Raw genomic sequence first — 126,959 nt, 5'->3', positions numbered from 1 at the left:
CGCTAAAAAATTTTAAGTATTGCAGAACTTATGATACCAAGCATCAGAGTGCTTTACGATTGAAAAATTTTTTTCGTCTCATTTCGGTAACTATTTTTATTATTATATCCTTGTTAATTAACGGAATCAAGATATTTTGCATACTATTGTCAAAATTATTAAAGGAGATTAATTCCATATTTTTTTTAAATTTATTTAGTGCAATAGAAACGGAAAAAAACATCAAAATAGTTTAAAAAATTTTACCGCCCGTCCGTCAAGTATGAAACCTGTAAACACTGTAACTTGTCAAAAAATCCATTAATACAGTCAATTTTTTTTTTTTTTAATTCTTTGAAGGAATTGTAGGTTCCCTATTGTGAATGGCTATGTAACTCAGTGTCATTTAATTGCAATTAATAAAATTAAAAAACCAAAATAGTGTATTGCATGATTCATGATCCGAAGCATCAGAGAGTGTTTTACAATCGAAAAATTTTTTTCGCTTCATTTGGGCAGTCATTTTTATTATTATACCCTTGTTAGTTAACGGAGTTAAGATATTTTGCATACTATTGTCAAGAATATTTAATGGAGATTAATTCTATATTTTTTAAAAATTTGTTTATTGCAATAGAAACGGAAAAAAAAAACATCAAAATAGTATAAAAAAATTTCCCGTCTGTCAAATATGAAACCCATAAACACTGTAACTTGCCAAAAAAATCCATTAATTCAGTCAACATTTTTTTTTTAACTCTTTGAAGGAATTATAGGTCCCCTATTGCTAATGGCTATGTAACAATATCGTTTAATTGCAATTAATAAAATAAAAAAACCAAAAGACTGTATATCTGCATAAGGTAAAAGACCCAGTTATTGACACTGGCCTAGTTAATGACACTTGCAATTTTATTTTCATTAAAAAAAAGAAAATCGATTCTAATAAATTAATAAATATAATCTTTGAATTATAAATTTCAAGGTAATTGTTTTTTTGAGAACATTTTATTTTTTTAATTAGAATAAAATTGCAAGTGTCAAACAACTAGGCTAGTGTCAATAACTGGGTCTTTTACCTTATATTATGTACATTTATCCCACTAGGGGTGCCTAAGCATTATCGTCCTATTACAACTGTTTTATATTTATTTTTCCACATTTTTTATTTTATTATTATCTCATAATTAAATGAGCATTATGAGTCGTGCACTTTCGAATTTTTCAAACTTACTGTGGTTTATTATTATTCATTATAAAAAAAATCATTTTATGAATTTTTGACTACAAAGGAAAATTTTATCATTGATTATTATCAATTGTTGAAACAATTTTATAAATCTTTTTATATTTATTTTTTGTGGTTGCTCTTTATAATAGTTATTTAAATTAAATAACATAATAAATATCGATGAAAATGATAGCAGACACCGTGAATTATTATGCAATACATCTATTTTTAACGATACTTTATACTATTAATAATTATAATATTTATAATTATTATTAAACCATTGTAAATTTTTATATGACCACAAAGAATCTCGACTTCACGGTCGGATAGAATTATATTTTGCAACCAACACTGAGAGAATAATCTGGTTCTCTGAACTAGGAAAATCTAGTTAAATAGCATCATCACTATTTAATTAAAGGTCTTATACTTAAAATTATTTATTAGCGTTATCTGTTCAGAGCCGTAAAATTATCGTATTTTTCTGTTATCGTGTTAAACAAGAATTTGTTAGGTGACTGAAAGCTTGTTACAGACGATGTCTCAGATAGCTTAACTATCCGAGCCCTTGGTGCGCAACCAAAACATCCTTGTTTGAATCCCGCTCCGGGCTGACCGAATTAATTTTCTGTTTTCTGAGACTCAGCGTTAGCATTCATCACATAATTATCGTACACCTCACATAATTTAGCACTTGGTACAATCAAACATAGAGGTGTCGTTATCTAACGAAATTATACAGTAATCCAACGTACGCAACATAATTTTGCGATAATTTTCTTCTGTTCAAATGTTTCCACCGAAATTTTCACTATGCGACCCTCTCGTATTAATTTTCTAAGTTTCTAAACACCTACTTTTACTTGGTAATATAGCGTCAATATATTTTATGCATACTTTATCAATAATTGTATTTATAAAAATCCTATTTATATTATTGCCAATTAACAACAAAATTACCTCTTCATATAATATATAAGACTAGTAATAAAAACAGAAAAAAATGATAAATAATTTTCATTCTTGGCGCTCAATGAGACGTCTATGCCTTCTTAATTTATTAAATAATTAAATTATTTTAGTAAAAAAAGGTTTTCCTGTAACTAAATATTGTTAAATTACTATTTTGCTGATTAAAAATTTACATTACTTATATTAATAGGCTTGAAAAAAAATTTTCTTTTTCTACGATAAATTGGAAGAAATATTTATTAAAATATATTGATGTTTTAGTTTATCTCAAATTTGTTTTAAAAAAAATTCTCGAATTTAATTTGGTTTAAAAAATATTTCCGAAAGTTGTAAAATTTTATCATTCTAGAATATATGTTTTTATTATAATAAATAACTCGATGTTAAACTGATGTATGTATTAATTAATAACTATAAGGAAGCATACAAATACAAGAAAGATATTTAATTAAATAAAAAAAATAAAATAAAAAAAAAAAGATGGAAATATTTAAATTTCCTTAAACATAAATAATAACACTTATTTTCTCGGGTAATGTACTTCTATTACTGCCAATACAAATCTTGCGTATAATTTAAACTTATACCATGGATGCACATTTATCTACGAACTTGTAACTTGAAAACTTACGCACGGTGCACGGCCAAGCCACCACAATATCTCCAGGTTCATTGCTGCTGGAAACTGCTGACTTTACAGGTCTATAATTTTTACGCTTTCACATTCACATATTACTTTATGTCGTACTTGCGACTTATTAATTTATGAATCCGTCGATCGAATCTACTCGCAACGTATTAAAATTCTACGTTGCACGTAAGACTTAATCATGGAAGATTTATAAATCTTTCCCTAAAATGTCAATCTTTCATTATTAATATTAGTATTAGATAAATTTTAATTAAAATAAGTCGGGGATAAATAAATTTTATTATTTTCTAAAATTCATTATATTTTCTACCTTCAATACACTTAGAGAAAAAATTTAATTAGTTTGATTGGATTACCAACAATTGTATGACAAATATCATATATTTAAAAATGTCAATAATTAATAATTTAAATTGTATTCTGTCAACTAATAATATTTTTCAAGATATAAGCTCATTTTGATGTTACACTCATCGAGACCTTTCATTTGAGTACCCACATGCATTTTTCATATATTTTATATATCACAAATATGGCGAATATCATATATACAAAATATATATGAAAAATGCATGTGGGTACTCAAATAAAAGGTCTCGGTGAGTGTAACATCAAAATGAGCTTATATTTTAAAAAATATAAAAAATTAAGCAATTACATATTATTTTGTCAACTAATGATATTTTTAAAGATATAAGCTCACCTTGACATTATATTCATCGAGACCTTTTATTTGAGTACCCACATGCATTTTTCATATATTTTTTATATATCACAAATATGGCGAATATCATATATACAAAATATATATGAAAAATGCATGTGGGTACTCAAATGAAAGGTCTCGATGAGTGTAACATCAGCATGAACTTATATTTTTAAAAATATCAATAATTAAGCAATTACATATTATTTTGTCAACTAATGATATTTTTCAAGATATAAGCTCATTCTGATATTACACTCATTGAGACCTTTCGTTTGAGTACCTACATGAATTTTTCATATATTTTATATATTTATATATTCCACAAATACCATATATATAAAATATATACAAAATGCCATGTGTGTACTCAAATTGAAGGTCTCAATGAGTGTAATATCAAGATGAGCTTATATCTTTAAAAAGACAAATATAAAAATAAAGACAATTTAAATTACTAAATTTAAAATTTTTAACATTCTTCAATCAAAAAATCATTTTTATGCATAGAAAATCTTGTAAAAATAATATACTCCTTTCAAGTAATTTATCTCGAAATTATGCATTTATTTTTCTTCATCGTGTCCTTGGGCGATCAGATAGAGTTTTGAACTTCCTGATACCTTAACCAGAGATAGCTATATTGATATTAATATAAGCATAAATGATATTCTATATCAGCAGACGATAATAATAAAAATGTGATCAAGGATTGTAGTATTAGATGTCGTTTTATTAGAGCCACTTTGTTACCTTGATTTATATAATATGAACTGGAATATTTATATCTATTTCACATACAATTAACATTTCCGTTATATTTTACTTTCTCTGTAGCGAGTATGTGTTGCTGCAGACACTTATCGGCTCGCGTTGATGTAAGTACTTTTTAAAATTTAGATTGTCGAGGGATTATATTGATTCAACTATTATTTGCGTCGGTAATTATTTCAGTAAATTCCTGAGACATGTGTATATTTTGTGTAGAAGATATTGATGCCATACATGCAACAGGTTTAAATAAAAAGAGGAAAAATGTTAAAAAAAATTTTTTTTAAATCGTGTGAATTTAAGATCTACATTCTTGGGTGTGGCTGCATATGATTTCGTCAAATATTTCGTAATAAATTTGATATAGATCATTTATGAATAAGATTAAGATTGACTTGACTAAAAGACACCTTTAAATATTTGACATTTAGATCGAAAGTAAATTTATTTATTTTCAATTAGAATTAATAATAAGTAATAGATAGGAAAAGATGATAAATTTGGTTTGCATAAATATTATTTTGAAATCTAAATATAAATATTATATTGAAATATTGTACTCACGCCCACTAGTAATTTTATCAGGAAATGGTATTATATGCTTTTAAAAAAGTAGTTCGATATAACTCTCGAGATTATAAGCATTTAAGTTATGGAAAGAATAAGTGAAAATTACGGCTGAATTAAGACATGATTGACAGAAGTAAAAAAAAATTTAGCCATGCTATCAGATTTTTAAATAATTAAGAAGTTATATATTATCTTGTTAACTGATGATATTTTGACAGATATAAGTTCATCTTGATGATACACTCATCGAGACCTTTCATTCAAGTACCCACATGTATTTTTCACATATATTTTGTATTTATATTTGATATATTTGTGATATATATAAAATATATAAAAAATGCATGCGGGTACTCAAATGAAAGCTCTCAATCAGTATAATGTCAAGATAAGCTTACATCTTTAAAAATATCAGTTGACAAAATAAAATGTTATTTATTAATTAATGACATTTTTGGAAGATATAATAAACTCATCTCGATGTTATACTCATCGAGCCCTTTCGTTTAAGTACCCACATGCATTTTTCATATATATTTTGTATATATAATATTCGATGTATTTGTGATATATATAAAATATATAAAAAATGCATGTGGGTACTCAAATGAAAGGTCTCGATGCGTGCCACATCAAAATGAGCTTATATCTTTTAAAATATCATAAGTTGACAAAATAATATGTAATTTCTTAATTATTGACATTTTCGAAGATATAAGCTCATTCTGATGTTATGCTCATCGAAACCTTTCATTTGAGTACCCACATGCATTTTTAATATATATTTTGTGTATATATATATATATATATATATATATATATATATGTGTCCCAAGTAACGGACGCCATTGTAGCATCTGATAAACAAAATAATTCTGAGACGAAAAGTCCTTAGCCATTTTTTAATCAGACGCATAGATAATTAATTATTAATTAAAATAACGTCCTTTTATGCGTTAGAGAGAGCGCTAGTGTCAAGTCAAGTGCGTTCCAACGAAGACGCTTGCACGTGTGAATGTGTAAGTAAATATGTGTGACTACGTTAGCTATAGAAACTAGTTAGTCATACAGTTAGTTGTGTCTTTGTTTGGCACATATTTTACTGGACACTGGCGCTCTCTCTCTAACAAGTAGAGACGTTATTTTTAATTAATAATTAATTATCTATGCGGTTAATTGAAAAATGGCTAAGGACTTTTCGTTTCAGAATTATTTTTTTCATCAGATGCTACAATGGCGTCCGTGACTTTTGGGACACCCTGTATATATATATATATATATGATATTTGTTATATTTGTAATAAATATAAAATATATAAAAAATGCATGTGGGTACTCAAATGGAAGCTCTCGATGAGTATAATATCGAAATAAGCTTATATCTTTAAAAATATCATTAGTTGACAAAATAATATGTCATTTCTTAATTAATGACAATTTTTAAGATATAAGCTCATCTTGTTGTTACACTCGTCGAGACCTTTTGTTTGAGTACCCACATGCATTTTTCATATATATTTTGTATATATGATATTCGTTATATTTTTGATATATATATATATATATATATATATATATATATATATATATATATATATATATATATATATAAAAAACATGTGGGTACTCAAATGAAAGGTCTCGATGAGTATGATATCGAAATGACCTTATATCTCTAAAAATATCATTAGTTTACAAAATAATAACTAATTTCTTAATTTATTGAAATTTTCAAAGGTATAATCCGATATCATTTATTTAGGTACTTACATGAATATTTTATAAATGTGATATTTGTGAAAACCCAATTTTCTTTTGTGAATCGGAAACCACACATTGTTATAAATCATATAAATAAAACAAACTTGATATTATTTAATCAGTACACCGCATAAATTAATATTTAAACTGAAAGAAAGTACTGCAGAAAAAAAAGAAATTTTTTTTTTTACATAATTCACAGGAATGTTAATTATATAGACTTTTTATTATTTATAAACTAATAATTTTTCTTTATTATGTATTAATAACAAAAAAAAACCTGAGTTTGAGAGTAATTGAATAATAAATAACAATTAATAAAAATTATAATACTGCCTCGACCGATACCTTGAAAATTGTACGCATTATGTTAAGAATTTTTTCATCTTTGCTGTATAATAATAAATACAAAGTTTATAATTACAGGAGTAGTTATTTATAAATAATTATAATTATAATTATAATAAATTGCAAGTGCAGGTAGTTAATTTGAAAGAATACAATTTTTATTAATCAATTACAAATTGTATAATTTACTAATAAAATAATAACTCTATTGATTGAAACTAACTATTTGCACGGAAGTTAATTAAATCAATAAAACAATCAATTATCTTGGGATTGTTTTGTTAATAAAATATACAAGGGGCTAGACAATTAGCGGGTATGCTCTGCTATAATTTACAATGAAAGAAAGTTACATAAAATCAAAGATTCCATGTAATTTCATTTGTAGAACAGCTAAATACAAAGGAAAGCTATTTGAATTTCCTGATAACTCTCGTTGTTCCGGCATTAATTGTTATACTTTTTCTTTGCTTTAAATTCCATTATTAATAAAATATTAAATTACATTAATTATAAATAAATTTTATATTAATTCAATCAAAAAAACCAAATTTAAAAAAAAATTTTTTTTTTCCTTAAAATATTTTTTTTCTATGTAGAAAAAAAGTGAAATTGAATTAAGAAAATGATTATTAAGAATTTTATTATTTTGATTTAAAAAAATTTTTAAACTAAAAAATTTTTATTGATTTAAATTAATTTTTTTTTTTAGCTGAAAAAAACACTAGTGTAATTTTTATAAATTATAATCTGTATACCTAATTAAAAGAATTTTGTCTCCGGCATTAATTTTTATACTTTTTCCTTGTTTTAAATTCCATTATTAATAAAATATTTAATTGCATTTCTTAAAAATAAATTTTATGTTGATTCAATAAAAATAACCAAATTAAAAAAAATTTTTTCATCTATAAAATATTTTTTTTCTATGTCGAAAAAAAAGTAAATTGAGTCAAGAAAATAATAATTAAGAATTTTTTATCTTTATTTGAGTTTAAAAATTTTTAAACTAAGAAATTTTTATTGATTTCAATTCATTTGTTTTTCAGTTTAATTTTTATAAATTATAATCTGTATAATTCAAAGAATAAAAAAAATTTTGTCCCCGGCATTAATTTTTATACTTTTTTTTTGCTTTAAATTCAATTATTAATAAAATGTGTAACGTCCACGTTTTCAGAATTATATAAATATATAATTTATTTGTCCCCGGCTCGAAATTTGCTCGCCGGAGTCCAGGGTCATAAACGGGGATCACATTATCAATAACAAAATATAAACAAAACACTTCATTTTAAATAAATCAAAGAAAAAGGAAACCTCTTTATTGGCCTGATCATGTTAATAAACGATATAAACAATATAATCAAATTAAACAATATAAACAATACATTCCCGACTAGAAATTGTAGTGAGGAATGCCGAAGAATTAGTGAGGGGCAAGTTTGGCTTGCCTAATTTGCGCCTTCTTAAATCCACGTTAGGCAAAACGAAGATTTGCATGCCAAATTTTCATGTAATTTGGGACATCTATGGCAAGCCGAACTTCGGCGAACCTTTGGAATGCCTGACTAGCTGGAAGTAACGATAAACAAAGATTTTCCGAAGTTTGGCTTGCCATAAATGTCCCTAATTACCTTTAAGTTTGGTAAACCGAACTTCCGTAGACCTTTGGATTTTATAATTTTCTGCAAGTTAGGCATTCCAAACGTTTAACGAACTTCGGCTTTTTTGCCAAAGTACTCTAAAACGGAGTGGGAGAAGATATTTGGCTTTAAGTCTTTCCAAGGTTAAGCCTTTTAGTTCTATACATATAAAAGTGTGTATTTATGAGAGTATTTGTGTATTGTACATATAAACATGGTGTCTCATGTACCCGACTAGAAATTTCAGTGAGGCATATGCCGAAGAACCAATTCGGGGCAAGTTTGGCTTGCCTAACTTATAGGCTTGCCTAGGTTGTACCTCATAAAAACCAAGGTAGGCAGAACAAAATGTTTGGCTTGCCATATTTGAACGTAACTAGGAAAGTTTCATGGATTCCTTAAGTCTGATATATCATATGGGAACGCCGAATTGGTTTCAAATAACGATAACCTGAGTTTTGCTAGTTTGGAGCGAACTTGGCTTTCCGAACTTAGGCTAGCCCAATTTGAATCTTATTTGTTTTAAATTAGGCAATCCGAACATTGGTTGTGCTTATAAGTATCTTGAAGTAAGAGGTCGCTCATCATCGGCGTAGCGTCGCGGTATGGTATAGGGCCCTCGTGCGTCGGGTACCGTGTTCGAGTCTCGCGTTCGACATGTACGATTTTTAATAATTAATAATTACTAATTATAATTACTATTAAGGCGAGTGTGAAGTAAAGTTAAGTGTTATGTGTGATTAGTGTATCTAACTCCTCCATCATCTCCTTCCCCCTTGACTTATCAAACCTACCAATCAAAAAAACCTCTTCACATTAAAAAACGCTCCAAAAAACAAAAAAAAAATTACAGAAAAAATAAAATTAAATAATAAAAATAATATTAAATAAAAGCAACAAAGAATTTTTTTTTTTTTTCATTCATGAAATATTTAAAAAATTTAGTCCTAAATTTAATATTTATACTTAAAATAGTAAAAGAAGATAAAAAAATAAGCATTTATTATTATTAATTTTCGCTTGATAATAAAAAAGCTAAAAATCAAGAAAGAATTAGATTTGGATTCTTCTAGTCTAGTCAACAAGTTCAAAAACGTGAAAAATAGAGATAAAGGTCCTAAAAATATGAGCGATGGCTCATTCGATTCGGAATCACCTCTAGAAAAATGTTTTTGAAGGATTTTGGTGCAGGTAAAAAATTGCAATTGTTATTAACAAAATAAGATGGAAAAAAAACGATATTTCGTTTTTTGTTAATAACTCGAAAAATATTAATATTTAAGCAATTTTGAAAAAAGCCCGTTAAAGAGGAGAAAATTTCCAAGAAAAAAGTCCGTACTCCCGGAACTCTATCTCCATTATTTATAATTTTAATTTGACGTTGAAAATAGGGCTCCGCGCGGCTGTTACGGCATGCGCGCGCCGCCGCTAAAGAGAGCTCAGCAATAAAAATAATTTTTTTATAACATAAAATGTGATTTTAAAAATTTGAAAAAATTCTAGTATCTTCTTAACACTTGAAAGAATCGAGCCGCGAAGAAAAAAAAGTTTAATCACCATTTTTGAAAAAGTTATCTAATTGTTAACTAACAAATTTTTTCCCAATCTCCGTTGGCATAAACAATGGGATAAAAGGTATAAATAATTGGCCTATAAATTTTAAACTTCGTGGAGCCCTTTTGATATATATACTTTATAAGATCCTGCGATAAATTTTCATTAAAGTTTATTAATTTGTTAATTATGATTTTTTATAACTATTGAAAAATTAAAAATCTAAAAAGTTGATAAAAATTTTTTCAACTAATATTTAGCTATGCCTGTTTTCACATTAAGCAATGGCAGTAATTAATATAGGTTATGAATTTTTACGTAATTTGTTTATAAAATTGTTTTAAACAAATAGAGAAATTCAATATTTTTGAAAAATTTTTTTTGCTATTTGGTTGTCCACAAAAATTATGATTTTAAAAAAAAATTTTTCTTAATTTTAATTTTTAATTGTTTAAAAACGATTTTTTCATATTTCGATTGTTTAAACAATTAGTTAAGAAAAAATTTTGCTTTTAAAAATCATAATTTACACTTTTAAATAGTTTGGCAAAAAAAATTTTTTTATTAATTATTTAATTGTTTATTAGTTTAACAATTTGTTATAAACAAATATTGACCAACGTTATATTTTTTTCTGAAGCAGAAAAAATTATAAAAACAACCATATATAAAAAGTTCCAAAAAATTTTCTTTTATTTATTATAATTAATTTTAATATCATACGGTACGGTAATTATCGCCACTACTTGATTTGTCAATTAAAAATTGATATATCTTTTAAACTATCAGAGATACGATAAAGGACATTCAGGTCTTTTTTATAGAGAATGAATTTTTCTTTCAGATGGATCTAAGATCAAGTTCGTATCTATTGTTTATTAGCTATTACATGCATTTGTTTATAAAAATTCTGTATTTTTTTGTCGTTTTCGTGTCTTTTGTGATCTTTAACTTGTTAAAGTTTGCAGATACAGCAAAAACCTTCAAACAATTTTGTTAAGGGATTAATTTTCTAACATATTAATTATTAATCATACTTTTATTGCTAATTGTTTAAACATTATATCTGTTTTGCTTTATTCTTATGACAATATTATCGAATTTTCGTAAATTTTTATTTTTCGTAGTGGTATTTTATTTTTCTGTTCTAAAAATTATGTTTTTAGAATATACTACTCCGGTTTGGAGTGTTATATTTAGTGAGCAGCTGCTTCTTTCGAAGGTCGATTCTTTTGTTAGATTTCTTTTACCTGTTCCCTTATACCTGATAGAGCTGACGACGTGGCTCATAGTTTGTCTAACAGTTACCCAGTGCAGTTCAGTGTATATCAACGTGGTGTATATACAATTATTCTTATTAATATTTTTATCGTGGAAAGATACACGTTTCTTAATTTAATAACCAGTGAAACATTCGCATATGTTATCAATCGTCTATTGAATCAGAAAGTAACAATTTTTGCTTATATTTAGAACATTAAATTACAGTTACAAAATTACCACGTAGTTTTTCATCCAACTCAATACTTTAATCTCATTTTTTTCGTTGTGACCGTCATAATTTTATCACAATGGACTACTCATTAAAATGTTTCATCTGCGAAAGGAAGTTTGTTGGTTCTTTATTAGCTCAAGAAGTGAAAATCGTTAAAGCACGTGGGATAGCCACATTACGTGAATATAGTATGAAAATCGGTGATAATAAGCATAAATTTTTAGAAGGCAAAACCGAAATTCAAGTTCACGAAAAGTGTCGAACGAAATATTTAATTTCCAACAAGGATACTCCTGGTTCTTCAAACTCATCGGTTTCCGGAATATCAACACGCAGTGTATCTAGTGATTTTGAGTTTAGTAAACACTGTTTGTTTTGCCAAAAGGACATCTACAATAAATTACGTAAGAAACACATTATACAATCAGATGAAATAAAAGAGAAATTATTACATTTTGCGGAACAACGTAATGATTCTCTTGGACAGCATGTTATTGATTTAATATCCCGAGTAAATTCATTAACAGAAGTAAAGGCACGTTATCATCTTTCCTGTCTCAATAAATTTAAAAAAATTCCGACTGATCAATCTAAAATCGAGGATTCACCTTTACAAAAATCATTGAAACTTGTTTTTGATTACATTGAAAACAGCTCGAAATGCCAATTTACAATCGGTGGATTATTAAAAATTATGGAATATAAGCCGTCACCTAAAACTCTAATAACACATTTAGAAAGTCATTTCGGTACTGACGTCACGATTTCAGGTACAGGGATTAAAAGTATCGTCACTTACTGTGGTTCTGGCGATTTACCTGTTGACGATATGTGGTATATGCATCGTGAACAAAGGAAAGAAGATGAAGATATTCGTGTTATACGAACTGCTGCTGAGTTAATACGAAAACAAATTAAAAGTACTCAGTACAAGACCAAAACATATCCTTCGTCTGTCAGCTTTCTTGACAATGTTCATGCAGACATTCCGAAGTATTTAGATGAATTTTTGGAAGAGCTGATGATGTTTGATGTGCACAAAAAAAAGAGAAGACAGGAAAAGATGTCAGAGTCAACGTATTCTGAACAATCCGAGACGAATGATGACGAAATGGCCAATGAAGATGATGATGATACTTTTAACAGCCTTGGAGTAAAAAAAGATTACGTAGCCCATTCCATAATCTCTGCTATTCGTCCGAAATCATTTATTTCTTCTCTTCTATTGTCTACCGGATTATATATTAACCGCAAATCAGGATCAAAATTAATAGTCAATTTGTTGGCTAAGCTTGGAGTATGTGCGTCTTATCACAACACTGCTTTACATGAATTATCAGCAATAAAAGCGGAAGTAACAAAAATTGAGAAACCTTGTTTTACTCAGTATGTATACGACAATGCATAGTCTAGTCAACAAGTTCAAAAACGTGAAAAATAGAGATAAAGGTCCTAAAAATATGAGCGATGGCTCATTCGATTCGGAATCACCTCTAGAAAAATGTTTTTGAAGGATTTTGGTGCAGGTAAAAAATTGCAATTGTTATTAACAAAATAAGATGGAAAAAAAACGATATTTCGTTTTTTGTTAATAACTCGAAAAATATTAATATTTAAGCAATTTTGAAAAAAGCCCGTTAAAGAGGAGAAAATTTCCAAGAAAAAAGTCCGTACTCCCGGAACTCTATCTCCATTATTTATAATTTTAATTTGACGTTGAAAATAGGGCTCCGCGCGGCTGTTACGGCATGCGCGCGCCGCCGCTAAAGAGAGCTCAGCAATAAAAATAATTTTTTTATAACATAAAATGTGATTTTAAAAATTTGAAAAAATTCTAGTATCTTCTTAACACTTGAAAGAATCGAGCCGCGAAGAAAAAAAAGTTTAATCACCATTTTTGAAAAAGTTATCTAATTGTTAACTAACAAATTTTTTCCTAATCTCCGTTGGCATAAACAATGGGATAAAAGGTATAAATAATTGGCCTATAAATTTTAAACTTCGTGGAGCCCTTTTGATATATATACTTTATAAGATCCTGCGATAAATTTTCATTAAAGTTTATTAATTTGTTAATTATGATTTTTTATAACTATTGAAAAATTAAAAATCTAAAAAAAGTTGATAAAAATTTTTTTTTCAACTAATATTTAGCTATGCCTGTTTTCACATTAAGCAATGGCAGTAATTAATATAGGTTATGAATTTTTTACGTAATTTGTTTATAAAATTGTTTTAAACAAATAGAGAAATTCAATATTTTTGAAAAATTTTTTTTTGCTATTTGGTTGTCCACAAAAAATTATGATTTTAAAAAAAAAAAATTTTTCTTAATTTTAATTTTTAATTGTTTAAAAACGATTTTTTCATATTTCGATTGTTTAAACAATTAGTTAAGAAAAAATTTTGCTTTTAAAAATCATAATTTACACTTTTAAATAGTTTGGCAAAAAAAAATTTTTTTTATTAATTATTTAATTGTTTATTAGTTTAACAATTTGTTATAAACAAATATTGACCAACGTTATATTTTTTTCTGAAGCAGAAAAAAAAATTATAAAACAACCATATATAAAAAGTTCCAAAAAAAATTTTCTTTTATTTATTATAATTAATTTTAATATCATACGGTACGGTAATTATCGCCACTACTTGATTTGTCAATTAAAAAATTGATATATCTTTTAAACTATCAGAGATACGATAAAGGACATTCAGGTCTTTTTTATAGAGAATGAATTTTTCTTTCAGATGGATCTAAGATCAAGTTCGTATCTATTGTTTATTAGCTATTACATGCATTTGTTTATAAAAATTCTGTATTTTTTTGACTTTTTCGTATCTTTTGTGATCTTTAACTTGTTAAATTATGCAGATACAGCAAAACCTTCAAACAATTTTGTTAAGGGATTAATTTTTCTAACATATTAATTGTTAATCATACTTTTATTGCTAATTGTTTAAACAATATACTTACTGTGTTTGGTGTTCATTTGACTGGAGCTCCGTTGAACATAAATGTATTCTATTTTATTATGTAAAAAATCAAAATTCTTTTTGTGTATATTATTTAAAATTGTTCCCGTGATTTCCTAAACAGTTTAATAGACTTTTCATCGAGATTCTACTTATTTATTGTAATTTTCATCCCAAATTTCTTGTTTTTATTTTATACTATTTTATTAATCTATTTAAAAAATAACTTTTTTTCGGTTAAAGTATATAAGATTTTTTATAATAATGAATTAAGGTGGTTGAATAATAATAAAATTTGTTCGATTACATTTATTATCTTTATTTTTATCCTTTACAGTATTGCAAATCGTTTTTTACGGTTTTTATTTTATATTTGACGTTTTCTTTTTTTCAAAGGAGAAATTCGTGAAGTACTTGGCTCATCAACGTTAGAAGTCCGAGAGACTTCCACCGTTTCTTCAACTGCATTATCCTCTTCTTCTATTTGATCTTCTTCTTCCTTTTTCTCCTTCTTCTTCTTCTTCTTCTTCTTTCTGAATCAGTATCATCTAATCCATAGATCGATCGTTTGAATTTCTCGTAAGCTAATCGTTTTGTATTTCGCTTTTCTAACTCTTTTTCCGAAATATAATCAAAATCATCATCATCATCTTCTTCATCTTCGTTGGCGTTTTCAGTAAGTTGAACCAGGTCAGTAGCATTTGAACAGCTCTCCCCTTTACATTCTTTACATGCTCTAGTACACTTCATCCCAGCTTTTATGTAATTACAATTTTTGCTGCAATTTGAAGTTGAGCAGCTGCAGTGTACCAGTTTCAGTAAATCTATTGGTGCCAAAGGTTCTGTGGTTCTAATCGGTAGAAAGAGAGTTTCTGTTTTCTGCCATCCCCAGTCTTCAGGATTTTTTAAATTACCAAGCCATGTCTGCACTTGATAATAAGCTCTTAAAGAATGTTGATGTGTAGCAGAAGCTGTTGGTGGTAAAGTTGCCAAATTTACTGCGGTAGAGTTTGTGACACCAGTTGAGAAGCGTTCGATTCTGCACTGGTTAATCGTATCTTCTTTAGCTGCAAATTAAACAGCATAGCTCTCCAGCTTCTTTTATCTCGCTGACTGACGATTGAGAGTTATAAAACTTTTCTACTTCCTGTTTCAAAATTGGGTCTTTCTGGATGCATTCCAGTAAGCTGTGTTTACCTTTTCTAAAGATGGAACTTACTGTATCACACCCGGTGAAAGCATGGCTAAATAGTAACAAATTCTTAAATTTAGCGTTTTTATCAGCTTCGTAAATTACATCTGGTGTTTTTAAAATCTTTGGCTTCCACATAGCTATATATTTCACTAGGTGCTAAATCGATAATCATTGCAGCCAAATCCACATCTGTGCCTACCACGATAACTTTTTTATCGAACTTCTGTGTTAGTTCTATTGCTGTATGTACTATCAATACATCCGCATCTTCAATTGCTTGGGAAACGGTGAAGCTATCTTTTTGTTGTAAATAATTAATTAGATACTCAACAAATCTCGACTTATTTTTTAGATTTGAAAGGAAGAAGTCTTTATTTCGCGGAATTGGCATATCTTCAGTAAACTTTACCTCTGGAGAAATTTTATTTCGTACTCGTCTGTAGCGCTCATAAGATTTGACCCCAAAGTTGTCGATGTTATAACCATCAAAAACAATTGTAGCATTCGCAGAGTAATGATTGCAAACGTATGCTGAATAATCCTCAAAGACTTTTGAAATGTTCCATCCTTACGCCAAGTAACTTTATGTAAGAGAAATCCACCATCGATGACGTAATTGTACTCAGAAGGGTCTGGTTTAAAAGAATTTTGTAGACTGAAGAGATTTATACAACTCAGACTTATTACTTTCTCTCATTAAGCCTTTATCATTAAATAAGCTCATAGGGAACGGAGCAAGATCGTGAAGTAAAGCTGTTTTACAATGTCTTTGTTATTAATCATTGATGCTACAATGCGTTGAAACAAAAGTGTAGTATTGACCGTGATTGGTTCTTCGTCTATTATACAAAGTGGTGTTGTCTTTACAAGAGTTCTCACACAATCCTTCCTACTGAACTTATATGAGTCCGCATTAGCTCCAACCATTTTTGCCAAACTTTTCAGACCTTTTTCGATAGCTTTATGACAATCAACAGTTGAATCGCCGACTAATCCAGTTGAAAGTGACATAATTTTACCTGGTCTTGAATCAAAGAGCCCATGTTCTAAAAAGCCAGGTCTTGAATGAACGAACATCTGCCCTATCTTTACTCCTCCGACGAGCGAACGTGAGATCGACATGTTGATCAGAGGTAGCACATCTCGAATTGCTAAACGATTCAAGCTGGTCCATTATGTCGTAAGCATACGGCATGCCTTGGATGAATCGTGTTAAAACACTGTCTGTTACAGAACGCCCATGAGTTACTGATTGAGCACCAGTTTTCAAAACTCGCATCAACGTTTGCTCGATTGTCATGTCTGGCCACCTCAGACCAAGCTTTGTCCGTACGCCTTACTGTAAAAAGCCCTTTTTCGGTAAAAGTTATAAATTCGGAAGGATCCATCACATTTTTCAAATCTGACATATCTTGAAGGTAGATTTGTGCTCCTTTGCAATAATTAAAATGCCCTGCCGCATGAAATATTGGTAACATTTGCTTGATACATGATAAATGTAAATTCCAATTGCCCAAACGTTCAGCCTCAATAAATTGTAATGCCACAATAACACTATTGAAGTACTGTAGCCACAGTTCAGCAGTTGGACTTTGCGCTGTAGTGTCGTTGTGGCACTGATGAATAATTTTAACATGGCTACAGCATCATCTGTTTCATAAACTTGGTCTAATGTGGGTGGATAATTCTTCAGATCAGCAAATAAATTTGAAATCGTTAATTTTCTATTCTGAATTTGACGCGAAATACTTATAAATGATGGAGGAGCTTCCAGTGGTCGAGATTCTTTGATGTGCTCAATATATTTATGACTTTCTATGTTTTCAGAACTTTCTGCGAACTCTGCAATTATTTCCCCTTATTGCAGTCATTGCTAGCATATGAGCACGAATCGCTCTAGAGTAAGCTGTACACGACAACATCTTATCTACCGAATTTTGGGCAAATACTGTGCAAAACAGTTCAAAGATACCAGAACCTTCCATTATTGTTCCAATAGCTTTTAAATAGGACATGAGCAAATGGAAACCTTCTAAGCGAGGAACTACATTTTGTAAATCTTCTTCCTTGGTGTTGCATAGTATTTGTTTAGCTTTAATGTACAGAGGATAATCAAAGGTTACGAAGCAGGTTTTGCGTTCTGTTTCTTTGCAGTGTTGTGCAGCATAATGCAATGCTGTATAAATTGTTCTGAAGTCCGATGGATTCTCGTCTATGAATGGCAAACAAAAAATCTTCGAAACTTGGTAAAACGGTACTTTAGCAATCCTATCGAATAAGCCGCGAATACTAGGTAGTTTTTCAACCTGCATATAAGAAGCCCAAATTTGTGTAGAATATACTGTTGTGATTCCTGGTACAACATCTCCAAACGTAAATCCGGATACGTCTAAGAATTTCACAGGTTCTAGTGTAGTTTTCTGATCCGGAAAATCTTTTTAATTCCACAGCTCCTATGGAGGCAACTTCCGATGCAGCTGGCAATCTCTTTAATTTTGGAATCTCCCCAGAAGTACAAACAGCATGCTTAGGAGCTACACAACAAATGCCACCCATAATGTGCATGGTGTTTTCCGTCAATGGTAGATGGATTATGATCTGCATTGTCGTATACATACTGAGTAAAACAAGGTTTCTCAATTTTTGTTACTTCCGCTTTTATTGCTGATAATTCATGTAAAGCAGTGTTGTGATAAGACGCACATACTCCAAGCTTAGCCAACAAATTGACTATTAATTTTGATCCTGATTTGCGGTTAATATATAATCCGGTAGACAATAGAAGAGAAGAAATAAATGATTTCGGACGAATAGCAGAGATTATGGAATGGGCTACGTAATCTTTTTTTACTCCAAGGCTGTTAAAAAGTATCATCATCATCTTCATTGGCCATTTCGTCATCATTCGTCTCGGATTGTTCAGAATACGTTGACTCTGACATCTTTCCTGTCTTCTTTTTTGTGCACATCAAACATCATCAGCTCTTCCAAAATTCATCTAAATACTTCGGAATGTCTGCATGAACATTGTCAAGAAAGCTGACAGACGAAGGATATGTTTTGGTCTTGTACTGAGTACTTTTAATTTGTTTTCGTATTAACTCAGCAGCAGTTCGTATAACACGAATATCTTCATCTTCTTTCCTTTGTTCACGATGCATATACCACATATCGTCAACAGGTAAATCGCCAGAACCACAGTAAGTGACGATACTTTTAATCCCTGTACCTGAAATCGTGACGTCAGTACCGAAATGACTTTCTAAATGTGTTATTAGAGTTTTAGGTGACGGCTTATATTCCATAATTTTTAATAATCCACCGATTGTAAATTGGCATTCGGAGCTGTTTTCAATGTAATCAAAACAAGTTTCAATGATTTTGTAAATGTGAATCCTCGATTTTAGATTAATCAGTCGGAATTTCTTTAAATTTCTTGAGACTGGAAAGGTGATCACGTGCCTTTCATTCTGTTAATGAATTTACTCGGGATATTAAATCAATAACATGCTGTCCAAGAGAATCATTACGTTGTTCCGCAAAATGTAATAATTTCTCTTTTATTTCATCTGATTGTATAATGTGTTTCTTACGTAATTTATTGTAGATGTCCTTTTTGGCAAAACAAACAGTGTTTACTAAACTCAAAATCACTAGATACACTGCGTGTTGATATTCCGGAAACCGATGAGTTTGAAGAACCAGGAGTATCCTTGTTGGAAATTAAATATTTCGTTCGACACTTTTCGTGAACTTGAATTTCGGTTTTGCCTTCTAAAAATTTATGCTTATTATCACCGATTTTCATACTATATTCACGTAATGTGGCTATCCACGATGCTTTAACGATTTTCACTTCTTGAGCTAATAAAGAACCAACAAACTTCCTTTCGCAGATGAAACATTTTAATGAGTAGTCCATTGTGATAAAATTATGACGGTCACAACGAAAAAAATGAGATTAAAGTATTGAGTTGGATGAAAAACTACGTGGTAATTTTGTAACTGTAATTTAATGTTCTAAATATAAGCAAAAATTGTTACTTTCTGATTCAATAGACGATTGATAACATATGCGAATGTTTCACTGGTTATTAAATTAAGAAACGTGTATCTTTCCACGATAAAAATATTAATAAGAATAATTGTATATACACCACGTTGATATACACTGAACTGCACTGGGTAACTGTTAGACAAACTATGAGCCACGTCGTCAGCTCTATCAGGTATAAGGGAACAGGTAAAAGAAATCTAACAAAAGAATCGACCTTCGAAAGAAGCAGCTGCTCACTAAATATAACACTCCAAACCGAGTAGTATATTCTAAAAACATAATTTTTAGAACAGAAAAATAAAATACCACTACGAAAAAATAAAAATTTACGAAAATTCGATAATATTGTCATAAGAATAAAGCAAAAACAGATATAATGTTTAAACAATTAGCAATAAAAGTATGATTAACAATTAATATGTTAGAAAATTAATCCCTTAACAAAATTGTTTGAAGGTTTTTTGCTGTATCTGCATAATTTAACAAGTTAAAGATCACAAAAGATACGAAAAAGTCAAAAAAATACAGAATTTTTATAAACAAATGCATGTAATAGCTAATAAACAATAGATACGAACTTGATCTTAGATCCATCTGAAAGAAAAATTCATTCTCTATAAAAAAGACCTGAATGTCCTTTATCGTATCTCTGATAGTTTAAAAGATATATCAATTTTTTAATTGACAAATCAAGTAGTGGCGATAATTACCGTACCGTATGATATTAAAATTAATTATAATAAATAAAAGAAAATTTTTTTTGGAACTTTTTTATATATGGCTGTTTTTATAATTTTTTTCTGCTTCAGAAAAAAATATAACGTTGGTCAATATTTGTTTATAACAAATTGTTAAACTAATAAACAATTAAATAATTAATAAAAAAAATTTTTTTTTTGCCAAACTATTTAAAAGTGTAAATTATGATTTTTAAAAGCAAAATTTTTTCTTAACTAATTGTTTAAACAATCGAAATATGAAAAAATCGTTTTTAAACAATTAAAAATTAAAATTAAGAAAAATTTTTTTTTTTTTAAAATCATAATTTTTTGTGGACAACCAAATAGCAAAAAAAAATTTTTCAAAAATATTGAATTTCTCTATTTGTTTAAAACAATTTTATAAACAAATTACGTAAAAAATTCATAACCTATATTAATTACTGCCATTGCTTAATGTGAAAACAGGCATAGCTAAATATTAGTTGAAAAAAAAATTTTTATCAACTTTTTAGATTTTAATTTTTCAATAGTTATAAAAATCATAATTAACAAATTAATAAACTTTAATGAAAATTTATCGCAGGATCTTATAAAGTATATATATCAAAAGGGCTCCACGAAGTTTAAAATTTATAGGCCAATTATTTATACCTTTTATCCCATTGTTTATGCCAACGGAGATTGGGAAAAAAATTTGTTAGTTAACAATTAGATAACTTTTCAAAAAATGGTGATTAAACTTTTTTCTTCGCGGCTCGATTCTTTCAAGTGTTAAGAAGATACTAGAATTTTTCAAATTTTAAAATCACATTTTATGTTATAAAAAATTATTTTTATTGCTGAGCTCTCTTTAGCGGCGGCGCGCGCATGCCGTAACAGCCGCGCGGAGCCCTATTTTCAACGTCAAATTAAAATTATAAATAATGGAGATAGAGTTCCGGGAGTACGGACTTTTTTCTTGGAAATTTTCTCCTCTTTAACGGGCTTTTTTCAAAATTGCTTAAATATTAATATTTTTCGAGTTATTAACAAAAAACGAAATATCGTTTTTTTTCCATCTTATTTTGTTAATAACAATTGCAATTTTTTACCTGCACCAAAATCCTTCAAAAACATTTTTCTAGAGGTGATTCCGAATCGAATGAGCCATCGCTCATATTTTTAGGACCTTTATCTCTATTTTTCACGTTTTTGAACTTGTTGACTAGACTATTTTGGCGTTTTTGAGCTGTTAAGAATAAATTTCATTAAATTCTACCCCCACATGTCCGTGCGTGGGCGTAAAATTAAAAGAAATTGTACCTTTTAATCTATAGCAGCTAAAGAATTGAAACTTGGCCAGATTGATTTTTTTGGAGTTTTTGAGCTGTAAAGAATGAATTTTATGAAATGCCACCCTCACAAATCCTTGCGTGGGCGTTAATTAAAAAATTATAAAATTCAATTCCTAAAGGATAATAAGAAGGCATTAAATATAAAAAAAATTAAAAATTTTTATATAAGGTAAAAGCCCTAATAGATGATCATGTACCATTATATGATCACTCTATGTATTTGTATACCTATATTTGTGAATATAGATATACAAATACACGGCCGTTACCCGCCAAATTTATTCCGAAAAGTTATTTTTAAAAAACTGCATTTTTAATTTGTTAAAATTTATAGATGTTAATTTTTTTAATAATTTTTGCCATAATTTATTTGTTAAAAGCTATTAAAATTATTAAACATCTGCTAAATTAATTTTCATAGACGTGAACATGATAGCCTGAGTTTGAATTTTTCATATTTAATCTATATTTTTATAAATTGAATATGAATAACATATTTCAAACCCTGACATTCATGCTCACATCTATCCATGGTGTAGGCCTACTGGGGATCCCACCATGTAAAATAACGGGGACGCATCGCATGACACAGTACCTCCATGGTGATGTGGAAAGCTGTGTCAATCATTATTTTTAACTCATATAAATTTATAATGCCCTAATTTATTATCTGAGTGTGTAAATTTCATAAAATTCATTTATGATATAACTACTTACGTAGTTAGATAACAAAATTAATATTTTTCGCGCCTGGCGTATATTGTACGCCACGCGAAGCGGGCGGGTAACGGCTAGTAACATCATATAATATTATAATATAATAATAATAATAATAATAATAATATTATTATTATTATTATTATTATTATTATTATTATGTTATATGATGTTATATGATATTATATATTATAATGTGTATATATATGTATAATATAAATACTATAATATAAATATATAGCATAAATATAATATAAATAAGTACAATTTAGTACGGCTGAAAAGTTACTAGGAGAGAAAAATCGATTTTCTTATTGATTAAAAAAAAATTTCTTTACAAATTAGTAAAATATAGACTTTTTATAATAAATTAGGAAATTAGAGAAATTTTTAAATTTCAGTCATTTTCTCATTTTGAATGCCCCTAATACAAAAAAAAATGAATTTTTGTTAATTTTCTGTATAATTATCAAAATATCATTTAAAACTTCTACAAAAAAATTAGATTTTAATAAAGCTTCAATTTTTTATTTATATCAACTTATTGAAAGTTATCAAGTACAATTCATCAATACAATCATTATTTCTTAAACAATTTTCAATATCTTAATATTATTTATGATGGAATCTTCACTTTGCCTTAAAATTTTTAACAGTGTACACAAAAAAAAAAATTAAATTTATTTCAAACATCAAATTGATATTTGACTATTGAAAAATTAACTTCAATATCAATACCAATAATCTTTTAAATAAATTACAATGTATATCATGTAATTTATAATTAATTATGACATTTTAAGTCAGTTTTTAGTAAAAAAGTTTTTAAGTGACTTTCACATCTAGAATAAAAATCTTAACAAAAATCTTAACTAAGAAGATTAAATAATAATTTATTATAATTTTAAATTATAATTGAATATATTGTTTACAACTACAAGTATAAATATCATATTCTCAAATTCAGAATAGAATAGTCGCTGAAACCTGGGATATATATTCATAATTATTTTATTATTTACATATTTTTATATTAAATCAATATGAGTGCTTTAAATTTTATTTCTTTATTTTTTAATTTTGAATTATTCAAAAAAATTTTATCGGACTTATTTATATATATCTAATTGATGGATGAAATTTATTTCAAATTGGATCTAGAATTGAAATAAATTTCACCGCATACAAATTAAAAAAAAAAATTCATTACAATATAATTGCAAAATAATTATACTCAAATTAGTTACATACAATTATTTGGAATTAAATTTATGAAAAATGCATTGGAACATACTAACTGGCAGTTTAATTTATTTTCATAGATATTGATATTTTATTTTTATAACTTCACATAATTTATAAATATTATAATTATTATTATAATTAAAAAAAAAATAGTAATTTAATGCAGGGTAAATTTTTTAAATTATCCCTTGAATTACTTTTTCCTAAATTACATTTTTTAATTGTTGATATATTTATAAATAATTTGAATTAAAAAAAAAATATCAATTTCTATTATGAGTCAGCGTAATAATTATTTTTCACGATCGTAAGTTGCGGAGTAAAATTTAACTTTTTTTTATTCTGTCATAAATTCTACAATTTTATTTCTAATAATTTAAAACACTAGATTTATATTGTAATTGTTAAAATTTTTTTTTTTTATTTAATACACTTTTATTTACTTCATGATTTTTTTATATTAATTATCCACTATTAATATAAGTGAAAAAAAAAATTACTTGTTTTATTCAGTCGTAAGTCAACAATTACATATTAAATTAGTGTAATTATTTCGATTTTCAATCAGCAAATTTTAACCAAAAATTAAATTATTTTTCAAAAAATTTACAATATTACCATTGGAAAATATTTTTTTACGCACATATTTTTTTTATTTAATTTTTCTGTACTGTCTGCTACTGAAAAAATGACTAGATTTTGTTTTAATAATTCACATCTAGTATTTCTTATTAAAATTGCTTAGTGTTATATATAGATATATATTTATCATGATATATGCTTTAATTATATCGATTAAAAAATAAAAAATTGAAACTTGCATTTTTAAATTCAAAGCCAATAGTTTGTTAAAAATTCAAGTTTTTACACCAAGTAATATCAATAATATTTAACTACATGATCTATATGAATTGTATACTTGCAATTCTATAATAAAGAAAAATTTTCAGATATTACTATTCAGATTAATTAATAAATATTATAAGTATTTCAACTCCAATTAAAAAGCTATTTAATATCGCTTCCTTACGACCGTAAATAAAGAGCAGCTGGAGTTTCAGGATACAATTATGTAGTTTATTTTTATTTAAATAAATTTATTGTTATATTTTATCACTTATATTACGCTGGCTCACTTTTTTGTCATTATCTTAAGGTACTCAAGGGCATTCTGTGCTGCTGCTGCTTGAGCATCTTTGCTGGTAATACCGCTACCATAACATACTGCGACTGGCAAAGTTGATAATTGCACAAGGCACTGGCATTTACCTGTAAATAAAAATAAGGAATGGTTTTAATTTTAATATTTTTAAAAATAAAAAAATGTTTTTAAAAACACACACTTTATTAGCTTGTGTTAATTATAAATGCTAAAATTTCCTCAAATTTTAAACAATAGAAACTTTTTTATTATATTTTGAAATTATATTTAAAACATTTTTACTAAAATAAGTTTCTAGAAGTTTAAAAAACATCAAAATTTACAATAAAATTATTGTTTGTAAATTATATTAAGTAATAATTTTTTTAATTACGAAAAAAATTTATTATTTTATTAAATTTAGACAAAAATAATTTTATTTTAGTTATTTAATTTTTTTTTATTAAGGTAGTTTGGGAGCCAAATGACTTCAACTTAACCCCATATTTTTTATATTCATTCCAAATATTATCATTAAATACATCTATAGAAAAAAATCAGATTTTTTTACCACACCGTTTAAGAGATATAATTAATTAAAGTTTTGCAAAAATGCACGATTTCTTGTAAGTATCCTTGTTCAATAACTCCGGGAATGGAGAATTTATAAAAATCCGGCCAACTTGACCCCATAAAAAAAAACTTGCCAATAGATAGAACAATGTTTCATACATATTCTATCAAAATTTGATAATGATTCACCACATAGTTTTAATTTAATTAATTTTTTAATATCAAAAATTGATTTCTATCTTTGTTGTTTGTCGGATACATTACTCCCTCATCTTTATCAGGGGAAAAATGGCGACTTCTCGGTGCGCGGCTAATTTGAAATTGAAATATAATCATAAAGTTTTTTTGTATTAAAATAAATTGTTATTAAACATACATTAAAAGTTCATGTAAATTATAGCAGATTTAACATATTGAAGTGATATTTGCTAATTTAAACAATAAATGAACACGTGAGCGACTGTTTTAAGTACCGACCTTACATAACTAATAACAGTTGTTATTGTTTTGTGACATCCCAGTACTTGTCAGTTGATATTTTAATAATTATATTATTATAATTATTTAACCATAATTATAAATTGAATTTATTCATTTATATTCTGATTAGAAATAATTTTATATTTTTCGAGTGATCACTTGCAAAAAAGAAAAAAAAATATCTATTAATTTGACCTCAGATTGCGACTACCAAACTACCTTAAATAATAGAAATTTTTTTATTATATTTTAAAACAAGAGGCTGGCAATGGCCTGGTCGACTCGGTGCTCGTTTTTCGAAAGAGTGGGACCCGGGTTCGATCCCAGCACACACCAATATTTTTCAGTGATTATAATTAAAAATATGTGCGTTACGTTACGTTGCCAGCCTCTGGAAGTGGCAGAGATAGCCGGGCGGCACACGTCTGACTTGGGCAATCACACATTTAAGTAACAACTTGAATGGGTGACCACTTTAGTCAGTGTTGGCTAGCGCGAGGGATCTCTGCACACTAGGAGAGGGGCCTAATGCTCCAGTGGTCTATAAAGAAGAGTTTCTTATCAATCACTGTAGACTTAGCCCAGCTCCGACTGTACACTGATAGAAGGATTTATTTGTATTAAAAAATATTTGTTAATAGTTAACAAATCATTTATTAGAAACAACTTTTTAGTATTAAACAAATATTTCTTAGTATTTAAAATGATTTGTTTGTATTTAATAAATCTGATATTCATTTATTAAATATTAATAAATCTTTTTAAATACTAAGAAATATTTGTTAAGGACTAAAAAGTTGTCTCTAATAAATGATTTGTTAAATATTAACAAATATTTTTAACTATAAACAAATCCTTCTATCAGTGTACTATCATGGGTTTTCTCTGTGGTTTCCCCATGATTCTGTTCCAACAGCCTGAGAAGGTGAGGTTCAGGGTGAATACGGTACAGAAAGCACAAGTCGGTCCACAGCCGCAAAAATTAAAAGCAGAAATGAAGTGTCGGGTGGGACTTGCTGAGGTCCAATATGAGAAATAGAAAAAGCGTAGAGCTAGGAGAAAAAGAGGAATCAGCCTTGTAAAAACCGAGAGGTGTACAAGTAAAGCATAATAATAAAAATATCATATTTTGAAATTATATTTAAAACATTTTCATGAAAATAATTTTCTAGAAGCTTAAAAAACGTCAGATTTATTATAAAATTATTGTTTGTAAATTATATTGAGTAATAATTTTTTTAATTAAAAAAAAATCTATTATTTTATTAAATTTTTTTTTAATTTATGAAAAATTTCTATTTTATTTAATCCACAATTTTACTCAAATTTTAATAAAAAAAAAATTTAATTTAAAAAAATTAAAAATTTGCTCAGTTTTGAAGTTTACAAAAAAATTTTTTTAGTCAATTTAATTTCACACAACTCTATAATAAAATAATAATAAAACATTTTTTTGTGCTTTTAAATGTGAACAACCTTCTCATCTAATTTTAATTGCTGTGAACAATTAAGTACTTTTATAAAAAAAAAAAAAAAAAAAGCGTCCCATTTTTACCGAAGTTTCTCTGCATCTTCTCAGCAATGATTGCTTTTAAAATAAATTAGCAACTTATAAAATCGATCTAATTGCATTAATATAAATTTATCATTAAAAAATTTTTTATTTCAATTAAATTAATAAAGTACTACAATAATTTACTTTTTTTTTTTTGAAATGCATTTATAATTCCGTTTTTTTTTATAAATAATTTTTTTCATACTTAAAAAAAAAGAAAAAAGTGATAAAAAAAACTGCAATTGTAGATTAAGATAACATTTTAAATTTTTTCTTTCAATCGATACTGAATGTCATGGATCAAACGATAACTATACCATAAAAATAAAAACAAGACTCTTAAATCAAAGGATCATGAGCATAAATAAAGTAGCGATGGATGGAATAAAATTAGCAAAACGCGCTCTCCGTAATGAAGTGCAAGATGTAATCAACAGAATAAGTAATGAAGAAAAAGCGCGACAATCTAATGCTGTTTATAATAAGGTAAATTAATAAAATTTCTTATAATTTTTTGATAACCTATCTTAGCATATGTTTGGAGGTTAAATATGCTAATATATTTTTTCTTAATTTTACAGTTAATTGCTTTACCAGAATTCGAATCAAGTAAAAGAGTATCAATATACTTGAGCACTGCCAATGAAATCAATACAATACCAATTTTGGAGCATTTATTTAAATTTAACAAACAGGTGTTTGTTCCTAAGTATGAGGGTAAAAGTATGATGATGGTCAAATTATATTCGATGGACGATTACGATAAATTGCCTCTTACTAAATGGAATATTAAACAACCTGCTACTGATGATACTACACGAGAAGATGCTTTAAAAACAGGTATTACAATAATTAAAAAATTGTAATTTATAAAGACAAAAATTCTTTAAGAATTTTTGTTTTAAATACATTTTTTTTGATTGATTATTATTATTTTAAATTAAATTAATTTATTTATTATTTCTACAAAGGTGGACTGGATTTAATAATTTTACCAGGCGTTGCATTTACTAAAACTGGTAAGTTATATCAATAAAAATAAAATATTACAAGTAACTATATACAATGAGAGTAATTTTGTGCTATTCAGAATAATTTTGATTATTATTAACAAATATTTTTTCATTTTTTTATATTATCAAAATTTTTGTAATTATTTCTAATCTTTATTATTAAGAGATTAAGAAAAATTTTGTTTTCAGGATAGTCTTGTGATAAAATCAGTTTTTTTAATTAAATTTAGTGTCATTGCAAAGGTCTTGACTTGAATTTGTGCCTTTTTAAGGTTTTACATCATTCTCACCGATAGTCAATTTATTATGATATAAGTATTTAGGCTGCATTCGAAAATACTCTATCTCTAGATCCATAATAATGAAATGACCTTGTATCTCGTGAGCTATTGATATTTTTAAAGATATAAACTCACCCCGATGTTACACTCATCAAGACCTTTCATTCGAGTACCCACATGTATTTTTTTATATATTTTATATACATCACAAATATATCAAATATCATGTATACAAAATATATATGAAAAATGCATGTAGGTACTACTCAAATGAAAGGTTTCGATAAGCATAACATCAAGATGGGCTTATATCTTCATAAATGTCAATAATTATGAAATGCCCTTGTATCTTGTGAACTATTAACATTTTTAAAGATATAAGCTCATCCTGGTGTTACACTCATCAAGAGCTTTCATTTGAGTACCCACATCAATTTTTCATATATTTTGTATATTTATATATAAATATATATATATAATATATATATATATATATATATATATATATAAGCATGCATATATATATATATATATATATATATATTATATATCTGTATATATGAAAAATATATGAAAATGCATGTGGGTACTCAAATAAAAGCTCTTGATGAGCGTAACATCAAGATGAGCTTACATCTTAAAAAATATTAATAATTAAGAAATGACTTTGTATCTTGTGAACCATTGACATTTTTAAAGATATAAGCTCACCCCGACAATTCACTCATCGAGACCTTTCATTTGAGTACCCACATCAATTTTTCATATATTTTACATATTTATATGTTTCACAAATACCATATATATAAAATATATAAAAAATGTCATATGGGCACTCAAATGAAAGCTCTTGATGCGTGTAACATCGGGATGAGCTTATATCTTTAAAAACGTCAATATTTAAGTACAGTACAATTTAACAAGTCATTATTTAATAAAGCAAAATTTTATTTATTTATAGTTCACAAGTCACGACAGTCACATAGTGGCTACAAGGTTGCTAATACAATTTAAATTTCTAAAAAATTTCAATAACCAGTAAAACTAAATTCTAAAAAAAAGGGAATACAAGATTTTTTTTTAATTAAATTTTTAACAAATTTTTTTTTTGCCTTCAATAATATTTTTATCTAAATATTTTTATATTAAAAAAAAAAAAAAAAAAAAAAAAAATAGTTCTCAATTTTCAAAGCCTGTACCGACACAGTGTACATTTAAATTTATTTACAAACTTCCAGGAAAAAGATTAGGCCACGGCATGGGATACTATGATAAATTTATCGCAAATCGCATCAAGTTTCAAGGAAGAAAACCTTATTTAATTGCTGTGGCTTTCAATGAACAAATTAAACATGATATTCCTACTACAGATAAAGATATGCCTCTCGACATGGTGATAACAGAAAATTCAACATAAACATCATTAAAAATAATATAATAATAATTATTATCATTATAACGATTAAATAAATAATAAAGCTTTTTTAACTCACCACTGATTGATTTTTCTTCAATATCAACATAAGTTACTTCAAATAATTGTTCAGATGCTATTTCTTGCAAGAATTGAACCAAATTAATTACTCCATCATTCAGACATGTATTCTGAAAATGAAATATAAAATTTACTATTTATATGTCAATTATTTATCACTTACATTGTAGTTGAATTTGTCATTTCGATAATTTAAAAAAAAAATAGTTTGGAAAATCCAAAAGTGCACGCCTCATAATCTCATTTTCCACAATAAAGTTGATTAAAATAAAATACAAAAAACAAAATAATAAAAAACAGAAAACTGCTATGGTTTAGTGGTACCATAATTTTAAGGTGAAGAAAAAAAATACTATAATAAAATATATGTATAGATATACAGATACACAGTCGTATCTTAGTTTTTTATAAATAATAATTAAACGCCAGTAAATTGAAGGCTCATATTAATTGAGAAAGTCCTTAGTGTGTTATTTTAGATGATAAAAAAAAAATTATTCCGGTACGATTATTTTTTCGAGCTATTTTCCTGCCACATACGCGGATCCATAAACACAGACACACGGACGTCCAGGAAAGATTATTTTTAATTTTATTATTTACAATGTTAAACAAAATAATTGTTATTGAAATGTATTTTATGTGCCTGACAAATTATTTTACTTGATATAAGTGCACTCATATTATCCTGTAAGTGCGATATAAGTAAAAAAAAATCAATTTCAGTTTCGAGAAAACTCCTTTTTTTTTTTTGCCGAGAGTAGAGCACGACCTCAACGCTTCGCTTATGACGCGTGCAATATCGTTCGATTATTCAGTCAATTTTATTTATTTTAATGTCTTTTAAAATGCCTAACTTCTCAACTACTACCTTTGAGCATTCTTTCGTAATTTCTGCGATCCGAATCTGGAGAGACTTACCAATTGAAGCCTCAAATTTACTTAGCCTAAACATATTCAAGACTAGTGCATTTGAATTCCTTATGAAGCGTGAACGAGACAATGAATCTAAATTTTTAACTATTGATATTCATCTACTCAATTTTGTTGCATGAATTTATCATCTTTTTGTATTTGCATCACTGATTTTAACTCTTTAATTCTTATATTTAAATTCATACTTTTCTAGTATTTATTACTAGCTGTTACTCGCCCGCTCCGCTGGGCGCTTTATAGAATTGCATTTTTAGATCTAGACTTGAAATTTAATTAGAGTATTGTTTTGACTTGCACAGATTCCAAATTTTATCGAATTAGCATGTACCATTTATCCATGTAATTATTCTAGCTAATATTCATTGTAACTTTTAATATACAATCATTATAACATTCCCGTGTCTTTCTTACAAAAATAAATTATAATTGATATGAAAAAAAAAATTTGTAATGACCATTGAAAGTTTCAGTTAAAGAAATTGCAGGTTTCATAAGTGAGAAGAAATCTGCCTAGTATATAAACATAACCAATAGAATTAAAAAATTTATTTTAAACAAATGACAATCGAATAGAATAAATTTAGTTATAATAAAAATTCATTATTTCTAAGTCAAAAAAATATAGGTTCCGGATAAGTAATCACCACCATATCATTTACTAAAACCTTCTCTGAAACACGCTGCATCTTGTGGTATAAGTATTATTTCGATTGGTTCAATAGTTTTCGCAGTATAATAGGACAAAAAAAACCGGCTCTCCATTTATTAGTATAGATAGATAATTACATTCCAAATTTAAGAAAAAACATTTTTTCTTGACCCGTAGTGATCACACTTCTTAAAAATAACGTAGTGGTCATACTGAGTCTAGTTGACCCCATATACGGAAAAAATTATTGCTACTTGCGTTCTTTTCAATATTTTCACTCGAACCATGCATGAGAGTAATTATTAACACTTCCGTTGAATAACTCAATCGTTTTTTAATTTTTTTTAATTGTTCAATTATAAAAAAAAAATGCGAGAAAGTCAAATTTCGACAAATTTGACTTTTTTTTTAACTAAAAACTTCATTTTTTAAGATAAATGAAAATGACCTCCGGGGTTCTACTCCGGATATCGCATACTTTTAAAAAAAAGTGGTGTCATGTCGAGCTTTTAAAAAAGTATACTGATTTGTGCAATTGAAATCGTAAATTTCCATGAATCTCAAAAAATTTTCAAACAATAATAGATGGTACCACAGATACCATTTTGAATGATATCTTCGAAGCAAGAGCAACTCAAAAATTGCCTCGGGTCATCTAGACCCATAATGACCACTAAGGGTTAATATCTAAAATTTGAAATTTTATATCTTCATCATTTATACGTGTACTTTATTATACTATTATCTTGTATACTTTTGCCATTTGGCTATACTGCCTTGGCATTGAAATTAAATAATAAATAAATAAATAAATAATAAAAATTAATATTCAAACCTGTAACTCTGATAATTTAACTCCGGTGGAAGACTTGAGGTTCTTGTGAAATTGCGAAACTTTATGACTGTGAGGAGTGGTGAGTGTAGAAATTTTGCTATCTTTTAGTGTTGTATAGCGTGCAGCCAAGTTAATATTCCTCTCGACAATCTATAACGGATAAGTTTTTTATTTTACATATTAATTATTTGTTAATAATATTTTTTTAAATTAATATAAATGAAGTGGAGAAACGGTATCAAACAAAAAATAGTTAAATAAATTAATTAAAGATATTCCGTTATAGATTTTGGAGGATGACATTTTTTTAGTTTGCTTAATTATTATATATAAATCATCACCTCCACTTCACTTGTCACATATTTTCACATTTTACTCATCGATATAATTTAATAATCTACTACTTACTTTATATTTTTAATAAAAATAATTTTAGTAAAATAAAATGATTATAGTTAATATTTATTCACCTCATCTTCATCAAGACCACCTCCAGGGTTGGCTACTGGATCAGTTGTATCACGCAAGGCCTGCCACATTTTGTGAGCAGCTTGACGTTTTGCAAGTTTCTTACTTTTACCCTGGCCAACTTGTCGGTATTTTAGCATAGCACAGACGATTGTAAACTGACGCTCGTGAGGAAGGCCTGTTTCACCTTCCATTGTGTATTTCGGTGGTGGCCAGTGACGTGACATACACATTTCTTGGAGTGATCCGATTGGATTGTTGATAACTTTTTCTTCTCCATAATTACCCTCTGCATCTGGTTGCGCACTTTGCAAGCTAAAATAAAATAAAGAAAATTTTTTATTTTTTTATAAAAAACATAAATATTACAAGTGATTTTTTTCTTTTAATTAAATTTTTTGGTGAATTGTTTTTTAGAAAAAATTTTAATGAAATTTATTTAGATATTTTATTAATTTAAAAAATATATCAAAGTTTTTATTTATAAAAAAAAAAAAAATCGAAATTATACATCATTGTAAAAAATAGTCTGACAATTATTAGATTGTTGAACTTTAATAAAATCTATAATTATGATAAAGTAAAAATTAAAGATAGTTTAATCAGGTTTAATATTTTTTTTGTTCATACCTAAGCTATCTCTTTGAAATTTTTAAATTATTTAAGATAAGTTGTAATAAAATTGTTTTTAATAATTTTTAAAAATTTCTATTACAATAATTGGCTCTACTAAAAATTTTTGTAAGCTTAGTACACAGATATTTCAAAATTCAATATCGAGTCCACGAAAAAAATGTAAGTTTAAAATCTATTTTTTTAATTTAATAATCTTTGTGTACACATCCTTCAAAAATTAACTCATTATATACTTACAAATATAATGGTTAAATTACAAGACGAAAACACGGTAAAATAAAATACCGGATTTTATAAAATAAAAAATTAAACTTTCGTAGACTAAACTTACAAAATAAATTATAAAATTATAAAATTTTATTTTAATTTTAATAAAATTTTTGTAATCTTAATACAAATTTTCGGAATTTTTGTAGATAAAATGAGATTTTTAACTAAAACCGTCTTTTTTAATTTTTACATACTCGAGTTTGTAAAATTACATGACGTTCATCTATATTATCAAGAGAATAAGAAAAATTTTGTGTCCAGGATATTCATGTAATAAAATCGGTTTTTTTAAGTAAAATTTAGTGTCATTGCAAGGATCTTGACTTGAATTTGTGCTTTTTTAAGGTTTTATATCATTCTCACCGATAGTCAGTTTATTATGATAAGTATTCAGACTGCATTCGAAAATGCTCTATCTCTAGATCCATAATTAAGAAATGACCTTGTATCTCGTGAACTATTGACATTTTTAAAGATATAAGCTCACTCCGACATTACACTCATCGAGACCTTTCATTTGAGTACCCACATCAATTTTTTCATATATTTATATATATTATATATATGTATATATGAAAAATACATCAAAATGCATGTGGGTACTCAAATGAAAGCTCTTGATGAGTGTAACTTCAGGATGAGCTTATATCTTCATAAATGTCAATAATTATGAAAGTACAGTGCAATTTAACAAAAGTCATTATTTAATAAAGCAAGATTTTATTTATTTATAGTTCACAAGTCACGGCAGTCACATAGTGATTGCAAGGTTGCTTGCTAATTTGTTATTATTACCAATAATAATTAATAAACAAACTTCATTCTCTCATAAGGACGGTCATCCCCAAATTTTAATCTTTACTATTTTTAAAAAATTCAAAAGTCAAAAAAAGTGGTGAATTTTTTTTGTTTTTTTTTTTTTCAGGCAGTCGCCGTTTTGTGAAAAAATTTTTTTTCAACTTTTCCGTAATTCCGACCATAGCGACATTACTTTAGATTAATAATCTTTTTTATTTTTTTGTTTCCGATTGCTAGGAGGGTTGGAATCGTGGGTATCGTCATGTGCCAATTTTTTGAAACCTCTCCACTTCATGAGCTGCTAATTTTTTGAATTTTCAACTTTTTTTATTTTTTTTCTGTATTATTATAATGTTAATAAATAACTTATAAAAAAATATATACAGTAAAAATATCAATTGCCTTTTTTTTACGGTACTTTAAAAATTAGCTGAAATTTCATGCTTCTAGACCAGAATACCCCCTTAATATAGTTTTAGTAACTAACCCTTAATATAGCTTTTTAGTTACTAAGTTATACTAAGACATACTTTGTATAAACTTTTCAGTGACCCTGTTATTGGCTTTATAGCTGTTGGGTCTCATTATATTGAAATAAATAAATATAAATAATGTTTATAAGTATATAGCATATGATGATGTTAACTTATTTCGGTGTATACTATCAGTTACTTATTGAGTTTCTATATCTTGTTACTGTATTAGTATATTATTATTATAATTTATTAGCTACATGTGCCATTTAGATTTACAATATGTAATTTTTTGTAACTTTTTTATTGTGCCTTTTGCTGTTAGGTTATTTTATTTTATTTTATTTTAGATTATTAAATTTATCAAATAAATTTAATCAAGTGATATTACATTACATGATGGTAACGGGAGCAGATAAAAATGAAAAATTCTAAAATTTTAAGATATAATTACAAGTATTAGGTGGGGAAATAACAAAATTAAAAAAAAAAAAAAGATTATTGTATTGATTTGTGTTCTGATTAGATCAAGAGATGCTTCTTGGTATTGTTATTAAATAAATAAATAACAATAAAAAAAAATTTTTAATAAATTTTTTACCAGACATATTATTAAAAAATTTTAATTATCCTCACAGAAATTTGCTTTAAAAAAATTTTGGGAAATAACAGTTTTTTATTTTTAATGTGTACTTATTGCCTACAAATTAATTGTCCAAAGTTTCATAAAAAATTTCTATCCTGATAAAAAGGACAATTTATAAAATTTATTTAAAAATAATGGTAGGTAGTAAATAAATAAACTTACTCGTTAATGTTATTAATTTGCGGATCAGCAGCGGCATCACCTGAATTAACCCCAATTAGTTTATCTAATACAGCTTTAGCCGCGGCGTGTTTAGCATCTTTTTTGGACCTGCCGGTCCCCATAGCTGAAACAATTGGATCTACTTCAATAATTTAATTGTTCATACATAAAATAAAATTATAAGCAGTATAATTCATACCCAAGTCACAAAAATAATTAATAAAAAATATTGTTTTTTACCAACAAAATTTCTTATAAAAAAACAACATTTACACCGATCGGGATAACAAAATATTTAGTTACAAGCATAACTTTAGTATACGAACCAACGACATCAGCAACGGTTACCCGATAACGAAATGTCGGTTCATGAACAGCTCCTTCTATCTGTACCAGCTCGTATTTTGGAGTTGTACCACGTCGTGATAACAATTCTTGAAGTACAGACACTGGTGTCTTGGATGGTAATGATTTCATTTCTAATCTTGCTGCTTCGTACAAGGGCAAAGCTTCAGACATCAATGCATGCATGGTAACTCTTGCTCTACCACGACGATGAGAATTATTTGATGAATGATTTAATACAGGTCCAACACCACCACCACCACCACCAACACCCCCACCACCAACATTACCTGGACCAACTGGACCACCAGCAACTCCAATCACCACGTTACCAACTTGCTGACCATGTCGCATGTCTTCCATTTTTTCCTAAGAATATTAAATTTTAATTAATCATTTTTTTTTTAAAGTTCTAGTATCTATTTTTTTTTTTTTTTTTTTTAAATGAGATTTAAATATGATACTAAAATTAGCCGGCGTTCAACCATTTTTTATTTTTTTTATTATAATTAATTTAGCAGATATTTGATAATTTTTAGAATTTTTTTAACAGATAAATTATGACAAAAAAAAGAAGAAAAAATTATGAAAATTTAGTTAACCGACATCTAAAAATTTTTAGAATTTTTTTTTCATTGAAAAAATCACTACAGAAAAATATAAAAAAATTTCATTTGTAAAAAACTTGAAAAACTATAAATGAAAATTAAGTTAACCAATATCTAAAAATATTTATAAATTTTTTTATTAAAAACATTATTACAAAAAGATAAGAAAAAAAAATTATTACAAAAAAAAAAAAAAATTTCATCTCAAAAATTTGAAAAACTACACGTGCAATTTAAAAAAAGTATTTTTTTGTTCTAATTTAATTATTTAAAAAAATCAAAAAATTAAAAACGTCAGCTAACTTTAGTATTATAAAAAAATTGATATGCAGAAATTTAAAAAAATAAAAAATGCAATTTTAAAAAAATAATTTTTTGCCAAAAATTTTCCTTTTAATAAAATTAAAAAATTATCTATTAACTTTGATATCGTTTTTTTATTAATTAAATTAGAACTAAAAAATATTTTTTTTTAATTGCAAGTATAGTTTTTTAAATTTTGTACATGTGAAATTTTTTCTTTTAATTTTTTAAAAATAATATTTTAATAAAATAAATTATAAAAATTTTCAGATGGCTAATTTAATTTTCATCATTGAAATTGATGAAAATTAAGTTAGCCGACATCTAAAAATTTTTAGAATTTTTTTTTATTAAAAAAATTATTACAAAATAACCAAAAAAATTTTTCATTTGTAAAAAACTTGAAAAACTGTAAGTGCAATTAAAAAAAAAATATTTTTTAGTTTTAATTTAATAATTAAACAATTAAAAACGTCGGCTAACTTTTGTGTTATTTGAAATTGAGACAACAATATTATATTTTTTTTTTTAATAAAAGGTCTAAAAAATTATTTATAAAAAATTGTACTTATTATTTTTTAAAGCTCTAAAGATGGAATTTTTCAAATAAATTTTTCTTGTTATAATTAATTAGTTAAAAAAATTTTTTAAATCATCAGATGTCTCAATTATTTTTGTTATTTAATTTTTGGGAAAAAAAAATGTTATTTTTAAATGTTAAAAATTCTTTTATTTGCTAAAAATTAAATTTGTGTGATATAAATTTGCGAATTAATTATTTGTAAATTGTCAGAGCAAATCGATGGCACAAATAAGGTGATTGATTTTATGTGTAAAAAAAAATAAAATAAATTTATTGAGATATTTTAATAAAATGTAGAAATTTAAATAGAAGAAAATTGAAAAATAAGTAAAAAAAAAAAAAGGAAGATAAAATAATAATTTTTTTTCAGACATTGATAGGGTTACTGGTAAGTGCTGAGTATGTGAGACATTATAGAGCCCGGTGAACTAGAAACGGAGTACGAATAAAAAATATTTAAACACTTACGATTGTTATTGTAAATAATGAACAGTTGATTTATTTCCCGTGAGCCAATTCCTATACGAAAAGCGAATCCTGCTTTTTGTGATTGATCCAAATCTCACAAAAAGCTTGATCCGTTTGACGACAGAAAAATTGGATTTTGTTCTTTCCTACTCGGGAATCCTTTCGCTGGTTCTGGAGCTTTTCATATGCTACGTCACGCTATATATGAATTGTGTATATGTGTAGGACTTTGACATGTTGTATCTATAATTGTGATATAGTTTGACTAAACTCAATGTCCGCGCGCCTTAATATAAGTACAGAGTATATATTTTCATGATACTGAAGTTAGCCGACGTTTTTGATTTATTAAATTAGAACTAAAAATTGCACTTAAAACTCTTCAAGTTTTGTACAAATTAAATTTTATTTTTTTGTAACAATTTTTTCAATAAAAAAAATTATAAAAATTTTTAGATGTAGGCTAATTCAATTTTTGTGGGATGCGGCTTATGGTACGGCTGATGGAAGATACGGACCTGTTAATGTACGGGGCTGTTATTATATACCTACGGATCTGTTATTGATAATTAATCTTTAGTAAGTATTTTATGTTTTTTAATTAATTTTAATTTTTTATGATACTGAAATTAAGAGACATCTTTCAATTCTTTGGATTTTCATAATCTCTAAATTATTATAAAAAAATTTTAACAAAATTTACAAGTGTAAGTTTTTATGATACTGAAGTTAGCTGACAAAACTGTCAATTTTTTTAATTTTTATAAAAAGTCAATTACAGTAATAAATAATAGTTTAAAAAAAACTAAAAACACGCTTTTTATAGAAAACCAAACTAAAAAATAGAAAATAAATTTAAATTAAGAATAGTGTTAAAAATTTCAATAAATATAAATTAATAATAGTGTAAATAAAAAAAATGTATTTTATTTTAAAAAAAGCGTGAGGTGCATGGTGTCAATAGTTATAAATATTTTATTGACAGATATGAGTAGAGTGATTATCATTTTGATAATATCTTAAAAAGCACCCCACGCTTTTTTTAAAATAAAATACATTTTTTTTATTTACACTATTATTAATTTATATTTATTGAAATTTTTAACACTATTCTTAATTTAAATTTATTTTCTATTTTTTAGTTTGGTTTTCTATAAAAAGCGTGTTTTTAGTTTTTTTAAACTATTATTTATTTTTTACTTTTTAGTTTGGTTTATTTATAAAAGCGTGATTTTTTAGTTTTTTTAAACTATTATTTGTTGATTATCAAAAATATTCAGGCGCACAAATTACCCACGGAGAGTTACATACTGACATACTGACATACAAGTGAAGCTAATAAAAAATAATTATTTATAAATATTATAAATACGGGGAATCAGAGTTCGATTTCGGAGAGGGAGCCTGAGAAACGGCTACCAGAACCAAGGAAGGCCGCAGGCGCGCAGATTACCCACGGAGAGTTACTGACATACTAACAAACTGACATACAAGTGAAGCTAATATAAAGCGTGTAATAAAAAAAAATTTCCACTAATCGAAATCTAAAAATTTTTATAATTTTTTATGACATTAAAGTTAGCAGTCACTTAACCATTTTTTAATTTTTCTAAACAAATAGATTTTTTTTCCAAAAAATTATTTTTAAAAAATTGCATTTTTTATTTTTTAAAATTTCTACAAGTCAATTTTTTTTTCTACTTTTTTTGCCATAATTTATTTGTTAAAAAAATTCTTAAAATTATCCAATATCTGCTAAATTAATTTTTATTAATTTTTTTTTAGAAAAAAATTATTGCAAACAATTGAAAAAAATATTTGACTTCTAAAAAATTTGAAAAACTGTAAGTGCAATTTTAAAAAATATTTTTTTGTTCTAATTTAATAAATGAAAAAAAAATCAAAAACGTCGGCTAACTTTAGGATTATAATTTTTTTTTAATTTTCACATGTGGAATTTTTTACTTAAATTTTTTTCATAATTTTATTGCTATAAAATTTTAAAAAAAATTTTGATGTCAGTTAACTTCAGTGTCTTAAATTTTTTAAGAATTAATATTTTTCTTCAATTAAAATTTTTTATAATTAAAATATTCAATTATCTAAACAAATTTAACCCTTTTGGACCTTGCCCTACATGCCAAGAAGGGGCAAACGACAATTTAGAGCATTTCATATAACAGAATATTCTGTTATGTGTCTTATATCATGTGCATATGCGTCTTATATCATAAAGAAAGGATTAAAATTTGCAAATAATCTAAATATACCGATGTAGGAACTAACAGGAAAGTGGTGGAAATATGTAAAATGCACATATTAAGTCAATTAAACAAAATCATTTTTTACATTGAGCAACTTGGTAAACTAAGAGAAATTTACAAAACTAGAAATAACTTAAAATTAAGAAATTAATTTATTTTTTTTTTTTATAATATTTGTATCATAAACCAAATTTCTTTGTGAAATGAGATGTACACTAATTAATGCAATCAAAATCTATCTATATTTAATCATTTTAATAATTAACTCATAAATACTCCATTTCAATCTTAAAATAATTTTTTATTTATTTAAACTTACACATATAAATTATATATTCAATTTCATTTCACACTTATCTATCCACAGATTCGGTAGAATCTGGCGCCAAGTTCCGTTCAAATCCGTTGTCAACGGAGCGCCACTGCTGACTATGTTTATGTAAGCAGAACGGTATTTTGAGGTTGTAAAATTTTATGTAATTCTACGGTACTTTTTTTCATAAATTGTATATTATAACAGTAATTCATACTTTATTTTACTGTTAATAATTAACTACATTCACTTATAACAATTAATCTACTTGAAATTACTAAATTTAATCAGCACAAATTATAGCAACGCAAAAATTTCGATCCTGACTTTTTTTCGATGGGCAAAGTGATCTGCCACAGACTAAATAATTCGAGAATGCATAGTAATTCTTCATTAGATGGGAAACTACAGTTAAAAAAATATATTTCACAGCTTGCATCTACACCCGCCAAGGTGCGCTGAATTTATTTTTACATAAACTGTAGCTTCAAGAGTTCGCTATAAAAAATGCAGCCAACGCGAAATTTAAGTTAGTACCAATTGTAAATTTTTATTATAATTACAAAAAATACTAAAATCTGAACAAAAACAGTTTCACTGTAAAAAAATTGCGCCAAGTCCACGTTCATAAGACTATTAAGAAAAAAAAATTTGTTTTTTTCTTTACAAAAAGTTATAAAATAAAAAAATAAAAAAATCCAAGTATCCGATATGATTGTTTATGATTTTCGGAAATTAAAAAAAAATTTTGTTGTAAATTTAAAAATTAAAAAAAAATTTTTGGAACGTACCTGGTGTGCGTCATTGTGTATTTCAATTTTTTTAAAGTCTAGTAAATAGATTTTACGAATTTTATTAAAAGTGAAATATTTTGCAACCACGCACACTAAATACGTTCCAAAATTTTTTTTTTAATTTTTAAATTTACAACAAAATTTTTTTTTAATTTCCGAAAATCTTATACAATCATATCGGTTACTTGGATTTTTTAATTTTTTTATTTTATATCTTTTTGTAAAGAAAAAAAAAATTTCTTTTTTCTTAATAGTCTTATGAACGTGGACTTGGCGCGATTTTTTTACAGTGAAACTGTTTTTGTTCAGATTTTACATTTCTTTCAAATTATTTTTACATATTAATAATTAAAATTTACAGTTAAAAAATATAAACCAAAATTTTCTATAAAAAAATCTCAATTTCATAAAAATAAAAAATATATATTCTATACAAAAATAAAAAATATCTACATCTTCATTTGTTTTCTTCTTTAACCTCTTCATAAGGAACAAGTATGTCTTTATGTTTCTTATGTCAAAGGCGGCCATATTGTATTCTTAGCCATTTCATCTTCGAGGGCCAAACATTTTTTTTTAGTCTTTCCATTACCTTGACAACAATTGTTCAATTTACCAGTTATCAAGTAATCAATTACAAAGTACTCAACCAGCAATGAAAAAATAAGATTAGCCGCACCATAAAGGACTAAGCTCATTCTGAACGACATATCTGGCGGCATCATCAGCTCAAACTGTTTCACTAGCCATTCAACCGGACAAAGAGCCAAATAAGTAGAAAACAGTGACAGTAAAATAAAAGACGCCAGTAGTCCATGATTGGTGAAGATACTTTTCCTATACGGGTGTCCTTTTGAAAAGGTAGCCGCAAGAATAATATACTGAATTGAACTGATGATAAAAATGGTATAATTTTCAAAACTAGAAACATCATCTTTGTCTTCAATCCCTTCAATATCAAACGGCTTGTACCAATCGTATTGTTTGAGACTCCAGAAGCTCAGCCATTGAAAGACAGTAACAATAATCATTTGCGTCATGATGCTGAATATTGACGCCATGCTGATTAAGCTAGTAGGAGGAGACTTGTTCACTAGCGGGCCGTTGTACGCAGCAGTTAGGGGTAAGAAAACCGCAAAAGTTGAAATGACAACTAAATCTATGTATAAGTACTCAATATCAGTCAGGTTTAAGTCCATCGAGTACAAAATCATGACCGAGACGAATTGAGTCAAAGAATATGTTGCCATGAATTTAAAAATCCCAAAAGAAGTGACCAAAGCAGCGCGACCTTCTCTAATCACAGACAGCAAGCAAGAAATGTTAGTCTCTTTGCTAGTGAACGGTGAAGCTACTGACGATTCCGTATCTGAAAGAGAAATTCCGATGTGAGCGGCTTTCAAAGCACCGCAGTCATTAGCTCCGTCGCCGACCATCGCCACGTAGTATCCAAGACCTTGCAATTCTTGGACCAGCTGTTGCTTTTGATCCGGAGACATCCGTGCAAAAATCTTCCCACGGGTAACAATCTTAGGAATCAGCTCCGGGTAGAACTGTTTGATGATTGCCCAAGCTTTTCCGTCAATTGCAAAGACATATTTATTGTCTGAAAGAGAAATATCGTCGGAAAGAGAGAGATCAATATTGACAAATAAATGATTCTCTGCTGAACCTGCCACAGATTTGTTCAATTTAGTCGTATTGGAAGCCACTGATGAAGATATTTTGTGATTGCTTCGTGTAAAATGCAAGCGAGGCTTCTCCTGGCCAATTTGTACGGCATTTACGGTGATGACTAGCACACTTGGGTCCACCATGTCACAATCGCGGGCTACAGATAGTGCTGTGAGTATATTATCACCAGTAACCATCACAGTTTTTATTGACGCGCAGTTTAGCGCTTTTATAACTGGAGCAGTTTCTTGCTTTAAACGATTTTCAAGGACTATAAAACCCAGAAAATAAAGATCGCTTTCACCGAATTCGCGATCTAGGCGCTGAATTTTGGTGTAAGTTAATTTATTAAGTGGCTTGTGCCCGATAGCGATCACGCGGTAGCCTTCAGAGGTGTATTCTTGAAGCACAGATGCAAAATCAGAAGGAATTGACTCCGGACGAGAGAGACTTTGAATTATTTCCGGGCTGCCTTTGCAGTAGAAATCAAAGTGCTTGGCACCGAGAGTGCGAGTAATGACACTCATCCGTTGCAAGCTTGATGCAAAAGGGAACCGTCTGACGATCCCGATTTGTAACCCTTGATCCTGAATTTTTAGCAAAGTTGAGTCTTTAGGGCGGACGACTGGAGGGTGTATCATCTGGAACTTGGTGTCATCTGGTACATTAGCTTCTTCAAAGCTCCAGTTGGTTGATTCGAACATTTTTAAGTCCAGAGGATCTCCAACCAATGATTCGTCGATTGTTGTTATTTCATGGCACGAAGCCATACCAAACAGCAATTTGGCTGGAGGTAAGGCGACTATCGACCTTACCGACTTGCCAAATTCGTTCCCTACCACCGGAACCACTCCCCACATGTCTAGACCGTCTTCAGTGAGCGTTCCTGTTTTGTCGAAGCAAATGCAGTCGACTGAACCGGAAACATTGATCGCTCTAGGACTAGTGCAGTAAATTTCCCGGTTTTTGAGCCGCTTTTGGGCAACCATCCGGCCTACTGTCATAGTAGCAGGAAGCGCTGGGGGAACCATGATTGTAATTAGATCCAGTGCTTCTAAAATGATATCCATAGCGGGTATTCCGTTGATTGCTTTGGTTACTGCAGTGTAAACAGCTCCTATTACGGCAATGCATGCGAAGATCCCGACAAACTTGTAAGAATCTTGTTCGAATTCGAAATCCACTGGCGGCGGGTACATTATTGAACGTACTAGTCCTCCTTTGCTGGTGGTGAATCCTGTGCGAGTCACTACCGCAAGAACTCTTTCTCCGCCAAAGTAACGGGCTTGGATAACTTTAGTTCCACAGAAGAGGGTATGGCGTGCGTGGTCTTTGACGTCGTAGATCAGCTCCGGGGATGATGAAATCGGAATTTTGGTCACTGGTACTGATTCTCCGGTTAGCATTGATTCGTTGAGAATGCAAGACCCGGTGAGAAGAACTGCGTCGCAAGGCATCAGACAACCGTGGTGAGGAATCACTAGGATGTCGCCTGGCGTCAACCGGTCCGATGGGATAGAATCGGTTTTTCCGGTTCTACGGTCGCGTAAAACTTCTGCTACGTCGGATAAGTTAACTGTTGAGTTCAGTCTCTGCTGATTCTGTAATTAGTAATTTGCTAGTTAGTTTTGGATCTGTTGATGTTAATATTAGAGTCAGGTGGGGTATGTGCATGCGCAAAATTTATAAATTACTCGAGAAGCTCTCAATGAACAATATCACTCTAATTTTTAAAAATCTTCAATTTTTGAACATTACTTTCCAAATTCTAACAATTTTTTCACACGGGCTCGTATTTAGAAACTTTCAAGTATATGGCATTGTTTAGGCAGGCAATTTACTAAATTTTATCCAATATCTTGTATAAAAAACAAATGAAATATTTATTTCAAATTTAACACAAATAGGAACAACGATCAAATAATTAACTGATCCATTAAGATTATAGAAATCTTAATAAGAAAAAAAAACATTATTTTGGCAACTGCGACTTGCAATTGAGTATTAAATAGTATCAACGATATATTCATAATGTGCCATGGATTTAAATTAACGGAATTAAAATAATTAAAAGTTTACAAATTACTCGAGAAGTTTTCAATCATAACAATATGATCTCTAATTTTTCAAAATCTTCAATTTTTGAACATTAGTTTTCAAATTCTAACAATTTTTTCACACAGTACTTTCGCAAATGCAAAAATAACTTTTTGATCCAAAGCTCCTCACAATTCGAAATCTATTATCATGAAAATAATAATATTAAAAGTGTATACCCACATATCAAACATAATACATACACGGAAAAAAGTAAACTGTAAAATTCACTCGGATTCCGGTTAATTTTTATGGTTTCAAACAGTAAAGCGGGCATCGGGGTGGCAAAAATATAAATATTACAGAACTTAATGTAGAAAGTATAAAAGCCACAATTTATAATTTAATATCCAAAATAAGTGATTAGTAGCTGTCACTATAGTAAATAACGACTCTTTCAACTTGAAAAATTACAGTTTCAAACAGTAAAAATTGCCATTTCAATGTATAGTCCATATTATGAGGAGAAGGGGAACTCAGATGAAAGAGAAGGGGGTCTCACCCTGGGAGAATTTAACATTTGAAACAATAAAAATTATACTTTTAAAATATACATTTTACCAGTCCAAGCAAGTCAATAATTACAGTTTGATTTTTAGCGTTGCGTTTAAAATTTACGATTTTACTTTGTAAATATTGACGTTGCGTATATTAGAAATTTACTAACTTTATTTTATACTTTTTACATATCATAAGATCATTTTTAGGTACGAAATGATAAATATCACAGTCTGAATTGTTAATTATTATACTTTAACATTTTAGACATTTACATAGCGAATATTACTGTTTGAAATAGTAATTTCTTCCATGTAAAGAGTAAATTGTAACGTTTAAATGATAAATATTATAAAGTGAACAGTAAAATCACGATTTTACTGTTTGAAATGGTAATTTTTAGCAGTTGATCATTATTTATTATAAATCGACTGTTATTTATTACAGTTTATTTTTTTCCGTGTAATATATAATATCCGCTGTTTAAATTATCATAAATTGGATAAAAGAACCCTAATTACGCATAATCATGTGGGGTAACTGTGCGCAGCGGGTAAGTGTGCGCAACCTCTTTATTTATCAATGCGGAAAGGGGAAGTTTGTGATATGTGTAGGCAAATTAATGGTTTGTTGGTGGAAAATTAGCTTATGCAAGGAAAATCCATATGGTATCATTCGTTTACTTAAAAAGTAAAATATTAAGAATCTTGTGGCGTAAAGGTAAAATTTACTGTCAAGGCAAAGATTGTCACACTGTACTAAGGACAGTAACTAAAGTAAATTAATTTCGTTTTCTGTTAATAATGTACTTGAGATTTTTATTTACCGTAGCATTTCAAGTTATGTTATGTCTCAATAAAGTTATCTAAGTATTATTAAAATCAGTCTGCTTAGGGCATTAAAAATCCACTTAGTTCCCTTAGTTGCGCAAATTTACCCCCACGAGTGCGCACACTACCCTTAGTACGGGGTAAGTGTGCGCAGTTTTAATCATTCGGATTACTCCCTTTTTTCGAACTGTTAAAATTTTAGATTTTATTTCTTAATTTAATTATTACCTTAATAAATATTCAGATCCATATTTTTATTTTCCCGATGCTTGTTTAATTTTGACACCAGTTTAAATGCTTAAGCGCACGCATTTGCTCCCCATGACTCATCATAAGCGAAAATTTCATTTACTTACTTGGCGGGTTTGGTGAACTGCCATTACAATTCCCATGAAAGATACAGTCATAATTGTTAGAGCGTAGTAGTAATAATTATCGGCGGTCCATAAGCAGAAACTTAATAATTGAAAGACATAAAACGGGCTCAGTGCTTCGAGACACAGTAAATGAAGAAAACTTTTCAAGAGGATTTTTATTTCATTATTCCCATAAATAGCGTTCCTGTAATTCAAAAATTTTATTATTAAAGAAAAAGTAGCAAAATTTTTGAAAAATACTTTTGTATGATAATTCAATAAAATACCTCATGAATTGATCTTGGAAGCTCAAGCCCGGCATTTGATGTAAAGTTGACGTGGGGACATCAATATCCAAGCCAGCAAGTTTTGAAAACTTTTCGTACTCAGGATCCCAAATATAAACAAGTTTCTTGCATATAAACATTGAGACAGAAGATACTTGCTTAAAGTGGCCACCGTGCAAATGTATTGATAACTTTAAATCGTCGGTGACGATTTTTACTCCAGTTGGATTTTCCATAACATCAATACCCATTTCTGTCCATGGATCATCGATTAATGTCTCACTATTTAGCGCATTTTTTCTGCAATTTATTCAAAATAAAATTAATAAATTATTTCGCACGATAATTTTAACGATTTTTTAAACAAATAAATTTTTGCTTTTAATTCAAAATATTCTCGATGCAATTTTATAAAATATATATTTTTAATAGTAAATTATTAACTATTATTAAATTATTAATTAATTATTTTTTTAATGGAAAAGAAACATAGTTATGCGTCGGCTGATTTTATGCACTGATAAAAAACTATCTTGATTTAAGAAAAATATTATTGATTCAAGAAAATTATTTTGAAGACAACTAATCGGAAAAAAGTAAACTGTAATATTCACTCGGATTCCGGTTAATTTTTATAGTTTCAAACAGTAAAGCGGACATCGGGGTGGCCAAAATATAAATATTACAGAACTTAATGTAAAAAGTATAAAAGCCACAATTTATAATTTAATATCCAAAATAAGTGATTAGTAGCTGTCACTATAGTAAATAACGACTCTTTCATCTTTAAAAATTACAGTTTCAAACAGTAAAAATTGCCATTTCAATATATAGTCCATATTATGAGAAGAAGGGGAACTCAGATGAAAGAGAAGGGGGTCTCACTCTGGGAGAATTTAACATTTGAAACAGTAAAAATTATACTTTTAAAATATATTTTATCAGTCCGAACAAGTCAATAATTACAGTTTGATTTTTAGCGTTGCGTTTAAAATTTACCGTTTTACTTTGTAAATATTGACGTTGCGTATATTAGAAATTTACTAACTTTATTTTATACTTTTTACATATCATAACATCATTTTTTAGGTACGAAATGATAAATATCAAAGTCTGAATTCTTAATTATTATACTTTAACATTTTAGACATTCACATAGCGAATATTATTGTTTAAAATAGTATTTTCTTCCATGTAAAGAGTAAATTGTAACGTTTAAATGATAAATATTATAAAGTGAACAGTAAAATCACGATTTTACTGTTTGAAATGGTAATTTTTAGCAGTTGATCATTACTTATTATAAATCGACTGTTATTTATTACAGTTTACTTTTTTCCGTGTAGTTGTCTTACTTCAAGAAATTCTTGTCTTCAATTCATGTTTCTTGGATTGAGAGATCTAATCTAATTCCTAATTTCTCAACTACCGTCTACGAACATTCATTTCTGATTTCATCGATACGCCTCTGGAGAGAATTACCAGCTGATGTCACCAATACACTTAGCATAGATACTTTCAAGACAAAAGCCTACAAATTCTTCCATGACCTTGAGCTTAAGGAGAACTTGAGTCTCGGCTTCACCGATGATGACTCAAATCATTAATAATTGGAGTGCTATAAACTATAAATTTAGATCTAAACCTAGTCTGATACCCACTTTAAAAACTTCTTGCCTTCTCTTCAGCTAAAACTGGAACTTTAAGAAATTTCTTGCTTATGTTTATTTCACCTTATATATTTCTTTTGATTGTAAAAAACTGATGATATTTCTTAAATCTTTTGATTGTTTTCACTATTTGTTAGCAAAATCTTAATATTGTTACAATATTTATTTAGAGACGTTTATACTCTTACATGTACTTTATATTCTTATATTTTTGTACTTTTGCCATTCGGCCATTGCCTTGGCATTCAAATTAAATAAATAAATAAATAATCACTTCGATCGATAACATTTTTACTTGGTTCAAGACTATATTATCTTCGATTGATACAAGTGAATTCTTCATTTAAAAACGATTCTCTTCAAAAAAGAATAATTTTATTTCATTTAAAGAATTATTGATTGTTGATTCAAGAACAAATTTTTTTATTTATAATGTTATAAGTTTAAGTCAGAAAAAATATTTGAAGTAAAAAAAATTTGTGTTTCTCTATATGCTGAAAAATATTTATCAATACAGAGAATAGCAAAAATACAAAAATTTATATGCTTAAAATAAGTAAAATAATATCTTAATTCAAGAGTCGTTTCATACTTGGAACAAGTCGGTAACGTCTTGAACCAATGTTACCGTCTATCTTAATCCAAGAGAAAGAAATTCTTGAGCGAAGTTTTATATATCTTATTTGAAAACAACCAAGTTCCTCGATTCAAGAATCAATTTCTTAAGTTAAGAGAATTGAACTACTTAAAACAAAAATGAGATTTTGAAGGAAAAATTGTTCTTGAATCAAGTCATTTTTTCTATCAGTGGCCATAAATTTGATAATAAAATTATATTTAAGTATTTTCAAATACTTACGACACTTCAGTGGCAGTTATCGTCTTAATTTTTTCAATATGAAATCGTGCATGCCTTCCTCGAAATCTTTCGACTATCAAAACAGATTCGGCTTCTTTGAGTGGACATTTTGAGTGGGTTGCCCGAATCATTAGACGGGGCATCCAATGAAAAATAAGACGAAGAAAACCACAAGTTGCTATTATAAAGAACCATGTTATCGCTGTACATACTTTGCTTTTACGATATCTGCAAAAAATTTGATTGTGTTAGTAATTTCAAAACTTATTATAAAAACTTGCATTTTAAAAATCAATAACTTCCTATTGTTAAAAATTATTAATTTTCAAAACGGGAAGTTAAAAAAAACAGATAGTATTTGTGAAGTAACAAAAAGTGCGGAGAAAAAATAATACTAAAAATTTTGCCGAGCAAATGATTATCAATTTAATCTTTATAAAAAAAAAAAAAGTTTGGAAAATCCAAAAGTTTACGCCTCATAATCTCATTTTTCACAATAAAATTGATTAAAATAAAATACGAAACACAAATTTATTTATTTAATAAATAAATTTTATAATCTCTGAAGCCTTAGAAGGTTTAACAATATATGTAATTTATTTTTAAATAAAAATTAAAAAGTGATCAACCACCGACTAAATTCAGTGAAGTTTTTTTTTTATCTAATTAAAAGTAAAATAATTGCTTTATTTAATTTAATTTAATAAAATTGTGCTAAATAAAATAATTAAATATTAAAAAAAAATCCAACTGTTCTTTAAGAAGAAATATTAAATTGCACATTTATAATTAAAAATTTTGTTGAAGAAATAATAAAAAAGTTTGGAAAATCAAAAAAAAAAACTTTTTGTGATACTTTTAAAATTAATAAATTATTTACACTACCTAATTTTGATAAAGATAAAAGAAGAATGAATTAAAATTAAATTTGTGATAATTTTTTTTCAGAGTTGTAAAAATAATATCATATTATTTGATTATGAGCAATTAACTTGGAAATATTTTCATCAATAAAAGTAAATTAGGTTAATTAAAGTAATTAATAACTTAGGAGAAAACTCCTTTTCTTGACATGTTGAAAGTAGAGCACTACCTCAACGCTTCGCTTATGAGACGTGCAAAAATCTAGCATAAAAATATTAAAACTTACCCATATATTTCCATTTCATCTTCGCTTCCTGGGTTGATATAATCCACTCCATTTTTACGCTTATGCAGTTCATCGTTTTTGAAATCTAAAATCAGAAATGTATAAATAGTGATTTTAATATAATTTGAAAAAAAAAATTTTTTTTTTCTACAGACAGTTTTTCTGTCATAAATGTTTAATTTTGTTGGTTTAACGTCCGAAAATTTATCATTTGATTTTCAACTTATTATGAACGAAGTTCATAATTGATTTTTAATGACTAAGTATTTTTCTTTACTTGGAATTGTAAAAGAAAAGAATGAAGCTTTATACCTGGGGGTATGTTAGTTAAGGTTGAGTCTTAATGAATTTTAATGTAGACATAAAGAAATTTAAGGTGCAAGACAAAAGTAGAAAATTTTAAATATTTAAAAGGAGGCGTTGAAAAGATACTTAAAGTGCAAATTTATCAGCTGTACGTGATTGTAACTTTTAAAAGATTTATTATTTTGTTAGAATAAATTGTTAAAGTTTTCTATTCTCTGATCTTAAATTATTTTATAACATAAAAAATATTTTTTTTGTAATTTAAAAATTTTTTTAATATTAAAAAATTTTTACAAAATCAAAAATTAAAGATGAAAATTTTTTGTAAAATAAATAATTTAGTATTTGAAAATTTAAATATTTTAATTAAAAATTAGGACCAAAAAAGATATTGTTATTTTTAATATAATGTATGAAATTGTTTTATATATATAAAAAAAAAAAAATGAATTTGTTGAAGGAAAAAAAAACTGAAAATTTTTCACTTACCGTTTGTAATGCTCATAACTTTTTAAAATTAACTATAAATATTCCACTTCACTAATTAAATTTAAAAAATCAACGCATGTTGAATAAATAAATAAAATCTTCAATTTAAATTTTTTTAAAGCCAAATTTTTAAATATTTTTATTTAATTAAAATAATAAAATATCGGAGCGACTTGTTAAATTTAAAAGCGTACTAACTCGAGAAGTATTCTCATGCGACTAATTAGAATTCAAGAGTCACTTCTGCCAAACGTAAATGAATATATCACTTACTATATATTAAATTTGAAATATAAGATATTCAAATTGTACAATTAGTGTTGTATTGAAATTTGAACTCTTGATAGAAGAAAGAATGGCTGATAAGTCCCATTAGGGAATACGTTTGTCGTTAACTTGAAGATAAAAATCAAAGCTTGTATAGTGTTGAAAAAAAAATTATTTTGCGTTCTTAAATATTTAAAAATATTTGCATAGAAATTTTATTCAATTTCTATAAGAAAAAAATTTTCTTTTTATTTATTATTTTAAAATAAATTATTCGTTAAAAAAAACTAAAATTTCTCTTTTAGAAAATGTAAAAAAAAAATTTTATTCTTCAGTGCTAGATTATTTTATAATTTACAGGAGTGGGGGAGGTAAATAAAGTACAAAAAAAATTAAACAAAAAAATTTATTTCAACAAGCTTTTAAATATTCAATAATTATTTTTTCAAAACTTATTCTAAATTGGCGGAAATGTTTTTAAAGGTATTTTATTTTGTCCTCAAAAAATAATTTTTAAATAGCAATTAAAAAATACAAATAATAAATTTTTCTTATTTAGATCTGGCAGTTTTTTTTATTAACAAAAATATGTTTACAGTATATATAATTATATGAGTAAATAATAAAAAAAAAATCTTCAAGTTTTTTCTATAGAAATAAAAAATTAATTTACTAAATTTACTAACTTTAATTTCAAATATTATTATAAGGCAGTTGTTATCATCATTAATTAAAATAAAGTATTTATTTTATTGATTTAATTTGATATCAGATAAATAATGTTAAAAAATAATAGATAAAAATTAGGTATCAGGACTCTTGATACCCCGACTAAATATCCCGGACAAAATATCCCCTAAATAAATATCACCGGACAAAATATCCCCGAGACTAAATATCACTGCGACAAAATATTTAAATATATAAATATTAATCTTTTTAAGATTAATAATGTCGAATAAACACACACAAAATTTATGATAAAAGGGTACAATACAGTAAAAAGCTTATAAGCTCATATATGAGTTGTATTTGTAATAATTTATTTTTATTTATTTATTTATTTATTTATCTAGTAAAGAATTCTATCGAGGTGTAAAGACACCTGTTTATAGAACCAGTACAAAAATACCAATTTTACAATATATATAATTTTTACAAAATTTTTGTCGATAATACAATGCAAAGAGATAATAAGTACAAAAGTAATAAATTTATATAGAAAGAAATACAAAATTATAGATAATTATCATAAAAAGAAATATCCAATCAAATACTCGCATTTTCCATTACATTTTTCAAGCATGTTAACCATTAAGGTTTCTTATCTAGTAACTTTTTTTTTAACAATTTTTTACTACAGACTATAGTTTTCATATCAGCAGGGAGTTTGTTATAATATTTAATTGCTACTTAATAAGCATTCTGAGTACTAATAGTTTTGTTTATTTTTGGTAGAACTAACAACTTAGATCTTGTATTTGTACATTTTTCATAGAATAGGCTTTTACATTCTTGATAGTAGTAAGTTAATGCATTTATTATAAATGAATTTCTAATTGTCAAGGGGATATTGTTGTAATTATTTTTACATAGCTTTTTAATTATTTTATGTTGAAGAGATGTGACAGGTTTAATTGAATTGTTATAGGCTCCTCCCCATGCAACAATGCCATAGTTTATTATGCTTTCAAACAGTCCATGATAAATAGTTTTTAAAATAGAAGAATTAAGTACCTGGCTAAGCTTGTAAAAAAATTAACTCATGATAATTTTTGTAATAGTCAACAAATGCTACTTGAAAATAATATTTAAAGTTTTTGTAGAGTCGTGCTACGAATATTTGTTGAAATGACATTAATAAGTGTTAGAATAAATTTAATAATTTTTAACTTCCCGCTAAGAAAATCGAAGATTTTCAAAAATCGGGAAGTTATTGTTTTCACCCCGTTTTTCGAAAATCGAGTTTTCATCAGATCTCGACGTTTTAAGGTCACAGGAAGCTTCCCTGACTATCCTCGCGAGGTTGTCATGGTGTCTGTATGTATGTTTTTTTTTTTTTTTTTTTTTTTTGTAGGGGGGGGAATCCTTTTTACGGATTCTAGGCATAGCTGTTTGGCCTGGATATGTGGCGACTCGACGCAGCGTCATACTAACTCGACACTAACGCCCCTACCCACTAAACCCTAAACCCCTTTCTCTTCTATCCTCTGATCCCCCATGGTACCGCCGTAAGGCATTTCTTCGCGGGGGGAGGAATTAGCTGCCGCTCTTCCTTCTGGTATGTATGTATGTGTGTGTGTGTGTGTGTGTGTGTGTGTGTGTGTGTGTGTGTGTGTGTGTGTGTGTGAAAGTATGTGAACCGCTTATAACTTTTGAACGGCTTGACCGATTTCATCGCGGTTGGTGCCATTCGAAAAGGCTTGACCAAACTTAGATTTTGAAAACTATTTGGACTGATTCAGATCAATAGATTTTGAGAAATCTTTAAAAAACTGAAAAAAAATTTTTTTTCAAATGTGGTTTTTTTGGAATAACTTTTAAACGGCTTAAAGGTTCAATTCCAAAAACTAATCAGCTCTTAACCTCAAAAAACCACGTCGATCGCCACCAGTCCGGTCAAAATCGGTTGATTCGTTCGAGAGATATCGTAAACGAAATAAAACCGAAAAAAGTGTTTTTTCGGAATAACTCCAAATTTCCTAGCGCGATCAATTCGAAATTTGAGATTCTTTGTGAGGCTTAAAAAACTGCGTCGAATGCTTCTAACCACGTAAAAATCGGTTTATTCATTCAAAAGTTATTGCGGTTTAAAAATTCAAAAAATAGTGTCTTATCAAATCTCTATCAGACTTTTGAGCTCGAAGAGCTTTAAAGCATAGGAAAGCAATCTCTTGGAGCTTGGAGAGCTGAAAATAACCCATAAATTGTATTTTTGAGCTCGAAGAGCTCAAAAACGTCATTGGTGCAATTTTAAGCGCCTAAGTATGGAATTAGCGGGAAGTTTCAGGGATGGCCTTCAGGGTGAACCGTTTTCCTAATTTTTTTTTCAAATTTATTGTTTTGAATTGTTTGATTGAAAAATTCAATTACTTAAGATATTTTGTCGGGGTATCAAAAATCATCGAACCAAAAATTATAAATTATTGTAAATAACTTTCAACTCAACATTAGACAAATATTCAAAAATATCTCTTACAAGATTTGCTTCCAGGTATAAATTACAAGAAAGATAACAAACAAATTTATTTAATTTAACCATCAATTCCGCTCTTTTCAAAACTTTTTTCAATCGAAAATTAATAATCCCTCTATACAACGGAAATACCAGTTTAATATAATTAAAATCAACTTGTTCATCATTGCGACTATTTTTAAACCAAATTCTAAGTTTTCTAGTAGACTCATTAATTGGTCTATGCAATAAGTCATAAAAAGTCAGCGTAGAAGTCAAAGATCCCTCTTTCAAAATTTTAACTTCTTCAAGACACTCATAATACAGTGAGTCATAATCTCTACTAAAATTTTTATTCTTGTCAGAAACATAAAACTCAGCAGCTAACAATTTTATGACATGTTCTTCAATCAATTCCACACAATCTAATCTGTGGTACTCCTCAAGATACTCAATAGTATAATTTATCGCTACTTTTCCATCTGAATCTTCTTTATTGACATCGAATCCTGCATTTAGCAAGCAATTAATAAAATTTTCATCATCACTTTTGAGAGCTAAATGTAAAAGCGTAGTTTTTTTTTTACTTTCCAAATCGTTAATTTTAATACAACTATAGCAAGAGTATCCTACATTAACGTGTAAAAAATAATTTAAGATACTAAGTTCATTTAATCCCGATTTATCCTTAAAAAAATTTTTCAAACTAGCGTTTTTACTTAATAAAAATTTAACAACTTCATTTTGTTGGAATTCAACGTCCAAATTTGAAGAAATATTTTCTTGACAAATCTCATCGAGATTAGCGCCGTTTTCAATTAGATACTCGGCTATTTCTTCGTTTTTTTTACACATTGCTAAACGTAATGAAGAAATCCCATGACTAATAACATTCAGATTAGCATTTTTATCTATCAAATCCTTAGCAATTCTATTACGAGCGTAAAAAATCGCAAGATTTAGTAGCGTTGTACCGCGCCAGACAGCATTTAAATCAGCGCCTTTTTCTATAATATATTCAGCAATTTCATTCCTTCCGAACAAAATACCGAGATGTAATGGAGTTATATCTCGCCAGAGACAATTTAAATTAGCACCTTTATCTATCAAATATTTAGCGATTTCAACTCTATTATTTATTATGGCTACTTGCAATGGTTTTACATCACACCAAGCTTCGTTTACCTCGCCGTATTTATCGATTAAATATTTAGCTAATTCGACGTGATTATTAAACAGAGCTGAGAGTAAAAATGTAACGTTACAAAATGCACTACTGTAATCAGTAGGAATTCCGTAGATAAGATATTGAATTATTTCTTCCCATTTTTTGCATGCAATTTGAATCAACGGTTCATTTTGAGAAAAAATTTCTGCATTGACACCCTTTACAAATAAATATTTAAAAAGTTGAATTCGTTTTTTAATTTGCGAATTACCTTGCAGTTTAATTAGAATACGGTCGATCAGTTTCCTTGCGAGATCAAACTCACATTCGTCGACAGCCCAATGGACTTCTTTATCGCAATCGGAAGATGAATTTTTATCGATATTTATCACGGATAATATCTCAAGAAACTCGATAAAATTCATAGATCTTGCTTTATCAACAACTGATCCTAATAATTCAGATTTTATACCAATATTCGCTCCTTTTTTTAGCAACATATACACTATTTCTTTATTTTTATTAACTACGGCATAATGTAACGGAGATGTGAAATTACGATTTCCAAAAATTCTATTTATAAAAGACGCTAATGAACATTGCAATTCACTATTAACATCCGCGTTATTGTTAATTAATATTTCGACTAATTCTTTAGAATTTTTTCTAGCCGCTATTTGCAACGGTGTCTCTTCAGTTTTCGGGCAGATATTGTTAAGATTGTAACCGAGACTAATCAGGCATTTTACCATTTCATATTTTCCAGAGTCAACCGCTTCATTAATTAAATTATAATTTGTTTTTTTGTGATCTTTAACATTTGCTCCCGCAGATATTAATAAGTTAGCAATATCGTAATATTCTAACGCGATCGCTAAAGCCAAAGCGGTTCCATCTTTTGTTCTAGCGTTAATGTCTACTTTTGGTATTAATTTTTTAACTAAATTATAATTGTTACAGTTAATAGCACAGTTAAGCACCGGTTCACAGTAATTTGAAGTTATATTTACGTTGTAATTTATTTCTAATAAATGTTCAATCAATTTGCAGTCTTTTGCTTTTATTGCGAGCTCTAAAACCAATGGATCTTTTATTGAATTAAGGTGTTTTCGTTGTAAATTTATCATTATTTCACCATCAGATATTGTTCGAGATTCATTTGATCTTTCTTCGAGCTGTATTGTGTTTTCTGGTGACATGTTCTTCAAGGATTAATTGCTAAAATTAAAACGTTAAATTAAACTTTATTTTAAAGATAATTTTACAAAATTTTATAATTTTTTTTGCTTGATTTAAGGAAATTTTATTATTGTTAATAATTTTAATTGAACATCAAAGTTAAAAGGGCGCATTGCTACAGGATCCATGCTAAAAAGGCACAAAAAAAAATTTGTTTTAAGGGGTTATATGGGTTTCACGGTTTCAAAAAATCGATTTTTTTTATTGTCTTATCAAATTCTACAACATCCCGAGTCGAAATTTAAGTCGTAGATTCAACGTTTTAAACGTTCAAATCGTAAATTCGACGTATTGAACGTTGAAAACGTAAGTTCAACGTATTGGACGTTGAAATCGTAATTTGAACGTATTGAACGTTGAAATAGTATATTACATACCTACACAGTAAAAAATTTTTCTTCATTGTGTAAAGTGTAAAAATTTTTGTGTAGAATATTACACTCTAGTGTGTAGAATTTTACATTCTCATGTGTTGCCCATACAAAGTTGCCGATGCTCAACAATTTCCGTTCATTGGCCAAGGCACGGCTACTAATGCTCGGCCAAGTATCGGCGTTTTGTATCGGCCTAGCCTCGGTAAACCATCGGCTTTAATGTTCGGCCAAGCATTGGCGATTTGTACTGGCCTAGTCTAGGTTAGCCATCGGCTACCGCACGATATTTATTATAATATAATGGTATGTGATTTGATTATCAGCCATTGCTTGGCCGATGCTCTGGCTAATTCTTTATTACACTTGAAAACAATTAATACGTATTAGTCATTACTATGTTGTATTATTGTTTTCAATTTTTTTCAATTTAACGTTTGACCAAATTATAAACTAATATGTATTAAAAATTAGTAAATCAATTTTTAAAAAATATCTTAAGAGATTTTCTTAGGAGAAAACACCAATTTAAATTATTAACAATGTTTTTTTTTTTTTTATAAATATTATATTGATCATTTTTTAGTTTTTGATATTTTTATTATTCAACAAGCTCGATTAGGATTAAATCAACATTGGTTTTCACTAAAACTAATTTAATAAATTAATGAATATTTTTTTGGAAGACTTTTTCGATAAATTTGTACATTACCTAATCAGTTAAAACTATTTCTTTTAGTATTAAAAAAAAAATATTTCAGCAAGAAGCTAATGATTTTTAATAAATGATTTATTTACTTATAAATAGATTTATGAATATAAATAAAAATATAAAAATATAAATATATAGATTTATTTACTAATAAATCAATTATTTTTAATTAATTTTGAACTTCTTGCTTAAAAAATGAAGTTTTAAAACTGGGAAGTTATTTTTTATTATTAAAATTCAGAAATTGTGCAATTATGAAATAAATAGAAAAATTCGTAACAACAATCAAGTTAACTCAATTATACTGAGAAAAATTGATCGTTGAACATTGAAATGATTAAACTAAGAACACTACACTCAGATCAGTTAGCAGCGCCCGTGACACCGCTCGAGACTTCCACGCAGACGGATCAGGTTCAAACCCCTCCACACCCGAATTTTTTCAGAATTAATTTCTATCAACCAGTAGTCCATCACCTCAGAATAATAATAATTCAAAAATAAACAACGAAAAAAAAATTTTTTTTTATTATTTTACCTAAAATTTTATTTTTTGCCTATGCTTGGCCGATGCTCGGCCAATGCTTGATTACTATGTTCGGCCGACGCTCAGTCGCCTATATCGGCTGGGTGTTACCATCCGATACTCGCCCAGTCTTGGCCCAACGATATTTCACGATACTCGGCCGATACTTAAAGATCGGTTACCAGTCTTGGCCCAGTATCGGGCCGATCTTCATTTTTTGTATGGGTGATTTAACACACTAGAATGTAGAATTAACATTAGTTTGTGTAAAAACAGTCAGTAACACAAAAATTTATGTTAAATTTGACGAAAATTTTTTTACTGTGTAGGCCAGTAAAATAAGAAAAGTCTCAGATCACATGTAATTGTTGGCCGAGGCGAAGCTGAGGTTGATAAACATGTGATCTGAGGCTTTCTTATTTACTGGCCAAGGTGTGTATACTATTTTTCTGCTCGACGTAGCCGGAATGTGGCAACTTTGTTTAGCGCAGCGGCCAGAAAGTTGCCACTTTCCGGCCGGAGGGCAGAAATTGTAATTTGAACGTATTGAACGTAAAAAATATAGATTCAACTGTTTTAAAAAAAATATATGATCCATAGTAAAAATTAAAAGTTACAAAAAAATGACATATACCAATGCGTAAAATTGTATATTATTTCTACATCTCTCACAGAAAATTCCTACCCAATTTGAAGCCTACAGAGCTATAGTTTAAAATCAGGAATTTTCCATTGTTAAAGCTCCCGCAATCTTTTTCGGGGTGAGATATCGTAAAATTCGTTTATGAATTATTTCTACATCACATATAAAAGATAGCTACCAAAATGGAAGTATGTAGCACCTATAACTTAGAAATTTAAAATTTTCATTGTTAACACCCACCCCCGCAGATCATATTGGAAGTAGGTTGTCATAAAATTCGCTCTTAGATCATTTCTACCTCACATATAACAGATTCTTACCAAATTTGGAACCTATAGGAGCTATAGTTTGGAAATTTAAAATTTTCATTGTTAACACCCATCCCCGCAATCTAGATTCGGAATAGGTTGTCATAAAATCCGCTCTTACATCATTTCTACCTCACGTATAGCAGATTCTTACCAAATTTAGAGCATATAAGAGCTACACCTTAGAAATTAAAAATTTTCATTGTTAACACCCACCCCCGCAACTCCCTGTGGCGTGAGCTATCGTAAAATTTGTTCATAAATTATTTTTACATCACTTAAGGTAGTACCCTCGCCAGAGTCGTTTTCTTAGGATTTTTTTTTAACTTCGGCAGATTAATATTCATATAATTCTGCGTCGATTGGCGCAATTTGAAAATTTTTGACCATTTAGTTTCAGAGATATTTAATTTCAAAGTTTGAGTTTTGAACGCTCTTTTACATTGCGGTATACGGGATATCGAAAAGTTTACCTACAAACATTTTTATATCTCAGAAACTTTTCTTAGGATTCTTTTAAAAAACTAGAGTAACATTAACTAACAACTAAACAATTTTTTAAAAATAATTTCATTGATAATTACCACACAGTTTCAGAGAGATTTATTAATAAGTAATGAAAAATTTACCAGACTTTAGCCGAGGAGGGGATACGTTAATAAAACTGTGGCAACAACGCAAGTTTTGTGAGCCGCGAAAAAAATATGAGACGCGCATGCGCTGAAAAATTTGAAAAGTTTAATTTACTTTAAGTGTAACATTATAGTTATTAATTTTATTTATTTAAAAAAAGTAACAATGATTATTTTATGAAAATAAGTATTCTTCTATATTTATCAAAATTCAAAAAGTTAATAAGTTGAATATAATAATATATATTAATCTTTCATAAGTTATAAAAATAATAGTCAAATGAAATAATAAAAAATACTAAAATTTAAAACTGTAAATACATCAACATAAAAAATTCAATTACTGATTTTTCTGAAAAAACAAAACAATATTGTCAATTATTTTTTTTCTATTTGTTATTTGCATATTTGCTAGTGATTTCTGTCGTTTTTCAAGGACTTTTTTTTATGAATCGTCCTTTATAAGTCAATTTTTCAGATATTGTAATTATATTTCCGAATAAATGTATGTAAATAAATAAATAAACGCATGTGTCAAAACAGAGGTTAATCTACAGTTAGTCCAAAACACTACAGTATAACCACTATAAAATATCTTAACGCTCACGCAGTGTTGCCAGACTTTTCAAACGATCAGTTTCTCGTTTGTGATTGGCTAAAATAAGTACATAAATAGCAAAAAGTTTTAGGCTTGTCAATAATGACTCTAAAGTATATGTACCATACACTCTAGCACAAACTTTTGACGACGGAAGTCGCGAGGGTACTACCTTAAAGAAGATTTCTACCAAATTTGAAGTCGATAGGAGCTATAGCTTGAAAATTTAAAATTTTCATTGTTAATACCCACCCCCGCAACCCACTGAGGGGTGGAATATCGTGAAATTCATTCATAAATTATTTTTCCATCACTTATAGAAAATCCCAACAGAAAATTCCACAAATAAAAAATTCGGACTAAGTATTTTCATTGAACAGATGGTAGAATTTCAACCAAAAAACTGAAATTCTCCTAACAGAATTATAAAAATAATTTTTATCGTACTTCCATTTGAAAGCAAGTGGTTATCTGAATAGTTTTGATATTACTTATTTTCACTCCTTATGGTTTGATTTACGCTCACAATACTTTGAATACGTTCAACTTACGTTTTTAACGTTCAATACGTTCAAATTACGATTTCAACGTTCAATACGTTCAAATTACGATTTCAACGTCCAATACGTTGAATTTACGATTTGAACGTTCAAAACGTTGAATCTACGACTTAAATTTCGACTCGGGATCTCTAGAATATTGTCCTAAAGTTTTAAATCGATTCGAATAATAGTTTCGAAGATACAGTTTTAAAAAGTTGCGCGCTCAAAGCACTTGTATTGTCACTCAAAACATTAAACGCGTTTTTCTCAAAACTACACGGAAAAAAGTAAACTGTAATATTCACTCGGATTCCGGTTAATTTTTATAGTTTCAAACAGGAAAGCGGACATCGGTATGTAAAAAATATAAATATTACAGAACTTAATGTAGAAAGTATAAAAGCCACAATTTATAATTTATTATCCAAAATAAGTGATTAGTAGCTGTCACTATAATAAATAACGACTCTGTCATCTTAAAAAATTACAGTTTCAAACAGTAAAAATTGCCATTTCAATATATAGTCCATATTATGAGAAGAAGGGGAACTCAGATGAAAGAGAAGGGGGTCTCACTCTGGGAGAATTTAACATTTGAAACAGTAAAAATTATACTTTTTTTGCCCTCCGGGCGGAAAGTGGCAACTTTCGTCCCGCTGCGCTAAACTAAGTTGCCACTTTCCGCCTTCGTCGGACAAAAAAATAGTATACACTCCTCGGGAAGTAAATAAGAAAGCCTCAGATCACATGTTTGTTGACCTCGGCTTCGCCTCGGCCAACAATTACATGTGATCTGAGACATTTCTTACTTTACTTCCCTAGGTGTGTAATATACTATTAAAATATACATTTTACCAGTCCAAGCAAGTCAATAATTACAGTTTGATTTTTAGCGTAGCGTTTAAAATTTACTATTTTACTTTGTAAATATTGACGTTGCTTATATTAGAAATTTACTAACCTTATTTTATACTTTTTACATATCATTACGATCATTTTTAGGTACGAAATGATAAATATCAAAGCCTGAATTCTTAATTATTATACTTTAACATTTTAGACGTTTGCATAGCGAATATTATTGTTTAAAATAGTATTTTCTTCCATGTAAAGAGTAAATTGTAAATATTACAATGTGAATAGTAAAATTACTATTTTACTGTTTGAAATGGTAATTTTTAGCAGTTGATCATTACTTATTATAAATCGACTGTTATTTATTACAGTTTACTTTTTTCCGTGTATGTTTTCAAAGACGGTTGTCAAGATTTCTCGAGAACCACTCAACAGATCTTGATGAAATTTTAGACAGCTCTTCAAGATATAATTTACAAGGTCTGGGACGAAGGTTTTTTTTTTTTTTTTTAATTACAACTATTTAAAAAAAAATGCCGCGAAATTTTGGCCAAATTTTTCATTTTTTTGTAAAAATCTCTGTCAAAAATGTAATTTTCATTTTTTTTTTTTTTTCGTCCAAGTCCTAGTTTGAAGTTTTAACTAGAGCACATATTTTTTTCTTCACTTCAAATGATCCTGCTAGGAGTTCTGCTGTCAACCCGGACGCATCTTTTTTCCGAGGGCTCGCCGAAAATGACGTCACAATGGCAGAGTTTTTAATATTTTTTTTTTGATTTCAGTAATCGCTTATTAAACATGTATCTTTAAGACAGTAAAAAGTATGAATAAAATATTTCATTTTTTATATTAAAAAAAAAAATTGTTGAAAATAGGTCATTTTTTCCCGGAGAAAACCCATGTAATCTCTTAAAACAATTGTTTATTTTCGCAGTTACTCAGTTTCTGATTATAAAATGCATGGTTAAATTTTTTTGTCTTACGACACTTTTTTGTTTCTCAAAATTCATTTAAAATTAAATAATAAAAAAAAAAAAAAACGGAAATTGTTGAAAAAAATTTTTTATAAAAATTATGAAAGAAAAATCAAAACTTACTGATTTTTTTTAATTATTGTCTTGGATAATTGGTACGCTTTAAGTCAGATTAAATTTTTGAAAAATCCAAAAATATTCATTTTTGAATTTTTCATATATTTTTCAGTTTTTATTTTAATTTTAATTTTGAAAGAGCGTGTAGTAAAAATACTGCACCATTTTTTGTTTAATTTTTTGGCTTTAGATGAGCATTTTAGTAAATTGTTTAGAAACAAAATTTATAGGCTCTTTTAACTTTGGGAAATCAATGTTTGATTTTTATACAATATTAAAGTTAGCAGTCACTTGAACATTTAAAAAAATTTGTTTTAACAATTAAATTTGTTCCGAAAAATTATTTTTAAAAAATTGCATCTTTAATTTTTTTAAAATTCTACGTGTCAATTTTTTTTTTTTTCATAATTAATTTTCAATATTTCTATGCGTAGAATGTCTACCAGGTGATTGGCGATAAAAAAAATTATGCGCCCTTTTACCTTTTGGCACGCGATATTTTAATAATAAAATTATTAATTTATGAGAACACGAATTTTTGAGGTTCTATTTTATTCACGTAATTAAAAAGAAATCAAACTATTTTTAGCCACTCTTCAAAATATCTACTCATTTTCTACACTGAAGAAAAAAAAATTAACTTGAATCAAGAGAAAAATTCTTAAACCAAAAAAAAATTTTTTAAAAATGTAATTGTCTTTAATCAAGACAAAAAAATTTCTTAATTTAAGAATTTTCCTACTCAAATCAAAAAGATTAAATTCTTAAAAATTATTTACTTGATTCAAGTTAATTTTTTTTTCTGTGTAGAAATGTTGAAATATTTTTTTCTGAGCATCAAAAGTATAAAAAATTTTTCTTTTTAATTTTTTATAGCTGAAATTAGTCAGAATTTTACTTGTACACAATTACTAATTTTAAAATAAAATAATAAAATCTTACCTGTGTTATAATTATAAATATTAGTTTTGAAGAATATTAACGAGTTTTGTTAATGTCACTTCTTTAAACACTTATTTTTCAAATGATTCTAAAATTTAAACAGCTTTAAGTGACTGAAAAGAAAATTTTTCAATTAAGTAGCTATTAAATCCATAAATTTAATAATTTTTTTATACAATATATAATATTTTCTTACGTGTTACTGTTCTGAAAGTCAGGAGTCTAGTGAATGAATCACCTTATCTTGCCTATACTCCTATAAAATGTGTTTTGTTTTGTTTTCAGTCCCGTCAACTTGTTCCAAATTTCACTCAAACAATATTATAAGTGAAGCTGATCCTTGATGTGTCATGAAAATTATATAATAGTTCAAATGAAGAACTTTTTTGGCTTTTATAAATAAAAATTTTTAAAAGATATAAAATAGATTTTCATATATATCTTCAATAATTTTTTAAAAATTATTTACATATCATATATAGTTACCATATATAGTATTTAAAAAAAAAGATGCAATTTTGTAATAATAAATTAATTTGTTTCAAATTTCAAACAATTTTATTTTTTAGCTGAAGAAATAAAAATTTTTCTTAGTTATTTTTTTGTTAAAAAAAAGTTTTATAGATTTGAGAAAAAAATAAATTTGGATAAAAATTCGCAAGTTGTCTATTTAAAATTGTTTTTTTTTTAATCTAGAAAATTTTTTTTTTAATAAGAAAGTTACTGTGAGAAATTTTTCATTTCTTCAGCTAACAAATAAAATTGTTTAAAATTTTAAACAAATTAATTTATTATTCATTATTATTACTCATTGCTTATTTTTTTTTTAATAAATTTTTTCTCTCCGAGTAGTAATAGAACAATGAACTTTGATTTGAAATGACGATAATAATAAAATCTCGGTCACATAGTAACATATAGGCTTGCAATATAACTCTCAGAAGTTGCTTTCCACATCCCATAACAATAAATCAAATTTTTTATTGCCCGTAGTAGCTTGCTAAATTTTTTAATTTTTAATAATCTTTGATTTTACCAAGCAATTATTTAAAAAAAAAATACTATTTCTTTGAAAAAATTACTCTTGGTAATTTTTCATAATGCCACTCTGAAAACTTTATAACTTTATAATTTTCAGAAAATAAATAAATTTTATGACTAATAAATGAATATTCATAGAATGTATCCGGTTATAAATAATCCGAACAAAAACAGTTTCACTGTAAAAAAAATCGCGCCAAGTCCACGTTCATAAGACTATTAAGAAAAAAAAAAATTTTTTTTTTCTTTACAAAAAGATATAAAATAGAAAAATTAAAAAATCCAAGTAACCGATATGATTGTATATGATTTTCGAAAATTAAAAAAAATTTTGTTGTAAATTTAAAAATTAAGAAAAAGATTTTGGAACGTATTTAGTGTGCGTGGTTGCAAAATATTTTACTTTTCATGAAATTCGTAAAATCTATTTACTAGGACTTTAAAAAAATTGAAATACACAATGACGCACACCAAGTACGTTCCAAAATTCCTCAAAGAGCTTAAAAAATAAGTGAATTGTTGAGCACTTAGGCATTGAATACAAAAATTATTGTTTATATAAATTTAACTGTAATAAAAGACCTGTCGATAATAGGGTCAATGGTATGTCAATAATCGGCTCTTTGAATTTTTTGCGCTGTCAATAATACATACATTCGACCCGTTGGTTTTAAGTTGATATAATAATTATTACATTTATTGCTATTAAAATTAATTAATTAAATTATATAAGTAAAAACAGTGATTAAGGTGTCCTATAAAAAAAAAGTTGACAATATTGATTTGAAACACGATAAAAAAATTCAAACATTCATGATCACTCTTATAGTGTCAATAATGGGCGCTTTTACCTTACAGTTTATTTGTTAAAAAAAATTCTATAAATTATCAGAAAAATTTTTTTCTTAAAAGATTATAGCAAATTTTTTTAGATAATTTTTTTTTTATTATTTATAAGAACACTCAAATTTTTTTTACGATAATTAAATGAAGAAATATTAATATTCGGGTATTTTGTTACGTAGCCATTATAATGAAGATTGTATTTAATTACAATTTTTACCTGAAGCAATGTATGAATCACCGACAATTACATTATTCTGTAATTCGATAGAGAATCCAGACAAAGCATTTTTAGCTGGTCTTGTTATTCATAAAGAATTTCCTCTGGAAAATAATCAGGAATCCATGATTTCAAAATTAGAAGTTATAAATGTGATATGTGGAGAGTTATTGATCAAAAGTGGAAAGAATTGTACCCAACTGCGCCTGAAGAATCAGAAGAATTCGGGCCCATTAAATAGTTATGTACTTCACGGTATTGTTCATACATTTTTTATGAAGAAATATAATAGGGTAATAGACCCCATTGCTGATACTTTCTTTGATTTTAGTACTTATTCAATTAATGAAATCATTCATTTCAATAATTAATATATTATTTTTAATCTTTAAGACTTCAAGATCAAAAAAATTTTTAATTTTTATTCCAAGTAGAATATTTTTTCATTGAAAGAAAAAGTGCCACTAATGAGGTCTTTTACCTTATATATTCATAAATTTTTTTATAAAGAAATAAAATAAAATGAATATATCTTACAAAAAATTTTAATGGACGGCAGTTATGAGTACATTGAATCGTGTATAAATATATTAATATATTAAACAATTAATAAATTTTTTGTTCTACAAATATTTTTGTAAATAAAAATTTTTATAAAAATTCATTCTTAAAACGTTAGTAAAGTTTTGTTCAATTTTAAAATTATGATATTTTCGCACCTATTCTAATTATTTTAATGATGATACTGAATTTAGCAGAAATCTAAAAATTTTTTTAGATTTTTATAAAAATTAAATGATCATAAAAAAAATTACCAAAAAAATTTTTTTTAATTTTAAATGCGAACTTTTTTTCTAATAATTTGTGTTATAAAATTTTAAAGAAATTAATTTTTATAAAAATTAAATTACTTTGAAAAAAAATTTTTAAAAGTAGAAATTTAAAAAAATTATGAGTGAATTTTTTAAAATATTTTTTTTTTTATGAAAATTTTAAGAATTGTCAAATTTCTGCTAATTTCAGTAATTGTTAACATTGTAAAAAAAAATAAAAAATTACAACTGTATAAAGTGAGATAACAGATCTATATAAAAAAATCAGATAAAAATTAAATAAGTAATTGTACCTCACTTGTATTAGTCAATAAACTACTAACAACTTTACCTACAAATTTTTCTGGACGGTATCAAAAATTATTATACTAAATGTTATGAAAATTTAAAGAAATTAATTTTTTAGATTTTCATAAAAATTAAATTATAATTAAAAAACATTCATTCAAAAAATTTTTATAAGTAGAAATTTTAAAAAATTATGTGTGAATTTTTAAAAATATTTTTTTTTATAAAAAATTCAAGATTCGTAAAATTTCTGCTAATTTCAGTAATTGTTAATATTTAAAAAAAAATAAAAAATTACAACTGTATAAAGTGAGATAAAAGATCTATATAAAAAAATTTTTAAAATCGGATAAAAATTAAATAATTAATTTTACCTCACTTGTACTGGTCATTATAAAAATTTAAAGAAATTGATTTTTTAGATTTTTATAAAAATTAAATTACTTTGAAAAAAATTCATCAAAAAAATTTCTACAAGTAGAAATTTAAAAAAATTATATTTGAATTTTTAAAGATATTTTTTTTTATAAAAATTTATCTGTTATAAAAATTTCAAGAATTTTAAATTTCTACTAATTTCAGTAATTCTTAATATTGTAAAAAAAATAAAAAATTACAACTGTATAAAGTGAGAACAGATCTACATAAAAAAAAATTTTAAAAAATCGGGTAAAAATTAAATAATTAACCTCACTTGTATAAGTCATTAAACTACTTACAACCTTACCTAAAAATTTTAATGGACGGTATCAAAAATTATTATTCTAGAGAACTTCAAAGTCTTATTAAATAACTCTTAAAATTTCTTATCCCTAAACCTTCTCTAGAAAATTAAAAATTTATCTACTAATAATTAAAGCGACTCCTACGCTCAATAAAGCAAGGATAGAAAATTCAGTAGCACTGGCACCAGCAGCGCAGTCGACGATTCTCTTAGCGCGCATGAAATCTGGCCCGAGGTACCTGCTATACTCTCTCATATCTTCCGGAATAATAACTAATTGCTGGGTAGCGTCCTGGAAAATAAGATCCGTGTACGGTGGAGTGCTGGAGAACATACTGAAGCTGAACTCATCAGCTTCTTTGCGACCATAAAATTGCTGGGCGTAGACAAATAAATTTATGTAGGCATTGATCTCTATTTCGTTGTAGCCGTACTCTCCACCACGTGCAACAATCGCGTTGGCTTTGACCTTACCCAGGTTACAAGACTCGTATTCGTCGGACGACTTGCGCGTTCCGTCAGGACAGAGGAGCTGGAAGTCGTTCTTGAAAGTGTTCCGGGCCCAAAATTCTCTGCGCTTGCCGTCGACGTTCTCGAAGACTGTCGTGTGCTTGACGAAGGCTACGTCACCGCCGCCTTCAACGAGACATCGAAGAGCCCCGCTGTGTCCGAAGTACGCTTCAGAAGCGTCACGGCGGCAGTAGTGTCTGCTCAATCCGTGACACAGGTCACACATATTGTCGTAAGGCACACCGATGTTGTACTCATTGCTCAAAGCACCTGGAATGCAGGACTTGGTGAAGTACTCAGCTGCTGCGCGGATTGAGTCACATCCGTACCCTCGGATCCATTTGTTGGAAATCATGTATGCTAATGGGTAAATCCAACCTGCTGCGTGGTTGATTCCAGTGTGACAAGTGTACTTGTTCTTCAGGTATGTTATGTCTGTTGCCTGGTCGTTTTCTTTCGCCACGGCCACTACGTAGTAGTCAGGAGTTCCTAAGTTGTACACTTCGGACATGAACGGAACGAGGTTGTACACTAGTCCACCTGTGTAAACATCTCCAGCGTCGAATACTGCGACATCAGCTTCACTGGAATGTACAAAATTATGTTATTTTTGAATTTATTTATTGACACATTAAGTTATAGATGCCATAAGGGTGTAGAAAATTTTTTTTTTCGGAAATTAATGTAATCTATATCAAATTGATGTATTGTAATCCGAAGACCAAGGATCATGAAATAAGTTAATACTAGATTTTTAGGTAGATTTTGTTAGAAATCTAACTATCGCATTAGTCCTCATGGTGGAATTTTCACCTGATTTTGCTATCATATGTCATAATTAGTCAAATAAGTTCCAAAAACGCCATTAGTTAAAAAATGTATATATGTATGTATATAAATGTATATATATATATCATGTATATATATATATATATATATATATATATATATATATATATATATATATATATATATTAGGGTGTGTCAATTTTAGGCGACTTTTTTTTTCAACGAAAAAACAAGCTGAAAACTTGCATGAAGGTGAGAACAGAAGCCTGTTCAAAGCGGAGCTCTTAATATTAATATTTAGAGGTGTCTGTCCCTAATTTTTCATTTCCCATTTAAATAACATAGGAAAAAAAATTCTTTTTTTTGTTTATTTTTCTAGCTCGGCATACGCACCTCATATATATAAGTCAATAGCATATTATTGTAGAGAATTCAACGCTCTACAAAAAAGGTCTCTTACACTTTTATCATAAAGACAGCCGTTCTAAAGTTATTCAGACGTAAACTTCTAAATGTATAAAATTTTGATTATTCAAGTATCAAACTGATACAAATTAATTTATTACTGTCTTAAAAGTTATTTTTATATGTAGAATTGGTTCTGATGCGCTAACATTTTCATAAAGCTTAAAAAAAAATTACTCATGTATCAAATTTCTTTCTTCTTTATTTCATTTACTGTAAGAAAATTATTATTATTAATGAAATACATTATTATTAATGACTATTCGTTAATTTATTCAAGAATTATTGCACTTCGAAAGTTCAAAAAATAGTGTTCTATGAAACTTTTATCAGACTTTTGACTTGAAGAGTTCAAAAACCTCATAAGTGCAATTTTAAGCGCTTAGATATGGAATTAGCGGAAGTTGCAGGGATGGCCTTTAGGGTCAACCGTTTTCCAGATTTTTTTGTGATAAATGAGCGTTATGAGACGTGCACTTTTCTGATTTTCCAAACTTATCTTTTCTCTCCGTGTAGAGTAATAAATTGTTAATTCCGTGAAACTTTTCAAAAATTTAATTCATTCAACTCGGATCATGATTTTCTTACAGTAAATGAAATAAAGAAGAAAAAAATTTGATACATGAGTAATTTTTTAGCTTTATGAAAATATTAGCGCATCAGAACCAATTATCCATATAAAAATAATTTTTAAGACAGTAATAAATTAATTTGTATCAGTTTAATACTTGAATAATCAAAATTTTATACATTTAGAAGTTTACGTCTGAATAACTTTAGAACGGCTGTCTTTATGATAAAAGTGTAAGAGACCTTTTTTGTAGAGCGTTGAATTCTCTACAATAATATGCTATTGACTTATATATATGAGGTGCGTATGCCGAGCTAGAAAAATAAAAAATAATAGTTTAAAAAAACTAAAAACACGCTTTTTATAGAAAACCAAACTAAAAAATAGAAAATAAATTTAAATTAAGAATAGTGTTAAAAATTTCAATAAATATAAATTAATAATAGTGTAAATAAAAAAATGTATTTTATTTAAAAGCGTGAGGTGCATGGTGTAAATAGTTATAAATATTTTATTGACAGATATGAGTAGAGTGATTATCATTTTGATAATATCTTAAAAACACCCCACGCTTTTTAAAATAAAATACATTTTTTTTTATTTACACTATTATTAATTTATATTTATTGAAATTTTTAACACTATTCTTAATTTAAATTTATTTTCTATTTTTAGTTTGGTTTTCTATAAAAAGCGTGTTTTTAGTTTTTTAAACTATTATTTATTTTTACTTTTTAGTTTGGTTTATTTATAAAAGCGTGATTTTTAGTTTTTAAACTATTATTTGTTGATTATCAAAAATATTCAGGCGCGCAAATTACCCACGGAGAGTTACATACTGACATACTGACATACTGTCATACAAGTGAAGCTAATAAAAAATAATTATTTATAAATATTATAAATACGGGGAATCAGAGTTCGATTTCGGAGAGCGAGCCTGAGAAACGGCTACCAGAACCAAGGAAGGCCGCAGGCGCGCAGATTACCCACGGAGAGTTACTGACATACTGACAAACTGACAAACAAACTGACATACAAGTGAAGCTAATATAAAGCGTGTAAAAGAATTTTTTTTCCTATGTTATTTAAATGGGAAATGAAAAATTAGGGACAGACACCTCTAAATATTAATATTAAGAGCTCCGCTTTGAACAGGCTTCTGTTCTCACCTTCATGCAAGTTTTCAGTCTGTTTTTCGTTGAAAAAAAAGTCGCCTAAAATTGACACACCCTAATATATATATCATGTATATATATATATATTAGGGTGTGCCAAACTTCCGTGGAGAACCTTTTAAAATTGGACTTTTGAGTTCCACTTTTAACAGCAGCTGTGTTTAGGCATTTCCTGAGATATTTCGGGGTGAGAGGATTCATTTGATTATTTATAGGATTTTTAACAGGAGATTTAATTGGGCACTTCCGGCCAAATTTTGAATTTTCACCGGAAATGCCCAAACTAAGCTTCTGTTACAAAATTCTATGAAAATCAAATACATCGTCTCACACCAAAATATCTTAGGAAATGCCCAAACGCAGCCCTTGTTAAAAGAGGAACTCAAAATTCCAATTTTAAAAGGTTCTCCACGGAAATTACATTTTGGCACACCCTAGTATATATGTAATATAACCAGCCTTGTCATCAGAATATCTCGAAAAGTTTTCAACCGATCTTGATGAAGCTTGATACATATATTCTTTGGGTAATTACCGAGGTTGAGTTCGAAGATGAGAAAAATCGGTTGATTAGTTTAGAAATGGCGGCCATTTAAAATTTTAAAAATTTTGTAAATTTCAAGTTTTGTGACTTTAACCGTGAATAACTTTTGACTGACAGAAAAGAGCTCATTTCTGAAAACTTTCTGGTGAAGCTGATTATATTACCTTCAATTAGATTTATAACACTTATACTTTATAAAAATTTTTATTAATTTTATGGGCTATTCAAAAATTTTAAAATAATACAAACTTTTTTTCAAATGTCGTTTTTTTAGAATGACTTTTAAACAGCTTCACCGACGGATTTCAAAAACTAATCAGCTCTTAACATAGAAAAACTACGTCGATCACCGCCAAACCGGTCAAAATCGCTTGATTTGTTTGTGAGATATCGTTGACGAAAAAAATCGAAAAAAGCGTTTTTTTCAAACAAATTCCGAAATTTTTTATCTGATCAGTTCACGGTTTGAAAATCATCATAGAATTTAAAAAAACTGCATCGACTTTTGTCAACTACGTGATAATTGGTCAACTCGTTTAAAAGTTATTGCGGATTAAAAATTTAAAAATTACATAAACATAAATAAAAAAAATCTTATATCACATGAAATCTACCTTCCACTTCGGGTGAGGCTGAATGGCATTTTTATTTTTTCGCAACGTTTCGGAGTTTATTACTCCTTCTTCAGGCGTCATTAAATTGTTGACATTCGACTGATAGGAGGCTGTGTGTTTTAACTAAAAACTTTTTAAAAATAAAATATTTTTGTAAAACTCGTGTATTGACTAGATATTGTAGACTACGATGGAAACAACAAAGCAGCATTTATTGTTTGTTGACGGGGTTAATACATAAATCTTTTATGACGCCTGAATAAGGAGTAATAAACTCCGAAACGATGCGAAAAATAAAAATCTAGTATTAACTTATTTCATGATCCTTGGTCCTCGGATTACAATACATCAATTTAATTCAATGTCAGGATCGGAATAATTTCTTTAAAAGTAATCTATATCATTAAGAGAATAAAAAAATTTTTTTCTCCAGGATAGTCATATGATAAAGTCTTTTTGTATAGTGAAAGTTAGTTATTGCAACGGTCTTGACTTGAATCTGGGCCTTTTCAAGGTTTCATATCATTCTCAATTATAGAATAGAAGTACCGTTTGTGGCCAGTGTACCTTTTTTGACCACTTTATTTCCAAATTATTGTATAAATAATTCTATAAGCGCAAGACTATGAATTCAATTTGTATAAATGTACTAATTTATAAATTCTATAAAAATTCTACTTGAATAGTTAAATTTTTACAAATTAACTAAAATATCAAGAGGCAAAAATGGCCCTAAGATGGCCGAAACCGGTACTTCTACCCTAGTCAGTTTATTATAATATAGGCTGCATTCGATAATACTTTAGATACATAATTAAGAAATGACCTTGTATTTTATGAACTATTGACATTTTTAAAGATATAAGCTCATTTCGATAGTATACCCATCAAGGCCTTTCATTTGAGTACCCACATGCATTTTTTATATATTTTATATATATCTCAAATATAACAAATATCATATATACAAAATATATATGAAAAATACATGTGGGTGCTGAAACGAAAGGTCTCGACGAGTCTAACATCAAGATGAGATTATATTTCAAAAAATGTCAAGAATTAAGAAATTATATATTATTTTGTCAACTAATGATATTTGTAAAGATGTAGGCTCATTTCGACAGTATCCTCATCAAGGCCTTTCATTTGATTACCCTCATGCATTTTTATATATTTTATATATAACACAAATATATTAAATATTATAATATACAAAATATGTATCAAAATGCATGTGGATACTCAAATGAAAGATCTGATGAGTGTAACATCAGAATGAGCTTTTATCTTCAAAAATGTCAATAATTAAGAAATTACATATTATTTTATCAACTAATAATATTTTTAAAGATATAAGCTTATTTTGATGTTACACTTATCAAGACCTTTTATTTGAGTACCCACATGAATTTTTCATATATTTTATATATTTTACAAATATCAAAAATGTCATACATATAAAATTCTTATATACATAAGAATGTAAAATTTAACAAAAGTCATTATTTAATAAAATAAAATTTTATTTATTTATAGTTCACAAGTCACGATAGTCACATAGTGACTGCAAAGATACTTGTTATAATTATGTTCTATAAGTATAATAGGAACAAAACAAGATTGAATTTTGAAAAACAAATTTTTTTTTTTTTAGTATTATTATTTTAGAACATAATTATGTCAATTTCTGAAAAAAATTTTTCATACGCCCTTATAGCATTTGTAACGCGATATATATCAATAAAATTAATTTTACAATGCAAAACTAAATTAATATTTACCCATTTTGAATAGCCTGCATACATTTGATCTGACTGTGATATAATGCACAACTCAACTCCGGTTTCAACAGCTGAGCTTTTAACGCAATCTATAAAATAATTTTATTTATTTTTTTTTTGTCCCAATTGAAACAACGTATCAACTATTTTGTACCAAAATTTCTAATTAATTAAATTAAATTTTTTATTTTAGCAATTTTCTCAAGTTTTGTTTTTATTCTAAAAAATTTTATTAATTTACTTCTATAATTTGATACTGAAATTACCACTTGACCATTTTTTTATTTTATTAAACAAATAAATATATTTTCATAATATTAAAATCATTTATAATTTAAGAAATTATCAATTAAAAAAAAAAAAATAAAATTTAAATAATTGTTTTTTAATCTATCAGCTGTTTAGAATTAAATATTTCAAATAATAAAAACTCTAAAATATTTGATAATTTTTAGAATTTTTTAAAGAAATAAATTACTGAAAATAAAATAACGCAGAAATTTAAAAAAAAAAAATAAAAATGCATTTTTTTATAAAATATTTTTCAGAACAAATTTGTTGGTTACATAAAATAAAAAATTGATCAAGTGACTGCTAATTTAAATGTCATAAAAAAATAAACAAAAAAAAAAATTAATTATTTCAAATAATTATTACAAAAAATTTTACCTTCATCTTAACACATTTATCAAACTCTTGTTGCGAAGTAACACAAAGTACCATCCTCTCAACAGTACAACTCCTGACTCCCAAAATAGCATCTTCAGATTTCTGCCCCAAATAAGACGAATAAGTTTGTTCATTATCAGGTAAAGAAATAAAATCCGTAGCACTGTCAGAGAACAACAAATTATGAACATTTCCAAATTTGGGAGCACTTTCAAACAAGTCAAAAACTTCCAGTGGTCTGACTGCCAATGGATCATTCCAATTATTAGAATTTGTTTCATATCTATCGTTCGAATTTACAAAATTTCCGTCTCTATTTTCATCGAGGAATCCGCGGTTTGTTTCATTGTTATACCCATAATTTCCATATCCATCATTATTATTATTATTATAATTATAATTATTATCATTATAACGATTATCAAATCTTTCATTTCCGTAAGATCTATCTCTATCTCTATCTCCAAAACTAGTGGAGTTAGCAGGAATACCTTTGCTGAATAATTTAGCAGCTTTTTCAAAAAATTTCTGATACAGTCGTCTAGTTTCTGGCCTAGTGGCACTAGAAACAACAACAGCACGGGTGGGGACTTGGTCCCAGTGACAATTACGATAATTATCAACATCCGAACGAGACCCGTCAGGACATAGCAGCTCAAAGTCGGATTTTTTGACGGAGTTGTAATCATAATTAGTGGCCAAAAATTGATCAACAGTTGAGTGCAATAAAAAGGCAATTTCTCCAGCTTCAATCAGACATTTAAGAGCTCCTTCGTAGCCAGCATAAGGATCTGCATTGGTGCACCATTTACCGGGAATTTCACCGATGCAGAGCTTGCAAAGTTTGTCTTCATTGTCTCCCAGAGGGTTGTAGCGATCCACCAGCGAGTTAACGGCGCAAGAGGGTCCAAAATATTTGAGCGTAGATTTAACATGATTGTTGCAGTCGATAACTTCAAGCCCGCCGTGCTTCATTAAAGTGTGAAGAGGAATTATCCAGCCAGCTAAAGTCTCAGTTCCGGCGAAGCAAGCTTTCTTTCCTCGAAGATGCTGCAGAGAAGTTACGTCGCTGAGAGTCCCTTTCTTCACTACTGCTACTGCGTACTGGTACTTAATTCGGTTCACGTCGATTTCCTGCATGATGGGGACTAAACTGTGGTAGCGCCCTCCGATGAACACTTCTCCCGCGTCCAATGTTGTCACGTGGACTGTTTCCGAGTCGAGGACTTTCATACATTCTTCTTTTTTAGAAGCTTCGTAGCATCTTAGTGAAACGTAGTCGCGCCCGAAGCGAGCGATTTCGCGGTCTACTGCCACCATAAATGCGTTGCATTTTGCAAACTCTTCCTTCGAGGTTGTACAGAACACCAGGGTGTTGTTTTTGGTAGGTTTTATGGCGTAAGGAATGTTTGGTTGGCGGAGAGACGGGTCGATGTTCGGCCGAGAGCTGTCGAAATTGTTCGAGTTTATGTTCGAGTCCGTGTTCTGGTTGTTTTTGTTTTTGGGGTCATAGTTGCTGAGATATTGACCTGGAAATTAAATTTTTTTTAATGTAAAATACATTTTTTTATGATACTAAAGTTATCCGACGTTTTTAATTTTTTTACAATTTAATTAGGACTAAAAAATATTTTTTTGTAAATTGCACTTAAAGTTCTTCAAGTTTTTTATAAATGAAATTTTATTTTTTTGTAAAAATTTTCTCAATAAGAAAAATTATAATAATTTTTAGATGTCGGCTAACTCAATTTTCATAATTTTTTTATAAATAATTTAATTATAAAATTTCAAAATCAATTAAAATATATTATTGAATATTTGAGATGTTTTTTTCTAAAATTTTTATATTAAAATTTTTTTTTTTAATTATACTTGATTTTCCCCATATTCGATTACTGCTGTGACGCTTATACGAATATCTTAGGCAAATTACAGCATAGATTGCAGCGTAAAATAAATTCATTTGTTAAATACATTTTAAAAATTTCGAGATTTGAACACACTACTCCATATTAATAAGAATTAGGCTGGTTAAAACTTAATGCGAGAAGAAATTATTTAATAGCTTGTTTATTTTACAAAGAAATCAAACTAAATTACAAAGAAGTAATTCTGCTACTTATGAAAACTCTTTCTCGATTCATGGCATAAAAATTTGGAATTCATTACCGGCTGATATTAGAGTAATTGACAACTTCGAACATTTTATTTTAAACAAGCTTGTTTTTTCTTCTTGCAATCAATGTAATTACCATAAATTTTGTGGTTTAATATGTTAGTGTTGTTAACTAGTATCGGTCTTTCAAATTATTGCGAATACTGTATCAAATGTGTACACTGAAAAAAAAAAAAAAAAAATGTTCTTGAATCAAGTATATAAGAACTTCATCTTGTTGATTTGAGTAAAAAAATTCTTAAACTAAGAAATTTTTACTTGATTTAAGTAAATTTCACTTGAGTCAAGAATTTTTCGTCTTGATTCAAGACAATTACCCTCTTCAAAATTATTTTCTGGGTTCAAAAATTTTCCTCTCGAATAAAGTCAAGTAAATTAGTATAAGTATTGTTGATGGTCCTGAAGGAGAGCTTATCTATCTAACTATCTATACTATAAATTAGTTGTTTTTATTTATATTAAGAATTACAAAAATATTTTTAACTTTTTCTAAACCATTTTATTTTTTAATTTAAAATAATTAAATGACACTAAGATTACCAGACACTTGACAATATTTTGATTTTTTTTAGAAAATAAACTAGGTCCAAAAAAATATTTTTCAAAAATTGTACTTATAATTTTTCAGTGCTTCTAGACATGGAATTTTTTAAATAAATTTTATTGATCTAATTTATTTGTTAAGAAAATTATAAAAATTAACAAATGTCTCTCAATTTCAATATCATATAATTAATTGCATTTTGAATTTAAATTTTCAAAAAATTATTAATGATTACAATTGAGAATTCTGACTTTGTCAATTTTTATAAATATTAAATTTTTTTTAGTTATTTTGTTATTTTAATTTTTAAATCTAAAAAATCACCCATAATTAAAATCAATTAATTACATAAATTTTGAGTTACTGTTTTTATGTTATGAGTCATACACATCTGTATATTATGAATCATAATAGATGATTGAAGTAATTATTTTTATGGTAAATGATTTTTTAAATAATTTTACAGTGAATCAGAATTTATTCTAAAATTTTATAATTTTTTTTTTATTAATTAGTAAAAAATTTAATTATTTATTTAAAAAGATATATTTCAACATAAAAAAATGTCAAATTTATATTTGTTTAAAATTCTTCATAATTTCAATGACTTTTTTTTTTTATAAAATTTGAATTTTGATTTTAGTTATAAAATAAAATATATTGAAAAAAAAAAATTAATAATTTTTAATAAATGCAGCTGAGAATTTTAACTATTACCATCACTGACACCAAAAATATTTTATCATAAATAATCTAGTGTATAAACAAAACAATCAGAAATTATTAAAATAAATTATTGAAATTAGTAATATTAAGAAGTAATCAAAATTAATTGTAATTAGTAGTAAGTTGTTAATTTTTAAAATAAATTAAGTAATTAAATAAATAATATAGAGTATACATACCTCTAGCGATGGTTATAAACAAAAATAAAACGGTAACTTTCATTTATAAAAATATATTGATAACAAATTTAAAAAGATAAAGTGTAACTATAAAATTCAACAATAATTTTTTATTTGTTTTGAAAATATTCTATGTTCCATTTATTAAATATATAAAACATATACAATGGAAACTATGCGTGTATTGTTGTAATCGCCATAGTCTAGCGTCAGCATGAACCGCGCCTATGTGACATAGGGCGTGGTCGCTGCTGCCATCTATAGAAGAAATTCAAATATTATTCAACTTGAGAATTTTTAACATGGGATGATAAAAATATGTTACTAAAATTAATAGACATCTGTCAATTTTCTAAATTAAAAAAAAAATTTTAAAACTAAATGTAAGAAAATTCTTCATGGAGATTTCAAAAAATTATGTGCAAATTTTCAATGACAAAGTTAGCAGTCACTTTATTATTTTTTAACAAATAAATTTTTTCCAAAAAAATATTTTTGAAAAATTGCTTTTTTAATTTATTAAAATTTCTAAGTCAATTTTTTTTTATAAATTTTTTTGCCATAATTTATTTCTTGAAATTATCAAATATCTGCTAAATTAATTTTCATAAATTTTTATTAAAATTAATTTAGCAGATATTTTGATAATTTTAATCATTTTTGTGACAAATGAATTAAAAAAAATTTTTTTTTAATTAACATGTAGAAATTTTAAAAAATTAAAAATGTAATTTTTTGAAAATAATTTTTGGAACAAATTTATTTGTTAAAAAAAATTAAAAAATTTTGAAGTGACAGCTAAATTTAATATCAAATTTTAAATAATAAATTTTTTTGTTATAATTGATTTTTAATAAAAATCCAAAAAAATGTCAGGTAACTGATTTCAGTTTTTGATTAAAAAGAAAAAAAAACAATTTTTTTTACTTAAAAAATATTTTCAAAAAATAGCACTTAGAGTTTTTTATTTTTTATTTTACCGTAATTTTTTGCAAATTTTTTTATAATTTATTTGTTAAGAAAAATTTTTTAAATTATCAGATGTCAGTTAACTTTATGATAATTAATTTAGCAGATAGTTGATAATTTTAAGAATTTTTCTAACAAATAAATTGTGACAAAAAAAATATAAAAAAAATTGATATTCAGAAATTTTAAAAGACTAAAAAAGCAATTTTTTAAAAAATTATTTTTCAAAGCAAATTCATATATGAATTCACATATGAGTTAAAAATATTAAAAAATTGTCAATTGACCGCTAAATTTAATATCATGTTAACTTCATCTTCAGTGCCATAATTTGTAAATTATCAATTTATGATTTATGATTTAATTTCATTTAAAAAATAATACCTTACTTTAAATTTTTATACCAAGATTTTTTTTTTTACAGCAACAAAAAACACATTATAAAATTTAAGATTTTAAATTTCCAATTTTACAACAAATACATAATCTAAAACTGAATTTTTTTTACATATATTAATTAATTATTAAATATAATATTAATTAATTTTTTACATATATATTAATATAATAATTTTGAAGATCTTAAAATCTGTAATTTTATATTTTAATTGTTTTAAAAAATAAATTTTAACTACTAAAAAATAAATCAAATAAAGTTTTTAATTTTATTTATCAAAATTAATAATTACATTATTAAACAACAATTAACAATTATAACAAAACGGTACGTAATTATGAACATATAAATTTATAAATTAATTGAGATTGTTTTTTTATAAACTTATAAAAATTCTATATTAAATACAACAAAAAATTAATTTTTATTACAAAAAATGAACAACAATAAACAAAAACAAATAACAAAAATTACAATTATCGACAAATAATATTAACATCCTCCATACTGAGGTATTTAGTAATCTCAGGTACCATATCTTCTTCCAACACCCCTCCAAAAATATCCATAATCAAATCTTCAACTTGAACTAGTGATCTTGCCATAGTAAATATTTTTTTAGCCCGAAAATAAACAATTCCTCGGTAGTGAACAAACAAAAAACGAATATTATCAACAACAGAACTAATTTTCTTCTCATCGCTTCTATAAACAAACCTAAACCTTTCAGCCAATTTAAAATCAAGTTTATGTAACAAATCATAGTAAGAAATCTTAACTCTCGGAACCACAAATGTTTTCTTCATCAATTCAACTTCTTTGGTACATTCAACACTTAACTGTTCAAAATCACAACCAACAGCCAATTTATTTTGTTTGCAGACATAAAAATCAGCAATTATCAACTTGACAATATGCTCCTTAACAATTTCATTATAATTTATTTCTTCACCAAAATTATAATCATCTTCATAGTATTGATAAACGGGGCACTGATAATTAACCGCGCTACTATCATCTTTATCTAGATAATTAACGTCAAAACCAGCGACAAGAAGATAATTAATAACATCAGAGTTTCCCTTAACAAGAGCAACATGTAGCAATGTTTTATTTTTGTAAACAACATTAACATCAGCACCCCGTTTAATTAATGCAATAGCATGATGGTAACTCCGATCTTCAATAGCCAGATACAATATCGGTTTATCCATAAAATTATATCTTAAACTAACAGCGCCAAATTCTACTAATATCTCCATTATTAAATAATTTTTTTGACTAATAGCCACATCAAGAGCAGTAATCTTCAATTTAGTTTTAAGATTTACATCAGCTTTATTTTTAAGCAGCAATTCAACGGCTTCAGAGTGCTCACAATAAACAGCTTCCATCAGCAATGATTTATCGTCTTCAATCCTGTTAATATCAGCGCCATTTTGAATAAGATACTCAACAATATGGCGGTAGTTATTCTTCACCGCAAAGCGCAAGGGATTTTTATGATGAACATTTTTAGCGATTACAGCTCCGCCATTAATCAATAAATCAAATATTTTGGCATTTCCGGTGTGTATAGCAGCGTCAAGAGCTGTAGCGCGATTCAAAATGGCATAGATGTCGCTGCCTTTGACTTCTCTGGAGCTATAGTCAATGCCGCGAAGATATGTGTCTTGAAGACTAACAATAATGTTAACATTGAAGCTTTTATTGATGTAATATTCGACTAATTCTTCGTTTTCATAAAGAGTAGCCAAAATTAGCAGCTCTTCATCTTTACAAATCGCATTTATATTAACGCCTTTTTCTAATAAACATTTAACAATTAAATTGTTACGCTTGCAAATAGCAAGAATCAAAGGAGGAATTCCAATTGAAGATCCTTTTGGATCTTGGTAAATATAATTAATATCAGCTTCTTTATTAATCAAAAGTTCAGCAATTTCTGTTTCTCCATTTTTGATAGCTAAATAAAGCGCAGCTTTATTTTCCGGAGATTTTAAATTTACTTTATTTATCAAAAATTTAACTATTTCATTTCTTCCCAGATCAATTGATAAAGTTAGCGCTGATCTTCCGTTGCAAAAATTGTAAGAAGAAACGTCACTTGAAGACCATCCGAAAAATCTTTCAATTCCAAAATATTGAGTTATATTAACAAGAGCGCTAAGATCGGAACCATGCTGGATAAGATATTTCGCAACATCGATATTATTCTTTCCTATTGCAAAAAGCAAAGGCGTTATTCCATTATAATTAAAATCTACATCAGCTCCGTGGTCAATTAAATACTTAGCGATTTCATTTCTGGTTAAATGAATGCTTATAATTAATGGAGTTTCTCCGTCGATTATTTTGTTTACTTTAGCGCCTTTTTTTACTAAATATTTAACTAATTCTAAGGTATCATTCATTACCGCTCGATGTAACGGTGTTTCTCTACCAAAAACAAAGTTCACATTAGGACATTTGCTTATTAGAAATTTAGAAACTTCTATATTATTTCTTTCCATAGCCCACTGCAAAGACGCTCGGAAGATAAAATTATCTCTTTCATTTCCTATTATATATTCTATTATTTCATGATTATTCATGTCAATCGCCAAGCGCAAAGTATCAATATGATCATTTGTATGATACAAAGTAGCTCCGTTGTCTATTAAAAATTTAGCGGCTTCATTGTATTTTTGACTAATTGCTAAGTGCAGAGGTGTTGTGTATAAATGTTGGATTTCATTTACATTAGCGCCCTTTTCAATTAAATATTCTACAAATTTAAAATATTTTTTAATAAAAACAGGACTGAGCGATAAAGACCATGAATTTTTTTTATTTATCAATATTTCAGCGACTAAATATTCACCTTTATCTACTGCCCATATAAATTCCGCACCATTTTTAGACAAATCAGTTTTTTCATCATTTATAGAAGCTACAATTTTAATAAGCTCGAAAAATTTATTACTTTTCGCTAAACTAATCGCTAGTTCATCAAACTCAGCACCATTCTTCAAAAGAATTCGTACCATATCTTGATTTTTATCAATGATAGCAAGATGCAACGGAGTTAGACCTTCAGTTTCATTTGAACCAATGTCATCAAAAATTACGGAAGAAATTGTCTTAGCATTTATATCAGCGCGCTTTTGGATCATAAGTTCTACTAAATCTCTGCGGTTTAATCTCACAGATGTGTGCAAGGGTGTCTCTCCAGTAACTATGCTTTTATAATTGATGTTAAAGCCAAGATTTATCAGACTTTCAGCCATTTCATAGTTACCTTCTTCGGTTACAGCGTTAAGTATGTTATGACACTTATCTTGCTGAGGAATGTACGCGCCGAAAGTTATCAATTTATTAACCAACTTATGATTTCTGATTTTAATTGCGGAATCAAGAGGAGACTTACCGTACTTATTCCTGATGTATGCTTTCTCGCTGATGTCAATCGCGTCTGTTTCACGCCACTTAATTGTAAGGTTTACGTCAGCGTTGTGCTCCAGCAAGTAGTTGGTTAATTGGTCGTCTTGGTGGATTATTGATACTTGCAAAATTGAGGGGTAAAATTCTAATGGTCCGGGAAATCTTGAGTTGATAGATAGATTACCTTGCATCATCTTCCGGCGGATGGTTGTGTAAAAATCTTGATAATCCATGGTGGTATTCGATTGCTTAAATTAGAAAAAAGTTTGGGCAATTAATTGCACCGGCACACAAAAAAAAAAAAGTTGTCAGTACTTTTGACGGGACCCATATATCTTTATGTATTTCGACCCGCTGAATCCGAATTTGAGGTCAGTTTGACCCGTACACCGTCAAATTTTCGAGAAAACTTTGAAAAACCGAAAAAAATGACGAAAATCGGCAGTTTAGGCGATTTAAAATGATTTAAAAATTTTTTTTGACCTAAACTAAGCATGATTTTAATGTATTTCGACCTGCTTACTACTTATCTGAAGTTTATTTAGACCATGAGACATTAAAAGTTTAAGTAAATTCCAAAAAACCCTGAAAAATTGCAAAAAAAGCAAAAAATAGCAAAAAATTCCAGATATTGTGTTAAAAAAAATTTTATAAAATTAGATCAATCATGATTCTCATGTATTTCGATCCGCCGAATATAAATCTCGAATTTATATGGCTCAGACATCTCTCAAAATCTAAATAAATGGCGAAAAACCACTGAAAATCAAATCAAACATGTTATCCGATCTGTGGAATATAAATTTTAAATTTTTTGACCTAAATCCTCAAAAAATTTAAATTCTTTAAAAAAATCTTTTCAAAACCGTTTATTTTTGAATTTTAATTCATTCTCCGCTTATATATATAACCCTTTTATCTTCAAATGACCTACATAAAAGGTTTCTCTTTCGCTTTTTTATTTTCTCAGGTAGATCTCTCTTCAGTGTCCAACAATGATCAGCCATCATAATGATATCCCATTTTCCTTGATAACGATTTTCCATTACACTACTGTCTTGATGGAATCTTTCGCCTTGCTTTTCACTGTAATCGTCAAGATTTTCAGGAAAGTCTGAAAGGTGAGAATCTAAATAGTGCAATTTTGAATTCATGAAACAACCCAAAGTATCGTAGTTGTACAACAACTCTTCAACTAAATTCACGTAATTCTCACTTTTCGTATTCTCAAAAAAGTTTTGTGATACTTCTTTGAAGCTTGCCCATGCTGCTCTCTCAATCTCGTTCATTTCATATTCGAAATTATCGTCCTTAAATAAAGTCCGAATTTAGGGTCCATCGAAAATTCCTTCTTTCAATTTTGCATCACTTATAGCTGGAAAATTTTCCCCCAAATATTTGAAACAGTTGCCATCTTTGTCTAAAGCTTTGACAAACTGCTTCATAAGACCAAGCTTCATGTGAAGTGGCGGTAGTAAGTACTTGGAAGGATCAATTAGAGGTTCTCGGGTAACATTGTGAGAACCAGGATTCAAATTCGTTCTCGTTGGCCATTCTTTTTTAAGATGATTTTTTAAGTGATTTTTTCGATCGCGACTATCCCACAAACATAAAAAGCAGGGATATTTCGTGAACCCTGATTGTTGGCCTAACAGTAGTGTTGCAAGAGGATTGCACCAAGACACAGGTGTAATAAAAACGATATAAAAAAAATTGATGGTTGATCTAATTTTATAAAATTTTTTTAACACAATATCTGGAATTTTTTGTTATTTTTTGCTTTTTTTGCAATTTTTCAGGGTTTTTTGGAATTTACTTAAATTTTTAATGGCTTATGGTCTAAATAAACTTCAGATAAGTATTAAGCGGGTCGAAATACATTAAAATCATGCTTAGTTTAGGTCAAAAAAATTTTTTAAATCATTTTAAATCGCCTAAATTGCCGATTTTCGTCATTTTTTTCGGTTCTTCAAAGTTTTCTCAAAAATTTGACGGTGTACGGATCAAACTGACCTCAAATTCGGATTCAGCGGGTCAAAATACATAAAGATATATGGGTCCCGTCAAAAGTACTGACAACTTTTTTTTTTTATGTGCCGGTGTTGTTAATGCAGTGATATGTTTGTGAAAATTAATTTAGCAGATATTTTATAATTTTAAGAATATTGGTGAGAAATAAATTATTGTAAAAAAAAATTGAGATGGAAAAATTTTTTAAAATTAAAAATTCAATTTTTTTAGAATAGGTTTTTTGAATAAATTTGTTTGTTAAAAAAAATTAAAAAATGGTCAAGTGACTGCTAACTTTAATGGCATGAAATCGTTAAAATTAATTTAGTAGATATTTAATAATTTAAGAATTTTGGTAAAAAATTAATTATTGCAAAAAAAATTGGGGAAAAAAAATGAGATGTAGAAATCTAAACAAATTAAAATTTCAATTCTTTTGAACAAATTTGTTTGTTAAAAAAAATTAAAAAATTATCAAGTGATTGCTAATTTTAATGTCGAGATATATATTTTAAAATAAGAAATTTATGATACTGAAATATGAGCCTTAAAATTAATTTAGCAGATATTTGATCATTTTTATAATTTTTTTGATAGATAAATTATGGGAAAAATGAGGATAAAAAATTGACAACTAAAAATTAAAAGAGGAATTTGTTGAAAAATAATTTGTTTGTAAAATAAAATACAAAATTGGTTAAAGGACTGCTAACTTTCATGTCATGAAATAATTGAAAATTAATTTAGTAGATATTTAATAATTTAAGAATTTTAGTAACAAATTATTGCAAAAAAAATTTGGAACAAAAATTGAGATGTAGAAATCTAAAAAAATTAAAAATGAAATTTTTTTGAACAAATTTGCTTGTTAAAAAAAAATAAAAAAATGGTTAAAAGACTGCTAACTTTAATGTCATGATATATTTTTATAAAATAGGAAATTTATGATACTGAAATATGAGCGTTAAAATTAACTTAGCAGATATTTGATCATTTTTATAATTTTTTTGATAAATAAATTATTGGAAAAAATGAGAATAAAAAATTGACATCTAAAAATTAAAAGAGGAATTTTTTTAAAATAATTTTTTGGAAAAAATTTGTTTGTAAAGTAGAGAAAAAAATTGGCTAAGTGAATGCTGACATTAATGTCATGAATTCATTAAAATTAATTTAGCAGATATTTGATAATTTTTAGAATTTTTTTGACAAATAAATTATTAGAAAAAATGAAAAAAAAAAATTAACATGTAAACTTTAAAAAAAATAACAAATACAATTTTTTTAAAATAATTTTTTGAAAAAAATGTTTCTATAAAATAAAATAAAAAGTGATTGCTAACTTTAATGTCATAAAATTAGTAGACATCTGACAATTTTTGGAATTTTTATATCTAATTTAATTAATATGGTCAAAAAAATATTTAAAAAAAAAATCGACGTAGAATTTTTTTATTAAAAATTTTTTATGGTTATTTAATTGTTAAAAAAATTAAAAAAATTGACAGGTTAACTTCATTTCGATACATACCTTTTATTTGTTTAATCACTTTTGGATGAGCTGATTTTTAGATTAGATTGTAAAATAAGTTTAAATCGTGGTAATTAATCTTGATGATTTTTAATATTTACTATTGATAGATAAATATAATTTTTTGTAATTAATTTATCCAGTACTAGGTAAAAATTGCAATGGTAGACGCCAAACTGAAATCATGCAAAAAATGATTTTTTTATATTAATACCTAATTATTATAATTAAATAAAGTTTATAATTGAATATAAATAAAAATATTAAAGTTATTTAATACTTACATCTAAATTGTTTTAAAAAGAAATTTCTAATCATCAAATTATTGTTGATGCCGATAAAATTAATTGTTTGATCTTCAAAAGCTGGCTTTCCTTTGTTCTTTGATTAATTAGCTATAGTTTAGTAAGGCCCCACGCCAACTCGATGTTAGTAGAAATGGATTTTTTTTTATGGTACTACAATTTTGTAATTTTTGACGTTCAAAAATTTTTAATTTTTTTCAACAATTAAATTGCGAGTAAAAAAATTACACGCATAATTTTTCAAATTTTCTACATGTCAAATTTTTTTGTAGCAATTTTTTCAATAAAAATAAAAAATTACAAAAATTTTCTAATTTAATTTTTATTTTTTTTAAGTGTTAAATTAGCCAATATTAGATTTTCAAAAATTTTAGAGTAGTTTAAAATTTAATAATAAAAAGAAAAAAAAATTTTATACAAAATATTTAGGATATTGTCAGATGCATTTTTTAATTTTATTATTTCTTCAACAAAATTTTTAATTATAAATGTGGAATTTAATATTTCTTCTTAAAGTATAGTTGACATTTTTTTTAAAATATTTAATTATTTTATTTAGCACAATTTTATTAAATTAAATTAAAATAAATAAAGCAATTATTTTACTTTCAATCAGATAATAAAATACTTCACTGAATTCAATCGTTGGTTGATCACTTTTTAATTTTTATTTAAAAAATACATTACATATCATTATATATAATAAAACTAAGTTGATAAAATGTGCGTGCCGATAAAACTTAAAAAGGAGTTCCGGCACGGTAAAGGGACTTATATAGTGTGATAGCCCTTTATCCCCCCTCGAACAAGAAAGTTCCCGTTCTAACCTAAAGGGCGTGTTTTTAGAGATAAAAGGGCTTTTCCAACTCTTCAACTTGGCAATTAAGTGTAGTGTCACCATCTTTTGTCGAGTATTTGAACTTCTAATTAAGTAATTAGTTAACTTTAAAAATGTGAGACTATCATTGGTCTAAAATGGTCTAGATTATTCTAGAAATTTCTGGAATGATCTAGAAAGCTTTAATATGTATACCAATGTTCGAATCGGTTAAGAATGTTCTAAAAAATTCTAGAATATTCCAAAAAGGTCTAGAAAGATCTGGTAAGATCTGAAATTTACTTTTAGATTCTGATCAAATGAGAATGTTCTAAAAAATTCTAAAATGATCTGAGAAGTTCTTAAATCTACGTTTGGATACTGATTGAATGGGAATGGTCTAGAAAATTCTAGAATGATATAGGAAGTTTTGATATCTACGTTTAGATTCTGATCGAATGAAAATGTTCTAGAAAATTCTCGATTGAACCAGAAATGTCTAGAATGATCTGAGAAATTCTAAAATGATATGGGGAGTTCTGAGATCTACGTTAAGATTCTAATCGACTGAGAATGTTCTAGGAAATTCTAGAATGATCTAGAAATTTCTAAAAAGATCTGGGAAGTTCTAAAATCTACGTTTAGATTCTGATTAAATGAGAATGTTCTAGAAAATTCTAAAATGATCTAAAAAATTCTAGAATGATCTAGAAATTTCTAGAGTCATCTAGAAATTTCTAGAAAGATCCGGTAAGATCTAAAATCTACGTTCAGATTCTGATTAAATGAGAATGTTCTAGAAAATTCTAAAATGATCTAAAAAATTCTAGAATGATCTGGGAAGTTCTAGAAAATTCTAGAGTGCTCTTAGTATTTATAAAATGATTTGGGAAGTTCTAAAATCTACGTTTAGATTCTGATCAAATGAGAATGTGCTAGAAAATTCTAGAATGATCTGAGAAGTTTTAAAATGATATGGGAAGTTTTAAAAATTTACATTTAGATTCTGATCTGGGAAGTTTTAAAATGATTTGGGAAGTTGTAAAATCTACGTTTAGATTATGATCAAATAAGAATGTTCTGGGAGATTTAAAAATGATCGGAGAAATTCTAAAATCTACGTTTAGATTTTGATCGAATAAGAATGTTCTAAAAAATTCTAGAATGATCTAGAAATTTCTAGAATGATCTGGGAAATTCTAGAATGATTTGGGAAGTTCTAAAATCTACGTTTAGATTCTGATCAAATGAGAATGTTCTAAAAAATTCTAAATTGATCTGGGAAGTTCTAAAATTTACGTATAGATTCTGATTGAATGAGAGTGATTTAGAAAATTCTAGAATGATCTAGAATAACTCCAAGTAAAGTAGAAAACTTCAAAGTGTATTCTTATCGGTCGAAAATATGCTGGATTGTTTTCGTAACTTTTAAAACATCCCAAAAAATTTTCTAATATCGACAAATAACTGCTCTATTAAAAATGACCCAGCGAAGCGGGTGTTCACAGCTAGTTCTATAATCCTAATATAAAATTGAGATGAAATGTATGTGGCATCAAACTATTCGTAACGTGATTGGTCGAATATATCATAAGCATGAAAATATATGCAAATGCTACAGTCAGGCGCGCGCTTGCGCGCGCAAATTTGAATTCTAGTTCTATAATAAAATTGAGATGAAATGTATGTGAAACCAATCTATTCGTGATGTGATTGGTTGAAAATATTTATTCTCATTCTGATTGGTTGAAAGTGAATATAATATACATAAACGACACATAAATATATCATGACAATAAATATGAGGCGCGCGCAAATAATAGCTTGCGCGCGCAAATTTGAATTCTAGTATTGTAAAACCTTAATGAAGCTAAGGCTTCAGAGGTTATAAAATTTATTTACATAAATATAATTAAATAAATGAATTTTTTTTTAATTGGGGAATATAATATAACCTGAATTTTCTCCAACAGAAATTTCAATAGGTAATCGGCAAAGTCCCAGGTTTTGTTGGCACCACTCGGGTGCCATGGTCTGGGCAAGAATCCCTCGATTGACTAGGCGATCTCGGTGAAGAAACATTCGAGATTCCACACCTCGCCACGTATTTCTTGATGATTCTGTTTCATCATTCCAAAGTCTTCCTGCTAAGGCAGCCGCTCGAGGCCACAGCTGGACGTCCAGGGAATTTTCATCAGCAGATTCTGACCACAAAATTACTTCACCACCTTTGAAAAAATAATAAAATTAATCTTTGAAATTAATCAACTTCTTTGATGGAATAATATTAAAGAATTAATTTATTACCAAAAATTAAGTTCTTCTTTGATTCCAATTTAAGAGATTTAAGGGTTTCTAATGGTGAGTATTCGAAAATTCTTCTCCAATCGTTGTATGGTGAGCACCAATTAGCGCCAGGACCCACATAAGATCCAAACCTATTGACAATTTACAATATATTAACGATTTAATTTTAGAGAAGAAATAATTCCTTTTAATGCACACTGGTAGAAGGATTTGTTTATATTTAATAAGCTTTATTAACTGTTAATAAATGATTTTTTAACATCATAGGATTTAATAAATATTTATTAACAGTTAAATTATTTGCCTTTACTATAATCGGTAAACAAACGAATATCTTTACTTAAATTTAATAAAAATTTCTTTAATCAATTTGACTAATTCTTCAAACAATAAAATATACTCTCAAGAATTATCAATAATTTATTTTTAAACAACAAAAAAATTTTCTTAGTATTTTTTTTATCAGTATAGTTTTGAAAAATTTTTCTTGCATGAAGAATTTGATTTTATCGATAGAAGATATTGGTCTCTAAAACCAAGATTAAAAAATTCAAAGAAAGAAATTCTTAAAGCAATTAAGCAACAATTAAATCTCTTCAAAATAATTTTCTTGGATCAAGAACTTTGTTTAATAATTTTCGTACATAATTTTAGATAATCTCACCCGCAATCCAAAAAATGAACATCATAGTGAGAAAAAATCACTCTGAATCCAGCATTAATCAAATCAGAAACAGTTTTATTGTCACTTTTGCTGTTCCAATTTTGAATAATATAAGTCTTATTGTCCAACTGATCAAGATTGTTTTTTTTCGTTAAGTCACTGGTCCACAAAATGACCTGCTTGTCTTTCCCACCATTAGCAGCCTTGAGCTTCTGGTACGCCCGAGCCTGGAAATTGTTCCAGAGCTTGAAAAACATCTTATCTTCCAGCATCAAATCCGTGGAATTGGCCCAGTGCCTGATAGCATCCGAAGATTGCCAGCAGTTTTTGTTGACCTGGTCGCCTCCTAAGTGGAAGACATCTGCATCAAAGTCTTTTATCATATCCTTGTAGAGTCCTTCCAGGACCTCGTAGACCTTCTCGCTGAGAGGGTTCAGCTGCCCACAGGGTGGAGCTGAGCAGTGGTCAGTCCAGAAAGCTTCCCTGTAGCAGATAAGAGCGTCGTCGATCCACTGCCAGCCTTCGCCAACATGAGCAGGAGCGTCCAGCTCAGGAACCACGCGAACTCCGTGGTAAATCCCAAATTCCTTGATCTCCTTGATGTCTTCCGCTGTATAGACCTTGCTGGGCGAGTACGCCCCGAAGCGCGTCATGTTCGGCCAAGTTCGGCTGACGTAAGGGAAGCTGTATTGATCCGTAATGTGCCAGTGCAGCGTGTTCAACTTGGACATTCCCATCCCCATGATAGTCCTCATGATCGCAGACTTGTTGAGGTAGTTGCGGCTGGTGTCCAACATCACCCCACGGTGCGGATAGCTTGGTCTGTCGTATACTTTCACACTAGCCGGAATCTGGATCTGCCTAGTGATGTTGTTGAAGAAGATCAGTTGCTCCAGTGTTTCGATCCCGTGTCTCAGACCGAAGTAGTTTTTTGCCATAATTCTGACATGGACTACCGCCAGAGGCGTCTCTATCTCCAGTTCATAGCTTTCATCTGTTTCTAAAGTCAAAGACGTGCCGATACAGTCTTCCAAGCACATAGCATGGATAAATAAAGCACAGGGTCTAAGATCTTTTTTACCATCTGGCTTGAACCTGCGCAAACGACTCTTCATTTCGCGGAACCTCTGTGTGGTTAGTTTTTCCACTGGCGTTTTCCTACCCCTCACAAAATATCGGAATCTTTTCAGGTCTATGGTTACCAGATCTTGGTTCGAATAATAAATTCCGCCTGACGGATCCGGCCATACTCTCCCACCGCCGCAAAACGTGTGACAGGCGTCTAAAGATTGAGGTAATGTGGTGTTTGAAGTTATTTCGACTCTTCTGCAATTGTTCCTGATACATTTGTACTCCCACAATGGGCTGAAAAATTTTATTTTTAAGTTAGTATTTTTGGATGGAGGAAATTATTGTTATTATACAGTAGCGCTCAAAAGTATTTTGACAAATATATTTAATGGTTTAATTGAAAATAAATATATGAAACACAATAATCATTTATTTATTTTTTTAACAGTTTTTGAATAATCTACAGAATAGTGTCAAAGTGGTCATTGTTCGTAACGAAAGAAAGTTTAATTTTTAAAATATTAGGAAAATGGTGGCTCCAAAGTATTTTGACGTTGTTGAAAAAATCTGGAAAACGGTTGACCCTAAAGGCCATCCCTGTAACTTCCCGCTAATTCCATATCTAAGCGCTTAAAATTGCACTTATGACGTTTTTGAGCTCTTCGAGCTCAAAAATAAAATTTATATATTATTTTCAGCTCTCCGAGCTCAAAGAGTTAGCTGTTCTAAGCTTTTGAGCTCTTCGAGATCAAAAGTCTGATAGAAATTTAATAAAACAGTATTTTTTGAATTTTCAAACCGCAATAACTTCTGAATAAGTAAAACCGATTTTCACACGGATGGCAGTATTCCGCGCAGTTTTTCAAATTCTATGATATACTTTTGAACACAAACTGATCGAACCGAAAATTTTAGAGAAATTTGAAAAATTCACTTTTTCCGAATTTTTTCGATAACGATAACTCACAAACCAATCAACCGATTTTCACGTTCTTGGTCGCGATCGACGTGGTTTTTTAGGCTCTAATAATTATTTTATTTCATCAAAAATGATCAAAAAAGAAATCTCGAAGTTATGTAAAAAAAACACTTTTTTCGAAATTTTTCGTTTTTGATAACTCTCGAACGAATCAACCGATTTTGATGGGACTGGTGGCAATCGATGTGGTTTTTTAAATTTAAGAGCGGATTAGTTTTTGGAATTGATCGGTCGAGCCGTTTAGAAGTTATTCCAAAAAAACACTTTTTTGAAAATTTTATTTTTAAAATTTCTCAAAATCTAGTGAACCGAATCGATTCATATTTTCACGAAATTCAATGACAATGATACTCTTTGAATCGCCACCTATTTCGATCCGATCGGTCGAGCCGTTCAAAAGTTATAAGAGTTTTACATACATACACACACACACACACACACACACCCGTCGGAAGAAGCTAAACTCCCACCGGGCTCGTCCCCAGGTGGCGGATAGGGTGGGTCCTAACCAGTCGTAAGATCGGCGGATTGGGGCGAAATAAAATAGCCCTCGCGGACCAAATCAGGCATCGGAGCTGAAGAGTAACAGCCACCGTCCGTGTATCCTTGTGGGTCGGAGAAAGCTCGCTGTTCTTCGGGGCAGAGGGTAAGAGCGAAATAAAATAGCTCTCGCGGTAAAAAACGAAAACTCCCCTTTCGGCAGGAAGGGTTGGTCACACCATCTGACCTAGGGTCACGTACGCAAGCGGATACGGTGACGCTGCTCGAAAGAGATGTGCGAAATGATCCTTATAGCGTGGTGTACGTGGTAACTCCCGGCATCTCCGTGTTGCACCCACGGGAGCAAGAGGAAGCCGATGAAGGAAGCAGGTGCAAGGTCGAAGCGGTTGAGATTTCCCGCTTCAATGACCGAAAGCTCTTATAGCAATGGAGGTAGCTGTAAGAGTGATCACCTCTCCACTTCCGGAGGCATCGCGTTCGGAGACGACCTTTTGCTTTGGAGTATCACTCAAAATCATGAAAGAAATGAAAAAACAAGAAAAGGACAGGAGTATTAGTGGATCTCACGCCCAAGAAGCAGCGATTACAGCAAGCGCAGAGATGAAGCGGACGCAAGCGCTGGAACGCCTCGAAAAGCTGACCAGCGAACTGCATGAGTTTGTCCAATCAAAGGTCAATACCCATAAAGAGGTAAAGGCCAAGGCAACCGGGGTAGTTAACGCCCTTCGAAGGTTTAAAAAACACGTTTACCACCGAAGTGCTTACAGAGCTGCGTTCCATTGAAAGAAAAAGGGCAAATGACAGAAACTAGAAGGAAGGAAAAATAACACCTTAGCCACCAGAAGAAATAGCAGTAGCTAGATCCTCCCCTCACGAAGTAATGCCTGACGGCGGTTTCCATGAGGGATTAGAGGAAAGAAGAAAAGGGGTTTAGGGTTTAGTGGGTAGGGGCGTTAGCGTCGAGTTGTAGTATGACGCTGCGTCGAGTCGCCACATATCCAGGCCGAACAGCTATGCCTGGAATCCGTAAAAGGGATTCCCCCCCCCTAAGTTAAAAAAAAAAACACACACATACACACACATACATACAGCCGCACGGACACCATCGCGGGAAGTTAAAAAACTAACACATAATGTTGTCAATAGTATATTACACATCTAGGGCAGTAAAATAAGAAATGTCTCAGATCACATGCAATTGTTGTCCGAGGCGAAGCCGAGGTCAATAAACATGTGATCTGAGGCTTTCTTATTTACTGCCCGTGGTGTGTATACTATTTTTCTGTCCGACAGAGGCGGAAAGCGGTAATTTCGTTTAGCGCAGCGGGCCGAAAGTTGCCACTTTCCGCCTGGAGGGCAGAAAAATACTTTTGAGCGCTACTGTATATCAAATATATATTCGATATTATATATCAAAGTGGATGATTTGGAAAAATTTAATTGTACACCGCTAACTTTTTTGGCAATAATCCGAAATTCAAAATTTTTGTTTATATAAATTTTTCAGAAAAAAATGTACATATTAAGTTATTTTCAGGCGCGCACTACACCAAGAAAAGTAAACTGTAAAAAATAATAGTCGGTTTATAATAAGTAATGATCAACTGCTAAAAATTACCATTTCAAACAGTAAAGTCGTGATATTAATAATCACTATGTAATATTTATCATTTAAATATTAAAATTTATTCTTTACATGGAAGAAAATACTATTTTAAACAGTAATATTCGCTATGTGAATGTCGAAAATGTTAAAGTATAATAATTACGAATTTTGACTTTGATATTTATCATTTCGTACCTAAAAAATGATCGCATGATAGGTAAAAAGTATAAAATACAGTTACTTAATTTCTAATATAAGAAACGTCAATATTTACAAAGTAAAATGGTAAATTTTAAAAGCAACGCTAAAAATGAAACTATAATTATTGACTTGGTTGGACTGGTAAAATATATATTTTAAGAGTAGAGCTTTCACTATTTCAAATGTTAAATTTTCCCAAAGTGAGACCCCCTTCTCCTCATCTGAGTTCCCCTTCTCCTCATAGTATGGACTATATAGTGAAACGGCAATTTTTACAGTTTACTTTTTTAGTGCATTTTACAGTTTACTTTTTTCCGTATAGCCTATCGGATCCGGCCCTTGCTCACCAAAGCACTAAACCAGGTTCGAGCCCGGCCTACACCAATGAATATTTTCAATATTTAAGTTCGTTATTCTGTTCAGACCAAAAATATAAAACGAGTCCAACCTCAAAAAGTTTACTCCTTACCGTAGTCGCCCATTACTTTAGTAGTTTATGCGATTTTAAATAAATAAAAAAAAAAAAAAAAAAATTATTTTCGGGATTTGAAAATTAAATTTTTTTTTATTTTTTGAAACAATGTACTTGAAAATTTTTGCAGTAAAATTTTGTCTATTCGACACTCTTAAAAAGTGGGAAAATCTTCTGTGAGCATAAAATCAGCAAGCACTTGACATTTTTCTCGAAAAAAAATCCGTTTTTAGAAAATTATTTAAAAGAAATTGCATTTATAATTTTTTAAATAAATTTTTCTTGCTCTAATATATTTGTTAAAAAAATTCTAATTTCATCTTCATGCTAGTGCTCGAAATTCTCAGAAAAAAATTTCTTTAAATTTAATAAAAAAGTGTTTTTTTTTTTTTTTTTTTTTTTTTTGTACTTCAAACTCTGAATATAAATAGAATTAAATTTTCACGAAAATTAATTTAGCAGATATTTAATAATTTTAAGAATTTTGGTGACAATAAATTATCGAAAAAAATAAAAAAAAAAATTGGTATGTAAAAATTTTTTAAAACTAAAAATGCAATTTCTTAAAAATAATTTCCCGGAACAAATTTATTTGTTAAAAAAAATTACAAAATGGTCAAATGACTGCTAACTTTAATGTTATAAATTTTCTTACCTATCACCGTATATATTTTCAAACAGTATAAAAAATAGAAAAATTAGCAATAAAAAAACTTTGCCGTAAATCATTTTCCACTAAAAAATTGACAACGATTTTAATCCGTAACTCAACTGATGAGATTAGTAAATAATCACCGAAATTTATACACAATGTTCTCTTCTAAATAATCTCTTAACATGTGTTTTCAAATTTACATTTAATTGTACAGATAAACGTCTCAATATATTTCTCTACGGAAACAAATATTCCCATTCTGTAGACATACATAGCCAAACTGTTATTTGCACACCTCAAACATAAAGTTCTCACATTATCAATTATGAACTATTTTGAACTCTAGATAAATATTGGGATCGGTAAAATAGAATAATTACATATTGAGTTATCTGTCAGTGAATATCAGTAAATATTTATTCATATAACGCGTAGTCTTCAACAAGTGTTTGACTAAAAATAACTTTCAATCGCTCAAAAATATAACTTTTCCCGCAACTTTTTACCAATAAATTATTATTTATAAAACTATGTCACTTCGCAATCAAATAGTATGATAATATTTTTACGACTCTGAAAAAAAATTATCACAAGTTTTAATTTTAATTCCTTCTTCTTTTATCTTAATCAAAATTAGGGTGTGTAAATAATTTATTTTAATTTATTAAGGGGGAACACCACTGTAACGATCGAAAAAAAAAGTGATCGGATTTTTTTTTATTTTATTGAGGGTACATTAAACATTATTACCCTAAATTTTTATTAAAAAATATTTAATTATTACAAAGTTTACCGTATCTGTTAATTTTGAAGAGACAGTTTATGTTCTCGGGTGAAAATTTTTTTTTCTTTCTTGCACGCCTCATAAGCGAAGCATTGAGGTAGTGCTCTACTCTCGACATGTCAAAAAAAAGCAGTTTTCTCGAAACTGAAATTGATTTTTCTTCATACCTCGGTCGAAAGTACGTACTTTCGTCCCTACTAGCAGGGATGAAAGTTTAACATTTACTCCCTGTGAGAAGTATACGCGCGCCCTCTGTAACAGCGGGAAGAAAGAATTTCTCATGCGTAATTACACTCGTAACTAGGGACTATTTATTCTGTCGCTATAATAAATTGTTAACCGCTGTCATTTCTGTTGCTACCTCTTACCTTAAAAAAAATTATCAGTGTTGTTTTGTCGTCTGTTAATTTAATATCAAAGTACAATTTTTAATTGCTCTAATATCAAGTTTGAAAACTGTGTTTTTTATGGAAGTATTATTAATAATTGTGATCATTCAATTGAAAATGAAAACGATAAAAAAACGCAATAAGAGTTTTTAGCTTAGTGGAGCCTGGGGCACGACGGCCCCCTTAAGCCGATTTTTCCTTTTTGTGGCTTTTAACCATCAAATTCATTTATCTCACAGGGAGTAAATGTTAAATTTTCATCCCTGCTAGTAGGGACGAAAGTACGTACTTTCGACCGAGGTATGAAGAAAAATCAATTTCAGTTTCGAGAAAACTGCTTTTTTTTGACATGTCGAGAGTAGAGCACTACCTCAATGCTTCGCTTATTTTCCATCTATTTCGAACGAATCGGTCGAAATTTTGCAAAAAATAAAAAAAAAAATTTTTTTTCACTAAAGTTATTACCATCAAAATCTAGAGATTCTCCTCCCAGAAAACGTCGTCGAGGGAAAACCACGATTCTTACGAGTTTTTAGTATCGCCGAGAACTCACAGAAAAAAAATCAACATAAAGCAAAAAAAAAGACCTCAATTAAACAAAAAAAAAAATAAAACCAAAACCAAAAAATTTGAAAAAAAAAAAAATTTTAAATATAAAAATGATGATCGCCATTGTCTGTATTGAAATTGACTTTCCTCAGAGTCCTCAGAGTCATGGATTCAATGTAATAATTTTAATAAATGGTCTTATGATTTTTGCGCAGGAATTGGCGAAGATTATTCTGACAAATATGTTTGTTATCATTGCAAATAATCGTATATTCTATTTATTGAAGTATCTCGATGTGATTTCCTAATCATCGAACATTTATATTTCATGGTTTATTCAAAGTGTAATTTTTGTTAACGTCTTAAAAAATTATTATAAATTTTATTAAGCTGTTAATTAGTTTTAAATAGATAATAATTAAAAATATAATTAATTTCTTTTATTGCACTCAGAGGTTTTAAACCTACGTACAAGAAAAAATACAGAAATGTTATTTATCTAACTGAATACAATGAATCGGTAACATTAGTTTACATTGATTGAAATCACAGGTTGAGTTTTCAGATTGAGCTTTTTAAATACGTAATATCTTGAACCAGACCTTTTTTTTATATTTTTATCAAGTCAAAATTAGAAATATGAATTGCGTAGAGTAAGTCATCCTTGGAGAAATTCAAATAAAACTTTGAGATTAGGTTTCTAGCTGTCTGGTGCCGAGGATACCGTGATCAATAATTAATCATATAATTATTACTGTTTTAATTTTAAAAAACTGTGTTTTCAATTTTTTATAATCTATATAATTCAATTTTTCATTAAATTTTTCAGTTTAATTAAATTTATTCTGATTCATTGATCTGAAAAGGCCTAAAATAATGAATTCTTTAAATTTATCATTTTTTTTTTAGTGGTCCATTATGCCCCGCATATCACACATTGACCTGAAATATCATAAAAACATCATAGAGGCGATAACTTGACGGAAAATTGAAAAAAAATTAGGAAAACGGTTGACCCTAAAGGCCATCCCTGCAACTTCCCGCTAATTCCGTTAATACCTGGCCGCTTTTTTGAGCTCTTCGAGCTCAAAAGTACAATCTGTGTGTTGTTTTAAGCTCTCCGAGCTCAAAAAGATACCTTTTCTATGCTTTTGAGCTCAAAAGTCTGATAGAAGTTTCATAGAACACTATTTTTTGAATGTTCATACCGCAATAACTTTTGAATGAATGAACCGATTTTTACGCGGTTGGCGGCATTCTACGTAGTTTTTTAAGCCTTATAAATAATTTCTAAGTTTCAATTGGTCAAACTAGAAATTTCGGAGTAACTCTGAAAAACACTTTTCGGTTTTCTTTCGGTCACGATATCTCTCGAACGAATCAACCGATTTTGACTGGATTGGCGGCGATCGACGTGGTTTTCAAGGTTGAGAGCTGATTAGTTTTTGAAATCGATCGGTTGAGCCGTTTAAAAGTTATCCCAAAAACCACTTCAGAAAAATTTTTTCCTACTTTTTAGATTTCTCCAAATTTCTCAAAATCTATCGGTCCGAATCGGTTCAAATTAACAAAAATCTAAGTTTGGTGAAGCCCTTTTGAATGGCACCTACCGCGATGAAATCGGTTCAACCGTTCAAAAGTTATAAGAGGTTTACATACTTACACACACACACATACATACAGACATAGTGACACCCTCGCGGGAATAGTCAGGAAAGCTTCCTAGGACCTCAAAACGTCGAGATCTGATGAAAACTCGATTTTCTAAAAACGGGGTAAAACCAATAACTTCCCGATTTTTGAAAATTTTCAATTTTCTTAGCAGGAAGTTAAAAAAGTTTTTACTTAATTTATGAGAAGAGCTGTTATGCCAAGGACCGTCGTGCACTTCACTGTAAATTCAAGTGTTTTAACAAAACACACATAAAGTGTTTTGTTCCTATCTTGAAGCATTATAGTCACTTTTAAAACACTTCCATGTGTTTCAATTTTCCATGTTAAATGTCCATTTGTAGTTACTTTTAAAACACTTCGATTTACAGTATTCTCTCTCTTGTATGATTCAATTTTTTGTTAAATTTTTTAGTTCAATTAAATTTTTTCTAATTCATTTTACCACAATTTAAAAAAAAAAAAAAATTTTTTTTTCGTTACAATTTTTTTCTCGAGTGGTCCATTATGCCCCACATATCACATATTGGCCCAAAATATCATAAAAACATTATAGAGGTCATAACTTGAGTGAAGTTGAAAAAAAAATTTTTACCTAATTTTTGAGGAGGGCCGTCATGCCCCAGGTTCCCCTATAATATGTTTTGTTTTATAAATTTTATAATAACTAATATAATTTGTTGAACTAATGAAAATGAATACATCTTTGATAAAATGAAATTAATTTATTACACTGAGAAAAAAAAATACTTTTACTCAATTAACAATTTTTTGGTACAAGAAATTCGATGCCGATCAAATATTCTATTATTATTAATTATTAATTTCTGGAGAGAAGAGCATCAATATTTATCTTTGAATAATAGATAACCAAGAGAATAGCTTTATTTAAATTAAGTAAAAATTGTTTCAATCAATTTAACAAGTTCTTGAACTAAGAATATATATTCTTGAAAATTTTCAAGAACATGAATTCGAGTATCAAGAAAATTTTCTTAATGAAAGTATTTATTTTTCTCAGTGTATTAAAATATGACCAGACTTGACTCTTCGAATGTATTTGATGCCTGCCCCCACGACCAGCAGCACTCGCTTCGCTCGTGCCGCAAATGTCGGGGCAGGCATCAAAAACATACTTATCAACATTTTAAGTTAAAAAAAGTAAAATTAATAACGTACTTTCAACCGGCTATGAAGAAAAATCGTATACACTACACGGGCCAAAAGTTGAAATCTCGTTCCTGCGCGTCATTATGCCCGAGGCTTTGCCGGCACACAAAAAAAAAAAGTTGTCAGTACTTTTGACGGGACCCATATATCTTTATGTATTTCGACCCGCTGAATCCGGATTTGAGGTCAGTTTATTTATTTATTTATTTATTTATTTATTCATTTCTCGGTCATGGAGCTTAGCTCCCTGTGTTTGACCCGTACACCGTCAAATTTTCGAGAAAACTTTGAAAAACCGAAAAAAATGACGAAAATCGGCTGTTTAGGCGATTTAAAATGATTAAAAATTTTTTTTTGACCTAAACTAAGCATGATTTTTATGTATTTTAGCCCGGTTAATACTTATCTGAAGTTTATTTAGACCATAAGCCATTAAAAGTTTAAGTAAATTCCAAAAAACGCTGAAAAATTGCAAAAAAAGCAAAAAATAGCAAAAAATTCCAGATATTGTGTTAAATAAAATTGTATAAAATTAGATCAATCATGATTCTCATGTATTTCAATCCGCCGAATATAAATCTCGAATTTATATGGCTCAGACATCTCTAAAAATCTAAATAAATGGTAAAAAACCACTGAAAACTAAAATAAATCAAGTCCGTTATGATAAAAATTAATTTTCAAATAAAAATAAAAAATTTTTAACATGTTATCCGATCTGTGGAATATAAATTTAAAATTTTTTGACCTAAATCCTCAAAAAATTTTAGTTAATTCTACTTTTTTTGATATTATTTTTATTACACCTGTGTCTTGGTGGAATCCTCTTGCAACACTACTGTTAGGCCAACAATCAGGGTTCACAAAATATCCCTGCTTTTTATGTTTGTGGGATAGTCGCGATCGAAAAAATCACTTAAAAAATCATCTTAAAAAAGAATGGCCAACGAGAACGAATTTGAATCCTGGTTCTCACAATGTGACCCGAGAACCTCTAATTGATCCTTCCAAGTACTTACTACCGCCACTTCACATGAAGCTTGGTCTTATGAAGCAGTTTGTCAAAGCTTTAGACAAAGATGGCAACTGTTTCAAATATTTGGGGGAAAACTTTCCAGCTATAAGTGATGCAAAATTGAAAAAAGGAATTTTCGATGGACCCTAAATTCGGACTTTATTTAAGGACGATAATTTCGAATATGAAATGAACGAGATTGAGAGAGCAGCATGGGCAAGCTTCAAAGAAGTATCACAAAACTTTTTAGGGAATACGAGAAGTGAGAATTACGTGAATTTAGTTGAAGAGTTGTTGTACAACTACGATACTTTGGGTTGCTTGATGAATTCAAAATTGCACTATTTATATTCTCACCTTTCACACTTTCCTGAAAATCTTGGCGATTACAGTGAAGAGCAAGGCGAAAGATTCCATCAAGACATTAGTGTAATGGAAAATCGTTATCAAGGAAAGTGGGATATCAATATGATGGCAGATCATTGTTGGACACTGAAGACAGATCTACCTGAGAAAATAAGAAAGCGAAAGAGAAACCCGTTATGTAGATCATTTGAAGATAAAAGGGTTATATATATAAGCGGAGAGTGAATTAAAATTCAAAAATAAACGGTTTTGAAAAGATTTTTTTAAAGAATTAAAATTTTTTGAGGATTTAGGTCAAAAAATTTAAAATTTATATTCCCCACATCGGATAACATGTTAAAGATTTTTTATTTTTATTTAAAAATTGATTTTTATCATAACGGACTTGATTTATTTTGATTCACAGTGGTTTTTTGCCATTTATTTAGATTTTTAGAGATGTCTGAGCCATATAAATTCGAGATTTATATTCGGCGGATTGAAATACATGAGAATCATGATTGATCTAATTTTATACAATTTTATTTAACACAATATCTGGAATTTTTTGCTATTTTTTGCTTTTTTTGCAATTTTTCAGGGTTTTTTGGAATTAACTTAAACTTTTAATGGCTTATGGTCTAAATAAACTTCAGATAAGTATTAACCGGGCCAAAATACATAAAAATCATGCTTAGTTTAGGACAAAAAAAAAATTTTAATAATTTTAAATCGCCTAAACAGCCGATTTTCGTCATTTTTTTCGGTTTTTTAAAGTTTTCTCGAAAATTTGACGGTGCACGGGTCAAACTGACCTCAAATTCGGATTCAGCGGGTCGAAATACATAAAGATATATGGGTCCCGTCAAAAGTACTGACAACTTTTTTTTTTTTGTGTGCCGGTGTTATTATTTATAAAAAACTAAGATACGACTGTCTATTTGTAAATTTATCTATACATTTTCGCTCCAGCATTTTTTTTCTTACTTTAGAATTATGGCACCACAAAATCATAGCAAAGTTTTCTCTTTTTTATTATATTATTTTTCGTATTTTATTTTAATCAATTTTATTGTAGATAATGAGATTATGAGGCGTGCACTTTTGGATTTTTTAAACTTTCATTTTATTGCTTTCACATCGGTAAGAAATGAAGATCTTAAAAACAAAAAATTTATTTTTGAAATTAAATTAAATTTCTTTAATAAAAATCATAAATTTTCTTTACAATAATTTGATTTTTTTTTAAATTAAAAGCTATTTTAGACATCTGTTAATTTCAATACCACGTATAAGGATAAAAATTTTAAATAATGAATTTAAAACTTACGATAGTAGTTTGTAAATAAAATATATCAGTATGTTATTAATCACGAATGTGTTAATTATTGGAACAACTGGTTTATTATCAATCATACTACAGGCGTACTTAACCAGTTAACTTAAGCGAGTTAAAAAATTGATAATCACCTATTGTTAATGAGGACAGATGATTTCATTATTTTACTTTTTGTCTACCATTTAACCTTGAAAATCATTCATCAATCAATCAATTGCTGGTTAACATTTGTTCCCTAAGTAAACACGGAAATACTAAAATTTTAGATTAATTTTTTTTTTTCATTCATAAATAAGGTGCTGTTAAAATTAATTAAAAAAAAAAAAACTTATCGAACATGTAATTTTATCTAATATAGAAAACAAAAATTTTTTTTAAATGTATCTGATTGAATTGTTTTAAATTCTCAGGAAATAAAGCTCGGTAGGACACTTTCGAATTTCGCAAATCATGTTTCAATTGGCAAAACCGTTCAAAAGTTATGCAAAGCTTACACAAAAACACACGCGCGCGCGTAAATTCATACATCCAGATAGATATCGATAATTAAAATTAATATAGCAGATATTTGATAATTTTAATAATATTTTTGACAAATAAATTATGACAAAAAAATTAGGAAAACGGTTGACCCTAAAGGCCATCCCTGCAACTTCCCGCTAATTCCATACTTAGGCTCTTAAAATTGCACCAATGACGTTTTTGAGCTCTTCGAGCTTAAAAATACAATTTATGGGTTATTTTGAGCTCTCCGAGCTCAAAGAGATTGCTTTCCTATGCTTTTTAGCTCTTCGAGCTCAAAAGTCTGATAGAGATTTGATAAGACACTATTTTTTGAATTTTTAAACCGCAATAACTTTTGAATGAATAAACCGATTTTTACGCGGTTGGCAGCATTCGACGCAGTTTTTCAAGCCTCACAAAGAATCTCAAATTTTGAATTGATCGCGCTAGGAATTTCGGAGTTATTCTGAAAAAACACTTTTTTCGGTTTTCTTTCGTTCACGATATCTCTCGAACGAATCAACCGATTTTAACCGGACTGGTGGCGATCGACGTGGTTTTTTAAGGTTAAGAGCTGATCAGTTTTTGGAATTGAACCATAAAGCCGTTTAAAAGTTATTCCAAAAAAACCACATTTGAAAAAAATTTTTTTTTTCAGTTTTTTGAAGATTTCTCAAAATCTATTGATCTGAATCGGTCCAAATAGTTTTCAAAATCTAAGTTTGGTCAAGCCCTTTCGAATGGCACCAACCGCGATGAAATCGGTCAAGCCGTTCAAAAGTTATAAGCGGTTCACATACTTTCACACACACACACACACACACACACACACACACACTCACACACACCGTGACAACCTCACGGGGATAGTCAGGGAAGCTTCCTGTGACCTTCAAACGTCGAGATCTGATGAAAACTCGATTTTTGCAAAACGGGGTGAAAACAATAACTTCCCGATTTTTGAAAATCTTCGATTTTCTTAGCGGGAAGTTAAAAAAAAAAAGAAAAAAAATTGACATAGAAATTTTGAAAAATAAAAAATGCAAACAATTTTTTCGGAACAAATTTGTTTGTTAAATAAAATTAAAAAATTGTCAAGTGACTGCTAACTTCAGTGTCATTAGAAAAGTTATAAGCAAGAATCCAAAAAAGTGATTTTTTTGAAAATACACTGAGAAAAAAAATTTCTTTTGCAAAAAATCGAAATTTTTGTGACAAGAAATTAATTTAGGGGAAAATTTCTTTTAAAAAAAAATTTTTTTTTTAGATTTAAGAAAAAACAATTTTGGATAAAAAATCTCAAGTTGTCTATCTAAAATTTATTTTTTCCAAATAAAAAAAACTTTTTTTCAACAAAGAAGTTACTGTAAAAAAAAATTTTTATTTCTTCAGCTAAGAAATAAAGTTGTTTAAAATGAATTTTTTATCACAAAAATGCCGACATTTTTCAAAATAAATTATTCTTCTCATCGTAGCTTTTTTTAATGTATCAAACGAGCTTTCAGAACTCACTAACTCAGTGTGCTTTTGTTGATTTCTGTGAGTGGTTTTAACAATAACCGAATATTTCTTCTTTCCATCTTTGCACGTGAGATCAAAATAAACCCGATACATTTCACTGGTGTAGTTATCACCTTTGTCAGTCGCATTTTTAACCACCATATTAGTTACCAAAATCGAATTACCCTTTTTCGGATTTCGAAGAGCATTTTGTACATATTCCTCTGTCAACCACTCGAGGTCGCTCATGTTTCAATTAAATCGCAAGGACTTATGAATTACATTAAGTATCAATTCAATGGCAATGAAGTTAAGTAGCGACTGCATGCGATTCAGGTTTGTTTGAACTTTTATACTTCCGCATATGAAACTTTTTGAAAAAAAAAATTTTTTTTTTTAGATTTAGGAAAAAACCATTTTGGATAAAAATTCTCAAGTTGACTATCTAAAATTTATTTTTTCCAAATCAAAAAAACTTTTTTTCAACAAAAAAGTTACTGTAAGAAAAATTTCTATTTCTTCAACTAAGAAATAAAATTGTTGAAAATTCTTAAAAATAAGAAATGCAATTTTTTAAAAATAATTTTTCGGAGCAATTTTGTTTATTGGATAAAATTAAAAAATTTTCGTGACTGCTGACTTTAGTGTCATACATATATAGTTATACACAGAACGAAAAATCTTCGACTGGAGAACGAAATTCTTGGTTCAAGAAATTTTTTTCTTGAATATTTGATACCCATTTTATATTATTTTAACGTGAAATTATACATATTGAATGAAAAAAAATGATGAAATATTATTTGATCTTCCCATTTGACATTTTAATCAATAAAAATATTAATGAAAATTTACTTCTATCTTTAAATTTAATTTTTTGGAACAAGAGAGAAATTTTCTCAAGACAAGAAAATTTACTTCTATCAAGAACTAAATTTTTTGGAGCAAGAGGCTGAATTTTCTTAAAACAACAAGATTTTCTTGACTTAAATAAATTTTCTTGGATCAAGATACGCGTTTTTTAAAGCTAGAGAATTAATTTTTTTGGAATAAGTGAAATTTCTTGTGTCAAAAAAAATTTTTTTTCCTCAAGAAAATAATTAGGAAGAAAAATATTTTCTTGGCTCAAGTGAACCTTTTTTTCTGTGTATCTTCTCAAAGATAGTCAGATTGACTTCCTAGGACCTTAAAATTTGAAGAACTGATGAGAACTCGATTTTTATAATTCGAAGGAAAATAAAAAATTTTCCGATTTCTTGAAATTCATTGATTGCAAAATTTTTTCTTCAATAAAAAAAATAAACTAGTTATTCTTTCAATAATTCAAAAAAAAAAAAATAAATAAGAAATAATAGAGAGAATAAATATAGCGTATAAACTATTAAAATTAGATATATTGCGCAATCTAAACGCAGAGGTGTCATTATGAATTATGTAATACCATTATAGTTAACCGCGCGTGAGTAAAGCCTTGCACTTTGATAAGTTGTCCGTGCAATATGTACAATCGTTATCTCTTCTGCGTTGAGATTTTGACCGTGAAAGAAGCAAAAAAAAAAAACATATTGATATTCAGTGAGCGATCTTGAGATAATTGTATCATATAATAGTGATAGTACTTGCGATGAATTAAAAAATTGTGAGTAAACAATGTTGAGATAATTGATCGTCATACGGAAGTACTATAAAATAAAGTTTCAATTGCGTTTATTCCAGTCGTTGAATTAGTTAGTGAAAATATCTAGAAACAAAATGTCTCACCCTGCGTGGCTAACTGCGAAATTTATAGAATGTGTGTTGAAAGACGCAAACAATGACAATTCGATTTCAGTGACACAAATTTCGGTGACAAATGCGACTAACAAAGGCGACAATTACTCCAGTGAGTTGTACCGAGTTAATTTTGATGTTACTCGAGATGGAATTGCTGGTAAAGGTTCGGTAATTGTCAAGGCGAATTACAGCACTGAGGGAGTGCACAAAGATTTGGTGAGTGATTAACAAAGTGTTGATTGTATAAAAAATAATTGTTGTAATTATTTTCCAAGATCGAGGACACCAAAATATTTGACAATGAAATCCAAATGATGACCAAGACTCTCAGAGAAATGGAATCGGTACTACAAGACGGTACAAAATTCGGTGGCCAATGTTACTATTCGCAGGTGAAGAATCCTGCAATGCTTATCATTGAAGATTTGACTCCTCTGGGATTTAGATTGGCTGACCGACAAGCACGTCTTGATCTTCCACATTGCAAGTTAGCGTTGCAGAGATTGGCCAAGTTTCATGCTAGTTCTGTTCTAGTTTGCGAAAAGGTAATTTTGAAATAGTTTGGAAAATCCAAAAGTGCACGCCTCATAATCTCATTTTCCACTATAAAATTGATTAAAATAAAATACGAAAAATATAATAAAAAACAGAAAACTATGCTATGGTTTAGTGGCGCCATAATTCTAAGGTAAAAAAAAAGAATACTGCACAGAAACAAAGGTTCACTTGAGCCAAAAAAATATTTTTCTTTCTAATTATTTTCTTGAGCGAAAAAAAAATTTTTTTTTGACACAAGAAATTTCACTTATTCCAACAAAATTAATTCTCTTGCTTCAAGAAATACGTATCTTGATCCAAGAAAATTTATTTGAATAAAAAAAATCTTTTTGTTTTGTGAAAATTCAGCCTCTTGCTCCAAAAAATTAACCCTTCAGCACTCTCGCTATGATATTTTCTCTCACGCTCATCAATAACTCAAATTTTCTTTCAAATTTCAAATGGAATGACTATGTGATTTTTTTTCTATCTGCCAAAAAATTAATATTATTTCAGATTGCAATATTATTATTTAAATTGTTCTATACTATAAAAAAATAAAATAAATTTTATTAACTCTGTGAGATATTTTCTCATCGCAATAGTAAAGTAGAGGGGTCAGAATTTAAAAAATCGGGTCTGATCAGTACAGTTCGGAGGTTCCTGTAAGAGTGCATTTGTGTTTGGATGTATTATTATTAAATATTATTTTTAAATAAGTCAATTTTTTTTTGTTTTAAAAAATTTATCTTGTTTGAGATTTTTTAAATTAAAGGGGCTATAAGCATGCGTGCGTTTCCACAAAAGACGTGAGAGTTTTTCTCATCGCGCGAGTAATGATAGTAAATCGTTTTGCGAGAGTGCTGAAGGGTTAAATATAAAGATAGAAGTAAATTTTCATTAATATTTTTATTGATTAACATGTCAAATGAGATCAAATAATATTGAATCATTTTTTTCATTCAGTATGTATAATTGCACGCTAAAATAATATAAAATGGGTATCAAATATTCAAGAGAAAAATTTTTTCAAGGTGAGAAAATTTTTTTCTCAGCTGAAATAGGTGGCGCTGCTTCCCTAAAGTATCTAAAAATCTTAATCAAATATAAAAATTTATTGTATCAAGTATTTATGATAATTTTAATTAAGAAAAAATGACTTCCGCCAAGAGTAGAATTTCAAGAAAAATTTTTACTTCGGCCAACACAACTTCGATCTTTCTTCAGGCACCCGAAAATTTTCTTAAGCCAAGAATTTTGTTCTCCAGTCAGGAAATTTTTCTTTCTGTGTAGAAGGTTTACATACTTACACATACATACATATAGACGTAATGATACCCTCGCGAGAGTAGTCAGGGAAGCTTCCTAGGACCTCAGAACCTCGAGATCTGATAAGAATTCGATTTTTGCAAAGCGGGGTAAAACCAATAACTTCCCGATTTTAAAAAATTTTCAATTTTCTTAGCGGGAAGTTAAAAAATAACTCTTTGTTTTGCTTTTAAAATTATTAAATTAAAATAAATTATTTACACTACCTAATTTTGATTGAAATAAAAGAAGAATGAATTAAAATTAAAACTTGTGAAGATTTTTTTTCAGAGTAGTAAAAATGTTATCATACCATTTGATTGTGAGCAATTAACTTGGAAACATTTTCATCAATGAAAGTAAATTAGGTTAATTAAAGTAATTAATCACTTAGAAGAAAACTCCTTTTTTTTGACATGTCGAGATCAGAGCACTACCTAAACGCTTTGCTAATGAAGTGTGCAATTGGTTAATTGTTAAAATATTTTATATTAGTGATTCTCTGATGATTTAGGACCCGCAAGTCAGAAAAGATCATCGCAGAGGAATGTTTTCTGCAGAATTTCCTCCAGCAGTTTTGACATTTTTCATAAGTGGCATGAGATCTCTGGCGAAAATTGCCAATTCGTGGCCAGAATTGAGCGAAGATTGCAAAAAGAAGTTTAAAAAAATCGCGGATTCTGCTTATTCCAAAGCGTGCGAAATAGGGAAGTTAAGAGAAGATGAATTCAACGTAATCAACCATGGAGACTTTTGGGTGAACAATATGATGTTCAAATACGATAAAGGAAATGTTACAGATCATATTTTTGTAAGTAAATTCGGTAAATAATTCCGTGAAATAATATTAATAATTTAATTTCTATTTGAAGGTTGATTTTCAAATGTGTCATTATGGAACTCCGGCTTTCGATCTCTTGTATTTTCTCAACACAAGCGTTTCCGAGGAAGTGCTGATGGATCACAAAGATCATTTGATTGAAGAGTATCACAAAACACTTTTTGAAACGATGAGAAAAATTGGATGCAAAGCTTGCGCTCCTACTTTGGAATACATCTCGACAATCTTAGCAGAAAAAGAGTTCATTGGGTTCTTGTTCTCCTGTACAGCTTTTCCGATCATGATTGTTGATAAAAGTGATGTACAAGGTCTAGAAGAAATGTTGGAAGGCGATCAAGCTGATTTCAATTCCAAGGCGTATCAAAATGAAGCTTTTAGAAAGATAATGGTGCCTCGGCTTCAAGATTGGAATTCTCGAGGAGTATTGGATTAATTCTAACAGAGTAAAATTTGAAATTGAAATTTTTGTTGAAAATTTTTAATCACCTCAATAAATTCTGTATACGGAAAAAAGTAAACTGTAATAAATAATAGTCGATTTATAATAAGTAATGATCAACTGCTAAAAATTACCATTTCAAACAGTAAAATCGTGATTTTACTATTCACTTTATAATATTTATCATTTAAATGCTACAATTTATACTTTACATGGAAGAAAATACTATTTCAAACAATAATATTCGCTATGTGAATGTCAAAAATGTTAAAGTATAATAATTAAGAGAATTTTGACTTTGATATTTATCATTTCGTACCTAAAAAATGATCGCATGATTTGTAAAAAATATAAAATACAGTTACTAAATTTCTAATACGAGCAACGTAAATATTTACAAAGTAATAGTAAATTTTAAACTCAACGCTAAAAATCAAACTATAATTATTGACTTGCTTGGACTATGGTAAAATATATTTTTTAGGAGTAGAATTTTTACTGTTTCAAATGTTAAATTCTCCTTGATTGAATCCCCCTTCTCCTCATCTGAGTTCCCCTTCTCATAGAATGGACTATTTAATAAAACGGCAATTTTTACTGTTTAAAACTGTAATTTTTTAAGATGACAGAATCGTTATTTACTACAGTGACAGCTACTAATCACTTATTTTCGATAATAAATTATAAATTGTGGCTTTTATACTTTCTACATTAAATTTTGTATAATATTTATGGGTGATTCTCTGTAAGGACGTCTTAAATCTGTACAAAATTGTCCGACCAAATTATTTTTGATTTTATTAGAAAAAAAATTAACAAGGGCTACAAAACTATCAGCTTAATCATAATAAAGAAAACGGCCGATTTAATTTTTGCTTTTTCGATATTTGTGTATATTTTGCCATATAACATAACAGGGGACTGTTTGCCAGGGGACTGTTTTTTTTTATCAAATTTAGAAAAATCAAGCAAACTATTTCAATGCATTCAACTTTTCAAGTTCTCAATGAATGTTTACATTAATTAGAATAATATTAAGACTTATGGATCTAATTTTATAAATAAATTATAAATAAAAATAGTTGCCAGGGGACTGAGTTTTGAAGTGGCCCAGACACATATTTCCAGCACAAACGGTGCTTTGACACTAAATAAAATGGCGATAAAGCGCTAACAGCCCTATGGTTATTAACCCAAAGCTAGTTAGGTCCTTATAAACCTTACAAAAGGTAAAATAACACCTTGGATTTTTTTTTTGGCTTTAAACTTCTGGCAGGGGACTGTTCTTAAAATTCCTGGGACAAACTTTGGTTTAATGAATTTAATAAAACAAAATAATTTTCGGTACTTTTTATTGTAGAAGATTGTTAGTTAACTAATTGAGTTCATAAACATTATGGACCAAATTATATATTATGGACGAATAATTTAAAATTTAATCTTAAAGTTTTAATTTTAGGAATGGGACAGCCCAGGGGACTGTTATTTCGGTGGTTTACGAATTTATAGCAAAAAAACCAAAATTTATTTAATTTTAGTTTTCAATGCTCCAAATAGAAATGTTTTTTTACTTTCGTAACAAATTTTTTTTAGTAACAAAATAACAATTTTTCCAATAAAAAAATGCCTGGGACAGCGAAAAACATCCTTACAGAGAATCACCCTTATATTTTTGCCACCCCGATGTCCGCTGTACTGTTTGAAACTATAAGAATTATAACCGGCATCCGAGTGAATTTTACAGTTTAATTTTTTCCGTGTACGTGTAGCAATTGATTTAAAATAAAAATTTTAACTTTTATATTGTCATAAAAATTTATTATTTTTGTTATTAATTATTTTATTACCCAGAAAAAAAAATTTACTTGAATCAAGTAAATAATTTTGGAGAACATCTTCATAATTTGAGTAGAAAAATTCTTAGACTAATAAAATTTTCTTTGGTCTAAGTAAGTACACGGAAAGAACAAGATTACACTGGGTAACATTCCAGATTATACTCAGTGACATCTGTAGTGAAAAAAATTAGGAAAACGGTTGACCCTGAAGGCCATCTCTGCAACTTCCCGCTAATTCCATACCTAAGCACTTAGAATTGCACTTATGACGTTTTTGAGCTCTTCAAAGCTCTGCAATTTGTGTTAAAAATTTTTTATCACCTCAATAAATTCTGTACATGTAACAATTAATTTAAAATAAAAATTTTGACTTCCAAAACTTATTATACAAATTTATTTTTTCTGTTATTTATTATTTTATTACTAATAAAGAAATGAAGACATTAATTAATAAATGAACTGAAATAATTTTGCATAGCTACGTAAGACCTTTTAATCTCAACGATTGATGATTGATGACAAATTCATCGAGAGTTAATTAGTATTCATCATAGAGTTATCATCATATACTGCGCGTCAATCATTATCAACTAGTTTGTTCATAAAATGTCAGTAATCTATAGAATCGCTTGCTATCAATTTGGCATTGAGAGACGGAAAATAAAAATTTACATCTAATGAGTTGTTTCAAGATAATAATAATAGAAACTGCAATTCACTGTGTTTCCATAGTTATGAAATAAAATTAACTTTATAGATGTATTTAATCTAACAGTCTCATATACGGAAGTATAAAAGTTCAAACAAACCTGAATTGCATGCAGTTGCTACTTCATTGTCATTGAATTGATACTCAGTGTAATTCATAAGTCCTTGCGATTTAGTTGAAATATGAGCGAACTCGAGTGGTTGACGGAGGAGTTTGTACAAAATGCCCTTCGAAATGCGAAAAAGGATAATTCGATTTTGGTAACTAATATGGTGGTTAAAAATGCGACTGACAAAGGTGATAACTACACCAGTGAAATGTATCGGGTTTATTTTGATCTAACGTGCAAAGATGGAAAGAAGAAATGTTCGGTTATTGTTAAAACCACTCACAGAAATCAAGGAAAGCACACTGAGTTAGTGAGTTCTGAAAGTTCGTTTGATACATTAAAAAAAGCTACGATGAGAAGAATAATTTATTTTGAAAAATGTCGCCATTTTTGTGATAAAAAATTCATTTTAAACAACTTTATTTCTTAGCTGAAGAAATAAAAATTTTTTTTTACAGTAACTTCTTTGTTGAAAAAAAGTTTTCTTGATTTGGAAAAAATAAATTTTAGATAGACAACTTGAGATTTTTTATCCAAAATTGTTTTTTCTTAAATCTAAAAAAAAAATTTTTTTTTAAAAGAAATTTTCCCCTAAATTAATTTCTTGTCACAAAAATTTCGATTTTTTGCAAAAGAAATTTTTTTTCTCAGTGTATTTTCAAAAAAATCACTTTTTTGGATTCTTGCTTATAACTTTTCTAATGACACTAAAGTTAGCAGTCACTTGACAATTTTTTAATTTTATTTAACAAACAAATTTGTTCCGAAAAATTATTTGAATTTTTTATTTTTCAAAATTTCTATGTCAATTTTTTTTCTTTTTTTTTTTGTCATAATTTATTTGTCAAAAATATTATTAAAATTATCAAATATCTGCTATATTAATTTTTATTTACGATATCTATCTGGATGTATGAATTTACGCGCGCGCGAGTGTTTGTGTGTAAGCTTTGTATAACTTTTGAACAGTTTTACCGATTGAAACATGATTTGCGAAATTCTAAAGGGTCCTACCGAGCTTTATTTTCTGAGAATTTAAAACAATTCAGCCGGATAGATTTAAAAAATTTTTTTTTTCTCAATACTAGATCAAATTTCATGTTCGATAATTTTTTTTTAACTTCCCGCTAAGAAAACATTAAAAATTTTTTTAAAATTCGGGAAGTTATTTTTAATGAATTTTAACAGCACCTTATTTATCAATGAAAGAAAAATTAATCTAAAAAATTTAGTATCCCATGTTTGCTTTTAAAAAATCGCACTTTTTTTTTTAATTTCTGCATGTCAATTTTTTTTCTTATTTTTTTTTTTGTCATAATTTGTCACGCAAAGTTTATGGTTCACTAAGAGTCTAAATCATAGGAAGAATTTTCTATCGACACAGACCCACAAATTGTTAGATTCTGCTACTATTCTTCCTGTTATTAACTTCTGCTCAATGATATTTCTCAACTTATCGAATGAACTTGACTACAAATTGCAGCGACTTGTTAATAATGCTATTCAATTCATTTATAATCTGAGGCGTGATAAACACATCACACCCTATCGACGGTCATTAAATTGGTTAAATTTAAAGTCACGAAGGCTAATCTTTTTGGACTGCTTATTCTTTAAATTGCTGTTAACAGGTGAACCAAAATTTTTGCGTGGTCTATAAATATATTTATTGATGAAGACCCTACCATCAGACGATCGCACAGAATAGAAAGCAAAAATAAAAACATCACTTTCAAAATACCAAACTTTGTCACTACAACCTACAACCATTCGTTTGTCGTATCAGCTATATGGTTTTGGCAAGATTTACCTCTTGAAATTTTAAATTCTCTTGGTTTAGAATCTTTTAAGACGAGAATATTTGATTTTTCTCATAAATCTCGAACAAAAATTAATTAGTGAGCTGGTTAAGATGATTATTTTCTAGTATTTAAAAACATTATGTCCGTTTAAATATTATGTAAATTTTATATTTTAAGCTAAAATGTAAATTTTATATTTTAATATGTATTTATTGGCCGTACTTATGTGAAATATAAAACTTTATATATGGGTGATTCTCTGTAAGGATGTTTTTTGCTGTCCCAGGCATTTTTTTATTAGAAAAATTGTTATTTTGTTACTAAAAAAAAATTTATTATGAAAGTAAAAAAACATTTCTATTTGGAGCATTGAAAACTAAAATGAAATAAATTTTGGTTTTTTTTGCTATAAATTCGTAAACTACCGAAATAACAGTACCGAAATAACATCGTTTGTGCTGGAAATATGTGTCTGGGCTACTTCAAAACTCAGTCCCCTGGCAACTATTTTTATTTATAATTTATTTATAAAATTAGATCCATAAGTCTTAATATTATTCTAATTAATGTAAACATTCATTGAAAACTTGAAAAGTTGAATGCATTGAAATAGTTTGCTTGATTTTTCTAAATTTGATAAAAAAAAACAGTCCCCTGGCAAACAGTCCCCTGTCATGTTATATGGCAAAATATACACAAATATCGAAAAAGCAAAAATTAAATCGGCTGTTTATTTATTATGATTAAGCTGATAGTTTTTTAGCCCTTGTTAATTTTTTTTCTAATAAAATCAAAAATAATTTGGTCGGACAATTTTGTACAGATTTAAGACGTCCTTACAGAGAATCACCCATATATATCATTTTTGCCATTCGGCTTCGCACCTTGGCAATGAAACCTAATAAATAAATAAATAATTATTTTGTCAAAAATATTATTAAAATTATCAAAAATCTGATAAATTAATTTTAATACTCTAATAATAGTTTAATAAGAATCATGTTTTTTAATTTTCGCTTCTTTAATAAATCTTTTTTTTTTCACAGTGATTGCATAAGTCATTATTCTTTTAATTATATCCTTCAAACCATTAAAGTTTTTCTACGAATGTAATTATGGCAATTACAATAATTAATGATGAAGTGGTAATAAAAATGATTGTTTTCAGATCGAAAGTGCAGATTTGTTCGGAATCGAAATGACGATGATGACATCGACGCTCAGAGAGATGGAATCTGTGCTAAAAGATACTAAACTCGGTGGATTGTGTTATTTTACCCGACCCAAGGATCCTAAGGTGCTTATGATTGAAGATTTGGCTCCTTTGGGATTCAAGATGGCTAATCGACAAACCGGACTCGATTTCAATCATTGCACACTCGCATTGCAGGGTCTGGCCAAGTTCCACGCCAGTTCCGTATTAATTATTGAAAAGGTTAGCTTATCAGGAAAAACAGAATAAAGATTTTTTTAAAAAACCCGATTATTGATGAAATCTGTTCTAGAATCCCGAACTCAAGGAAATTTACAGCAAGGGTATGTTTGAAATGGAATTTCCGGAAGACATGTCAAACTTCTTCGTCAGTGGGATGAAATATTTGGTAAAAGCAGCCGCATCATGGCCGGAATTGAGGGAAGACTGCAGGAAGAAAATAGAAAAAATAGCTAACGTTGCTTACGATAAAGCCGCCAATGCTAGGAAGTTGGATGAAAAGGAGTTCAATGTTATAAACCATGGTGATTTTTGGGTTAATAACATGATGTTCAAGTACAATGACAAGGGTGATGCTGTAGACCACATCTTTGTAAGCTTTATAAATAATTACAAATTTTTCGTAAATAATCATTGTGGAAATAATTCTCTGAAAAAACTCTTGAAAAGTCTTTACAACTCTAAATAAGACTTCGAAAGTCTTCACATCTCTAACTTAGTAAAGAAGAGACTGAATAAGTCTTTAAAATTCTACAAAACTCTTCAAAAGTCAAATTTTCTCAGCAATTTCGGACTTTCTCGAAAAGTTATTAAGACTTGATAAGACTTATTCAGTTTTACAGGAAAAGAAATAGTAATTTATGTCATATGGCCGCAAAGTGGCAATTTTCTGACAACGACGATGTTGCGATATGAGCTTAAGGTCCGTGGCGGGAATGTACGACAACCGGCGAAATTTTTACGTCCGAGGCGAAGCCGAGGACGGAAATTTACGCTCGTTTTCGTACATCGCGTTACAAACTTTAAAGCAAATATCGTAAAATCGTCGTTGTCAAAATTACCACTTAGTGGCCAAATGAAATGCAATATTTTTTGCTATTATCGCTCCATAAGTTCAAATTTTGAGGGATAGGAGGCAAATAATGACATATTCAAATTTTATGAAGTTTCAAAAGAGCAAAAAAAACTTAATTTTATATTAATTATCTTTTTATTAATATTTATTTATGGCGTGGTTGTTATTTTATTAATATTAAGTCTGCTTCGTAATAAACTGCGAGCAGAAAAATAATTAGCGCCACTCAATAGTAACTATTTAAAATTTACTCTAAATCATCGGTCAGTACACTAGAATTTGATTTATTTCGTTCTTAATTTCATCTGACTGCATAAGGACAGTACGGAAAAAAAGGGGGAAGTAAACTTTGCGGCCTAGGCCGCGGAAAAAAAGCGGTATGGTAGAGTCTCTAAAAATGAGTATTTTTTCGGATGCCACCCAGCGCTCAAAAGTTGAACTTTTCGAGCGAGTATAACAAAAATAAGCCTAGGCCGTGAAGTTTTACCCGCTCTTTTTTTTTATGAACTTTTCGTATACACCCAGACGAAATTGAGAGAGATTGTAAAAAAAAAGTTACATTCTAGCGTACTGACCGATAATTTTTAATCAATTTTAAACTTAGTAACTATTGAGTGGCGCTAATTATTTCTCTGCTGGCAGTTTATGACGAAGCAGACCTAATGTTAATAAAATAACAACAACGCCATAAATAAATACTAATAAAAAATTATTTATATTTTCTGGACGTGAGCAAGATTTTAAGATTAATAAAAAGATAATTAATATAAAATTAATTTTTTTGCCCTTGTGAAACTTCATAAAACTTAAATATGTCATTAATTGCCTCCTATCCCTCAAAAGTTAAACTTATGGAGCGATAATAACAAAAAATATTGTATGTCATTAGGCCGTTTAGTGGCGATTTTGATAACGAATTTTTTTCGATATTCGCTTTGTGACGCGAATGTTGGAAAACGAGTGTAAATTTCCGTCCTCGGCTACGCCTCGGACGTTAAAATTACGCCCGTTTCGGACCTTCCCGTCACAACCCTTAAGCTCATATCGAAATATCGTCACTGTCAGAAAACCGCCACTTCACGGTCTTATGACATAAATATCTATTTCATCACGAAAATACTTCGATGCGCATCGAATCACTCATAGTTGATCAAGTCAAAACGTCAACAGCAAGCGAAGAGGACTTGCTGTTGGAAATAAATACTACTCAAAGAATAAATCCAATCCTTATTTAATTTCGAGTATCAAACATTTGAGTCAACTTTCTAGGTAGGAAATAATTTTCTAACCACATGCCATCTGCTAGAATTAATTGATACTAAACATATATTAATCCACGAATTCACAGTTAGAAACTTTGAGTATTCTTAGTTTCTAATAGATGGCGTATGGTTAGAAAATTTTTTCCTATCTAGAAAGTTGACTTTTGAAGAGTTTTGCAGAGTTTTGAAGACTTATTAAGTCTTTTCTTTACTTAGTTAGGGATGTGAAGACTTTCGAAGTCTTATTCAGAGTTGTAAAAAATTTTCAAGAGTTTTTTCAGAGAATTATTTCCACAAGGGAATAGCTAATTTAATAATTGTGAGGAAATTTTTCAGGTTGACTTCCAACTTTGTTCTTACACTACCCCAGCATTAGATCTCCTGTATTTCCTCAATTCGAGCGCCTCCGAAGAGGTGCTTGAAAATCACAGAAGCTCGTTAATTAAAGGTTACGTGAAGACTCTTTCAGAGACGATGACAAGAATCGGCTGCAAGACGAAGGCTCCCAGTATTGAATATTTTAAGAAAATATTAGCAGATAAAGCGATCATTGGGTTCGTTATCGCTTGTTCGGGTCTCCCAATTTTAAAGCTGGACAAAAGTAAAGCTCAAGGCTTGGAAGAAATGATGAACAATAAAGAAGATTTTCATTTAATGGCTTATAATAATGAAGCTTATAGGAAAGTTATCGTTCCTAGGTTACATGAATGGGATTCTCAAGGACTTTTTGATAAATGATTGATTTAAGGTAGTTAGGTCATGCGAGCAAAATTTCAAGAAACCTTCCAAATTTATAATATAAGTAATTAAATGCACAATGCACATGCTGTTGAAATTTGGAGAAGATTTACCACTTCTAAATAAAGACAATTGCAATTGAAAATGACATTTTGACATAGGCGGTATGGGAAAACAGAGAAAAAACCGCGAAGTTTTATTATTTTTGTATTGAAGAAATTTTAAGGATATTTCACGAAAAACTAATATTACACGAAGAGAAATTTATAGGAATCTTTCCAAAAATTATGAGAATGGTTCTTATAATAAAATTATCATTATAGGTATCAATCCTATGCTCATTATAAAAATTGATCTTTTACTAGAGTGAAAAATTTCTTTTTCTCACTTCCGGGCGGAAAGCGTCAACTTTTGTCCCGCTGCGCTAAACGAAAATTCCGCTTTCCGCCTCCGTTGAGGAGAAAAATAGTATAAACACTACGGGCAGTAAATAAGAAAGCCTCAGATCACATGTTTGTTGATTACATGTGATCTGAGACATTTCTTACTTTACTTCCCTAGGTATGTAATATACTATTTTTTTCTTACATAACTTCGACATTTATTCCTGGATCGTTTTTGATTCAACGAGATGATTTTTAGAGCTTAAAAAATCACTTCAATCGCCGTCAATGACGTCAAAATCGTTTGAATGGTTTGAGAGATATTTAATTTTAAAAAATTAAAAAAAGTATTTTTTTAACACATCTTTGAAATTTCACGTCCGATTGTTTGGTTAGTGATAAATAATCTTTTTGTTCTAGAAAGACCGCATAGAATGCCTTTAATTTTTTTTAAATCGGTTAATTCATTTGTGAGATATCGTCAAAAAAATTCTAAAAAATTGTTTTTTTTTGTGATACATTTTTATTGGCTTCACCAATCGATTCGAAAAACTGATCGGTTTTTGAGCTTAGTAACCCGCGTTGATCGCCGTTAACGCGACTGAAATTGGTTGATTAGTTTGAGAGATACCGTTGTCGAAATAATTCAAAAAACGCGTTTTTTTTTTCAAAATTATACCGACATTTTTTACCTGATTTATTATTGCTTTTGGCGTGAAATGTGAAGCGCTTAGGTATGGAGCTAGCGGGAAGTTGCAGGGATGGCTTTTAGGGTCTATTGTTATCCTAATTTTTTATACTGAATACATAATAAAAAAATTCAAAATATAAAACAAGTAAGAAACATATTGAGTTTTTTGGGGGGCCCGTTTTACCCCACTTTTCTCAATTTTTTAATTTCGATATACACAAAAAAATTAATACCATAAACTCAGTAAAAGGCCAAAAAAAGTAAAACGAGCTGAAAAACTCATATTCCATACATCATATTCCATACAACGTTCAAGTGCTTAAAAAATTTTGTCGTGAAAATTGCCTAAATTTTTTTGTTCTGGAAACTAGATGAACATTAACTAACTTTTTAGAATAATTTATTATAAATACATTTAAATGTCTTTCGATAATTTTTGTGTATTGTTGTATAAAAGCTGAAAGGGTAACTTCTAAAACTGTGTATCTTTTTAGTTCTGCAAAACTACAAAGACATGTAAAGAAAATTTGTTTGTATCAATTAGCTTAAAAATATTTGCGATAAAAATTTCTATTGATAAAAAAATGATTTTGATTCTAGAAAAAAAAATTTACATCACAAACAAGCCACTTTGAAGTTAACTATACTATGTTAATTTTAACAAGCGCAAATACACAATGATATATTCTAAATAAAGGCGTTTGAATGCGAATAAAGACAATGGTTTTTCGAATAATATCGTTTATTAAACAATTGATTTTAACTAATTCTGATGAATCCTAGAAAAAAAATTAGATCATAAGTTAAATTATTTTTCTTATACTTTTGCGTCATCACTTATGTTGGTATTTTTATACACTTTAGCTTATTAATTTACGAATCTAAGTTAAATAAATCGTACGTTGTTTTAGTGTAAAGAATTTTTTTAAACCAAAAGAACATATATTAAAAGCATTAATATATCATAGACCTGAGCTTTTACAATTATATTTATTTCTCAGTCGATCGAAGAAATATAACTTAAATTGTTATCTCGGTCTTTCCTTTTTTAAGCAGAACTATACACAGAAAAAACAAACTTATTGCACCAAGAGAATTTTAAGGAAGACAAAAGTTATTTTGGAGCAAGAAGAAATTTTCTTAGTTCAAGACTTCATTCAAGAAATTTTCAATCTTCCTTAATATTTTCTTGAGCCAAGAAAATTTACCCTCCAGTTAAGTATTTGTTTTTTGACTGTAAGAACTTATATAACTTTTAGCTTTTTTTTCAACATTCGTATAGGGAAAAGTGGAGCATAACAGCCCTCTTCAAGAATTTTGCCAAAAAATTTTTAATTATCTTAAACTTCTTCAAGCTAAAAACAATTTTTTAGCTTAAAAATTTTTGTTCTTTACTAAAGATAATCCTACCCTTATAAATTATCTTGCTGCTTTAAAATTAACGCTCGCCAATCAATTTATTTTTATATTAAATTTTTAAGATTTAATTAAATATTTTGTTTATGGCAAGTCTTAAAAAAAAAAAAAAAAAAAATTAATTAAATCACTAAAATAATTGAATTTTTTCAATTGTATTTGTCTTTTGGTCATTGATACATTTTCAAAATAATGATAATAATTTTTATTACTAATATTAGCTTTAAAAAATTTATAAAGTTTTAATCTCTGTTTCACCCTAGAAAGCCTACGCGATAAAATTCTCATTAAACCCCAGCTCACTCTTCTACGACCTGAATTTAGACCTATAAGGTTCAAACAGAGTCTTAAAATTTGAACTAAACCCCAACTCACCCTGACGCAAGACGAGTTAGGTTGAAATAGAATCTTAAAATTTAAACTAAACCCCAACTCAATACTCCTCACCCTGATACAAGACGAGTTAGGTTGAAAAAGGTTCTTAAATCAGGGCGGCATATGTCTACATCAAAGGAATCAGGCTCTACTAGGTTGAACTGGAGTTTTAAATTTTCGACTCGGGATTAGATCTTTTTGTCTGTGTGTCTAAATTTGTGAGAATTACAGCGAATTCTGATGAATTAGATCTTTTGGTCTGTGTGTCTGAATTTGGGCGAATTACGGCGAATTCTGATGAATTAGATCTTTTAGTCTGTGTGTCTGAATTTGGGCAAATCACGGCGAATTCTGATAAATTAAATCTTTTAGTCTGTGTGTCTGAATTTGCGCGAATTACGGCGAATTCTGATGAATTAAATCTTTTAGTCTGTGTGTCTGAATTTGGGGGAATTACGGCGAATTCTGATCAATTAGATCTTTTAGTCTGTGTGTCTGAATTTGGGCGAATTCTGATGGATTAAATCTTTTAGTCTGTGTCTGACTTTGAGCGAATTACGGCGAATTCTGATGATTTTGATCTTTTAGTCTGTGTGTCTGAATTTGGGCGAATTACAGCGAATTCTGATAAATTAGATCTTTTAGTCTGTCTGTCTGAATTTACGCGAATTACAGCGAATTCTGATGAATTAGATCTTTTAGTCTGTGTGTCTGAATTAGCGCGAATTACGGCGAATTCTGATGAATTAAATCTTTTAGTCTGTGTGTCTGAATTTGGGCGAATTACGGCGAATTCTGAGGAATTAAATCTTTTAGTCTGTGTCTGAATTTACGCGAATTACAGCGAATTCTGATGAATTAGATCTTTTAGTCTGTGTGTCTGAATTTGCGCGAATTACGACGAATTAGTATGAATCAGGTTTTAAAACTTTCAAAGAGTTCATTTATAATTTTCAACGTTAGATCCTTCTGTGCCTGAATTTGAGCGAATTTAGGCGAATTAGTGTGAATCAGGTTTTAAAACTCTCAAGAAGATCAGTTATAATTTTCAACGTTTGATTCTTCTGTGTCCGTATTTTAAGCGAATTAGGATGTATTCAGCTTTAAAACATTCAAAGAATTCATTTGTCACGATTATTATATTACGGCTGTGCGAATAGTGTTCGAATTGAATAACAAATTCGAATCGAGTATTTGAATAGTTCGAATATTCATACACTCCTTCTTTTTTTTCTAAGCCTAATATTTTCGCCGTAATATAAACATTTAAAACCATTAATTTATAAATAAATAAATTAAATTAAAAATAATCTATACTAATATCATAACGAGGAAAAATTTGATTGTTTGTTTGTTTACATTGAATAGTCTCCAAAACTACTGAACCGATTTAAAAAATTTTCTCACCGTTGGGAAACTACACTATCCCCGGGCGACATGGGCTATATTACATATTAATTAATTTTAAGATTTTTGTTAAATACCCGTACGAAGCCGGGGTGACCTGCTAGTAATAATAATTGAACTGAGTTAAAAAAATAGCGCGAAACATTTATTGTTAAAAAAAAAAATAATAATTAATTTCAAGAACTAAAAATATCTTTATCTTATCTTTCATTATTTTGTTTTGTTTATTTTATTTTTATTATTATTATTATTATTTTTTCGTTTCAAGTTAAGAATGAAACAATCAATTTAATTGTAAGAAATGGTATTATGAGGCGTGCACTTCTGAATTATTCAAACTTTATTATTATTATTATTATTATTTAGTAATTATTTTAAAAATTCTGCCAGCAATGATTTATTTTTGAGGCTATAGATTGACGATAGATGACTAAGTATTAAATGGTTTCTATCCCTGGTTAAAAATATTGATTGAAAAGAATTAAAAATGATGAAATTTGAATACTTTTGAATACTTTCAATTCTTTTTCATGTATATATAGATATACAGTTTACATGGGGTGACTGATTCCCAATACTTTTCAATCAATATTTTTAATCAGGGATAACTTGATTATAATTTTATATTGTGTTCGTAAATTTTATTATTTCAATTGTAAATGTTTATTTTGTTTGTATAAAAATTATAAATTTAATTTTTTATAAATTGTTGATACTTAGAAAATGTTATCGATTTTTTAAATTATTGATTTAACTAGATTAGAAAGTTAATATTTCTTTCCAAGAATATAAAAACCAAGAGCGCCTTCAATTAAAAAAATCTATATAGTTTTTAATTATTTTTTTTGCATAAAAATTTGTTAATAGTATAATTTCAATTTTTAAACCAATTAATATATATATATATATATATATATATATATATATATATATATATATATATTAGGTGTAAATAATTAATATATATATATATATATATATATAATCTAAAATCTCTTAATGTAATTTTTTTCCATGATAAAATCAATTATATAAATCGTCGAGATAAACAATTTCCTTATATTCTGGACACAAATAGATCCCCTTTAAATTTGTTTTTCTCACAGTCAATAAGATTAAATGATAAATCAAAGCATAATCTTACTTCTAACAAATAAAATTCTTTGGTAGTCTGTAACAAAGAATATTATTTAAAAAAAAAATAAATGACAATATTTAATAAATTATTTTACTTACTCGATTAAGGATACATCTGGTTTGAACTTTTTTACCTAACAATATCTTAAAAGCAAATTCTGAAATATTTTTATTTGTTTCGTTTTTAAGTAACTGATAAGGCAATTCATTATTTTTTAAAACTGATTCAAATTAATAATCATCAATTTATCAAGTCTATTTTGATAATTATCCGAATTTTCTTACCGAGAAAATATTATTCAATAAATCTACTAGAAATTTGAATAGAGCGCCACTTGATCATAACTTGATTGTTTTTATAATTTTTTTTATCAATTAATAAATTCATTTCCTCTTTATTATAAATTTAGTTTTTTTTAATTTATATTTTTCAAACAATTTTACCTTTAAAACTTATTTTTAATAATTAATTTCAGTATTATTCATTAAAAATAAACGAGATTGTAGAAGCAAAGTTTGTAAATTGTCAGGTAATTCTTAAGGTGAATGGTCAATCTGTTGGAATATTACTATCTTACCAATATTAGATATTACTCGAATTTATATTGACTACAGTTGCTTTTTCACTTGGTAGAGATATTTTATGGGCGTATTTTAATTTGGCGGAAAATTTTATTGGTACAGTTTCTTAATGGTAGGCTAATTTTTTACACGCTTTATTACACG

General features: G+C 28.3%; 8 protein-coding genes and 1 long non-coding RNA gene across 13 annotated transcripts; 2 read left to right on the top strand and 7 right to left on the bottom strand.

Annotated features, from left to right (window-relative positions):
• Positions 1 to 24,782: 24,782 nt before the first annotated feature.
• On the bottom strand, positions 24,783 to 38,858 carry LOC123270031 (interferon-inducible double-stranded RNA-dependent protein kinase activator A homolog). Of its 3 annotated transcripts, XM_044735968.1 has the most exons (7): positions 38,652 to 38,856; positions 36,672 to 37,057; positions 36,346 to 36,484; positions 33,363 to 33,675; positions 32,893 to 33,042; positions 30,471 to 30,582; positions 24,789 to 25,203 (listed from the first exon to the last, which is right to left on the bottom strand). In XM_044735968.1, exons 2-7 carry the CDS (start codon positions 37,051 to 37,053, stop codon positions 25,067 to 25,069), a joined length of 1,233 nt encoding a protein of 410 aa, XP_044591903.1. In that variant the 5' UTR covers positions 37,054 to 37,057; positions 38,652 to 38,856; the 3' UTR covers positions 24,789 to 25,066. The 3 variants fall into 3 exon arrangements, with proteins under 3 accessions (XP_044591904.1, XP_044591905.1, XP_044591903.1); XM_044735969.1 differs by lacking the exon at positions 32,893 to 33,042 and having other exon boundaries at positions 24,783 to 25,203; positions 36,672 to 37,059; positions 38,653 to 38,858; XM_044735970.1 differs by lacking the exon at positions 38,652 to 38,856 and having other exon boundaries at positions 24,787 to 25,203; positions 36,346 to 36,469; positions 36,672 to 36,974.
• On the top strand, positions 28,011 to 30,469 carry LOC123270032 (5-formyltetrahydrofolate cyclo-ligase). The gene is made up of 4 exons (XM_044735971.1): positions 28,011 to 28,169; positions 28,265 to 28,523; positions 28,655 to 28,702; positions 30,216 to 30,469. The coding sequence occupies exons 1-4, from the start codon at positions 28,038 to 28,040 to the stop codon at positions 30,392 to 30,394; spliced, it is 618 nt and encodes a 205-aa protein (XP_044591906.1). The 5' UTR covers positions 28,011 to 28,037; the 3' UTR covers positions 30,395 to 30,469.
• Positions 38,859 to 42,485: 3,627 nt separating the features above from the next.
• Positions 42,486 to 65,831, bottom strand: LOC123270030 (polyamine-transporting ATPase 13A3-like). 2 transcript variants are annotated; one of them, XM_044735967.1, is made up of 8 exons: positions 65,795 to 65,831; positions 65,505 to 65,647; positions 65,309 to 65,421; positions 51,445 to 51,529; positions 50,295 to 50,522; positions 47,766 to 48,065; positions 47,479 to 47,683; positions 42,486 to 45,298 (listed from the first exon to the last, which is right to left on the bottom strand). In XM_044735967.1, exons 4-8 carry the CDS (start codon positions 51,456 to 51,458, stop codon positions 42,536 to 42,538), a joined length of 3,510 nt encoding a protein of 1,169 aa, XP_044591902.1. In that variant the 5' UTR covers positions 51,459 to 51,529; positions 65,309 to 65,421; positions 65,505 to 65,647; positions 65,795 to 65,831; the 3' UTR covers positions 42,486 to 42,535. The 2 variants fall into 2 exon arrangements, with proteins under 2 accessions (XP_044591902.1, XP_044591901.1); XM_044735966.1 differs by lacking the exons at positions 65,309 to 65,421; positions 65,505 to 65,647; positions 65,795 to 65,831 and adding an exon at positions 52,240 to 52,277.
• Positions 55,643 to 58,048, bottom strand: LOC123270850 (ankyrin-3-like). Its single transcript, XM_044736995.1, has 2 exons — positions 56,401 to 58,048; positions 55,643 to 56,310 (listed from the first exon to the last, which is right to left on the bottom strand). The coding sequence occupies exons 1-2, from the start codon at positions 58,046 to 58,048 to the stop codon at positions 55,643 to 55,645; spliced, it is 2,316 nt and encodes a 771-aa protein (XP_044592930.1).
• Positions 65,832 to 69,357: 3,526 nt separating the features above from the next.
• LOC123270553 (melanotransferrin) lies at positions 69,358 to 80,064 on the bottom strand. Its single transcript, XM_044736665.1, has 4 exons — positions 80,007 to 80,064; positions 76,382 to 77,910; positions 75,713 to 75,801; positions 69,358 to 70,351 (listed from the first exon to the last, which is right to left on the bottom strand). Exons 1-4 carry the CDS (start codon positions 80,047 to 80,049, stop codon positions 69,373 to 69,375), a joined length of 2,640 nt encoding a protein of 879 aa, XP_044592600.1. The 5' UTR covers positions 80,050 to 80,064; the 3' UTR covers positions 69,358 to 69,372.
• Positions 80,065 to 81,818: 1,754 nt separating this feature from the next.
• Positions 81,819 to 88,427, bottom strand: LOC123270716 (ankyrin-3-like). The gene is made up of 2 exons (XM_044736872.1): positions 88,345 to 88,427; positions 81,819 to 85,046 (listed from the first exon to the last, which is right to left on the bottom strand). Exon 2 carries the CDS (start codon positions 85,026 to 85,028, stop codon positions 81,849 to 81,851), a length of 3,180 nt encoding a protein of 1,059 aa, XP_044592807.1. The 5' UTR covers positions 85,029 to 85,046; positions 88,345 to 88,427; the 3' UTR covers positions 81,819 to 81,848.
• A 2,747-nt stretch (positions 88,428 to 91,174) lies between these two features.
• Positions 91,175 to 107,436, bottom strand: LOC123270765 (chitooligosaccharidolytic beta-N-acetylglucosaminidase-like). Of its 2 annotated transcripts, none has more exons than XM_044736910.1 (4): positions 107,193 to 107,436; positions 92,430 to 93,794; positions 91,766 to 91,896; positions 91,175 to 91,686 (listed from the first exon to the last, which is right to left on the bottom strand). In XM_044736910.1, the coding sequence occupies exons 1-4, from the start codon at positions 107,327 to 107,329 to the stop codon at positions 91,391 to 91,393; spliced, it is 1,929 nt and encodes a 642-aa protein (XP_044592845.1). In that variant the 5' UTR covers positions 107,330 to 107,436; the 3' UTR covers positions 91,175 to 91,390. The 2 variants fall into 2 exon arrangements, with proteins under 2 accessions (XP_044592845.1, XP_044592846.1); XM_044736911.1 differs by lacking the exon at positions 107,193 to 107,436 and adding an exon at positions 97,915 to 98,162.
• Positions 107,437 to 108,638: 1,202 nt separating this feature from the next.
• Positions 108,639 to 121,003, top strand: LOC123270849. Its single transcript, XM_044736994.1, has 8 exons — positions 108,639 to 109,169; positions 109,229 to 109,498; positions 111,313 to 111,609; positions 111,671 to 112,069; positions 114,805 to 115,044; positions 117,705 to 117,971; positions 118,042 to 118,341; positions 120,423 to 121,003. The coding sequence occupies exons 1-8, from the start codon at positions 108,933 to 108,935 to the stop codon at positions 120,822 to 120,824; spliced, it is 2,412 nt and encodes an 803-aa protein (XP_044592929.1). The 5' UTR covers positions 108,639 to 108,932; the 3' UTR covers positions 120,825 to 121,003.
• Positions 121,004 to 126,186: 5,183 nt separating this feature from the next.
• On the bottom strand, positions 126,187 to 126,370 carry LOC123270622. The gene is made up of 2 exons (XR_006510651.1): positions 126,333 to 126,370; positions 126,187 to 126,267 (listed from the first exon to the last, which is right to left on the bottom strand). It is a non-coding gene; the product is annotated as an uncharacterized LOC123270622 (long non-coding RNA).
• Between the last annotated feature and the right edge of the window lie 589 nt (positions 126,371 to 126,959).

This window comes from Cotesia glomerata, linkage group LG8 (assembly GCF_020080835.1).
Source record: "Cotesia glomerata isolate CgM1 linkage group LG8, MPM_Cglom_v2.3, whole genome shotgun sequence".
Classification (NCBI taxonomy): domain Eukaryota; kingdom Metazoa; phylum Arthropoda; class Insecta; order Hymenoptera; family Braconidae; genus Cotesia; species Cotesia glomerata.
The sequence above is the reverse complement of the archived record's forward strand: the minus strand, read 5'-3'. Positions and strand labels throughout refer to the sequence as shown.

Coding starts and splice junctions, on each gene's coding strand:
- LOC123270032 (XM_044735971.1), top strand. CDS start 28,038: ATGAGCATAAATAAAGTAGCGATGGATGGAATAAAATTAGCAAAACGC. Junction 28,170..28,264: donor CTAATGCTGTTTATAATAAG/GTAAATTAATAA, acceptor TTAATTTTACAG/TTAATTGCTTTACCAGAATT. Junction 28,524..28,654: donor AGAAGATGCTTTAAAAACAG/GTATTACAATAA, acceptor ATTTCTACAAAG/GTGGACTGGATTTAATAATT.
- LOC123270031 (XM_044735968.1), bottom strand. CDS start 37,053: ATGGAAGACATGCGACATGGTCAGCAAGTTGGTAACGTGGTGATTGGA. Junction 33,676..36,345: donor CAAATTAATAACATTAACGA/GTAAGTTTATTT, acceptor ATTTTATTTTAG/CTTGCAAAGTGCGCAACCAG. Junction 33,043..33,362: donor GTGGTCTTGATGAAGATGAG/GTGAATAAATAT, acceptor TATCCGTTATAG/ATTGTCGAGAGGAATATTAA.
- LOC123270030 (XM_044735966.1), bottom strand. Junction 50,523..51,444: donor GATGAAATGGAAATATATGG/GTAAGTTTTAAT, acceptor AATTTTTTGCAG/ATATCGTAAAAGCAAAGTAT. Junction 48,066..50,294: donor ATAACTGCCACTGAAGTGTC/GTAAGTATTTGA, acceptor AATAAATTGCAG/AAAAAATGCGCTAAATAGTG.
- LOC123270850 (XM_044736995.1), bottom strand. CDS start 58,048: ATGTCACCAGAAAACACAATACAGCTCGAAGAAAGATCAAATGAATCT. Junction 56,311..56,400: donor AGTTGTTAAATTTTTATTAA/GTAAAAACGCTA, acceptor ACGTTAATGTAG/GATACTCTTGCTATAGTTGT.
- LOC123270553 (XM_044736665.1), bottom strand. CDS start 80,049: ATGAAAGTTACCGTTTTATTTTTGTTTATAACCATCGCTAGAG. Junction 75,802..76,381: donor ATAAATGTGTTAAGATGAAG/GTAAAATTTTTT, acceptor ATTATTTTATAG/ATTGCGTTAAAAGCTCAGCT. Junction 70,352..75,712: donor ATGCAGGCTATTCAAAATGG/GTAAATATTAAT, acceptor TGTACATTCCAG/TGAAGCTGATGTCGCAGTAT.
- LOC123270716 (XM_044736872.1), bottom strand. CDS start 85,028: ATGGATTATCAAGATTTTTACACAACCATCCGCCGGAAGATGATGCAA.
- LOC123270765 (XM_044736910.1), bottom strand. CDS start 107,329: ATGCGACTGACAAAGGTGATAACTACACCAGTGAAATGTATCGGGTTT. Junction 93,795..107,192: donor AACAAAAGCACACTGAGTTA/GTGAGTTCTGAA, acceptor AAAATTTTTCAG/CCCATTGTGGGAGTACAAAT. Junction 91,897..92,429: donor GTTCATTTTTTGGATTGCGG/GTGAGATTATCT, acceptor AATTGTCAATAG/GTTTGGATCTTATGTGGGTC.
- LOC123270849 (XM_044736994.1), top strand. CDS start 108,933: ATGTCTCACCCTGCGTGGCTAACTGCGAAATTTATAGAATGTGTGTTG. Junction 109,499..111,312: donor CTGTTCTAGTTTGCGAAAAG/GTAATTTTGAAA, acceptor CTGATGATTTAG/GACCCGCAAGTCAGAAAAGA. Junction 115,045..117,704: donor AAGGAAAGCACACTGAGTTA/GTGAGTTCTGAA, acceptor GATTGTTTTCAG/ATCGAAAGTGCAGATTTGTT.